The 137157-nt window shown below is 40.6% G+C and overlaps 3 protein-coding genes, 1 long non-coding RNA gene and 1 pseudogene across 5 annotated transcripts; 1 reads left to right on the plus strand and 4 right to left on the minus strand.

Moving 5' to 3' along the window:
- Window positions 1-22381: 22381 nt before the first annotated feature.
- Window positions 22382-24355, minus strand: LOC123641994 (lysine-specific demethylase 4D-like). The gene has a single exon (XM_045556930.1). It carries the CDS (start codon window positions 24350-24352, stop codon window positions 22382-22384), a length of 1971 nt encoding a protein of 656 aa, XP_045412886.1. The 5' UTR covers window positions 24353-24355.
- Window positions 24356-34904: 10549 nt separating this feature from the next.
- LOC123642196 lies at window positions 34905-36986 on the minus strand. The gene is made up of 2 exons (XR_006736390.1): window positions 36248-36986; window positions 34905-35826 (listed from the first exon to the last, which is right to left on the minus strand). It is a non-coding gene; the product is annotated as an uncharacterized LOC123642196 (long non-coding RNA).
- Window positions 36987-43009: 6023 nt separating this feature from the next.
- LOC123641995 lies at window positions 43010-43970 on the minus strand (annotated as a pseudogene).
- A 12925-nt stretch (window positions 43971-56895) lies between these two features.
- KDM4D (lysine demethylase 4D) lies at window positions 56896-77618 on the minus strand. Its single transcript, XM_045557096.1, has 2 exons — window positions 77220-77618; window positions 56896-58769 (listed from the first exon to the last, which is right to left on the minus strand). The coding sequence occupies exon 2, from the start codon at window positions 58410-58412 to the stop codon at window positions 56949-56951; it is 1464 nt and encodes a 487-aa protein (XP_045413052.1). The 5' UTR covers window positions 58413-58769; window positions 77220-77618; the 3' UTR covers window positions 56896-56948.
- Window positions 77619-77681: 63 nt separating this feature from the next.
- CWC15 (CWC15 spliceosome associated protein homolog) lies at window positions 77682-87938 on the plus strand. Of its 2 annotated transcripts, none has more exons than XM_045557097.1 (7): window positions 77682-77797; window positions 79045-79183; window positions 79858-79970; window positions 80574-80662; window positions 81719-81826; window positions 84737-84855; window positions 87767-87938. In XM_045557097.1, exons 2-7 carry the CDS (start codon window positions 79053-79055, stop codon window positions 87894-87896), a joined length of 690 nt encoding a protein of 229 aa, XP_045413053.1. In that variant the 5' UTR covers window positions 77682-77797; window positions 79045-79052; the 3' UTR covers window positions 87897-87938. The 2 variants fall into 2 exon arrangements, with proteins under 2 accessions (XP_045413053.1, XP_045413054.1); XM_045557098.1 differs by lacking the exon at window positions 77682-77797 and adding an exon at window positions 77852-78078.
- Window positions 87939-137157: the final 49219 nt, after the last annotated feature.

Genomic DNA, 137157 nt, shown 5'->3' on the forward strand with positions numbered 1-137157 from the left:
CTGGGTTATTAACAGTGGTAAACAAGAACAGGGCCCCTGTGGTCACGGAGACAACATCCTAATGGGAAAGCTGGTCATTAACCAAAGAAGCATGCTATTAAAGGAATCATTAAAAACTGACAAGATCTGTGAGAACCTCACCCCTACAGGGGATCAGGATATAGTCTGGGAAGGTTGGCCTGAAGAAGTGTCATCTGAGCTGAGGCCTGGAGGATGACATTAGGCAAAAAGGAAAACAGCACGTGCTAAGGGGTCTCTGCAGAAGGGAACATGATATGCGGGAGGAACTTAAGAAAGGCTGGTGTGGGTAAAGACCAGAGAACTAGGGGGAGATTATGGAAAATGGGGCTAAAGAAGGAGGCAGGGGTTGTATCATGCAGGGTTTTATAGACCCGAGGCCTTCAAACATTTTTTGACAAAGCGCACAAGGCGAAATGTTTCATGACATAGTTCTAATGCTTATAATCAGCATTGCAATTTCATATTCCTGCTCTATTCTACTTCACTTTTTTAAAAAAGTGCTGGTGGTGACCCACAAAATTGTTTTTATGACCCACTAATGGCTGATGACTTCCAGTTTGGGAAGAATATTATAAATCATGTTGGAGATTTTGATCTTTCAGTGATGGTGACATAATCCTATTTGCTTTCTGGGCAGAGACTGGTGGATTGAAGTGGCCCAGAATAAGTGAAAAAAAAAAAAAAACAGAAAAACAAAACACACAACCATAATTGCAATGATCCAGATGAGAGATGGTGGCTTGGACTAGGATAGTGGTAGGGATGGGGCCAGGGCAGCTCCCCAGGCCGGGGCCTTTACTTAATACCTTACCATGTCATCTACTTCCCCAGCATGCCAATTGAGGAATTGAGGACCAGAGCTGTGGAGACTTGCCTAAGATGGCACAGCCAAGTGAGTCCCGAGCCAAGTTTGAACCAGGTTTCTCTGATTTCCAAGACTGGCCTCTAGCTCACAGCACATCTGTAAGGTGCACCTGTAGAATAGGAGACTCATTTTCTAGAGAACGCTCTTTGGAGCTTAAGAACAAATTCCTTACAGGTGTCAATGCCTGAAAATGTTGACTAGATTTGGTTCCTGAAATGAAACCTAAAGTTGTGTCTTAATTTAAAAAAAAAAAAAAGACATTTAGTGTGATGTCACAGGAGAGGCTAGACTTGAAGTGCCCTGGTCATCTGGTACTGGTACCTGAGTCTAGTCTTCTCACCTTTTTAGACCTCAGTCATGTCTTCTCATAGAAATTATGCCTCTCCTGGGATGCTGGGAGGATTCTAGATTTTATAGGAAATTTTAGTATTCATATTATTTCATAAGATTGATTATAGATGTTGCCCAATGTCAATTTATGGTGTCAACCATAAAGAACTATATAAACTAAATGAAAGAACTAGAAATCAATCCTTCTCTGTGCTCTTTGAACATGTATTTATTAATATTACGGTACTTAATCATGTTAGGGTATTAGGATTCCTGTGTCTGCCTTCTCTACTAAATCACGCACTTCTGGGAGTAAGGGAAGTTGGTGTTTCTTTAGCCTCTTTATCCCAGTGGCTACCACAGAGTCTGGAGTGATTAGATGTCAAATATGATGATTATGTTGTATTTTAACAAATGCAAAAAATATAACACAATTATTTTCCTTTATAACTGAAGTATATAAAGGACTATAATTTACTGTTTCTCAAAATTTCTTGACCCCTCCCCCTACCTTTGATAAGCATAAATATCTCTTCCACCTCTCCCCACCCCCTGTGGCAGATTCTAGTTTCCCTGAGCCCCCTGTCAGTGACTGACACACATATACAGTGCGCATTTGCACATCCCACAGCCAGGATGGTTTTGTCTACTTTATTTTCTTTAGTTTATAGTACAAGACAATAGAGGGTTTTTTTTTAATGTACTTGCCTTCCAAAGATAAATTTGTATTTAACTTACTTGTGCAAATTATAAATGTTCTTGCCCCAAGATTCTTGAACAAACTACATAAAGGGTAGGAGTGCTGGATCTAATTATAGTATCTGCTAACTGCTCATGCCAGGGGAAGACTGTCTTTAGGAGCATCTGTATGTGCCATGCATGTATGTCCATCAGTCACCCACTGCTGTCTCTCCATTTGGTCACCTCTAGTCCCTTTTCTCTCCACTGACTCTCTTCTCACAGGGGAGAAGGTTTGAAACCAGATCCTCTTAGGTCTCTGTACTCATACCCAGCCAATCCCAGCATCGGTCAGTAGCCTTCAGCAAAGCCCTAAAGAGGAAAAGTAATGGCTGATGTGGAATGAAATGACATTTGACATGCACCTTCTGTGGTTTGGTTGGTTCTGTCCCAAGTTGTTTCAAAATATGAACTCAGCTAGACACTGTTCCCCCTGCTTCAGTGCTCTGATGACAATTGCGCCCTCACCATTACGCCTTCAACCAAGCATGCCCAGTTTTTATCCTGTCATCCCTTCCAATCCACTCTTCAGCAGGGGTGAATTCCCAACATAAATCTGATGATGTCGCCCTACCCTGACAGCCCTTCAGTCACTCTCCATTCATCTTAGGGTGCAGCCTGACTCCCTAGCTGACTCCCTAGCTGACTCCGTAGCTGACTCCATGATCCCTGAAACCTACCCCCTCCCTCTCAGGCCCCACCTCTCACCACACCCACCTTGCCCCCCAACGCGACCCCCAGCGCTAAGCAGCATTCTGCTTCTTGGAATTCCATGAAACCATGTAAAGCTCTCTCTTGTCCTTCAACCTTTACATCATAAACTACTTCCCTTGACCTGGAATTCTCACCACCATTACCATCCCTTCACTCCTTCCATCTAGCCTTTTTATTTGCAATCTGGCTATTCCTCCATCACCCACCTTCCTGACAAGCATGTCCTCACCCTTCACCCCCTCCTGCCTTATGTGAGGTTAAGAGCTCCTTCTAATTGTACCTGTTAAAACCAGTGCTTCCTTTATATCATAAATGTACCCTTCCCTCTTAGACATAAACATAGGGCCTGCTATAGAGCAAGTATCCATTACAGTGAGTAGATAAATGAAAGAAAAAACCCTCCCTCCATGAAACTTCATTTGGATTCTCATTGCTCTAATTCATTCATTCATTCTCAGAATGTTTTTTGAACATCTACTATGAGCTAACAGTGGTGTTAGATGCTGAATATTCAGGGGAAGCAAAGCTTGGCCTGGCTCCTGCTCTCACGGCACTCAGTGCCAGCACATCTCAGTGCCATGTGAGCAACCAGAAGAGAAAACAGAAGTTAACTGATCCTCTGCAAAGTACTCTGCCTTAGGCCAGGGAAGGGCAATGCAGGGGACCCTTCATGTAGCCAGTGAGTTCTGTAACATTGACGTATGCTGGATCCAGCTCCATTCCAGCAGGAGACTGACACAGACCTTTGCATTACAGAACTAGAAGTGTGGTAGGGAAGAAAGACAAGCAATTGCAATATCGTGTGAAAAATGCTCTGATAAGGGAGGTACTGTGTATTGCAGTGCGGAGAAAGAAAACATAGGCTAATCTGGGAAGAAGTTCTGGAAAGACAATGGGAATAGTGGAAAATCATAATTATGAGACGTGTTGAAACAAGGCTTGCAAAATAGAATAATAATTAATGTCTAGGCCCCTGAAGCTACTTCATTGGCTCTCCTCTCTGTAGATTTTCTAACACTTACAAGGAATTGAGAAATGACAGGAAAGTTAACCCAATTTGGATTACCAGGAGAGGTGAGGAAACTGATGGGTAGCTCCTATTTGAGTTAGAATGCCTGATTTATTTTCCTAATAGTGACAAAACCAAAGAGAGCCTGCCTCAGGTGGGTGGCTCAACCACAGGTGGGAGGCAAAAGGTGGTTTACTGAGTCAAGAGAGTTGTTGATGCGTAAGCAGCAGAAGGTTGAGTCACGCTTACCTGAAATTGTGGGCTGAGCTGGCTTCCTTCTAGCAAAATTAAACTCTGGATGATGTTTAAAAGTCATATGAGTTGTTGTTTATGAGTATAAAGATTCAGATTTGCAAGATGAAAAGGTTCTTGAGATCTGTTTCACAACAATGTGAATATACTTAACACTTAAAAATGGTTAAGGTGGTAAATTTTATGTTTTGTGTTTTTTACCACAACAAAAAAAGTAGGAAAAAAATAATACTAGGCAACTTCAGATCTCATAGAGGAAGCCCGCATGCATCTACGTACACATCCACTGTTCTCTCTCTCCCCACATTAACCTACACTAAAATACACCTGGTCCATAGAACTACTCAGCACTTCTGGAACATTCGACTGTCTTTTGGATATTTACCCAGTTGTTAGGAAACTATTAACACTCCAGGAAGGAATGGCTTTCAATCTTTTCATGTAGATGAATATCTAAAACAACTTTTCTGAAACTTCTATTTGGTTGTCCCTATCTATAGGCAGAAGAGTGTAGTGGTTATGAGCTTGGAATCTGGAGCCAGACTACTTGGGTTCACATCTGGCTCCTCTTACTGGTGTGACCTTAAGCAAATTGTTTAACCTCTCTGTGCCCCGGTTTCCTCCTCTATAAAATGAAAATAATGATAGCACCTACTTCCTAGTCTTAAGTAATAAACATGTTAATATATTTAATTATATATTATTTATTCTAAGACATGTATTTTTATATTGTAACAACTCTAAAATTGGCATGCATTTTACAATAGATAGTATGGCATAGTTTTAATTGTCTCAGTGGTACATAAAATAACGGTGCGTCTCACGATTACTAATGTCTTAGATGTGATGAAATTCAGCATACAAAGACCTTAGAAAAGTGCTTAGCACATGGAAAGTACTATATAAGTATTTGACAGGTGATATAAGTATCAAATATTGATATAGCTCTTCTAACCTCATCAGAACTCATCAATGTAGCTCATTTTTAAACAACTGTCCAAGATGATGACAATGGCAAATAATGACATGATTGTCCTCATTTTCCAGGAAAGAGAGATACTGCTCTTAAGACCTGGCTTAAGGTTGAAGATTGCTAGTATCCATCCCTGTGTCCTGGCCAAGATCTCAGAAAGACAATAAAACTGACAGCCACTAAGATGTGGATACTCTGGACAAGCTAATAATTTGGTGTCCCCTTAGACTCATATTCTTTACCTAGATATTTATTGGAGAGACTGAGTGCTCAAAGAATGGCAGAGAAGTAGGGTCTCTGATGGTGCACTCAGCAATCCAGCTTTGACCCCAAACGTGCATATACCAGGGAGAAAAATGAAAGTCCTACTGTTAACTGATTACCCTTCTTAGGAGGACAGTGACCACCTGGCTACTTAAGAAATCCTTTTGGAGATTTTACACACTTCCCCAAGTGGTAATCAAATTATTGTTTTCAATCATGTACAGTATTCTTCTTAAGAAGAGATTCCATAAATATATTTTAAACAATATCATCATATTTCCAGTGGTGCTAAGGTGACCCTTGGAGACTGGTTCCTTGAGCAATTCCCCGTCTTAATTCAGCCCAACTTCTGGACCCCCCACAAGGTTTATTTAGCTGACAGTCACGCAGATGCGAGTGAATGCTACATATTAGAAAAGGAATTAAAAGGAGCATCCCTGGCATATCATTTCTTACTCATTGCATGTTCCATTTTATAATACATTTAACTGTCAATACAAGAGTGCAGAACATTGAATTTTAAACCTCTGCATTTTAATTTTTAAATTTTTGCTTATTTTTAATCTGAAATAAATTTATATTTTTTATATTAAAAAAGTTTAAAATAAATTCTTCTAGGTAAAAAAGGAAACTTCAGTGCTATTAAATTGTTTGTAATGGAAAGGAAAAGTAGACAAGTAGAATGGAAAATTTTATACATGGTGTGATCACACTGTCCAAATACATGCAATGGACAGGGACCTGAGAAGAGTTATTAGTTGGTGCAAAAGTAATTGCAGTTTCAGACCGTGAATTTGCAACCATTATAATTAGGCTCAAACACATCTTTATTAATCAAAATAGGAACCATGACAATCAACACATTTTTGCCAATGAGAAATAAGTTTGTTTATTCCTGTAGTATAAAAATCCATGCTTCAGGAGTCCATGAATTCTTGGAAAGCATTTTCTGCATCCTGCTGGTTGGGGAAATGTTTTCTCTGCAAAAAGTTATGGAGATGCTTGAAGCAGTGGTAGTTGGTTGATGAGAGGTCAGGTGAATATGGTGGATGAGGCAAAACTTTGTAACCCAATTCATTCAACTTTTGAAGCACTGGTTGTGCAACATGCAGTTGGACGTTGTCATGGAGAAGAATTGGGCCCTTTCTGTTGACCAATGCTGCCTGCAGGCATTGTAGTTTTCAGTATTTCTCGCTGATTTCCTGAGCACACTTTTCAGACATAATGGTAATGGTTTCATCAGGATTCAGAAAGCTGTAGTGGATCAGAGCGGCAGCAGACCACCAGTGACCATGACCTTTTTTTGGTGCAAGTTTGCCTTTGGGAAGTGCTTTTGAGCTTCGCCATCCAACCACTGAACTGGTTGTCGCCTGTTGTCATATATAATCCACTTTTCCTCACATGTCACAATCTGATGGAGAAACGGTTCGTTGTTGTTGCATACAAGAAGAGAAGATGACACTTCAAAATGATGATTTTTTTGATTTTCAGTCAGCTCATGAGGCACCCACTTATCAAGCTTTTTCACCTTTTTTATTTGCTTCAAATGCCAAACGACCATAAAATGGTCAACCTTGAGTTCTTGGCAACTTCTCATGTAGTTGTAAGATCAGCTTTGATGGTTGCTCTCAATTGGTTGTCCACTTCCAATGGCTGACCACTGCACTCCTCATCTTCAAGGCTCCCATTTCCTTTGCAAAACCTCTTGAACCACCACTGCACTGTAAGTTCGTTAGCAACTCCTGGGCCAAATGCGTTGTTGATGTTGTGAGTTGTCTGCGCTGCTTTACAACCCATTTTGAACTCAAATAAGAAAAATCGCTCCAATTTGCTTTTTGTCTAACATCATTTCCATAGCCTAAAATAAATATAAAATAAGCAGCAAGTAATAAGTCATTAGCAAAAAAACATAAAGCAAGAAATGTGCATTAAAATGATGTATAACATAACCACATTTACTTAAGAATGTATTCCAATATCAAATGGCAAATGTGAACGATGCTAACACCACAATTACTTTTGCACCAACCTAAATATTTTTGAGTGAGAGGACAAGTAAAATTACTTTATTCCATTTTTCCATATTTAAAATTTTATACATAAATTATATTTCTTATGAGAAAAAACACTTTTTAAAGTTAAATAATATTAAATTCAGTTGAAGTTTGGAAACCACTGTCAATTTAGTAAGTACAAACTATAGAAAAACTGCCCGAGGATTTCCTTTTCACTATGGTTCATAGATCACCCATGAATGAATTCATTCTTCTTATGATGCAAAATGAAATGGAGGTCCTGGTAAAATAAGAAGACCAAAAGCCACCTTCTCCAGATGTGAATAAACTACCTGGCTTGGCCCTACTGCTTAACACCTGTTGATATTGCCTAGTGTTGTTGAAGACAACAGTCTGCTCAATGAGTACAGGGGTTCGGTCTCTGCCATGAGGCTCTCCCTGTTTACGTTAAGTAGTGGTTCTCTTTTCTCTGAATACTGATTTATTCATTCAGCAAATACTGAGTGGACCTCTGTGGGGCAGGCTCAGTGCTAATTGCTGGGGACACAGAGTAAATGAAACAGTCTCAGCCTTCCTGGAACCCACAGTCTAAGCTTTCTGCCAGGTCATCTCTATTTCCAGCACAGAACTTAAAACATTTATTTCAGAAATCCATTGGCCGAAGTAGTCATTTCATTTTAATTACTTATGAATTAAAACAATTACTATTTATTTTTATCACTGGAAAAAAAAACATTAAGAAAAACAGTCCTATCTGTAAGTCTATATATGTCCGTCTTAGTCCACATGTAACAGCATCAGGGAATTATAAAAGAACTCCCAAAGTGCAGACAAATGGGCGAAAGCACAGGTTTTGGCATCTGGAGACTTTGATTTAAATATGAGCTCTGCCAATTATAAGCTGTTTGAAATCTCAGAGCCTTAAGTCCATCTGTAAAAGGAAATACTAATACCTACCTCCTGACACGTCTCTGGACATGAGAATGAAATGAGATAACCAATGCAAAGCACCTGACCTATAGCAAACTTAATAAATGCTAGTCCTTTCTTCCATCTCTGTAAGGAGGTGGCCAGACTTTCATTTAGGAAAAAATCATTTACAATTATGAAAATCTGGAATTTGCAAGACAAGCATTTTAGGTCTCTGGTTTCTATTTTCAGAAAGATTAAACTCAGTTTATAAACTAGCTAGCTGCAGGATTCAACCTGGCAATTCCATTCCAAATCGAGATAACACCTTTAAACCACAGAACATTCCCAACACAACCCTCTGTCTAAGACTAAAGACCCTTGATCCATTGCCTTTGATCAAATCTTAGGCAGTTTTCTAATGCACCAGCACTGGGATCACTGTGGGCAGAAAACACTCATTAAGAACAATGTCTGTTACCTCATGGTGATGTGTAGGGGGTGACAGAGACAGATAGACACGTTCTCTACCATGATGCACAACATCAACTGCCAGAAGAGTTCAGATAACTAAATAAAATTTGGAAAAAAAATCACATTGGCAGATATTAAGAAACACTTTAATTATCCTGCAGAAGTGAGATGAGAGCATTCTGAAGACGAGGGAGTGGGAAAGAAAATCCCAGTGATTCCAGCATAGACCCAGGAGGGTCATAGTTTGTACCCACCCTCCTCTGAGTTGTCTAAAAAGACTTTATTGACAAAAATAGAAAGCAGAAGAAAGAACCATGACAGTGAAGTATCTACTAATCCCCTAGGCTTGCTACCTGGTTCCCCTGGGTGCTGATTTTGGCCACTAGTGGTGACTCTATGACTTGTCATTTTCACCACAGACCTGGGTATTATTGCTTGTGTCTCAGTGAAGATGCCTCCTCTTGGTACTTCATACTCTCTCTCCTCCTCCCTCAAGAGCTCTGCCTACATTTCCAATGGCACCTAGACTGTGCACTCAGTTCCTGGGTCTCTCACAGGCCTGTCCCCCTCATCTTGCCCAGCGCAGTGTGAGTCCCTGTCCCTTGCAGCAAGTTCTGCTATTAAAGTCACTGGGCATTGGAGGCCTTTGTCTTTGGATTATTAATTTGCTCCCCATGTACCCAGAACCCAACAATGAAGGCATCTGTTGCAAATCTAATATTAGCAACAAACACAAGTCACATCATCTTGTATAAAAAGAATATTGAGGGAGAAACATTTGGTCACTAAGCAGAGACATGGCAGCATTAAACAAGGAGCTCTGTCAAATGCTGGGGCTGTCTATTATTCAGAGTAGGGAGGCGAGGAGGGGAGGGAGAAGACAAAAGAGTATAAACCTTCCTTTCTTTCCTTCTGTTCTGCTGTCCCAGGGAAATAAACATACTCTGCACAACTCCTACAGTATCTGGCCCCAGGTCAAGCATAGAGGTCCACTGTGACCGTAGAAAGACACACAGAGGACTTGGATGGTGCCGTCAGGAACAGCCATGCTTGGGCCCGGGCACCCAGAGGGTGTGCCTTTGGCGGAGGATCTACCAAACTGACAAGCCCAGAACAAGTCACCTGAATTAAAAACCCTTGGCCACATGGCTCAGAAGATTCCAGGTGTTTTGCCTTTTCTACCAGTGCCAAAGTAGACTGAGATCATTTACGTTAGTCACCAGGCTTGGGGAACCTTTCCAACCCAAATGGGCTGTGTAGAACATGGGGCATGTCTCAGAGGTCCGTGAGTGGACCAACTGTGGCCTCTAGAAATGTTGTATTTGGCCAGCAGGGCTTCTAACTTTTTTGAATGAGCTGCCAATGTTGAAAAATCTGAAGATTTTCTATAAAATTTCAAATTTCTAGCTTCTTTTGAAAATTCAAAAAGTGGCAGCCACATAAGCCTCATTCCCACATAACAGCAGTCAGCTGCCCCCACCCTGAGTCCCTGGCCTGGTGATGAGGCTCCAGGCATCGTGCTGACAGCAGCACTCACTTAGAGAACTGGCCTGAGCATGGTGGGAATTTGGATTTTCCTCCAGGGGCCAAGCAGGGGTCTCACATAAGAGGTCGAGAGATCTCTGGTCGGGTTTTTTCCAACCAAGCAAGCTCTGGGTGCTCTGAGCAGTGAGCAGGAGTGGAAGAAGCAAGAAGGATCCCATTCAAGGAAACACAAACGTCCACTTCAGAAACACCAAGCCCCATCAGCACAGGGATTTGAGAGACACAGGCAGCCAATACTGCTTGGATGCTGTGAACTGCAGCAAAGAGAAACGGAAACGTTGGCCAACAAGCCTGCACTGAACCTTGTCACGTGTCCTGCTAGCTGGAATGAAAACTGGGGAATGGTGGGGGCAGGGAGAGAAGAATGTGCCCTCTTCATGTCCCTTTGTACTTCCACTTTCCTTTGGGCCTGAAAAGAAGGAAAACAAACCAGAACTCTCACTGGCAGTTGCTAAAGAAACTAAATTCCCATCCGCCCCGGCAGCCTAACTCTGCATTGGCCCAATGCTAGATGGGTGGTTCTCAACCTTGACTGAACGTTAGTGTCACCCAAGGAGCTTGTAAACTCTTGTACTGCAGCCAATTAACACAGAATTTCTGGGGAATCACAGAGAGGGGGTGAGGAGCCCGGACATCAGTTTCAAATATGATTCCAGTGGGAAGTCAAGTTTGAGAACAAGTTTGCCAGAGCAGTGCTTGTGAAACTTAAACTTGGCCATGACTCACCTGGGGATCTAATGAAAAACTAAAAACGCAGATCTGAGTCATAGGTCTGTGCTGGAGCCCGAGCCTCTGCATGGCTAACCAGCTTGCAGGTGATGCCCGGGCCATAGGATCCTGGTGGTGCCTGGGCCATAGGATCCAGGCCCACACTTTGAATGGCAGAGAGCTAGCGCCCTTTCACTTTCTCCTCTTTTCAAGTACTTCAGTAGGGAAGACTGCAGGCCTGTCACCTGTAAGTCTGAAAGTATCAATAGTAATAACAACAAACATAATATTACTATTAATATAATAAAAATAGCTAATATTAAAAAACATCAATAATAGCTAGACTTTGTCATTTCTTCCTGCCAAACACTGTGCTGAGGTTACACTTGTTTTTATATTGAGCAAGAAGAGGTGAAATAATTGCTTGTTCTTACCTTAAGCTGGTTACTATGCAAAGTGTTGAACTTATAATAGCTTATTTCATCCTCGCAACCACCCTTATTGTTGTGGGTTCTGCTAACATCATGTCCATTTTCCAGAAGAAGCAGCTGAGCACACAGAGGTAAACAGCTCGCTAAGGCCATGTGGTTTATAAGCACAGAGCTGGAGTTAAACACAGGGTGTGTGTGTGTGCTGATAACCACTCTGCTGCCCTATCTCTCAGGCAGCTGGAGCCTCAGAGCTGTGAATCATCGGCCCACGGTCACGCTGATGGTAGAGCTGAGCTGCAAGTCTCCACGGGCTGTATGCTCCAGACAGAGCTCTTGAGAGAGAAATGAATGATGTATACAGAGTGCTCGCTGGGGTTCTTGGCACATCGTAGACCCTCATAGTGTAGTGACTGTGTTTCCCATTCCCTTTGCCCTCCTTCTTTTTACCTTTCTCCTAAAGTATGAACTTCAAACAAGAAGTTTCGGGGCTGTCTTAGTCAGCTCCGGCCTCAGTAACAACTTACCATAGACTGGGTGGCTTAAATAACAAACATTCTTCTCTCACAGTTCCGGAGGCTGGGGAGTCTGAGATCAGGGTGCCAGGATGGTCGGGCTCTTGGTGAAGGCCCTTTATCTGGTTTACAGACAGACATCTTGCTATATCCTCACATGGCAGAGAGAGAAAATCTCTCTTGTGTCTCTCCTTTCAAGGGCATTAATCTCACTCCTGAGGGCTTCACTCTCATGACCTAATCACCTCCCGAAGGCCCACACCTGCAAATACCATCACACTGGGGATTAGGGTTTTAACATGAGAATTCTGGTAGGACATGTTCAGTCCACAGGCAGAGGAGTAGATAGTGGAAAGAGAGTGGCGCATATGAAATAGAATTTAAATGACCCTACTCCCTAAAGGAACCAAGGAATGTCAATGGCATGGGTGGAGCCAAGGGAGGGATTTGCAATAAGCCACACCGAGCCCCTAGACTGAAGCAGCCAGTGGGGTGACCCATGCCCCTGCAGGCTCCTCCTGTGCCTGGCAGGCTGCAGGGAAAGCACTATAGGTGCCTTAGGCAGTCATCACCCCCAAGAAGGGTGGTCTGTATCCACTTTTCAGACATAATTGGGAAAAAGTGATCAAGAGGGCTGCTGTGAGCCTGGGAATGGACTGAAACAGCTCTGAGAGCCCTTATGGCTTTGGCCCTGGACTTGAGGCTGACTGCTGCCAACGGAAGGTACATTTCTCCAGGGACTCTAAAACCAGCCGTGCGGGGAGAGCCTGGACATTGCTATGAAGCTGTGGCATGGTGAAACTGCCTCATTGCTTGTCTGTGTCTCCATCAAAACAGACTGTAAGCTCCATCTTATGGTCTATCCGTAGCATCTGGTACAGTGCCTGGCACGGAGAGAGTGCTTACTTAACAATATTTGTTGAATGAATGAATGAAAGTCTCTTATTGGAATATGAGAAACAGACTTTATTCTCTGGCTCTTTAAGTTATTTCAATCCCTTGCTTAGAACTGGATATTTTATTTAAAAAAATAATTAATGAAAGCAGTAGTGCTGTAATAGAGACTATCTTTTTATTTTAGTTGTTTTTTTATGATGTTAGCCCTTTTTTCCATTTCTATGGATAATTTCAGGTCATTTATTCATTGAGTCCTCACTGTAGAGAAAAAAAATAAGAAAGATAATAACTAATTGTATTAATCAGATTTAATCAATGAGCTAAACTGTAGCTAAAATAAAGTACTTGGGCTCCTAGACGGTCATGTGTAGGTATCAATACAGTCCAGGTGATACCATCCCAAGAGAGGCAAGGTTAGACCACTTGGTTCCTAAGGAGTTTCTTAAGTAGGAGAAACTTATTCAACAGAGCCTTTACGTTCACAAGAAATGAATCCTGGGGTCTTTGCAAATTCCTAATCCTAGTGCTTTTGTAAATATTATCCTTACTTGGAGCCAGGATTTTCTGACACATAGCCTTAAACTCCAAATCTACTGCCTGTTGGACTCTCACACCTGATCTCTCACCTGGTAGCTGTTTTTACAGGGAATTCCTGCTGCAGACTCCCCAAAAGCTAAGCGTCTCCTTCCTTCCCACTAGCTTCATATCCCTCTGCATTATTCAAATATGAGCCTCAGCAAAATTCCAAGGTATTGACTGCATGCACAAGCTCCTACCTCAGGGCATTTGCACATGTTGTCCCTCTGTCCAAATGATGCTCCACTCCTATGTCCACAGGCACACTCAAGGACCACATCCCCCCAGGGGCCTTTGCTGACTGGCCTATCAGATAAAGCACCTCTGTTACTCTCTAACCCCTCACTCTGCTTTATTTTTCCTCAGAGCCCTTATGACTACTTGACATGTGATTATATGTCATTCTTCATAGTGAGAATATAAGCTCCAAGTTGAAGCTTTATCTTTGTCACTGTTGTGTCCCTAATTCCAAGAACAGTGCCTGGTACATAGTAGATTCCCAATAAACATTTATCGAATAAACAAATGCATGAGTGAATAGGCCCTGAAATATATAGACAGACACAAAATGAATCTTTTAAGAAGAGGCCTTGAGCAATGGGACAGAGAAAAAGATTCTGATGAGAGCAGGAAAAGATGCTACCTGAGGTCTACAGGCCTGGATGTGGTCTTTTTTGGGGGCAGAGAGCCCTGAGCAATTAGGACACAGGGTACCGGTTGCCAGGATGTTAGAGAAGATGTAAGAAAATGAAGAAACCCAACAAGACAAATATTACATTTTTGTATGGTAGCACCTCCAGTAGCACCTCCAATACTGACACCCTTTGCCTCCAGTGCTCAGTTCTGCCCCTCCTTTGTCCTGTCTGAAATTGCTTATCTCATAACATTTAGTACTTGCTGAGGATTAGCAAGAAGGGCCTCCAGGTATTAGCCCAGTGATCACTACAGGTCAGTGGCAATGGGAACAAGGACATGTTAGGGACCTGAGCAGCTGGAGCGAGGGGCTGTTCCTCACCGGGTTCTGTTCAACTCAGGTTGCTTTCCTTTCCACGTGTCTCTGCAGCCAATTCCTAGCAAATGTTTGTGGTTTTCTGTTTAAAATGGTGATCGGTAACACAAACATTGAAGGGAAAAAAGAAAAAATGGAAAAAACTTTGAATCCATATATGGCCACAACCCAGTGACATAAATATTGGGGTGAAGTTATTTCTAAGTATCTGGAAAGGACTGCTTAAGCACACAAAATAAGTTAGTATAATGGTTAATCTTTGTGAGTCATTCAGTGTGGCCAGGTAGTCAGACAAAACCCATAATGAAAATGTTTGGTAAATCTTTGAGGAGTCTTAAGACCTGAACACCAACCTCTACAAGTATGCATTCAAGTACATTTTCTAATGCACAGCTTAAAAATTTGGGCCTATAAGTAATAATGATAATAGCCAACGTTTATTTATCACAAATTGTGTTTGCATTGGTCTAAACTTGTGTGCCAACTCTAACACAGGTGCAATACGGGTAAGAACTAACTTTGCCTAAATAAGGAAACAGAGAGTAGAGGAAAGAGCTGATTTGTTGAAAAATTGCTCAACAGGGAGTTCTGAAGAAAGGTTGGCTCTTCTGGCTCCTGACTGTTTATGAAATCTTGACCTTGCCCTGGTAACATTGCAACAAGGCCAAACACGACAAGGAGGAGAATGTGCAAACATGTTCACGTGATCTTTTGTACAACTATGTGGGTAGATCATGAGAAAAGAACAGTTTCCCACCAGTAAAAGTAATAGGTGGAAGACAGTTTGGCCGTTTCTTACAAAACTAAACATACTGTTACCATATGATCCAGCAACTGAGCTCCTTGGTATTTACCCAAGTGAGCTGAAAACTTTTGTCTACACAAAAACCTGTACGTAAATGTTTACAGCATTTTTATTCATACTTGCCAAAAGTTGGAAGCCACCAAGATGTCCTTCAATATGTGAGTGGGTACACAAACTGTGGCACATCCACACAACGGAATATTATTCACAATAAAAAGAAATAAGCTATAAAGCCACAAGACATGAAGGAAACTTAAGAAGTTGATCTGGAAAGGCTATATATTGTATGATTCCAAGTACATGACATTCTAGAAAAGGCAAAACTATGGAGGCAGTAAATGAGCGGTAGTTGCCAAGGGTTATGGAGGGATGAATAGGAGCACAGAGGATTTTTAGGGCAGTGAAATTATTCTGTATGATGCTATAAGGGTAGATACATATCATCATACATGTGTCCAAACCCATAGAAGGCACAACACCACAAGTGAACCCTAATGCAAACTATGGGCTGTAGGTGGTAATTATGTGTCAATGCAGGTTCTTCAGTTGTAACAAATGTACCGCTCTGGGGGCCATGTTGATAACGGGCAGGCAGTGCACAGGTGGGGGCAGAGGCTCTATAGCAACTCTACCTTCTGCTCCATTTTGCTGTGAACTCTTCTAGAAAAAAAAGTTCACTCATTTAAAAAAAGTAAGCCTGTAGGGGTGGTGACGAGGGCAATGGTAGAACTCAACATGGCAGAGGAAAGAATATGAGAGTCTGTCCTTGGCCTTGTGCTTATCCTAGAAGTAGGGAGAGTATATAGATGACAGAAGTAATTCTTACTCCAATTCACTGAGTGCCTCCTACATGCCTGTCACAATTACATGGCACAATATCTTCACAAAAATCTTGCACTATAATTTTGGCTCAGAGAAAATCGGTGATTTTATTGTTGTTGTTGTTGTTGAAAGTCATACAACTAGAGCATGGCAAAGCCCAGGTTCCAATGCTATTCTGCCGACTCTGGGTCCAGTCTTCCCCCCTCACTACCTGCTGGAGATCTATAAGCAGTGACTAAGGGAAAGGTGTGCTTTACTACACACATCATACTTCAGAAACAACTTTGTACGCATGAAACAAAGCAGGTATATGGATGGGCTTAGTTTGTGGCTAGAGGTAAGACATACAACCACACCAACAGCATCCTCATTTATTTACTTTGTGATTAAAAGACAAATAAGAGAGGCTGGGCGAGGTGGCTCATGCCTGTAATCCTAGCACTCTGGGAGGGTGAGGCAGGAGGATCTCTTGAGCCCAGGAGTTTGAGGTTGCAGTGAACTATGATGATGCCACTGCATTCTACCCAGGCGACAGAGCGAGACTCAGTCTCAAAAAACAAACAAACAAAAAAGACAAATAAGAGGCTATGGGGAAGGTGCTGGGGGATGGAATGCTGAACAGAGAATCGTTATTACTGTCCAGAATAGTCGTCTTACTAGAATGTCTCATACCCAGGATGTAAGGTCGTTTGTAAGGGACAAGCGGAGTCAGACTTTGCTGGGAATCACCCTCTCTTTGATGGTGAGGAAGGAATCCGTCTGCAGCTCTGGAGCCATCCTGGAACGGTTGCCTCACAGCTGGGCGCCAATGCAAGGAGTGGCTTGGGCCCAGGCAGATCTGGCAAGGTTCATCCCAGCCTCGGCTTTGCAGCAGGCCTCTTGACCCCTGGTTTATCGGTGGGAGGACGGAAGCGGCAAGGAAATGCAAAAATGCAGAGGGACAAAGGAGAAGCACAGGGAGCTCTCGGCAAGAAAGCTCCATGCGGTCAGGACATGAGCTTCGTGATGACCTGGCAGCCCATCTGAGACTCGTTCAGCAGCATGGACCCCTTTCACAGTGCTCTCCGCTGCAGCGACTTGGCCTTTTAAACTTTCATCACAGACGTTGCAAAAGGTTCCTGTAACTCCAGGTACAAAAGAGTTTAGCTGGACTTTAACTCAGTTTAAGACAGGAATAATTGTTTTCTTTGGCCAATAGCAAGTCTCAGGTCCACAAAGACATTCTCTAACCCACTGTCCTGAGGCCCATCTTACTTCAGAAGCACTAATAGGAGGCAGGCGGGGCTTCTCCCACACAGCGCCCTACCATGGGCATTTCCACGGACATCTAGAACCTCACTCCTTAGTACTGGTTACACAGTTAAGGGAAGGAAGTCCCTCCCCAGCACTCAATGGGGAATAGCCAGAGCCTTTGTTGCAGCGAAGTTCCCCAGACCCCTCTAGAGGCAGGCAGGTTCCCCAGGTCTCCTTTCTTCTCCCCAGTGCACCCCTGGTACTCGGCCCCTCCTCCTCGCCTCTTCCTACCTTCACCCATTCTGCTCCTGTCTCCATCCTGGCTGGAGCTGGAGGTAAAATCTCCCACCCCGCTACTTCCTTGTTAGTCCAAGGAGAGAACAAAGGATTCACTCATTATTTCAGGGAAGCAGAAGTCAACACACACACACACACACACACACCCATTTTCCTACCTTACAAAGCTCTTGTCTTAATGTCATTGAACTAATTTCTGACTCCCTTCCCTCACAGGTAATTGTTTTCCCTCCAAAACTCATGTTCAAATGGAGTCCTCAAGGTGGCACTATTGAGAGGTGGGGCCTTTAAGAGGTGATTGTGTCTTGAGGGCTCTGCCCTCATGATTGGATTAATCCATTCATGGATTAATGGATTAGGGGATAATCCTGGGAGTAGGGCTGAGCCCACTGGTTTACTGACTGCAGGACTTTATGAAAAGAGGAAGAGAGACCTGAGCCAGCACACCCAGCTCCTCCCCACGTGACGCCTTCTGCTGGTCCAGGACTCTACAGCGTCCCAACCGGCAAAAGGCCCTGACAAGATGCAGCCTCTTGACATGATACTCAGCCTTTATAACTGTAAGAAATAAACTCCCGGCCAGCACAGTGGCTCATGCCTATAATCCTAGCACTCTGGGAGACCAAGGCGGGATGATTGCTTCAGCTCAGGAGTTTGAGACCAGTCTCAGCAAGAGCAAGAGACACCATCTCTACTAAAAATAGAAAGAAATTAGCCAAACAACTAAAAATAGAAAAAATTAGCTGGGCATGGTGGCGCATGCCTGTAGTCCCAGCTACCTGGGAGGCTGAGGCAGGAGGATCACTTGAGCCCAGGAGTTTGAGGTTGTTATGAGCTAGGCTGACGCCACGGCACTCTAGCCCAGGCAAGAGAGTGAGACTCTGTCTCAAAGAAAAGAAAAGAAAAGAAAAGAGAAGAAAAGAAAAGAAATAAACTCCTTTTCTTTATAAATTAGCCAATTTCAGGTATTCAGTTATAAGCAAACAGAAAACAGACTAAGACAATCCTCTCTGGACTTGCTCCTCTACTTTTACTGTCCTAAGGGTGCTCACCTAAACTCTCCCTCATCCTGACCCAGACTCATCCAAAGGCACTCAGAACCCATACTCCCAGGTGGTCTCCAAACATGATTTGCATGGATTAGCAAATACATTCCTTACAGGAATCTGTGAAGTGGGCATATTATTCCCATTTTATAGATGAGGAATCTGAGGCTCAGAAAGAAAAAGCTAATTTGCTCCAGTCCCCAGAACTTGTAGTGAGTGACAGAGCTAGGATTTAAACTAGGCCTGCTTGATGCCAAACTTGCCCTTCTCACCAGAACAATGCCTGCTCCTCGAGACCACTGGACAGTTCACATCTGGATGAAACTATTGATTGGGCAATGCTTGTTTCTTTACCCTAACACAGAACAATAATAAAACCTAGAAAGGATCACAAAACTCCTTAAGCATCTACTATCAAGTTTATTTTGTATGGCTCTGAGCTAGTATCAAGTCAGCTGGGATCTTTGCCAACACACCATCACACAGTACACTGGGTTATCTTATGGATAATATCATTCTGATGGGACCAAGAGAGTAGAAAGTAGCAAATTCTAGGTGACTTGGTAACATACATATATACCAAGAGATGAAAGAGAAATATGATTGGATTATGAGTTCTTGCTAAATCAATGAAGTTCTTTTAATACTGGTGTCTGGACTACATGGGGGTATCTCCTTCAAAGTGAAGGATAATTGGTGAACACTTCAATGCTTCAAATACTAAGAAAGAGTCACAGAGTTTCCTGGGCCTCTTAGGAATTTGGAGGCAGCTACATACCATTTACCAGGTAAACCAAAAGCTGCCTGTTCTGGGTTGGGCCCAGAGCAAGAAAACGACTTTCTACCAGGGGAAGACTATAGTACAAGCTGCTTTGCCACATGTTCCTTAAAACCTAGCTGATCCAGTTGTGTTTAAGCATCTGTGACAAATCGGGTTGCTCTTGACTACACAGTGGAATCACCTGATTCCAAACACTTGGGAACTTTCTTAAGAAAATACTACTGATGTCTAGGTCCCATTTCCAGAAGTGCTGATTTAATTGGTTGGCACCACCAACCTATAGAGATCAGTGGTTTCCAAACTTTGCTTTAGATTAGAATCACCTGGAGGCCTTGTTAAAACAGATTGCTGGGTCCTATCCTACAGTGTCTAATTCAATAGGTCTGGGAGGTGAGGCCCTAGAACTGTTTTTTCTTAACAAGTACCCAGGTAACACTGATTCTTCTGTTGCAGAGAAGGGAATCACACTTGGAGAGCCCCTGATGAAGACCACGTCAACCTCCCATAGGAGAATCACAGTAGAGTCTTCTACATCCTTGCTACTCCAGGAAGGGTTCATAATCAGCAGCATTGGCAACACCTGAGATTTTACTGAACATGCAGGATCTCAGGCCCCAGACCAATCAGACTGAATTAGAGTCTGCCTTTTAGCATCATCCCCACATGATTCATATGTACATTTAAGTTTGAGAACCACTGTTCTGGGGTTTTGCAGCCCATCCATTCCATACTCAGTCCTCATAGTGATCATTATGAGACATAAAATGGTGTGGCTGGTTAGCTCAGTTGGTTAATGATAGTTCTAACGTCATTCTTCTACGTGGGTCTATATCTTCCATGTGCTAAGCAATGCTGGTCTTCTACATGTGAGAGGACAGGGAGGATATGTTGACACTCAATGAGAACTTCAAATTTCTTCAACTGGTCCAAATTGATCCCAGGTTTCAACGTTTTTAACATATAAGGAGCTCTTGATCTTAACACCATATTTTGGTTGCATGTATAAGATACTCTACAAACATTTTTGCCCCAAATCATTAAACTTTAGCTGTGCCAGGGTCTAATACTTTTCCTGCCAAAATTGGTGATGCTCCCCCATCTCCAGGGCCTTTTCTCCACCTGGTATTTAATAAATGCACCTCCCGTCCCTTGGCCACCCACTGGAAAGGAGTGCCTAGTACCATGCCATGGACATCCTGATTTGCCATTTCCTAGGCCTGCTCTGTGTGTGTCTTTGGATTCCATGTAGATTTTTATTTGTAAATTATTTAAATTTTTTTCATGACCAGAAGAAATGTCATTATTGTAAAACTGAGATTCTGGATGCCAAGTTCCACAGATGCTATGGTTTTGAAATAATAAGCACCAAACTCCTGAGTCCCAGGGTCAGTTCTGGATATAGCTGAAGTTGCAGGAGATCTATGTGAAATCACTACCATACACAACATAACTACTAACTACTGTAACAACAGAAGGGGGGATTCGTGTCTGTTACAGACCACCACTAATTCCAACTTGAACTGTTTAAGCAACTAGGAATATGAACTATCTCCCGTCCGGCAAGTTCATTCAGCTATTGAATGCTGGATTCAGCCATTTCTGCTCAAAAGATATGGGATTGTAAAAATTGATAATGCAGTAAAAAATATTAGTGAAGCTAAATGTGATGGGAGGAGTAATTTTATTCAACTGACCCTGCTGTAATCCCATTGTCATCAGATAATGGACTCCAAATTGTTATTTTCCCATTGCCAGTAAACCTCAGTTTGTTAATATCTCACTAGGGAAAATGATTTTGATTGGAAATATTTCTTTGAAATGTGAACATGAAAATGTTTTTTAAAAAACATACATACCCGTATAATATGAAATGGTAACCTCCTCTTGCCTCATATTAAAATCTAATAAAATAAAATTTAAAAAAATTAAAAGGCACCAACAGTACAAGTAATGACTTTAATATTTTAAATTCTATTACAAATGTAAAACGTTATCACCTTAATTTCTTGTATATATATTTTTATAAACAGGAAATAAAGATGGGGTATAAATAGACAATTTTCCATTAAGATGAAATCCTGATTCTACATGAACCTATTGCAAGAGCCAGAAATATGTTTTCCCCTTTGGATTCAACCTCAAAAAGAAGCAGTGTGGATTCATGGTCTGGTTCTGTATGTTCCATCAAAAATTGAATTCAATCAGCACCATCCCCTAGGACTTTTCAAATGTAACTCATGGAACTGTCCAGCCAACCACACAGGGTAGGTGCTATCTCCATTTTAAGCTGAGAAACTGAGACATTATGAAGTTAACTAATTTTTCAAGGTCACACAAGGTGGTAATAGGTGAAGCTGGGATTCAAAATCAGTCTGCATGGTTTCAGAGTTCATCATGTAAACAATTGTTTCCATTTACTAGGAATTTGTTTACTTTGGCTTATGTTTCCCTCTAAGCTAAAAGTCCTTCAATAGAGGATTTTTACCTTGCCAGGAAAAAGGAACTCTACATTCTCAGACTTCTAAAATTAATTTCTAGTCTTATTGCATGGTAATTAAGAATGTTTGGTTTTATTCTTTGCTTTTATAATTAATTGATATTTCCTTTTCACTGTAAAACATTGGTGATTTTGGGAATGATCCATTGGCACGTGAAAAAAGGGAATATTAACTACTATCAGGTACATAAATTCTACCTTATTGTTAATGCAGTTTAAGTTTTCTGTATCATTATGTATGTTTATATTTTTCTGTCTTGGACCAGGAAAGGTGACATTAATTGCCCTATTTTTAATGTGTTTCTTTTAACTTATCTTTAATCTATTATAATTTATACCTTAAAAAGTTGCATAAACATTCATGACTGCTGTATTTTCATTAGGAAATTTAGACTGTAGCATTCTAAAGAGCTCTTCCACGTACATTTGGTTCCAATTCTAGTTTGTCTGATATTAACATCCATGACTCTTGTTTTCTTGTTTGCATTTTCCTTGGCATAGTTTTGCCCATTCTTTTACCTTTATCCTATGGAATCACTTTACTTGAGATATAAGTGTTTTGTATAATTCTGATTAAAATATGTTTTAATGATTTCATTTTTCTTTGCTTTTCAGATACACAGTAGGAATAATGAATTTGATAAACATTAACAACGTTTCAAAACATTTCTGAGGCCAGACTCAAGGCTGACAGACACAATTGGTAAAACGTTGAGTTGGTGCTTGAGCCGAGGTTGGTGGTGGCCTGGAAGGTAGAGCAAGTCACAGTATCAAGACAGGGAGGAGCCAGGATTCTAGAGGCATAGGAGTGGTCCATTGCTACAACCTCAGCCAAGTTCACAGGGGTTGGGCAGTCCCGAGCAGCATTCCTGGAGAACTTTTCCAAAGGTACAATGACATTGAGAGGAGTCAATGGGACAGTGTCAGGGAGATCCACGGTAATGCTGTCCAGGGATAGCAGACAGGGGCCAGGGTGCATCTGATTATCGGGATCCAGGGGCGGCCCCAAGGGTTGGAGATCCGGGGCACAGCAGCAGCCAGATGCCTCGGCAGGATGCAGGAGCCCAGGGCTCAAAGGTGCAGGCTTGTGCATCAACCCTCCATTAGCAGATAAGGGATGAGGCTCCGGGCCCACAGCCGAGTGTGCTGTGCCCTGCAAGAGTCTCCTCTTGGCCTGAGGCAGGAGGGTCGGCTCCTGAAACCCTAGTTTCCCAGAAGGATGACCACGGCCTCGACCACCACAACGACCCCGACCCCGACCCCGACCGCGACCGCGACCGCGACCCCGACCACGACCACGACCACGTGTGCCAGTTGAGGGATGGAAATCTACGGTGGATGGACCCAGGGTTAGGGGCAGGACCTCGGAGGGATCTTGGAAACTGCTGGCGGCGATGGGCTCGCGATGGGGAGAAGCCCCTTGGACTAGGGAAGGCCGTGGGGTCGGAGATGCCACAAGGGCCCTCGGGACCACAGAGCAACTGGGAAGTCGGGCCTGGCGACCGCTGGAGTGCCTCAGGCCCAGCGCGGCTTTTCTGGGCACTTGGACCTTCCTCCACGTGGTCCGCTCCGGGCTGCGCATGGCCCTGGGCTCCGCGAGATCTAAAACCGCCCGGTCCTGCCCACGTTTCCACAGCTCATAGCGCTCGGGTTGCAGGATGCGCACGAAGGCATCCATGGAAAAGGTCACCCTGGCCTCCCCGCAGCTGCACTGCGAAGCCACTTTGCCATAATCGATCCATCGCGGGGTCGCGAAATTGATGGCCTCCGCGCAGTTGAAGCCATGGTTGAAGCCAGCATGGTAGCCGTAGGGAAAGGTCACCATGAACTCTCCAGCCTCCTGAGTCATGCGACTGAAGGGAATCCCATTGTCCTTGAGGACAGTGGGCGAGATGAGAGCCACCTTGTGCCTCAGGAAGGCCTCACAGCCCCTGGCACTGCCCGGGAAAAGCACCCGGGCCAGGCGTTCCAGGCGCAGGCCGTGTTCTGGGGGCACCGCGTACCAGGTTTTGGGCTCCCCAAAGTGCAGGTAGTTGATGCTGTAAAGGTCCATGTCCTCCGTGTGCCACGCAAAGGTGGTCTTCCACATGCCAAAGTACAGGTAGGGTGTGTTGATGCCTTCAATGACAACTCCACATTCCTGCTCCAATAGGTCCAGAATCGTTCCCAGGTGCCCAAGGTTCCAATGTTTAGTGTTTTCATCAAACAAGGAGCCACTGACATCAGCACCATAAATTGGTGAATCATAGATGCGACTCTTCCAGTATTTTCTCTCCAAATCTTCAAAATTCAGGTGTGGTGGAGTCCGATATTTTTCACTGTTTGCCAAGCAGTGATACTCCCCCAGGGTCATGGCTTTCTTCTTTTTATGGTATTGAGTAAACACCCCTGCCTGCCCAGAGGCCACCTGCTGGAGAGGAGTGGCTATTAAGATGTCACTGATGTCATCATAGGTCTGTCTGGCTTTCCACTCCTTGGGTGGAATTACCTTGGCTAGGCCAGCTCGGTGTGCGCCTTGGGATTCCATATAAGCAATATATTTGTCAAAATCTGTAAATTCTTCCATGGTTGGGTAAAATGTCATGATTGTAAAACTTGGGTTCTGGGTATCAGAGTGCTCAGACCCCATGGTTACAATATAGTAAGCAGCAGGTCCCCATGGGGGCTCCTCTCTAGTCAGTATTTTTTGCTGGAAGGAAGGAGTATCTCCCACAGGAGCAGGCACTCCGACACAAGTCCCGCCTCAGCCTGAAGCTCTGTATGCTTCCTGAGCTGGTGGTGTCTCTCTCTGAAGCCCCTCCTGATCTCAGCTTTGAGTGCAAGAGTAAACCTAACCCCACTCCACTGGAAGGTCTCTTCAAGGAAGTTCAAACACTAAACCTAAACAAGAAAAATACAGAATATTGTAATACAAGTGCATAGCAAAAGAAATACTCAGGTAGTGTTAAACTAATCAGAATTGGTATGTTAATATCAGGATACAAGGTCAAATCATAAAACAGAAAAAGAGAAGCATCTAATTGAAATAAAAGGGGGACAAAGCAAGTTTGAATGAATTAAGCAATCAACTGTAGAGACTGGATGAATTAACATGAAAGAAACATTAAAGAAAAGAAAAGAAAGATATAAGCAGAAACAATGGTAAAAAGAAACAGAACACCCAATAGGGCTGATGACAGAAACCAAAACCCGATTCTTTGAAAAGGGTTAGAATTAAGACCATAGGCATGAAGAGAAGAGAGAAAATACAAATAAACCACGTCATGACATAGTAGAGAACATAGCTAATAATCTGGTAGAGGTTTTTTGTTGTTGTTGGTTTTAGTACAACGGATTCTTATCAACAACATGGTGATAATAATTTTCTCCAAAGGACAAATATCCAAATATGGCCCAACAGAGAAATAAACCAACCTACCTTTCACCAGCAATATCCCAATTCCAGATGAAAATACTCCAGGATCCAGAGAGGTTTCCTCTTGATAGCTAGACTGCAAATGAAGCCAGAGGTCCCAACGACCCTGGCTTTATACCTGCATCTAAAGGGTTCTAATCCAATTAGCACCCACCCAGTCAGTGCCCACCCACCCACAGGTCTCATTTCCTGGTTTGATATCTCAGTCTATTCATGCCCCTCCCTTAGCCAATTTAAAGAATAAACCTAAGTGGTTGAAAATCAAGGAATGGGAAAAGGCAATCCAGATAAATATTAAAAGAAACCAAGAGTAGCAAGATTAATATCAAATATATTTTTAGGATCAAAAAGGACATGTTTGTGGTTATTGAAATGAAAAATTCACTAGAAAAATAATATGGTGATGAACTTAATGCACCTAACCATGTAGCACTGACACATAAGAAAGCCAAGACTGAGAGTTACAAGGTAAAACTCCTTAGCCCCCAGTTCTCAAGGACAATGATCACGACCATGTCTGTCAGTTGAGGGGTGCAGAACCAGGAAGGAATGACCCAAGTTGGGCGGCAAGGCCAGACTAGGGCAGGGGCTTGACTACGGCATTGCAGGCTGTCTTGGTCAGGCAAATGCCCAACTCACAGGGGCTCGCTCACTAGGTCCCTCCACCCACAGCCACAGGCTGACAGGGTCGTGGACCTGGTACGCTGTCACAGGAGGTGCCTCAGACCCAGAGCATCTCTTCCAAGAGCTTGGACCTCCCTCAGGTGGTCAGCTCCTGGCCGGGCTGCACCCTGGGCTCTGAGGGGTCCACAAGCCCGCTGTTGTGCTTGTGTTTCCACAGCTCTTAGTTCTCAGACTGCACGATGTGTGTGAATGTGCCCATTGAAAAGTCACCCTGGCCTCTCCCCAGCTGCACAGCCTGCCCACTCTGCTGTAATCAATCTATCCCCGTGTTGCAAAATTGATGGCCTCCTTGCAGCTGAAGCGGGGGGGGGGGGGGGGGGGGGGGTTGGGAGTTTGGGGGGTTGGGGGGGGGGAATGTCACCATAGGGAAACATCAGCATGAACTCTCCAGCCTCCTAATTCATGAAACTGAAGGGAATCCCATTATCCTTAAGGACAGTGGGCCAGATGACAGCCACCTTGTGCCTCAGGAAGGCTTCCCAGCCCCGAGAACTGCCTGGGAAAAGTTCCTTTGGCAGTACTTTGAAGGAAACTGCAGATTTCACGGCAACCCTATAGGTGTTGAACTGTCCCAGGATTCCTAGTTTTGATCAACGAGGGATGCACTGATTTTAACTCCATAATTTGGTCATATGTATAACTGGCTCTTCAAATATTTTTGCTCCAGATTTTCCACCCCCGCTTATGACTTGGTCTGATACCTTTAGCTTTTTCCAAAACTAGTGTTGCTCCCCGTCTGGCAGGATTTTTTCAAGATTTCAAAAAACACTAGTTTTCTCCCCCTTGCCACCTCTTGGACAAAAATGGCTACTACAAGGTCATGGACACCCTGTTTGTGTGTGTGGTTAATTTCTTAGCCAGACCTGCTCTGTGTGTCTTTGGTTCAGTGTAAGCATTATATTTATATTTGTAAAATATTTAAATATTTTATGATTAGATGAAATGTCATGATAGTAAAACTGAGAATCAGGCTGCCCCTTTCTTCAAATGCTAAGGTTTTCAGTTAATAAGCATCAAACTCCTAAGTCCCAGAATCTGTTCTGGATACCATATAGCTGCAGTTGATGCTGACATAAATAAAAACACTATAATATGAAACATACGTATTAACTACAACACCAACAAAATGTGTGTGCATATCTGTCCCTAACCACCACCAATTCGAACTTGAACTCTTTAAGGAGCTACAATTTTAAACTCTGCCCCAGGTGGCCCATTCATTCAGGTATTGAATGCTGGATTCAACCATTTCTTCTCAAAGGAAATGGGATATTTCTTTACTATTAGTTTAGTCAGAAAAATTAGTGAAGATATATATGACTCAAAGAACAACTTTATTCAGTCTGCTCCAATGTAAGCCCATAGTCACCTAATCAATCACTGACCACAAATTGTTCCTTTCTATCGCTAGTAAACCAGTGTGCCATCTCACTAAAGGAAATGACTTTGAGTGAAAATATTTCTTTGAAGCCTGAACAGGGAAATATACAAAAATCTATACATGCCCCTTTAGCCTCCAGTGGTAACCTCATCTAGACTCATGTTAACATCTAATAAAATAAAACAAAAATAATTAAAAGTCACCAAAATGAAAAGTAAAGATTTGTAACTCTTAAACTCCATTTTATGTGTAAAAAGTATTATAAGTACTTGCCTTAAGTTCTTTCATATATTGTTTTAAAAACAAGAATCAAAGTTGGGAAGACAAACAAGGAGCTTTCCCTTAATATGAAATCCTGACTTCACAGGAACATATGCAACATCCAGAAATGTGAATAAAGCAGCAAGGATTAATGGCCTGCTTCTACATATTTCTTCAAAAACCAAATTTAATCAGCACCATCCCTATCCAATCTCTTAATCCTCTAAACTCACTCATCTCAATTCTGGATACTTCTTCAGTTTCCCATACAATGAAAATAATTTGCCTGAAAAATCTGCAGTTTTGCCTAAAACTTTAAACATGGCAATATACCAAAACTAGCCATTACCCAAGAGACTATATTTACCTAATATATACATATGTTTTAATCTAGAAAAAATACAAACTCCATCTATCATAATTTCCAATGTAAAAATGAAAAATGTTTTCAAAACAGAAAACCAAATGCTTTAAACTTTTAAGGGAGAAAATTCTCACTTCCTAATCAATCTCAACTTTTAACAAGGAAAAAAACCCAAAATAGTGTACAGCCCAATTTTCACTAATGTGACATCCTAGTTTCAAATGAGATAATGCCAACCTCCAAAATATACTGTTTTGTCTGGATTCATCCTCAAAAGGAAAGGGAATAGAATGGGATCAAAGGCCAATAATGCTTTAAATCAATTAGCCCTCTCCTAATCCAATCCCCTGGCTCCTGATTGTGTGTTCAAGATATCATTAAACATCCAATTAAAAGCTGGGAAAAAGGTTGAAAAGTGATGCTCCAGACATACTTTTTGTCAGGAGGGAGACAATTGACAAGCTCTAGGCAGATGATTTCACTTATTTATTTAAATAAATATGAATTAAGTGACTACAATGTTTACAGTATCGTTAGTTTCAATGAACAATACAAAAATGAATGGAAACTTAAATGTGGCCCAAAAGATGTTTATATATAAAATAAGGAAGGAAACTAGGAAATGTGAAGCATCAGCATTGATTGCTAAATTTGATTTGAATACTAAACCCCACATTTATTTGCTAAGCCTTGATCTTGAGGATTTGGGTTTTTTTTTTTTTTTTTTTTAGGCAGAGTCTCACTCTGTTGTCCCGGCTAGAGTGCCATGGTGTCAGCCCAGCTCACAGCAACCTCAAACTCCTGGGCTCAAGTGATCCTTCTGCCTCAGCCTCCCGAGTTGCTGGGACTACAGGCATGTGCCACCATGCCCGACTAATTATATATATATATATATATATTAGCTGTCCATATAATTTCTTTCTATTTTTAGTAGACACAGGGTCTCGCTCTTGCTCAGGCTGGTCTCGAACTCCTGACCTCGAGCGATCCGCCTGCCTCGGCCTCCCAGAGTGCTAGGATTACAGCCGTGAGCCACCACGCCCAGCTGATCTTGAGAATTTGATTCAACTTTTCCACACTTGTGGTTCTACTTCTATATGAATGTGACAAATAATAGTATTTATCTCCTTAGTTGATTTTGTGCGTTAAATGATAGGGTGATTTTGAAAGACTTAGATTGGTTCCTGGCATGTTCTATGTGCTCAGAAAGTATTATAGATAGAGTGTTAGAGATGTTAGGAGGAAGGAAGTCTGAAATAATCAAAGAAACTTCATCAGTGCATCGGGATCAAAGTCACCTGCTTAAACAACCCTGAAGTTATGAGAAGGGAGGAAGTTGGAATGGGGACTGGATGTGCGTGAGCCTGGACATGAACAACAGAGGGGTGAAAGGTCTCCAGAGAGTTCGATTACAGCGGTCAGCACGCTGAGTCCTCAGATCTCTCATCTCTTCTCTTCTCCTAAATGATCTTTTTCTCCACCCCAGCTTAGTCACCCCTGTGAACTCACCTCTCCTAAAACCCTGATTTTAAGAATCCCAACACCAACTACCTTTTCAGTCTGCATCAATAGTATCCAACAATATTTTACCTAATTGAGAACCATCAATTGTGTGGCCCTGTTTGGTTCTTTCCTCTTATTTTTAACAATGATAGAAAAAGCTCTTCTTGAATTCTGCTTCTTCCCTTCCCCACCCCCTGGACTTAGGAGAGTGAGTGTCTGCCTCCTCCCTGCTAAATGCTAGGGACTGTTTTCCGGAAGAGTTCATAGAAGTAAACTCTGGGCAGCAAAGAAGCCCTGCTAGGTTGAAGAGTCAGAGAACAAAGAAAGAAGGACCAGCCCTGCTTGGGTTTTCCAGGTACTCAGTCATATCAAGTGCAACAGAAACAAAGTAAATTTGTTCTCTTCCCTTCCATCACTTACACCTGTAGTTTTCTCCATCAATTGGACAAAAATAGACCCCTCAGTCTATTTTAATGACTGGCAGAAACTTCTTAAATATTTCCTTTCTAAGTAAAATGCTGGTTTGGGGCAAAAAGAGCTAAGTAGATAAATGGAGAAAATGTTTTCAGTTCAAGGAAGTATTCGTGAATTCCTATGTGAGTGTGTATTTAGAAGAAGACTAAATATTGAAATTTTTCAAATGCTTAATAGCATCCATGAAAAATGGTCTTATAACTTTTCTTCTTGGATTTACTAATATGACAAAAATTATTGCTAGATTTACTTATTTAAACGATCATTGCCTTACTGTATTAAACCCCATGTAGTCATTATCTTTTTCTTTTAATGTAGTTAGATATTCTCAGCAAATATTTAAATTAAATAAGTATTGTCTATAGTTTTCTTTCTTTATACAAATTGTCATATTGTTTATCAATGTTGTGCTTAGTTTAAAACTTAGAATTTTTCTTCTTTTCCAATGCCTAAATGGATTTGGAAATATCTGCTCTTTAAAATTTCACACAGTTCTCTTATGAAATTGCCTGGTCTTAGTGATTTTTGAAGAAGTAGATCTTTTTACATCTTTCTATATGTATTTCTAAAAGAGAGATTTATGTCTTAGATTTTGTATCTCTTCTATAAATTAATTTTTCCTATAAATGTGCCTATATTATTTGACATTTTTGTGGATTTATTAGCTATATTATTTTACAGGTTTTCTAACTCATTAATTTCAGCATATTCAGGTATGTGTACTATATTCTTTCAGTTTATTTTTTCCTAACTTTTTGAAGCAGAAGTTTAATCCATTTACCTTCACTCTTTTAAATTGGTTGAAAATATATGTAAGGCTGCAAATTTTCCTCAGGACTATTTTAACTGAATCTCCTGTATTCCCAAATGTATTTTATTAGTTTTTAAATCTAAAAACACGTCAACAATGCTCATTCTGGGCCAGGAATTGATCTTAGCACTTTCAAATATTCACTCAGAACCCTCCCACCAACCACATGAGGCAGGTGCTATTATTATCCTCATTTTACGGTTGAAGAAACTGAGTTATCAGGAAGTTATGCTATTTAGCAAGGTCAAACCAGCTGGTAAGATGTAAAGCTGGGATTCAAAATGAGGTTATTTGTCTCAAGTTCATCATGTTAACAAATATTTATTGTATTTTCTGGGAAATTTTCTATTTTGCTTTATGTTTCCCTCTAATCTACAGGTTTTTCAATGGAGAATCTTTAACCATTCAGAAACACGGATCTCTATGCTGACTGATTTTTGTAATCAATTTCTGATTTTATCAGATGGTAATACAGAATGTTTGCTTTTTGATTTCATAATTTATACATGTTTTCTTTTCACCCTAATATAATGTCAAATATTATGATTGATTCAATGGTATGTGATAAATAGGAATATTCTATGTTACCAGGTACATAAGAGTCTTGAAAAATTTCATGGAAAATACACATTATAAAAGAATTATGCATGGGTTTCAAAATTCCTTTGTACCAAAATAAACTTGTACGAACTTGTTATGCTACACCTGAACAGGTTCTAGATTGAGACACTAAGAAGAAGACATCAGTTTGAAAAGAGCCCCTATCAGAGCCACATGAATTCTGCTACAATTGAAGTAAGAACAAACATCAAGCTTAGGGTGGAGCTAGGGTGGAACAATGATGAAATCACTGATGCTTTGCCAAAACTTTATGGAGAGAATGTCCCAAAGAAATCAGCAGTTTACAAATGGATAACTTGTTTTAAGAAGGGATGTTGAAGATAAAGCTCACAGCAGTAAAACATTCCCATCAATTTGCAAAAGAAAATTTTGTCTTCTTTGTGCCCTAATTGAAGAGGACCCACAGTGAACAGCACAAACAATAGCCAACACCATAAACATCTCAATTGGTTCAGCTTACACTAAGCTGAATGAAAAATTAAAATTGAGCAAAGGTCTACTTGTTGGGACCACTGTGCCCAGATCACTTGAGCAGAACTGTCAATGGACATTTGAAACAAGTGGAATCAAAATCCAGAAGCATTCCTTTAAATAATTGTAACAGGAGATGAAACATGGCTTTACCAGTATGATCTTGAAGACAAAGCACAATCAAAGCAACGGTACCAAGACGTGGAAATAGTCATGTTATAGCAAAAGCAGACCAGTCAAGAGTGAAGGTTTTGGCAACAGTTTTGGGGGTCCTCAAAACATTTCACTTGTTGGCTTTCTAGAGGGCCAAAGAAACAATAATATATTCTTATTATGAGAGTGTTTTGAGTAAATTATCCAAAGCTTTATCAGAAAAATATCTGGGAAATCCCCATCACAGAGTCTTTGTCAGCCAAAACAATACTCCTGCTCATTCTTCTCATCAAAAGGGGTAATGTTGGGAGAGTTTTGATTGATGTTATTAGGCATCCACTTTAAGGTTCTGATTTGGCTCCTTCTGATTTCCTTTTGTTTCCTAATCTTCAAAAATCGGTAAATGCACCCATTTATCTTCAGTTAATAGTATAGAGAAAACTGCATTGACATGGCTTGATTTCTAGAAACCTAAGGTGTGTAGGGATGGACTAAATGGCTGGTATCTTTGTTTAAAAGGTGTCTTGACCTCAATGGAGATCATGTTAAGAAATAAAACTCAGATTTTTAAAATTTATCTTTTAATTTCACTTTTCTGGGAACATTATGAATTGCTATCCTATATGGGACCTTATTGTTAATGTTTATTTTCTATATACTTATGTTTGTCTATTTTTTCTATCTTGGACAACATGAGGTGACTGAAATTCTCCTATTTTTTAAGCATTACTTCCACTTGTCTTCTACCTACTATAATTTATATTTTATCAAACTTGCATGGGTTCTGGGCGGGATCTCAAACTTCTCTACCACGGGGAGCCCGTCCTGAGGAGGAAAAGACAAGGAGATGATACTTCACCAGAACTTGCTTCTCAGCCTCTCTGGTAGAATCCCCCCTGGGCCCCACAGCTCATACCCATCTTCCCTACTCCCACCTGGAAACACAAGCCCAGCATCATGGAAAACTACCTGGATGATCCTCTGTCCAATGACTGCCTGAGCCCAGCACAGGTGCCTGGGACAGAAGTGTCTCTGTATGCTCTGAGCAGGCACTCACACTACGTGGATAGAGTCAAGATTTTGGTGGCCTCTGAGAGGAGAATGCCAGGAAAAAAGAAGCCAACTAGAAGAAGCACCCACTGCCAAGCCATGCTCACTTTACAGAAGCACAGGAGCCTTGGGCTGCTCCTCCTACACTAGGTAAAGGCATTGAGTGACCTTCAGCCAAGTAGCTCACTGTGAGCTTGGGAAGAGCTTCTTGGCTCCACCCAGCCTACCAGCCACCACACCCAGCAGCCTCCCATGGAGCTACATGGTGCCTGGGGTGACCACCAGCAGGAACTAGAAGACCTCATGCAGACCCCTACCCAAGCTCTACCGAGGAAAAGAAGAATGAAAATGCTGTTTCAAAGCCTCAGATACATTCATGATAAGGGAATATTGAAAGAAACTCTAGACTTTTAAAACTAAGAGCTAGAATAAAACTGAAGAGATCCATAAATTCCCTGAAATGTTAACAGGTTTTGGTGTGCATGTGTTTGGTAAAGGGGTAAAAGGGATATAGCCTTTAGTAGTCTCTCAAAGTTCACGAGAAGTGACAAATACGCTTTTTAATCTATAATTTTAATTTCAATTGAAATTATTATAATTACAATTTTTGAAATGAATAGATAATTACATGAACAATTAATTTACTACAACTATTTAATGAGACCGCAACTCAAAGCAGATGGAAGGAGATATAGATTATGTTCAATGAAGAATATGGAACATAATCTAAAAGATGATTAATATTGTTTTAAGCAGGAATTTGAAAAGTAGCAGGTAAAACTGAAAGCAGGTACAATGAACAATTGGTCTTTGTCTGAAGTTTAAGTAAAGAGCACCAAAAACCCATACTTCATACCTATCCCTTTCAGTTGGGAAAATTTTTCTTTCATAATTTAACAGGCAATGATGGTTTATCTTTTGGAAAATTGAAGCTGAGATACTGAACTCAGGGACTCCAGACACAGAGGAGGATGGGAGTGAAGTGCCTGGGTGCAAAGGGAATTAAGCTAATATTGAAATGGTGGAAGCACAAGTTGGAATCACACTGGATGACATGGAAGAGAGTAGACTGAGAGAGGTGCGGGACCCACAGTAGAACTTCCAAGAACAAGAAAAGAAACTGTTATGTGATAAATAAAGGTCTTATTGCCCTGGAGTGCAGTCAGTAGACAGCCTTCAGCTACAGAGAGCTCCCTCAGGAAAGGACATGCCTCTTCCCACGCTGGCCCACATCCAATGAGTGCTCAGTGCTAAAGCATAAAGCTGGGCCATCTCTGCTCAACTCAAGACAACACTGAGTTCCATTGCAGCTCCAGAGCTCTCTATAAGATCTCTGAGACCTCTGAGACCATCTCTGGCCCTAAACCACAGCTCAACTTTCCCTCTGCTCAAAGATGCTTCCTTCCCCTCCTTTCCTCAGATGTAGATCCCAAGGGCACTCTTTAATACACATCCTTATGCTGACATCTTAGCGTCAGCTCCACAGTGGACCTGAACTACAACACTACTTTAGGTTTCACTGTGTTGCAGAATAATTTCCTGGAGAGAATAAAGATCTATCACCCCCGACAACATTATAATCCTTCTTTGCATGGTTATTCAGTGACGGGAGGAGACAGAAATGGTCAGGTGACTATCTCAGTTCCTAATGCATGGAATTATTGTTCCAAGCCCTGGTGAAAACATGTCTCTTTGAACACTAGAAGTCACAAGGACAAGAAGCAAACATCTAGCCTTTGGCATGATAGATGACTCCCAGTTCCACTTCTGGATTTCCTGGAATGATGTGTTTTGCCTCTGAGAGGAACTGTATTATATCCAGAGCAATTGACTCTCACGTACTGTGCAAATGTAATATCATGCTGCCCTTCGAAAAACTCTTGTTCAGTAGCTTCTAAACTTCAGCACACATATATCACTAATAATTCTACTGCAAGTTATTTTCCTAATTTATAATTATCTAGAACTGTGAATAATACATATCTCTCTGATACAAGGTTGGAAAAATTATAGTTTATTAAAGTATTATTCAGCAATAAAAAGCAATGAAGGTCTGGTACATGGAGCAAGATAGATGAAACTCACAAACGTCAGGTTGGGGAAAGGAAGCCAGATCAAGGGAAAACATACTGTACCATATCATTTTTATTCATTACAAAAATATGCCAAACTGCACTCTGGTTACAGAACTCAGAAAGTTGTACACTCTGGTGGGGAGTGAAAATTGTCTGGAAAGTTCCAGACATGAGAGAATGTTATGGGAATGTTCTACATCTCATTTTGGGTGATAATTACATAGGTGTATAAAATTGTTCAAAGTTACCGAAGTGAAGACCTAAGATCTCTGCATTTTATTGCATCTATTATATAGTGAGGACAACTGAGTAGGAGACAAGAAGCTGGAAAAGTGAGAACCATGTTAATAAACTCTAGAAAGCTGAATCCTTGATGGCAGGGAGAAAAGCAAGACAACAGCTCAATCCACATGCAGAATCAAAAGGGGTCAAGATTTTGTGACACCAGTTACCTCTGGAGTTGGGAGTGAAAATGAGGCTAAACACAAGAGGTTTGTTGAAAACCTATTTGAGACTTTGTTATTTGCTGGGGTGAGCTCCATCAAATTAGCATCAGGATGACTGCTTTATACACACCTCAGCAGTAGACCCGATGTTCTTGCTCTTGTATTCCTGGTGAGAACTGGTGATTACTAAAATTAGGTGATAGTATTAGATTGCAGATATGGCAGTGCAGAGAAATAAAAGAATTCTGAAAAGTCTCTGAAGATGGTAGCCTGGCTCACATTCCAATTTTGAATGTTAGATGCTGCATCTCTGCTTGTTCTCCTTCAGCAACATCACAATCTCTTCCCAGGCAGATCGATGCCCTGGGAATCCTAGGACAAAAAAAATCTTGCCCTGTGATAGACACGAAACAGAAGCACTCAGATAATTTTTGGAAAATATTTCTCCTATTTCACTCCTACGTTTCTACCAGGCTTCTTCCAGATGTTAGACTTGTGTTTAATAAGCAATCCTTCCAATAAATCAGGTCTTTTTCACCCGAAAAGTCTTTATACATGTTTGGGTTCAGATTACAATTTAGAAGGTAAATTACAATATGAAGGTAAACAACATTATACAGACAAATTTACACCAACTTTCATAAGCTTTTACTTTTAAGGAATGAAGGTGATGTTGAGCCCATCTCTTGACAGCTGTAGTCTATGTATAATGCCCCCATTTCCTTAAAACTCACGAGGTCGCAAATCAAGTTACCAATATTAAATTTCAAACAACAAAAAAAGTCAGCACTATATATACAAAAATGAAATGTTACCTCAGATATCCAAGTCCAATAATGAAATCTGAAATCGTTTGCCTCACTAAATTATAAGAAATTAGAAATGGCAGGGGAAATGAAGTTTGCCACCCGAGGCTAAGGCTACAAGTAAAAAGGTAGTCACATGTTCCCAAAGAACCTTTTCAGTAGCCAGCTGCTGGTTCCAAGGAGCCCTTGGATGGGCAGAGTATGTGGTCCTTTCCCCCAAGTCCTGCTTTCCGTTGCTGACCCCTATGTCATTTTCTTAAGAAGACACTGCTCCTTCCTGTTTAGGAGACTTGGGAGGAACTCCCGGATCGCGACGTGGGCACGGATTCCCTCCTGGACACGGGGTGAGGACTCCTGGACAGGGGCCCGTACCTGGACCTCAAGAGAGATCTGGACACCGAGGAGGACTTGGACTTTCGCGCCCAGCTGGATCTGGAGGGCGACAGAGAGCGAGCGCGGGACCCAGCGGCTGCAGCGCGACCGGCTGCGGGAACGGGACCGGCCCGGACTCCGCGACAGGCCCCGGCGACGCCGCCTCGGGCTGCGGCCACGGGGTCTGTAGCCGGCCCTGCCGCACCTGCGGGGCGACGGTCCCAGGCGGCTGCGGCGCGAGTCCCGGGGGTGGCCGTAGCACGCCCGGTGTGTGCTGCGCAGCTGGCGGCCGTCCCGGAGGTCCCCGTCCAAGGCGTCCTCGGAGTCCTGGGCGCCGCGCCTGTCGGGGAAGCGGACGAAGGCGAAGCCGAGCGCCTCCTTGGAGTAGGGGACCCGCGGGATGTACACGTCGCCGGCGCGCCCGTACTTCCGGAAGATGCGCCACAGCCCGTAAGGCGAGGTGCGGTGGGGCAGGTTGTCCACCTCGAGGGAGGTCACGCGGTCCACGTCCGCACGGGGGCGGCCGGAGCTCACGGCTCTGGGGGCGCCCGGCCGCGACTCCTCTTCTCCGCCGGGTGCCGTCCACGTGGGACGCTCGGAAAGGCCGGCGGGGGAGGCGCGGGCCAGCCCCGCGGCCCAGCGCACCTGAGCCACGCTCAAAAGCTCCCAACTGCAGGTGAAAGTATTGCAGGACCCAAAGAGGTTTCCTCTCGGTAGCGGGACTCCAGATGCAGCCCCAGGTCCCGGATCCTGGCTTCGTACCTGGGCAGCGTCCTAATCTAATCAGCACTCAGCTAATGTGATCACAGGGTTGGTCCCCGGTTTGACCTTTCGTTCCATCCATGCCCCTCCCTTATATTTTAAATTTTTAACCAATCTTAAAACAAAATTAAGGGGTTGAAAATCCAGGAATGGGAAAAGGCAATCCATGCAAATATTAAACAGTAGCAATCTCTACAGTAGCAATATTAATATCAAATGTATTGATAGGATCAAAGAGGGACATTTTATTTACAATCATTGAGAGAAAAATTTACAAGGGACGTATTATAGCGATGAACTTTATGCACCTAACCACATAGCACTGACACATAGAAAACCAAGACTGAGAGGTGTAAGGTAAAACTGAAAAATCTGGAGTCAAAATGGGAGGTTTTATTATTATTATTTTTTTAACACATTTCTCTCAGAAAACAAAAGAGCACAGAAGAAAATTAATACTGCTAGAATAATTTGCACTGCCAACTTAACTTTGATCATATAACCCACACCAATCAAAAATCAAATGGAAAATGCTTTTCAATACATTGATAATACTTGTAAAATACAGGACTACAAAATAAATATCAATTAAAATTCCATAGAATCAATGTCTTGAGCACAACCTTGACAACAATGAAATCAGATTGAAAATGAACCATACAAAAACTTAATGCAACCGTATTTACATGAAAATTAATGTCTACAAATGTATTGATCTTTATGTGCAATTCAAGCAGCTAGTAATAACAAACCAAAATCAGAAACACAATTATGCAAAAGTTAAAAATAATGATAAAATGAGAAATAAACACAAGGGACAATGATTACAAAAATGAAGATGATTCATAAAACTGAAATCTAATACTTTAAAAAAATAAAGAACTGGCACTGCTGATGAAGAAAAGAAGTTTCTAGAACTGGGGAGGAAATATATATAATGAGTCTGGAGCATCTTGCAATGATGGAAAATGAGGACGTGGGAAATTTAACAAATAAAATCATGGATGAGCTTATGCCAGAGGGGTACAGGAACCGAGAAAACACCTCCCATTGCCGAATCTTGAACAAGTTGAGCAACAAAATAAATAAAGTGGTGTTGAATTATAATCAAAAGTACAAAATAAGTATCTATGAATTCACACTGGTATATATGAATGATTAAATAAAGTAACAAATTGAGGAGAGGAGACAAAACTCTCCTGCAGAAGAATTGTAAGTTAATTAAATTAATGAAAAAGTTGCCTATTTTGAAAATGTAATATAGCCTTATGTAGATAGAATCATACTTTATGTATTTTAATGTATTGTGAGTTATTTTCCTCAATTATATTGTTCTGTATAGCTGTAGTTTGCTTGTTTTCCTTGCTGGAATATATTCAGTGGTATAAATGATTCTGTTGTTGACATGCATTTGGGTTGTTTCTACTTTTGGCATCTTACAAACAATGTTGCTCTGAACATGCACATGTACACTGGACCTCATGTGTACTCACACCCATGAATGGATCTCTTGGTCATAGATGACCATCATCCTTCCCTATCCTCTAGGTTCAATTTACTCTGCATAGAGTAACTCATTTAATCCTCACAATAACCTTTAAGAAAAATCTCATTATCTCTAATTTTCAGGTGAGAAAACTGAGTCACGGAGACATTAAGTCATTTGCTCCAGGTGATAGAGGTAGCAAGCCTAAGAGTCAAGTGTTTAAACAAGGATCTCCACTATGATTCCTTAAAAAAAAGACAAAGAAGAATGACTTCTCCCTTATCAAACTGTGATATTTGAGTTGAAATGAACAATAATCTAAGTACAGAACTGAGAGGCCAGAGACAGATATATGCACAGTTAACCCTTGAACAAGGAGGATGTTAGGCGTGCTGAAACCTGCACAGTTTAAAATCTGAGTCTAACTTTTGATTCCCCAAAAAACTTAACCATTAATAGCTTACATTTGAACAGTCAGTTACGATATATTTTGTATATTTATTATATACTATATTCTTACAATAAAGTAAGCTACAGAAATAAAATATTAAGGAAGAGAAAATACATCTACAGTAATTTGCTGTATTTATTGATACCATAAGTTTACATCGTCTGTTTAAAAGATAAATCTGTCTGAAATGTCGGGTAACTGCAGATGCCGTCCTCAGTCTAAGGTACATATCAAGTAATTCTACTTTTTCTTGTAACATCATGACTTTTCTTTGCTTTTTGGAAACACTTGCAGCATCAATAGTGGTGCTTACTATGGGTACCATGGTGTTACTCATGCTTTGTGGTATTGCACCAAACATGATGAAAACTACTCCAGGTGTGTAAAGGTCCTTTTTATGCAATTTACTGAAGAGAGGAACTGCTCATGTGGAGATGACTGGAGTCACGTGGTAGATAAGCAGATACTTTCAACACCTGAGTTCACTGCAACAACAAGAGGGTGTGGTTACCAAATTATTATAGTAGTACAGTATGTGCCACAGTTAATTTCATGCAGTTATGATTTAATACTGTATCTTTTTTTACATTTCTTTCTACTATGAATGGTACAATGTATGGTCTGTGTTTGTGTGCCAAAGTTTTGATAAATTTTAAGTTTTCATAATAGGTTTTTCTATATTTTATGCAGAAAATGATAAAATAGTGTAGTATGTACATATAATTTATTCATTCATGACATACCTTTTTCTTAATTTTTTCACTATTTTGAATCTGCAACATCAACTGTGGGTTTTTTCAAATTGTCCCAAATTTCCAAAAAATTCAGGAAATTGTCCTAAATTTCAAAAAAATTTCCAATATATTTATTGAAAATTATCCATGTATGAGAGGACCCATGCAATTCAAATCTGAGTTGTTCAAGGCTCAACTATATATGTGGGAATCTTTATATAATGAAGCTGGCATACAGGGGGAGAAATGACTACTCAATAGGTAATACTGGTATTGACCCTTTTCCTAGAAAAAGAAAAAGAAAAATACAGCTCCACCTCACACCACTTACATATATAAATTGGAGATGAATAAAAGACTGAGTGTACAAAACAGAACTTTAAGACCCTTAGGGAACATATTGAAGAATGTCTTTATGATTTTAAGGTGGGGAACACATCTTACAGAAGAACTAACACACAAACAATGATGGAAATGTCTAATATATTTAACTGATTCCAATGTAATGATGACATAAAAAATTAAAAGACAAATACAGGCTAGAACAATGTTTTATCAGACCTAGAATAGACAATGAAAAAGTATCCTGAAAACTTCTATGGAACAATAAAAAAATAGTCAATCCAAAAGAAGAAGACCAAGCCTTGGAACAGACAACTCACAAAAGAAGAAATCCAAATGGCCAATAAATTTAAGGAGAAATGCAAGATCTCTAGTAATTTGGGAAATGCAGTGAGATACCATTTTTTACCAATTGAGATTAGGAAAAGTGAGAAGGCCTGACAATATTAAAATCCCCAGGATAGGGGGAACCAGAGCTGCCACTGGAAATGGAGATAGAATTTGTAGACCAATCTAGCTGTTCCAAGAAAAGTTGAAAATGAATATACATATAACCAAGGAATACTAGTTCTATACGCAAAGCTATTCAATAAAGTACTATTTGAGATAACAAAGATGTGGAAAAATCTCCTTGTCCATCAGTGCGGGAATCGATAAAATGAATAATTGCACAGATCTAGTTGACTCTGTTGGACTCACTAGAACCTATGTATGTTAAATACAGCAATGTGTTCAGATGTTGTAACACTGAATTTTTAAATAGGTGGAGGGGAGTGATGAATAGATAAAAGCACACATGACATGTTACTTTTGGCTGCGTAGACTTATGAATATAAACTTGAAGAATATGCACTGAAACCAGGATTGTAGTTTTTGAGAAATAGAGAGAAGCCTAGGAATAGGGATATAGCAGAGAAAACAAATAAGGCTCTATACTTGCCTTTATATAATTTAAATTATCAATGTCCCTTGCTTTTCCAAAATAGAGTACAAAAGAACAAAAAGTTATTATCAGACATGGGCAAACAGCTGGCTCTGGGTATCATTTACCACAAGAATGGTCCAAATTGAATGTGTCCAAATTGAGTGTGTCTGCAGGAAGTAACACAGAATTCCAAATACAATTGCTTAAAGAACCCCCTCTACAACGACCCTCAACTCCCTGACCTTTCCAGAAGACCATTTACAAACTAATTTAGCTGTACCATTGCTTGCCCTTGTTGGGCAAGAGAATGCAACAAAGTTATGAAAGATTAGTAGATATGTATTAATGGGAGTACAATAGGAGAAATATTTTCCAAAAATTATTTGGTGCTTCTGTTTCATGTCTATCACAGGGCAAGATTTTTTTTGTCCTAGGATTCCCAGGGCATCGATCTGCCTGGGAAGAGATTGTGATGTTGCTGAAGGAGAACAAGCAGAGATGCAGCTTCTAACATTCAAAATTGGAATGTGAGCCAGGCTACCATCTTCAGAAACTTTTCAGAATTCTCTCTATTTCTCTGCCATATCCGCAATCCACCTAATTTTAGTAACCACCAGTTCTCACCAGGAATACAAGAGCAAGAACATCGGGTCTACTGCTGAGGTGTGTATAAAGCAGTCATCCTCATGCTAATTTGATGGAGCTCACCCCAGCAAATAACAAAGTCTCAAATAGGTTTTCAACAAACCTCTTGTGTTTAGCCTCATTTTCACTCCCAACTCCAGAGGTAACTGGTGTCACAAAATCTTGACCCCTTTTGATTCTGCATGTGGATTGAGCTGCTGTCTTGCTTTTCTCCCTGCCAACAAGGATTCAGCTTTCTAGGGTTTATTAACATGGTTCTCACTTTTCTACTTTCTTATCTTGTCTCCTATTCAGTTTTCTTCACTATAGAATAGATGCAATAAAACGCAGAGATCTTAGGTCTTCACTTCAGTGACTTTGAACAATTTTATACACCTATGTAATTATCACCCAAAATGAGATGTAGAACATTCCCCACAGACCCCCAAAATTCTCTGATTCCTGGAACTTTTCAGGAAATTCTCACTCCCCACCAGTGTGCAACTTTCTGAGTTCTAAGACCAGAGCGTAGTTTTCTAATGTATAAAAATGATATGATACAGTATATTTTCCCTTGATTTGGCTTCTTTTCCCCAACCTGATGTTTGTGAGATTCATCTATTTTATTACATGTTCCAGCAGTTTATTCCTTTATATTGCTCAACAATATTTTAATGAACTATGTTTTTCCACTCTTGTGTTCAGAGACGTATGTACTGTTCACAGTTCTGGATTATTATAAATTAGGTAAATAGGAGTAGAATTGCTAAGGATAGATGTGTGCTTAAGCTTAGAAGACAATAAGCAAGCCTTTTCAAAGGGGAAGTATGATTTTACATTCACACAAGCAATGTATGTGAGTGTCAATTGCTCTAAACATGATACTGTTCCTCTCAGAGCCAGAATACATGGTTCCAGGAAATGCAGGAGTAGCACTGGGAGTCATCTATTGTGCCAAAGGAGATGTTTGCTTTTGGCCAGGCGACCCACCCCCAGTCTTCCTGCCCTGACTCCAGGTGCTCAGCTGCTGGCTGGCTGCTGGCCCAGGCTCAGTGGGGTCCATAAGCATCTGGCCTTACCCTCCTTTCCACAGCTGACAGTCCTCGGGTTGCAGGATGTACACAAAGGCATCCAGGAAAAAGGTCACCCTGGGTTTCCGCACCTGCACCAAGAGGCCACTTTACTGTAATTGATCCAAGGCAGGGTCATGAAATTGATGGCCTCCGCGTAGTTGAAACCATGGTTGAAGCCAGCATGGTAGTCGTAGGAAAGGTCACCATGAACTCTCCAGCCTCCTGAGTCATGCGACTGAAGGGAATCCCATTGTTCTTGAGGACAGTGGGCGAGATGAGAGCCACCTTGTGCCTCAGGAAGGCCTCACAGCCCCTGGCACTGCCCGGGAAAAGCATCCGGGCCAGGCGTTCCAGGCGCAGGCCATGTTCTGGGGGCACTGCGTACCAGGTTTTGGGCTCCCCAAAGTGCAGGTAGTTGATGCTGTAAAGGTCCATGTCCTCCGTGTGCCACGCAAAGGTGGTCTTCCACATGCCAAAGTACAGGTAGGGTGTGTTGACGCCTTCGATGACAACTCCACATTCCTGCTCCAATAGGTCCTAAATTGTTCCCAGGTGCCCAAGGTTCCATTGTTTAGTGTTTTCATCAAACAAGGAGCCACTGACATCAGCACCATAAATTGGCGAATCACAGCGACTCTTCCAGTATTTTCTCTCCAAATCTTCAAAATTCAGGTGTGGTGGAGTCCGATATTTTTCACTGTTTGCCAAGCAGCGATACTGCCCCAGGGTCATGGCTTTCTTCTTTTTGTGGTATTGAGTAAACACCCCTGCCTGCCCAGAGGCCACCTGCTGGAGAGGAGTGGCTATTAAGATGTCACTGATGTCATCATAGGTCTGTCTGGCTTTCCACTCCTTGGGTGGAATTACTGTGGCTAGGCCAGCTCAGTGTGCACCTTCAAATTCCATGTAAGCAAAATATTTGTTGAAGTCTGTAAATTCTTCCATGGTTAGGTAAAATGTCATGATTATAAAACTTGTGTTATGGGTACCAGAGTGCTCAGACTTCATGGCATCAATATAATAAGCAGCAGACTCCCAAGTTCTTAGATATGTTCTAGATACCAGAAAATGTTAGGAAGTAATTTATTTTCCTTATTTTCTTAAGTGTTATGGTTTATCTGTGAAGGAGTAACTCAGACTTGAACTTTTGAACAAATAATTCCCAGGCTTGCTGATTTGTCAGAGGGACTCTAGTCAGCATTTTTTTGCCCAAGGAAATAGAATATCTCCCAGTAGAGCAGGCCCCAAAGCAAGTCCTGGCTCAGCCTGCAGCTCTGTGAAGTTCCTCAGTGGGGTTGTCACTGTCTCTAAGGCCTCTCCTGATTCTCACGTTTGGGTGTATGAGTAGCTCCTAATCCCACTGTACTGGAAGTCTCTTCAAAGAAGTTGAGACACTAAACCTAAGGAAAAGAATTCAGAATTCTTGAAAGTAATTGTATGACAAAAGAAACACCAAGCTAGCATTAGGCTAAACCAAATTGGAATGACAATGCTAATAACAGAATTCTAGGCAAATTATAAGACAGAAAAAGAAGAAAATCTATTTTATCTGAAATAAAAAAAAATCAAGTTTCAGAAAATAAGTACATTAAGCCCTCTAGCCAAGAAATTGGATAAATTAACATCAAGGAAAAATTATAGAAGATAAAAACGAACATACAAGCCAAAACAATTGTAACAGAAAACATAACACCTAATAGGAATGATGGTGAAACCAGAACTGATTCTTTGGAAAGACTGTGAAAAGTGAAAAACCCATAAGCAGGAAGAGAAAAGAGAAAATATAAACAAGCCATATTATGATAAAGTAGGAGACATTGCTAAAAATGTACTGGAGCTTTTGTTAAAGTGTAATTGAATCTTAATGAACAACTTGGTGGTAATAATTTTCTCAAAAAGCATTATGGAGATACCTTAAACAGATTCAAGTAGACCTACCATTCGATCCAGCAATCCCATTATTGGGCATCTACCCAAAGGAACAAAAGTCATTCTATGACAAAGACACCTGTACCTGAATGTCTATAGCAGCACAATTCACAATTGCAAAGATGTGAAAACAACCCAAATGCCCATCAATTCATGAATGGATTAGTAAATTGTGGTATATGTATACAATGGAATATTACTCAGCTATAAGAAATAACGGTGATACGACATCTCTTTGGTTCTCCTGGAGAGAGTTGGAACCCATTATATTAAGTGAAGTATCCCAAGAATGGAAAAACAAGCATCACATGTACTCACCAGAAAATTGGTTTCCCTGATCATCACCTAAATGCACATTTGGGAATGATACCAATTGGATATCAGACTGAGGTGGGGGGTAAGGGGAGGGGATGGGGGTATAACTACATGATGAGTGCAATGCGCACTGTCTGGGGAATGGGCACACTTGGAGCTCTGACTCGGGGGGATGGGTGGTACATAGGCAACGTATGTAACCTGAACTTTTGTGCCTCCATAATAAGCTGAAATTTTAAAAAAAGCATATTCAGATAATAAAAAAAAAATAAAATAAAGAATGTTAGGAAAAAAAAAAGTACAAATATCCAAAAGTGGTTCAACAGAGAAACAAAGTGACTTACCTTCCACCAACAAAATCCAAATTCCAGATGACTATATGCCAGGCCCACACAGAGAGAAGGTTTCCTCTTGGCACCTACACTCCAAAGGAAGCTGTTGATCCAATGATCCTGGCTTTATACCTGGCCAATATTCTAATCCTATGAGTGCCCACCTAATGTAATCACAGGGCTAGGTTCCTGGTGTGATATCTCACTTTATCTATGTCCTTTTTGATTAACAAAAAACAATTTTAAAAGAACTAAGAGGCTGAAAATTAAGAGTCAGGAAAAGGCAAAACAGGACAAATATTAAGTAAAAGAAACCTGGGATAGCAAAATAATATCAAATGTATTTATAGAATCAAAGAGGGACATTTTGTAGTTATCAAACAGAAAAACTCAATAGGAACATATTTCAGTGGTGAACTTTATGCAACTAACCATATAGCACTGAGACAGAAAACCAAGACTGTTAGAAGGTAAAACGGATTATTCTGCAATAATGGTAGGAGTTTTTTATTTTTTTGATACCATTTTCTCTGAAATTGATAGAACAGAGAAAAAAATTAATAAAGCTATAAAAGTTTGAAAAAAAAACTTCACAAATTTGACTATATAACCTCCAACAACCGCAAAGTAAATGCAAAATTCTTTTCAATACATATAAAACATTTATAAAAATTTATCAGTATAGGACAATATAAATATCAATAAAATTCCATAGAATTAATATATTGAGCACATTCTTGACCACAATGCAATAAAATTTAAAGTCAACATTTAAAACTTAACCCAACCATAATTATTTGAAAATTAATATCCACATTTGTAAAACTCCATTCATCTTTATGTCTAACTCCAGTGGTTAGTAAAAAAAAAAAACAAAACAAAATTATGCAAAAGAAAATGAAACATAGAAGTAATTAATGACAAATAAAAATGGAAAACAAATATATACAGAAAGAGATTATCAATAAAACTGAAATCTGATACTTTTAAAGAAAAATAAAATAAAGAATTTACAATACTGCTGAGTGAAAGAAAGATGTTTCTAGGAATAGCAGGAAATATATAAAATGAGCCTGGAGCATCTTGTAGTGCTTGAAAATAAGATTGTACTTAATACAAATAAACAAAACATTGATAGGGTATGCCAAAGGGGCACAGCTCCCAATGGCTAAAGCCTGAACAAATTGGGCAAAAATATAAAGTAGTATTGGATTACAATCTAAAGTACAAAATAATATCTGAGTTCATATTAATGTAAATAAATGATTGAATACATTAACAAATTGGAGAGAAGAGGCAACTCTCTCTTGCAGCAGAATTCCAAATAAATTATACAGATACTCCACCCTAAAGAAGGGAAAGAATAGCCCCGCTCCTCTTAAAAAATATTTTTATTTTCCATTGAGAAATAAAAATTTTATATATTTGTGGTGTATAATGTGATCTTTTGATATACATATACACTGTGGAATAGCTAAATGAATTTAGTGAATATATGCATTATCTTACTTATGTGTTTTTTTGGTGAGAACACTTAAATCCACTCTCTTAGCAATTGTCAAGTATACAATACATTATGACTAACTATAGTCACCATGATATACAATAAATCTTCAGAATTTATTCCTCATCTGTAACTGAAATTTAGTACCCATTGGCCAACATTTCCTCAATGTCCCCACCCCTCAGCTCCTGGTAACCACCATTATATTCTCTGCTGAGTTTGACTCTTTTTGATTCCACATATAAATGAGTGCATGCAGTATTCGTTCTCCTATGTGGCTTATTTAACTTAGCATACTGTCTTCCACATTGATCCATGTTGTTTCAATGACAGGATTTCATTCTTTTTAAAGGCTGAATAGTATTCCATTGTATATATAAATTATTAGCCATAATTTATCTTTCCATGTAGAAAATAGATCGTGGATAAAAGCCCTTCACATAACTTGAAGGTCAAAAGAAAATTTGCTTTCTCATGATTTGCTACCAATTACATTTGAACCATGAAAGAGGAAACACTAATACTTTATTTGAACAAATTGTCATTTGAGACTTAGTATTAACTTATCAAACTTAGCAGAATTAATTTGTGTAAGTATTGAATCAAGTGAAATTAGTTTACATAGAGTACTTTACCTATACTATTCTATCGTGCAAATGAAATGGCTTATACCAAGTTTATATAAAGTTACTTTTATCTACAAGTGTAGAAATCTCATCTGTTTTGGATTTATATTATTCCCTGAAAGTATTGTGAATATTTAGAGAGAGTTTATAGAACTAATATCCGAGAAAACTGTTTGGTTTTCTCTTTGCCACATTTCTGTTATGTCACTTTTAGATGGGTCACTTGACCTCTGTCATTTTCAGTTTCTTCTTCTGTAAAATAGCAATAAAAATAATGATAATACCCACTAGTATTGTTATGAAGTTCAAATAGGGCCCTATCCATAGCACTTAGTAGGTGTAAATGAATACACCTTGGTACTTGAACAAAAAGTGATTGGTTACAATAGTTCTTTTTTTTCCCAACAAATTTTACCATCCTCTATTAAAAATAGACAGGATTTTCTGTTTTATTCTGCCATTTGTTTTTACAATCAAATAAATTTATTCATATACTTCTTAGACTAAACAATTAATTCAACAAATCTCAAACATCTATAATATATACCACTTCTTCATCGTTCATCTGTTGATGGTCACTTAGGTGGATACCATATCTTGGCTATTGTGAATAATGATGCAATTAACATGGGAGTGAAGATATCTCTTCAATACACTGATTTCATTTCCTTTGGATATGCAAATAAAATTGCAAGGGTCACACTAGGCTCAACAGACCAAACCAATATGAGTTTACTCACAGTAACTGAGCTCCAGTTAATTGCAGGATGTTCTGTAACCAATTAACCAGTTAAGTTGTAGCCAATTAAGCTGTCTCTATACCTCACTTCTGTTTACTATTATAAATGCTGCCAGATCGCCTTGTTGACCAGATTTGTCTGAATCTGTTTTGATTCTCGGACCTTCCCAATTTGTGAAGTACTATTTGTTTTGTTTTATTTTGCTCAAGTAAACTCTGCTAAATATAAAAGTCCAAGTTTTTTTTTTCTTCTTTTAACAGATTGTTATAGTCAGCAGGATCTCGAGCAGAACTCCAGGGATTCTTAGGAGCACCATGTAACCAGATGTAGTTAGTCTCTGCTAAGTCCACTATGCTTACTGTTTTCTTGCTGCATGGGGGATCATGGGTAAGTTCTTTCTTAGATTCCAAAGCTCCACAGATTTGTGCTTCGAGCTATCTGAGTTTGAGCAAATTTTTGATCCAGACTGGATTTGGAAGTTGATTTTAGAATCATGAATAAAAGATCTTTCTTTTTGCATTGAGCCCAAATCAGAGGTTAATTTGTGCTATGACAGAGCACACGACCTTGAGGTGGGTGCCAAGGGTTATTTCGTATTGTGAGAAAGCATATGACCTTTGAGGTTTGCAGTGTCTGACTGGATCAGACAGAAACTAGACTAGGAGACAGGGAGTTCATCTGGATCTAAGAAGTCTAGAATTCCTCCATCTGGAACTCCAGCCAATTTTATATACAGTACAAGGACTATGCTTTTCTAGAGAAATGGTGAACATTACCAAAGGTAATTTAGGATTACTGTGGCCACAGCGGGGGGAAGATTTAACCTAGATAAAACTGTTCACTTTCCAAGTGCATTACAAAAGAAAGAATCAATTTCAATAGGTACAGGAAAAAGTGATAAAATTTAACATCCTTTCATGATAAAAACTCAACAAACTGGGTATAGAAGGAACATACCTCAAAACAATAAAGACTACATATGACAAACTCACAGCTAGCATCATACTAAATGGGGAAAATTTGAAAGCCTTTTCTCTAAGATCTGGAACAAGACAAGGATACCCACTTTCACCACTTTTATTCAACATGGTACTGGAAGTCCTAGCTAAAGCAGTTAGACAAGAGAAAGAAATAAAGGGCATCCAAATTGGAAAGGAAGAAGTCAAACTGTCCTTGTTTGTAGATGACATGATCTTATATTCAGAGAAACATGATCTCTGCAAAAAAGACTCTCAGAATTGATAAACAAATTCAGTAAAGTTACAGGGTACAAAATCAACATACAAAAATCAGTAGGATTTTTATTTGCCAACAGCCAAACTATCTGAAAAAAGATATCAAGAAAACATTTTTATTTACAATAGCTACAAAAAGATTTAAAATACCTAGGAATAAACCAAAGAAGTGAGAGATTTCTACAATGAAAACTATAAAACACTGATAAAAGAAATTAAAAGGGACAAAAATAATGCAAAGATATTCCATGTTCATGAATTGAAAGAATAAATATTATTAAAATGTCCATACTACTCAAGCAATCTACAGATTCAATGCTATCCCTATCAAAATACCAATGAAATTCTTCACAGAAATGGAAAAAACAATCCTAAAATTCACATGGATCCACAAATGACTTTGAATAGCCAAAGCAATCCTGAACAAGAAGAACAAAGCTGGAGACGTCATATTACTTAACTTCAAAATATACTGCAAAACTATAGTAACCAAAACAGCTTGGTATTGGCATAAAAACAGATACATAAACCAATGGAACAGAACGGAGAACCCAGAAATAAATCCATGTGTTTACAGCAAACTCATTTTTGATAATATCACCAAGAGACAACCTACAGAATGGGAGAAAATATTTATAAACTAACCAGCAAGGGATTAATAACCAGAAGAAAAGCTTCCCCAGAAGTACACAACATTTTAGATGTGGACAGCTTTTCCCAAGTTGTCAGAATAAGGCTCCTCACCATAATGAGACACTCTTCTTAATTTTTCCTTCCTTATGCCTACCTCTTTTGCTTGGTAGGATAATGCTGTAACCAGACTTCTACACCCACTTGTTCTCATTCCCTGTTTTAGTTTAGCCAAGTCCTGCAATGCTAGATTACTTACTAGCTGAACAGGAAGGAGTTTGTGTATTTGCTAATACTTTTTGTTGCACATGGATAAAAATACATTGGATATTGCAGAGACTCAGTGACAAAAATTAATGAGCAGGCTATTTGGCTATTAATAAAAAGGATAGACTTCATCTGAGTCATTCTTTGAGTAATCAATTTTGGTTGGTTTGGTTCATAAGGACCCTGAGTAAGGAGTATACTTCAAATTCTTGGTATTATTCTCCTAATAGTCATAATAGTAGTCTCCCTGGTACACTGTATTCTCTCAAAAAGTCTTAAATGTCTATGTGCAGCCATTTGATTAATGATAAATGGTATCTCTCCAGCCTGTAATGACAAGAACTTCAATATATGATTATGGGGACACCATAACCTCTGAACAACCTGTTGAGAATGGAAACTCAAGATGATGGTGACTGGTGAGTAGAACTAATTCCCTAAATTTTGGTCATGCTCTTGATCACTTGGTGAGACTGTGACCAAAAGGGCTGAAATATTAAATAAAATTGTAAGAGGCCATTGATTTGGACTGGGCTCCCATGTTAGGCTCAACAGACCAAACCAATACAAAGTTTAATCACAGCAGCTGAGCTTCAGTTAATTGCAGGAGGTTCTGTAACCAATTAAGTCATAACCAATTAAGTTGTTTTTAATACCTCACTTCTGTTTATTTTATAAATGTTTCCAGATCACCTTGTTGGCTGGAGTCTTCTGAACCTGTTTTGGCTCTGAGGGCTACCTGATAAGAAGATTTCTTTTTTTTTTTTTTTTTTGCTTTGTTGTGTTGCTTTGTTCAAATAAACTCTACTAAATTTAAAAGTCTAAGGGTTTTTCCTTTTAACACCTGATAGTGAGGATTGCTGGGTCATATGGTAGTTCCATTTTGAATTTCATTAAAAACCTCGATAATAGCTATACTAACCTATATTCCCACCAACAGTGTGCAAGAGTTCTCTTTTCTCCATACTCTTGCTAACATTTGTTTCTTTTGACATTTTAGTAATAGCCATCTGAACAGGTGTAAGGTGATCTCAAAATGGTTTTGATTTGCATTTCCCTGATGATTAAAGATTTTGAGATTTTCATATACCTGTTGGCCATTTTAATATCTTCTTTGGAGAAATTTCTATTCAGGTCTTTTGCTCACTTTTAATTGGGTTATTCAGATATTTTTATACTATTGAGATATATGAGTTCTTTAAAAACTTTGGATATTAACCCCTTCTTTTCAGGTAGTTTGCAGATATTTTTTCCCAATCCATAGGCTGCCATTTCATTTTCCTTATTGTTTCCTTTGTTGTGCAGAAGCTTTTTAGTATTGATGTAGTCCCACTTATTCATTTTTGATTTTGTGGCCTGAGCATTTGGGGTGATATCCAAAAAATAATTCCCTAAGCCAATGTCCAGGAAGTTTTCCCCTATGTTCTCTTCTAGAAGTTTTATAGTTTCTCGTCTTACATCTAGGTCTTCTATCTATTTTGAGTTGACTTTTGTGTATGGTATAAGATAAGGGTCCAATTTCATTCTTTTGTGTGTGGAAGGTAGTTCTATTTTTAATATTCTGAGAAGCCTCCATACTGATTTCCATGAAGCCTGTACTAATTTACATTACCAACAGTGTACAAATGTTTCCTTTTCTCCACATCCTCCTGACATTTACCTTTTGTCTTTTTTATCATAGCCATTCTAACAGGTATGAGGAGATCTTTTACTATGGGTTTAATTACCATTTCCCTGATTAGTGATGTTGAGCATTTTTTCAAATACTTATTGACCATTTGTATATCTTCTTTTGAGAAATGTCTATTCAGGTCTTTTGCCCACAGTTTAATTGGATTATTTGTTTTCTTACTGTTGAGCTGTTTGAGTTCCTCATATATTTTGGATATTAACCCCTTATATAATAGGATGTATGCTTTCCAACTATTTCTCCCATTCCATAGGTTGTCTCTTCACTCTGTTGATTGTTTCCTTTGCTTTGCAGAAGCTTTTTAGTTTGATATAACCCCATTTGTCTAGTTTTGCTTTTGTTGCCTATGCTTTGGGGGTCATATCCTAAAAATCTTTGCCCAAACCAATGTCAAGAAATTTTTTCCCTATGTTTTCTTCTCGTATTTTTACAGTTTCTGGTCTTATGTTTTAAGTCTCTTAACTATTTTGAGTTGATTTCTGTATATGGTGTGAGATGAAGGTCTGATTTCATTCATTCTAGAACCATTTATTGATGAGATTGTCCTTTTCCTGTTGTGTGTTCTTAGCACCTTTGACAAAGACCAAGTGACCATAAATACATGGATTTATTTGGGGGCTCTCTCTTCTGTTCCATGGGTCTATTTTTATGTAAGTATGTCTGTTTTTATGCAAGTATCATGCTTTGATCACTATAGGTATGTAGTAGATTTTGAAATGAGGTACTATGATGCCTCCAGCTTTGTGCTTTTTTTGTTCAAAGTTATTTGGCTATATGGACTCTTGTGGTTCTATACAAATTTAAAAATTGCATTTTTCTATTTCTGTAAAAAATGTCATAATTTTGATAGGGATTGCATTGAATCTATAGATTGCTTTGGGTAGTATGGACATTTTAACAACATTAATTCTTCCTATGCATTAAAAACAGGATATGTTTCTATTTATTTGTGTCTTAATTTCTTTCATCAATGTTTTATAGTTTTCAATGTCTATGTCTTTCACTTCCTTGGTTAAATTTATTCCTAATGATTTTATTATTTTTAATACTGTTGTAAGTGGGATTATTTTCTTATCTTTTTTGGATAGTTCATTGTTAGTGAACAGAAGTGCTACTGATCTTTGTATGTTGATTTTGATAAGATCATGTCATCTGCAAACATAGACAATTTCATTACTTCCTTTCCAGTCTGTATGCCTTTTATTTCTTTTCTTTCCTAACTAAGAAGTGGTGACAGTGGGCATCCTGTCTTGCTCCTTATCTTATAGGAAAATCTTTTAGTTTTCTACCATTGAATATGGTGTTAGCTACAGAGTTGTCATATATTATTAAATGTAAATGGATTAAATCCTCCAGTCAATAGACATTGAGTGGCTGAATAGATTTTTTTTAAAAAATGAGATCCAATTATATGTTGCCTAAAATAGACTAATTTTACCTTTAAGGATATACATAGGCTGAAAGTGCAGAGATGAAAAGGAGATATTCCATGCAAATAATAACCAAAAGAGAGCAGAGGTAGCCATACTTAAATCAGACAAAATAAAACTTAAGTCAACAACTAACACAAGAGACAAAGAAAGTCATTATATAATGATAATGTGGTCCATTATCAAGAACATATAATAATTATAAATATATGTGCACCCATCAGAGCACCTAAATATATAAAGCACATATCAACAGAACTGAGGAAGATTTATACAGCAATACAAAAGTAGTAAGGGGATTCAATACTCCAATTTCAACAAAGGATAGATCATCTAGACAGAAAATCAATAAACAGAAGACTTGAACATCATAGTCCAAATAAACTTGATACACATTTACAGAACATTTCATACAACAACATGGCTCTTTCTCCAGGATAGAGCATATTTTAGGCCACGTAACAAGTCTTAACAAATTTAAGAAGATTGAAATCATATGAAGCATCTTTTCTGACCACAATGATATAAAATTAGAAATAAGTAACAGGAAGAAAATTAGAAAATTCAGAAATATGGGGAAATTAAACAACACAGTCTTAAACAATGAATGGGTCAAAGAAGAAATCAAAAGGAAAATTTAAAAATATCTTGAGACTAATGAAAATGAACATACAATATTCAAAACTTATGCAGCAAAAGCAGTTCTAAGAGAGAAGTTTATGTTGATAAACACCTACATTAAGTTAAAAAAAAGATCTCCAACAACTTAACTTTATATCTCAAGGAACTAGAAAAAAAGAACTAAGCCCAAAGTCACCAGATAAAAAAATAATAAAGATTAGAGCAGAAATAAGTGAAATAAAGACTAGAAAATCAATAGAAAACATCAATGAAATTAAGAGTTGAGTTTTTAAAAAAAAAATTGACAAACCTTTAGCTAGACTAAAAATAAATGAGAGGACTCAAAAATGAAATTATGAATAAAAAAGGAGGCATTACAACTGATACCACAGAAATATAAAGGATCATAGTACCATGAACAATTATACACAAATTAGACAACTTAGAAGAAATATATAAATTCCTAGAAATATTCAACCTACCAACACTGAATCATGAAGACATAGAATATGTCAATAGACCAATAACTAGTAAATAGATTGAATCAGTAATAAAAAGCCTCCCATCATAGAAAAGCTTATTACCTGATGTCTTCACTGGTGATTTCTACCAAAGTTTTAAAGAACAATTAAGGACAATCTTTCTCAAGCTCTTCCCAAAAATTAAAGAGAACAATTCCCAAATCATGTTATAAGGCCAGTATTACCATGATACCAAAGCCAAAGACACTACAAAAGAAAATTACAGGCCAATATTTCTGATGAATATTGATGCAGTAATAGCAAATTGTATTTAATGGAACATTAAAAGGATCAACATATGCAAATCAATAAATGTGATATACCATATTAACACAATGAAGTAAAAATATCATGTGATCATCTCAATAGATTCAGAAAAAGCATTTAACAAAATTCAACATCCTTTTTTGATTAAAAACTCTTAACATATCAGGTACAGAAAGAATGTATCTCAACACATTAAAGGCTGTATATAACAAGTTCACTTGTGCAAATTTTCTGTACAGACACAGAAATCTAAGTAACCATAACTAACTTGTATCACTTGATCTGCTTCTTTGATCCCACATTCTCCACAGAATAACTTAATTGATTATTTAAATGTGTAAATCACATTATGTCAACTGCTGTTTTAAACTTGCAATGCTGTCTCATTTCAACTTGAAGAAATGTCAAATAATGTACTTAACATGAAATACAAGGCCCTACATGCTCTGACCTTTGCCTCTCTTCTTCTTCCTCTCTATACCCCCCCAAAATGAGCTGCTTTTTTATTCCTGGAAAAATAAAATTGCCAAGTTCCATGTTAGGTCTACTGTACTTGCTGTTCCCTGCACTGGAAAACTCCACTCTGAACTTTCCCATTTTGTCACCTGGGTTTCAGAAAGTTCTCCTATTCTGTGAAGACTTCCAAGACCAGCGACCTGGACCAGAACCTACTCATGCTGCTCTATGGTTCAGTCCTGCTTTAGTGTCTCCACAGCACATATTACTGATTGAAATTGTCTTATTCACTTATTTGTGAACTTGTTGACTGGGATGAATCAATGAATGAACAATGTGAAATATACATCCAGCTTTGAAAAGGCAGTGGAAACTTGGAGAGAAGATATTAAGATGATGGCACTTTTTTCCCCTGCTTGCTCATCTCTCCCAGTAACTTGAGTCCTACTACCCAGCTGAATACCAGGCTGCATCTATAAAGTCATCCTCAAAACATGACTGCAACCAAATCCCCCACCCAGCCAGCCAGCCAGAGCCCAACCACCATCCCCTGAGCTCATTTGCCACCACCACACAATGTAACCAGCCATAGAATAAGCTTTGCCTTGAATGTTTTCAAATAGTTATGAAGAAAAATACATAAAGAATAAGCTCTACCCCCTCATGTTTGAAACTATAATATTAAAATAAAGATATATTTTACATTTTGGTTACCTTTAATATATTTGTGAACAAATAGTGGTGACAACACATTGTAATACATGAATAACTCAAAAAAGTCATATATTTTATTCTGGCGTTCTACTGACCTCATCTGTAAAAGGGTAAAACTTTTGCATGAAAAGAGGGAGGAGGAGGGAAAGAGACAAAGGAGGGAGACTGAAGGGGAATGAATCCAGGATTCTTCAAAAGTTTAGCAACCACCACAGTTGGCCCAGAGGATGGGAGCCTGGCCTAGGTCAGGTTCTGGCAATCTCAGCAGCACCTAGTTCTCAGAAAGACACAAGTGTGTCCAGTTGATGAAACCTCAGCTAGAGACCCAGAAGTTAGCAGCATCCAAAGACATTCCAGGGTCTGGGAGGAAGAACAAAAGTATAGCTAACTTGTCAACTACCACAAATTCTGCAGCATCCAATGGAATCACCATACGGGCTCTCTCATGCATGACCAGTGTCCTGCAAACTCCGCCAAAGCTCTGAGACGTAAATGTGACCAGTCTCAGCAAGCCTCCTACCACACAGCAGAGCAGGGAAGAATAAAGGCAGTCCGTGGGCTTAGAGGGCAGGGGCCCAGCAGCACCCTGGAACTTTGGGAGGATTGGGAGGATTCTGGGGTTCAGGGACTCAGTGGTGCAGGCTTGTCTATCAAAGCACCATCCTCAGGCTGAGGGCTGAGCCTCAGGCCCCAAAGCTGTGCGCGCTGTGTCCACCAAGCGCCTCTTAGCCCGAGCATGGAGAGTCGGCACCGGAGCGCCCAGTTTACGACGAGGACGACCGCGACCATTTTTGCCCTTTGGTGGGTGGAGAATTTGTGCAGACAGACCTAGGGTGGGCAGTGGGGTGCTGGGTTGCCGGGACCTGTGGATCCTCATGGCCCCGGGCTGGGTAGCAGTGGTACGGGCCACAGATCCCCGAAGGGGAGAAGAGTGAACAGGGGCGCTGTTGCGTGTACGACCACTGGCGGCCACAGGCCGAGGGGGACGCGGGGCCTGGCGGGGTGGGAGATGCCTCAGGCCCAGCTTGGCTTTCCTGGGTGCTTGGACCTCCCTCCAGATGGTCAGCTCCTGGCTGGCCAGCGCCCCGGACTCCCTGTGGTCCACAACCATCCGGTCTTGCCCGCGTTTCCACAGCTCATAGCGCTCGGGTTGCAGGATGCGCACGAAGGCATCCATGGAAAAGGTCACCCTGGCCTCCCCGCAGCTGCACTGCGAAGCCACTTTGCCATAATCGATCCATCGCGGGGTCGCGAAATTGATGGCCTCCGCGCAGTTGAAGCCATGGTTGAAGCCAGCATGGTAGCCGTAGGGAAAGGTCACCATGAACTCTCCAGCCTCCTGAGTCATGCGACTGAAGGGAATCCCATTGTCCTTGAGGACAGTGGGCGAGATGAGAGCCACCTTGTGCCTCAGGAAGGCCTCACAGCCCCTGGCACTGCCCGGGAAAAGCACCCGGGCCAGGCGTTCCAGGCGCAGGCCGTGTTCTGGGGGCACCGCGTACCAGGTTTTGGGCTCCCCGAAGTGCAGGTAGTTGATGCTGTAAAGGTCCATGTCCTCCGTGTGCCACGCAAAGGTGGTCTTCCACATGCCAAAGTACAGGTAGGGTGTGTTGACGCCTTCGATGACAACTCCACATTCCTGCTCCAATAGGTCCTGAATTGTTCCCAGGTGCCCAAGGTTCCATTGTTTAGTGTTTTCATCAAACAAGGAGCCACTGACATCAGCACCATAAATTGGTGAATCATAGATGCGACTCTTCCAGTATTTTCTCTCCAAATCTTCAAAATTCAGGTGTGGTGGAGTCCGATATTTTTCACTGTTTGCCAAGCAGCGATACTGCCCCAGGGTCATGGCTTTCTTCTTTTTATGGTATTGAGTAAACACCCCTGCCTGCCCAGAGGCCACCTGCTGGAGAGGAGTGGTTATTAAGATGTCACTGATGTCATCATAGGTCTGTCTGGCTTTCCATTCCTTGGGTGGAATTACCTTGGCTAGGCCAGCTCGGTGTGCACCTTGGGATTCCATGTAAGCAATATATTTATCAAAATCATTAAACTCTTCTTTGGTTGGATGAAATATCATTATGCTACAGTTTGGATTCTGGGCACAGTTGGCCTTAGACTTCATAGTTCAATTTAATAAACAGCAAACTCCCAGTGTTTAGGTATGTTCTGGATAGTTGAGGATGCAGGAAAATGCTACTTGTGAAAAACTGGGTTGTTGTATGTATGAGGTAGCAGGATCTACCAGCCAATGTTTTTGCAAATGGGATGATAATCTTTCTTAGGCTTGTTGGTGCACCAGGGAAACTCCAATCTGGGCAGCAGCTCTACCCAGAGACTGATGGTGTCTGTGCTTGCAGTTCTGTTATGTTTCTCAGTTGCTGCCTGCCTCTGTTCTTTTGAGGTCTATTGAATTACTCAGACCTGGGTGGGTGACCCAAATATAGCAGAATAGGACTTCGGGCAGTCTTTAAAATGAAATCTAAATGAAAAAAATACCAACGCATTGAAAATTAATATTTGGAAAAAGTTATTAGGGAACTGCAAATTAAATACCACAATGACATATTACTATACAAAGAGAGGGTAAAATTTTATAGGGTTGACAATATGAGTGATGGTATAGGTGTGGAACAATAGGAATTTCCATAGTACTAGAGAGAATGAAGCACAACAATCACTTTGGAAAACTATGTGGACAGTATCTTCTACAACTGCACTGTTCCACAATGCCTAGGAAATGTGTATGGCTGTGCCCTGAAAGTCATGCCCAGGAATGTTCGCAATAACATTGTTTCCCGTAGCCAAATGCTGTAAACAAACAACCCAAATGTTCATCAACAGTAGAATGGATAAGTACATTGTCGTATATCCATACAATGGAATACCATATGGCAATGAAGGTAAACAAAATCCACATAAAAATACAATAGATTTTATAAAGATGATATTGAGCAAAATTATTCAGACTCAAAAGAATGCCTATTCCATAATTCCATTTATATTAATATGAAAAGGAGGCAAAGTAATCCATGTTCGAAGTCAAGAGTAGTTACCTTTGAGAAAGAAGCTGTTGTGGGGAGGGCATAAGAGCATCTCTGGAGTAAAATTAATCTATTGTGAACCTGTATACTGGTTACATGCCCATCAGAATAGCTAATGGTGATAATTCATCAAGCTATGATGATTTTCACAAATTTCTGCATATGTTAATTTAAAAATAGAGCATAGAGAAAAGGCATTAAAAACAACTAAGAGATGTATTTCATTGTATTAAAAGCAAAAGGAAAAATGATTGAAAACAAATGAACTAATAAATGAGCATTCAATGACAAAGGCAGCAAATTAGAATTAGAGAAAGAAGGAATAGTAAAGAAACAACAAAAAATAAAGATAATGTGTTTCCTTAACTCATACTGTGTGACTTTGTTGTATTTGTCCCCTATGCCTTGCACAACTGGTAGCAGCCTAAATGCTGTGCTGAATCAAAATTTTCCTCTCAGGGTAGAAAATCTACTTACCATTCATCAAAAATAATTATAATCATAACATTTGATAGCTGAAAAAAATTCCATTTTATGGAGAAAACGGATTCAATTTTTCCCCTATTATTAGACAGTTTTTTGTTTTCACTTTTCCACAATTATTACTAATTGCTTATACTTAAATATGTGGCCCATATTTTAGTATCTAGAACAAATACACTCAGTAAAATATTGGTTGAATGAATGAAGTTCCTTAGATTAGTACTTATAAAGGGAATTACTTTATTGTAGGATTTAAATATTGTAAGATCTTTAATACATGTTGCCAAAACTTTCTGGAAAGAACACATATTTTATGTCCTCAACTTTGATCAACTTTACTTTGAAAAAAATGCTTTACTAACTTGATAAGTGAAAAGGTATAGTTCAAATTTTAATTTACATTTCTTGGATTACCACTAAGGTTGATTTATTTTTTATGAATATTAGTCATTTGGATTTCATCATATGTGTTGGTTCATCCCTTTGCCCATTTTTCTCTAAAAGGGTCTTGTGTGTCTTCTCATCGACTAATATGAACACTTTACATAATACTTATAATATTTTACATAGTATATGAACTTTTACATATTACTTTTATGAATATTTTACATATTAAACCCTTTGTTAGATATTTTAATAGTTTTCCCATTTGTCATTTATTATTCCTTTAATTTTGTTTAACAAAAAATGGTTTTGACATATATTTCAATGCTTTATGTTGCTGAATCTATCTTTTCCTTTGTAATATTTTTTAAGCCTTGTATGTTTAGAGAGCTACTTCTCCATTTAGAGGCAAATAACTATCTTACAGTATTTTTCCTTTCATATGCTAATTGTACCTTTAATTCTGATTTTATGTATACCTTTAATTCTGTTTTTTTGGAGAGGGGATTATTAACTTTTGAAATTGTTTTGTAGATATTGGTGTGAGGATGGGTATGAGGACGTAAATATTATTCCTGATGACCTGTTTGGTGTGTGTGGATGTTGTGTGCATTTGTTTGTTTCTCTCTTTCTCTCTCCGTTTATAGGGGCTTTTCTTTGACCCAATGTTCTTCAATTTTATCAATCTCAAAAACTGAGTTCTTTAATTTGGGGAATTTTTTTGAGTTATTTCTTTGATGACTTCCTCTACTTCTTTTCCTCCGTACGTTAACTCCTGTTATTTGGATATTGGAGTTCTTATGGATTGGACCTCTAATTTTTGCATCTTTTCTCTTGCAATTTTCTATCCTTTATCACTAAGTTCTATCTTCTGAAAAGTTTCTTCATCTTCCAAACTTCCATTTGTCTTTTCCATTTCTCCTATCAAATTTTTAATTTCCAGAAGATCAATTCTATTCCCTTAGTTTCCTGTATGTGTACAGATTCCTTTTTTTCTTTCTTAATTGTCTTGTTCTTGCTTCATGGAAGCATTTCTTCTTTTATATCTCTGGAAATACTAAAATATCAATGGTTTTTAAAGTTTTTTCTTCCTGTGTGGTCTATTTCTTTGAAATTACTTTTTGTCCTTTTTTTTTTTTTTTTGCTTTGGTCTCTTTCATGCTTAAGGCTTTCCTCAAATGACTAATGGCCCTTAGTGGTTGGCTTATATATAAAAGTACAGTATAAAAATGCTGATTAGAAGCTCACAGTACATGAATGGTTTTGGTGATTATACAATACTTCTCTGCATGGTGACCTGGCTGGACTGTTTCCTGGGTGAGCCCCTGATGCTGGTATCTCTAGGGCTGGTCATAGTCAACAGTGAAAGATCCTCCAGTCTTTCTCCTGGAGGAGAGAGGTCTGGCTTCCCCACCAAATGGAAAAAGAGGCCTACAAATTCCTAAAGATATCATCCTTGCAAAGTTCACTTTATCAACTTGTTTTCCCTGTGACAAAAGTTCACGCTCAACAATTCCTGGAAATTCCCAATCCAGAGACCACATTTTTCAACTACTCTAGAGAATGAAGTTCAATCTTCTGCGAGGGTGGAAGAGGGGCAGTTTACTCTCAGCTGCTCAGAAGAAGGGTAGAGACCTGGGGCTCTGCTTCTTAGACTTGCAACAAATCTCCTTAGCCTCATTTTAACTGCCACTTCCAGAGGTACCTAATGACATGGCATCTTAACCCTTTTGGGTTCTGTACAAACAATTGTGTTGCTTCTTGGCTTTCCTCACTGCCAATTTAGGATTCAACTTCCCAGGGTTTGATAAATCAGTTTATATTTGTCAATCGGCTTTCCAACTTCCAAAATTTGGCAACTACTTTGTCTTCTTTACCATTTTCTGTCTTTGTAATTTATTTCTTAAAACAAGAAAATTCCTGTTACTGTCACTTTAGTGGGGTTTTGGAAGGGAGCGAAGTAAATGATTGCATTTAAATCCACCATCCTTATTGCTTCCTGTTTTTCCAAATGTATTTCTCAATAGTTCTTATACAACCTCTTGGTTCCAGTCAAATAATCATTGCCCTGACTCTATTCTCTTCTTCCCTCACTTCACTTCTCTCTCCCTTCTCTTTCCTAAATTACAAACCCTGCCTTTCAGACCAATCCAAGGCTCTCCTATACAAGGGTTCTTTCTTTATCAACCCCCAACCTTGGTGGGGATTCTGTCCTCTACACTCCATGAGTGCTATTTGCCTGGGCCATTTATTTGGTGCTTAATACAAACTGTTGCAGTGGGAGCTCTCCAGAATGTGTCTTACTTGACAGGCAGCTTTCATCTCTAACGGGCACTTATCTAAGGTAATAAATCTCTTCCATCAGATGTGCTTGCTTCTCTAAGATATCTGCATGTCTCTGACCCACAAGCTTCCATATACCCTTCTTAATAAGCTGCATGGGAAAGGGAAGATTTTTAAAAGGTGACTTTTCCAGTGTTCTTTGTGCCTACAAATGCCAATATTTGGTATGGACTTCCTATTTAGGAACATCCAGAACAAGTGTGGATATAGAAGCAAAGACACATGGCAGGAAGCATCAGGCATGAATAGCATAGATTAAATTGTGACACGAAACCCAAAGTTTAGGATGTGGCCTTTAAATCCAGAAAATTAAGTATAGCATTATAATTTCATTGTGACATATAATAAATTGAGCATGGGATTATTAATCATTTTCAAGTCATCTCTGCTCATTTTCATTTGTTGCGTGGATACTATGGCAGCAATAGTGGTATCTGGCAGCAGAGAGAAGCAGGAGCCAGAAGTCCTCTTGAACCCATCTACAAGGACACACCACTCTATTGAGTTTTGAGACAACTTCTAATATATACTTCTATGCACTGTCAATAAACTTTAAGTATATTTCTTGAAAAGCTTGTAAGCTTGGTTCTTGGACTCTCCCAGAAATTCTGTAAATTGCTTAATAAGTTTTTTTTAATCCCTTTTGGCTTAAACTGAATAGAGTGAATTCTACAGTAAGCAACTAAAGAACCCTGACCAATACATTTCCCCTCTCTCATTCCCACTCCTCCCACTCACATATGTTAGCTGTTTCTTCTGTTTGTTCTTCCTGTATTTCTATCATTTTCAGTTTTAAATACTGTGGACACTCATACTATAAAAGATATAGATTTAGTTCTCTTATGCCCCACCCCAACACACATAGACTTTCCCTAGCCCTCTCATACAGCTATGTAAAATTTTTTGGTTAAATCAAAAGTCTGAATGTTTACCAAGTAAAATTAGTCACAGCTAAGTCACGTAATATACTATAATTATGCTGCCATTCATGTATAAATTTTTATTTATCCTATAGTTAATAATTGTCTCAGTATTTCATTTGCTTGGTTTTATATATATTAGTTCATTCCCAGATTCATTTCCAGAAATGTAAATCTCTTCTACATGCATAAGACACGTTGGTACTGAATCAGATTTCTTGTCTCAGAAATGTCCTTCCTGGAGCCTTCATACGCTTTCTTGAATCTAGACTGGCTGGTCTTTAGGTTGTCACACAACCTGCATCCTGAGGTTTCTGTTCACCAGGGGATCTCAATTTTCCTCACTTCAGTTTCTTTCCTGGTTTACTCCCTGTGTTGGTAGAGCATATCCACCAGGAGCATTCTTGGAAACTTCATTAGAGAATAAGTAGCTCACAGAATCTCCAGGACCAGAGACTAGGGTTTGAAGATTGTGCATCCAGGAACAATACCTAAATTATCCAATAAACCATACTGAGGAATTCATATACCTCCTCTGGTAAGGCACCAAAGACTCTGGGCAAGGGACATTTCAAACTAGAATCTAAGCCACTGCTATCTCTGAAAGGTCAGTCTCTCTCTCCCCTCCTCCATGAAGAGATCCTCCACAAAATCTACTTCCTCATATTTCTTCAAATTGAGGTCTTCCATGGGAATGTCTGATTGGTAGAGTGTAGGTCACAGGTCTATATCTTCGTCATATTAATAATAGATGCTGGAGAGTTGAGTTTTATCCTCCACTTTGGTGAGGCAGTAATCATAATGTGGGAACTTACCCAAACATAAAAAGGGAATTTTAAGGTTATTGGGTATCACAACTGTCTACCAGAGTTCGCATGTCTTTGTTCTACCCTCACATGCTTTTCTTTCAGGATTTTGAAAACACTGTTCCACTGAATTCTAGCTTCCAGAAATCCAAAACCCATTTTCTGATCCATTTTGCATAACCCATTTTTATTTTCTGGGTATTCCTCTGCTCCTTATTTTCTGAGATTTCTTTAAGATATGATTGGTAAGTGTTTTTTGTCAACTACTGTGCTAGACTTTTCAATGTAGAAATTCTTTCTTCATTGCTGTGAAATTGTCTTATATCATTTCTTTAATGTATTCCTTTGCATTTCATTTTCAGTTCTCTCTCTCTCTCTTTCTCTTTGGAAATACAATTAGTTGGACATCAAATCTCTTCACCGATCCTCACCTAAAATGTATACATTTATCTCATTTGAAATTGAGGCCCAGGAATTTGTGGTATATGAATTTTTGTTTTTGAAAAATACATATAACAAAAACCTGCATTCCAACCAGCCAGAATTGACATCTTAACATTTTATCATATTTGTTTCAAGTAGTTTTTAACAACTTTATTGCGATATAATTTACACAGCACAAAATTCATTCATTTTAAGTGTACACTTCAGTAGTTTTTAGTTTATTTGCAGAGTTGTGCAGTTATCACCACAACCTAATGTTAGAACACTTACATCACTCCAAAAAGAAACCTTGTTCCCATTTACAGTCACAACCCAATTCCACTCCCAACTCCAGGCAACCACTAATTTACTTTATTTTTTTATTTTTATTTTTTATTGTTTTGAGACAGAGTCTCACTCTGTGACCCCAGCTAGAGTGCAGTGGCATCATGATAGCTCACTGCAGCCTCAAACTCCTGCGCTCAAGCAATCCTCCTGCCTCAGCCTCCCAAGTAGCTGGGACAACAGGCACCCACCACCATGCCCACCTAATTTTTTCTATTTTTAGTAGACACAGGGTCTTGCTCTTGCTCAGGCTGGTCTCAAACTCCTGACTTCAAGCGATCTTCCCATCTTGGCCTCCCAAAGTGCTAGCATTACAGGCATAAGCCACCACGCCCAGCTCATTAATCTACTTTTTATCTCTGTAACTTTGCCTACTCTAGACATTTAATATAAATGGAAACATATAATATGTGGTCTTTTGTGTCTGTCTTCTTTATCTCAACATGTTTTTGAGCCTCATACATGTTGTATGGTATTTCTTTTTATAGCCAAATAATATTCTATGGTATTCATTTTACTTATCCATTCATCATTTGATGGACAATTTGGTTTTCATTTTTGGACTATTATGAGTGACTATTATGAATAATGCTGTTATGAACACTCATGTATATGTGTGAACACATGTTTTTATTTCTCTTGGGTAGATACCTAAGAGTGGAATTGCTGGGTCATATAATAACTGTACGTTTAACATTTTGAGAAATTGCCACACTGTTTTCCAAAGTAACTGCAGTGTTTTACATTTCCACTAGAGCAAGGTTCCAACTTCTCAGCATCCTCACCAATACTTGTATCTTTTTCATTATAGCAATTCTAGTGGTTATAAAGCAGTAATCATTGTAGCTTTGATTTTGCATTTCCTTAATGACTAATGATGTCGAGCATCTTTTCATATGTTTATTGGCCATTCATATATCATTTTTGGAGAAATTGTATTCAAATCCTTTGCTCATTTTTAAAAATTTGTTTTCTTATTACTGAGTTTCAAGAGATCTTTGTATGTTCTGGTTACAAGTTCCTTACTGAATATGATTTGCAAATATGTTCTCCAAATATGTTTTCTTTTCACTTTCTTGTCCAAGTCATTCAAAGTACACAAGTTTTAAATTATGATGATCACCTTATCAATTTTTGTTGTTGTTGCTTGTACTTTTGGTTTCGAGTCTAAGAAATTATTGCCCAGCCCAAGGCCAGAAAGATTTTCCTATGTTTTCTTCTAAGTGTTTTATGGCTTTAGCTAACATTTAGGTCTATAATCAATTTTGACTTAATTTTCATGTACAGTGTGACATAGAGATCGAAATTCATTCTTTTGTATGCAGATATCTAGTTGTTCCAGCACCATTTGTTAATGACTATTCTTTCCCCATTGAATCCCCTTGAAACTGTTCTTGAAAATCAATTGACCTATAAATGTAAAGGTTTATTTTGGACTTTCAATTCTATTCCATTGAACCATATGTCTATACTTGTACCAATGTCTTGACTATTATAGCACTGTAATAAGTTTTTAAATAGAAAAGTGTGAGCTTTCCAAATTGCTCTTCTTTTTCAAGATTGTTTTGGCTATACTGGATCCTTTATGTTTGCATATGAATTTTAGGATCAATTTTTAATTTCTTGGGGAAAATACCAGCAGGAATTATCATAGGATTCTAATCTGTAGATCAATTTGGGGAGTATTACTATCTTAATAATATTGTCTTCTGATCCATGGATAAGGAATGTCTTCCATTAGCTCTTATTTAACAATGTTTTATAGTTTCCATATAGAAATCTTCTTTTGTTAAATTTATTCCTAAGCATTTTATTCTTTTTTACACTATTTTGAATGGAACTGTTTTCTCAATTTTGCTTTCAAATTCTTCATTGCTAGAGTATCAAAATCAGCCAATTTTTGTATACTGATTTTGTATCCTGCAATCTTGCTGAACTTCTTTTTTAGTTCTAGTAGTTTTTTAGCAGGGACCTTAAAATGTTCCATATAAGATCATCCCATCTGTCAATACAGATAGTTTTATTATTTTCTTTTCAATCTGGATGTCTTCTTTTTCTTGCCTTAATTAACATTACCTTCAGTGTAGAAGAAATAAATATTTCAGATGAAGTGGATGTTCCTTTCTGATCCAAATCCTAAATTCATTCTATTCTCTTTTCTTCTCCCCATAAGAAACTACAGTCATAAATTGCGTGCACTTTCCATTTTTGAGAATCTTCATCTGTGTGTGTGTATGTGTGTTGTGTATCCATCAGTAATACAGTATTGTTTTGCATATCTGCTATTTTTATTTTATATGAATAATTCTATACTAAATATGTGCATTTTCTGCAATTTTTAAATTCAACATTAACAGTTTTGAGATGTGTTCATATCTACATATAAACATATATAGATATGTAGATATACATATGTATGTATATATACACACACTGTATATACATTATATATAGTCTGTTGTAAGAATATATTTTATTAATGCATTTCCCTATTGGTAGATATTTACATTACTTCCAGTGCAGCATAAAAAACCCTTTACATATGTCCTTGTGCTTGTACATGATAATTTATATAAGGTAGATACTCTGAAGTATCATTTCTAAGTGATATAGAAACTACATTTTTTCTTTTACTAGGGAATGTCAAATTGCTCTACCTAGTTGCTATCCTAATTAACATATACACTAATAAAGTAGGAGAGTTTCTGTTTCTCCACACCTCCAGGTGCATTTGATAATGTCAATTTTTTAATAGTTGGCAATTCGATTGGTAAAATAATTTATCTCCTTTTATTTTATTATTATTAATATTGTTATGTGGCCTGTTTACTGGTGAAGTCAAGTATTTTTTCATTGATTTACTGACTGTTTGTGGGTTTCAGTTCTGTGAATTACCAGTTATATCTTTTGTTCATTTTTACAGTTAGATTGCTTTTCTTTTTCTACTGATTTGTAAAAGTTCTTTAAATATTTGGGATGCTAATCCTATATATATTGTATTATTGCAAATACCTTATCCCAGCCTGCAACCTCCATTTAAATGGTTTGTAATTTTTTAAAGATATTTTGAAAAAATTAAATGTAATCAAATTTATTAATCTTTTCCATTATGACTTGTGCTTTTATGTCCTGTTTAAGTAATCCATCTCTTTGAGGTCACAAAAATCATATTTCTTGTTATTGTTTTAATTTCTTTTTCACTTTTATTTGTTTTACTCATTTAGAACACTGTGTTGTTGCTAGGAGAAAGAGTTCTGTGTTTTTGTTTTGGGTTGGGTTCTTGCTTTCTGTTTTGTTTTGTTTTTAGAAATCCAGTTGTTTACCACCATTTTCCTCATTGAGTTGGAATCCTCCTCTCTCAAATGTCAAGTTACAATATAAGTATGGATGTCTTTCTAGATTCTCCATCTGGTCCATTTGTTTATTTGTACATTTCTGTGTCAATACTATTCTGTTTTAATTATTATAGCTTTATACTTATTATTAGTAGTTGGTAAGGCAAATCCTCATGTACTGATTCATCTTTTTTCAGAACTGGCTATATTTATAATTAAGCTTTAGTATTCATTTTAGAATAAATCTGTCAAATTCTATAAAAATCCTATTGATTTGAATTGGAATTGTATTGAAATTACAGAAAAATTTGAAGTAAATTTTCATAGCTCCTATATTAAGCATTCCTACCTATTGACTGGTATATTTATCCACTTATTTAGATCTTGTTGTGTGTATGTCAATAAAGTTTCAGAATTTTATCCATAAAGATAATTAATCTATTTCCTTAGATATATCCTTAGGTACTTTATAACTTTCTACTGTAAATGGAAACATTTTCTCTATTAATTTTTCTTATTATTTATTGATCTTATATTCCCTTTTTAAGCCTTATATCTCTTATTTCCTATTTGTTCTACTAGCTTGACCACTGATTCCAGAATTTTCCATGTAGATAATCATATTTTCTAAGAAAAGGAACACAAAAATTATATCTCTTCTTATTCCAATACCTATACCTCTTACTCTTTATTTTGAAAATAAGAAGAATGGTAATCTTGACTAACTAGATATGATCTCTAGTAAAATACTGAATGGTGACTGAGTTAGAAAATATTCTATACTCATTTCAGATTTGAATGAAACTGGTTCTAAATATTAACATTAAGTTACAGCCTATTATTTATCACCTCATCTGAGACACATTTGAGAGTAAAAGGGACCCAAGGATAACAGGCATAAACCAAGACCCTACTGATAGATCAGATAGTTAAAAAGCAATAGACATGTAAAACTCTGTACTCCCAGACTGCAGAATATATTTTCCAAGTACTATTTAAACTTTATAAAATTTACCGTAAAACTGTGGCTATAAAACAAGTTTTAACAAATGTGAAGGGTTGAAAATAGATCATGTCACTACAAAACAATTAAGTCAGACATTAACATCAAGAAGAGAACTAGAAAATTACCAATTTTACAAAAATACACTTCTAAATAAATCCTCAATGATAATAAAATTTAAAAAGGAAATTAGGAAATACTTTGAACTAAATGAGAATGAAAATACTACATTTCAAATCTTGTAGGATGCAGGTAAATAGTATTAAAAGGGAAATTCATAGACATAAGTACTTAAGAAAAGGAAGAGGGCTAAAAAAGTAAATGAGCTAAGTATCCATCTGCGGAAGTCTGAAAAAACTAGCAGCAAAGAAAGTAGAAGAAGGGAAATAATAAAAGACCAGAAATTGATGAAATACAAAGCTAACAGAAAATAGAGGATGAACAAAACTAAAAGTTGTTTTTTAAAATGTCTAATAAAACTAAAAAGCCTTGGGTGAAAATGGTAAAGAACAAAAATAGAAGACACAAATAACCAATATAAGAAAGATACAGAGATCATCGCCACAGATGCTGTAGATATTTAAAAAAATATAGTATGAGCAACTTTATGACAATAAATTTTAAACTTTAGATAAAATAAACTTATAGAAAAAATATGACAGCAAAATTGACACAAGAAGAAATAAACAGGACACTAAACATATCCATAATCATCAAAGACACTGAAGCAGTAGCCAAAACTCTTTCCAGAAAAAAACCACTAGGCCCAGATGGCCATACCAAGCAAATTTTACCAAACATTCAAGGAAGACATAATTCCTATCTTAGACAAATTTTCTCAGAGAACAGAAAAAGAAAATATACTTCCCAAACTCATTTTATGATACAAATTCCCAACAAGGATACTATGAGAAAGGAAAATAATACGCCAATCTGGCTAATGACAGTAGATATAAAAATCCTAAATAAAATCTGAGCAAACTGATTCCAGCAATATGATCAAGATAGGTTTATTCTAGGAATGAAAGGTTAGTTGAAACTTAAAAAAAATATGCAATAGCACATAAAAAATTAAAGAGAATCTCATTAGATGCAAAAAAGGTACTTGGTAAGATTCATCATCCTTTCAGCAAATTAAAAATAGTAGGCAAAATCTTAATAGAATAAAGTGCATCTACCTAAAACCTTCAGCAAAATCACACTTAATGAAAAGTTAAAGGTTTTCCCTTTCAGACCAGGAAAAAAACAAGGATATCTGCTATGAGCATTTTTAGTCAACATTGCCCTAGAAATCCTAACCAACATAAGAAGGCAAGGAAGAAAGAAGGAGGGAAGGGGATAGAGATAGAAAAGGAATAAACAAAGCTGTCATTGTTGGCAGATGACATGACTGTATATATGAAAAAATCCAAATCTCTGAATAGACCATTGAACTAATAGAGTTTGGCAAGGTCTCTGAATTTAACATAGCTATATACAAAAATCAATTATATTTCTATAAACCAGCAACAATTAAACAATCAAAATTTAAGAAAAATGCCATTTATAATAGCATTAAACATTGACACTGAAGACTAAAGCTAATGAAAGTTTGCAAGATTTCTATGAAGACATAAATATACTCAGAGAAGAAGTACATTAAATATACTTTATACTATTTAAAAACAACCTAAATATATGGAAAGATATAACCTGTTCATAGATTTGAAGACTCAATATTGTAAAAATGCTATTCTTCTTAATCTATAGATTCAGTGTTATCCCAATTAAAATCTCAAAAGTATTCTTGTGGAACTTGATGACTGAACCCTAAATTTTACAGTAAAGTCTATAGGGCTAAGAATAGCAAACACACTCTTATAAAAGAGGAATAAGTAAGAAGACTTGCTCAACCAGATTTCAAGACGCCTCTTCCATCACACCATACACAAAAAATGAATATCTGGTGGAGCCGTGAAAGGCCTATGAAACTTTTGAAAGATAATATCTGAGAATATTATTATGACTCCAAAGTAGGGATGTTCTAAATCAAGAAATATCATGCATTAAGCAAAAAGCAAAAGATTGATATATGGAACTATCCTAAAATTAAAGATTTCTGTATATCAAAATATAACAAAAAGAGAAGCCAAGAAGTGGGGAATTAAATGTACAGCACAAACAAGTGACAGAACTGGTGTCCAAAGTATTAAGAAATCATAGAAATCCATAAAAAAAGATAATTCAATAGAAAGACTTAAACAGATAATCTCACAAAAGAAGAAATTCAAATGGACAATAAACAAATGAATTAGTACTCAAGGAAATGCAAATTAAGACCTCAATGATATATCACTATACACCTACCAGATTATCAAGTACAGTGAGTTTACAGAAGAACTCTCATCCCACTAAAAAGATATGTATTTGAAATGCCCACACATGCACCTCTGTAATTTATAAGAATGTTCACAGTGGCATTATTTGTAATATCACTATAATGGAAACATAATTATTAGAATTTATATATTATAGTGTGTATTTTTACACAATGAAATTCTATATGACATACCAGAGCTACACATAATATGCATTAAATGAGAGGGGAAAAAACAAAACATAAAAGAATATATATGATTCATTTATATAAACATTTTGAACATTTATATAAAATTCAAAAATTGGCAAGACTAAATATTTTGAAATGTACACATAGGCATTTAAGTTTATTTTGAGATTTATACTTGATAAATTTTTATAAATGTTCAATGTTTAGTGAAAAGGATGTATACTCTTTTTTGGTTACAGGATTTTATATGTATATACAAACAAAATAAGCATACACATATAATACATGTATATATGCACATACATATATATTAGATCAATGTTGTTAATTTGCTTGATCTACCAATCTGAAGAAATTCATGTTAAAAAGTTCTCACCGTGATGGCAGATTTGTCAGTTTTTCATTTTAATTCTTGATTTTTACTTTTTATTTTTTTCAGGCTATGTGGGTAGTTGCATACATGTTCATGATTGTAATATTTCCAGTGGGTTTTTCTTTGTAATGTAATAAGATGGCCTCTTTGTCTCTATTAATATTATTCAATTTAAAGAATACTTCTGGTAATTAATATTGCTACATAAAGTTTTATGTTTAGAATTTGCCTGGTATGTCTTTTTCTATCTCTTTATTTTCTACATTTTACTTGTTTAATTTTAACTATTTTTTAATGTTTGTTTGTTTTGTTTTTAATTATTAATAACGGACTAGCCAGCTGGTGTGGTGGCCATGTGATTAAATTAGATGAGGGTGGTTAAATTATAATATGATCTAGTAATCTGGCCTGAACCACCAGCAAATGGTATTTTATTTTGAGGCTATCTCCAGGAAACCATTTCTCTAGGCCCCAAGTGTCTTCATTTAAAATCAGGATTTTGTTGGTAGAAGGCAAGCCACTTTATTTTTCTATTCTTCTCACTTGCCAAAAGAGATCAAAACACTAGTTTTTCATATTGGAAAATCTGTCATTTTCAGGCTAAAAAAAAGATTCGATTATATACATATTACTTCATTTTTAAATATGATTTATGACAGATGGGCATTTTTTTCCTTTCTTATTAAAAGCCTCAAAGAAACATTTTTAAACAAAATCTTCACATTTTGTGGGCTGATAACTTTACAAATAAGAGGTTTACTAGAATTGGGGAAGTGATTCAATTGGAAGATGTAGAGAGAGATTGGATTACAGCTGTGATTGGACGGAGGGGAGGGCTGATTTAATTAGAATTTGGATGGTACATACAGAGCCTGATTATTATATGCTTTTTCATTTAGAGATTCTTTCCTGAAAGGAAATTATCTTTCTGGGGTCTTGTCATATCTTAATTTGAAATCAAGATTTCAGTCTATGGCCACACCACCCTGAACACGCCCAAGCTCATCTGAAATCCAGATTTCAGACTAGCAGAATGTAAGTTACTTTTTTCTCCTTTAAAATATAAAACTGATTAAGGCAATAACTTTTTACATCAGAATATGATGTTTTTCCTGTTAAAAGCCATTCATTCACCCATTTGAAAAATGTCTTCTGGGCAACTCTTGGTACCAGGTATTGTTTTAGATGTTTGGCTTACGTTGCTGAGCAAAACAAAGATCCCTGACATTATAGAACTTATAGTTCTACGTGGGAGAGGTAGAGAAAGAAACAATGAATGTAACATAACTAAATTATATAGGGTCATGGATGATGATTTGTGCTATGTATTTATGTATAATACTATAATTTTTAAAAAGAAAAAGAAAAGTAAGGCAAGTGAGATGTGGAGTATAGGATGTTAGGGGACAGAAGGTGAGAACAGCTACAATTTTAAATAGGGCTGCCAGGGTTGGTTGGCCTCATTTGCACAAAGATTTGAGTAAGATAGAGAAAAGTAGCCTTGGCAGAGAAAATATTAATAGCTAGTACAAGGGCCCTAAGGCAGGAGCAGCTGTGCATGTCCGAGCTACTAGGAAGGCATGTAACCTAGGAAGGCATGAACAAGTAATAAGGTCAACAAGGTCAGGGGAAGGCTAGATCACAGAAAATCCTGCAGGTCACTGTGAGCACTTTGACTTTTACAGTGAAGGCGATGGCGGTGGCCAGTGCCTCCCCACTGTCTGACTGGATGCCCTTTTCTCTCACTCCCATCCAACTGTATTATTAATTTTTTTAAATTGCTGCCAATCTGATGCTACCATGTGATAATTTATTGTTAGTTTACTTTCATTTTCCTCATTAGAAGGTTAAATGTCTTTCATGTTTATTGCATATTGTAGACTTGGAATTGCTTTTTCTGAATGGCCTGTTTATATCTTTTGCCCATTTTTTAAATTGGGTTGTTTATATTTTTTATATGGATTATTGTTATTAGTAATAGCAATAATCCTTTATATGTTATAGGTATTACAAAATTTACCTGTTGCTCTCTCATTTATCTAGTGACTTTGTTTTTGGTATCTTCTGTCATAAAATTAATTTTTATATAGATGAATTTTTAAATTACTTCTTTTAAAACTCTTAAGGTATTCTTCCTTAATCAGAAGGTCTTTCCAAACTCTAGGTTCTATAAATGGTTTCTTAAATTTTCTTCTTAAAATTTCTGCTTAGGTTTTTATGGTTTCTTTTTTCCCTTTTTGGTGTTGTTTTTGTGTAAGCTTTGAAGCTGGAATTCCTGCATTACTTCCTGCCAGTCAGTTTTACAATCATGGTTATTATACAAAACATCCTTTTCACATTAAACTAAAATACTACCTTTGTCATACTAAAATGAAGGAGTATTTTTAAAGGTAAAGATATACTTACTATACCATCTCTAAAACCTGATAAGAATGATCTGAAAGGGATGGCTTCATAGATTATGAGAAATAGGAAATGTAGCAGGATGCCGGTCACTGAGACAGCTGGAGGGATTAACACCTGGAGCACAAGGGAGGCATAGTTGGATCACCTGGAAAGCTGAGGCTATGGGCATAGCCAAAAGCAGCTTGATAGATCCGCTGAAAGGGGAAATGAGCCATCCGTGTTTAAGAGCTTGTATTTTCCCAGAAGAACCAGAAGATCTACTCTCAGAATAGAGGATGATGAGGGAAAAGGCGGTGGAAGAGGCATGTAGACTTGAAGAAAGAGTGGAATGTGGGAAATCTTATTATTGGAGAGGGGTAAAATTTAACAATCAGGGGAATTTAAGAGGACTGGCAGGCAGAATTAAGGGCCTAACTAGATTTTTGTGGTAATAGGTTTAAAACAAGAATTCTTGGGATTTTTGCCAACAAGTTAACTGATAGCATGAATTTTAAATTTTTAGTAAACTTACTTTTAGTCTCTTTTTCTTCATACTTTCAGACCATTTAAGTCAAAAAGCTTTTAATTTTTGTGGACTGATTATATTGTATGCTGGTATTAATGAACTTACAAGGTAGTTATTTGATCGAGGTTGGTGGTCAAAAGATTGAGTAGTGGGCTGGCAGTTAAATGGATTGAGGTGATTGACTCCAAACCATTTAATAAAGGATTAATAAAGGGCTAATAAAGGCAGTTGGAACAGAAAAACTGTGGGTATTTTCTATAATTGCATCACCATCTTGTCATGTTACTTCATTCCTCTACTTATACCATATCATTCATTCCTTCAACAAATACTTACTTAACACCTATTATGTGCCAAAGGATACACCAGTGAACGAGACAAAGTTCCTGCTTTCCTGGAACTTATGTTCTAATACAGGAATATAAACAATAACAAAAATAATATTAATAATAATGATAGCTAACATTTACTTAGCAAGTACTATTTGCTGAGACAGTTTTAAGCACTTTACAAGTATTAATTCACTTAATCCTTACAGTAACATTACGAGGTAGGGACTAGAGTTATGCCCATTTTACACATGGGGAGACTGAGGGCACAGAAAGGCAAAATAATTTGCCTAAGGTTACACAGCTAGGAAAGGGCAGAACTGGAATTCAGAATCAAGACAGGCTGTAGATCCCTTTCTCTTAATGGCTTTGCTATGCTGCCTCTCAGACAAGAAACAAAGCAATAAAATAATGAACAGAATAGGTTCAGGTAGTGCTCAGTAGTAGTATGAAAGAATAAAACAGGGTGATGTGATGGTGTCTGTTAGGAGTGCAGATGGAGATGTCAGGGAAAAACTTCACTAAGGAGGTAGCATTAGTGAAGGACAGTAATACAGTAATCTTGGGACACAGGCAACAGAGAAAAGCTAGGGCAAAGGCCTCCAAACAAAAGGAAACTTGCCTTGTTTTGTGAAATAGAAATGCCCACTTGACTGCATTTAGAACTTAGTATCTTGCAGAGTGACTGATGAGAAGTGAAGTCAGGGAAGTAGGTAGCAGCCAAATTCCAAGGGGCCTCAGGTCACATTAAGAAATGTGATTTTTATTTTAAGTGCACTGGAATTTTATGCAGGAAGGTAATACCATTACTAGTTAATTTTATTTTAAACGATCACTCTCACTGATGTACTTAAAATTGACTATAAGAAAAAAGGAAGCAGGAAAATCCATTAGGAGGTATTAACAATTACAATTCAGGTGGGAGATGGTGGTGGCTTGGACAAGCGTGGTGGCAGTGGAATGAAATTTAGGGTAAAATTTTAAAGTAGAATTGGCAAGATCTGCAAATGAACAGGATGTGAAAAGAAAAGGAATTTAAGTAGGCGCCCTGGTATTTCAGTTTGAGTAACTAGTATGATGAGAGTGTCCTTTACAAGATGTGTAGTAAGATTGGGGAAGAAATGCCTTCAGTAAGAAAAAAATCAAGATTTTAATCTTGAACTTTATGGGGGAAGGGACTTTTTGTATTTTGCTTTATTCATTTAAAAGTTTCAAAGAAAGAATTAAGGGAAAACAGCATTTAAATGTTCAATTTTGTAAGCTCCTTACATTTGAAACTAAATTTGGTAAACTGAATTTTCATTTAAAAAATATTTATTGAGCATCTACTATGTGCCAAGGTCTATGTGATGATATACCAAGACAAACTAAGCAAGGAAGATCCCTGCTCTCAGAGTGCTCTTTTTAGGGGAGGGAAGTGGGAGGAGAGACGATTGGTGGCTTTTTTTCTTTTCCCTTTTCGTGGTCTTTTTAAAACTTCACCTAACGCTTGAGTAGCCATCTTAATAATTCTACCTCCTGCTCCTGGCAGTTGGGCCCACCGTTCTAAACGCTCAGCGTCGTCAACGCTAATACTGACATCTTCCCTCCCACTAGAACTTACGCTCTTTAAAAAATAAAAACTTTAACAAACAATACGAATACAACCTCTGCTTTGAAGTCTAATATTTTTGCAGGAATGGTACCTTTATAAAGATCGTGGTTGCCCTCGTACATATTTGTTCTTTCTTCATATCCAATTAAATGAAAACACTAGTTTTTCCGTAGCCCAACTCCCTAGGCTTGTTGGGTCTAGCACAGGAGAAAGGATGGAAGCAGGAGCCGTTGAATTTAAACAGTTTGGTGTAATCCTTTTCCACGCTCTCTCCCGCTAGCCGGGAACGTGGTGTCGGCTACCCGGGGCTTTCCGTCCACGCGGTACCAGAATGATGGAGTCTGGAAGGGGGTCGGGAAAGGAAAAGACGGAAGAGACATTAAGTAATTGGTTCTTGAAGGTATAAAATGATGTTTAGGGTCTACTCTAAGGCACCGATTTCAAACGCCCGCCCCCTGGGCCGTTTCAGCCCCGCCCCTTATTGTCGTCACGCCGACTTCCACTTTAGTCTCTGCGGATTGGTAGTTGCCTCTGGGGCGAGGCTAAAACGCTTGGGTTTTGCTTCCGGGTCTCGGGCTGTAGCCCTGTGCGCAGGGGCTTCTGGGAGTCGAGAGTCTTAACTTGCTTCTGTGTGGTCTTCGGAGGCTGCGGCATCGGACCTCGGCCAAAGTGAGCTTCAGGAGGATCGCAGACTATCTTCCTTATCTGGGTGGGACGAGAAAGGGCGGTTGGGGTGGGAATTGACAGCGGAGTACCGAGCGCGGGCGGAGGAGGCTCCGGAGCAGCGCGCCAGCGGCGGTCCCCAGTGCCTGTCGGGCTCGTCCGCAGCCCTCAGGCCTGCGGCGGAAAGCGCACAGCGAAGGCGGCTCTACCCACGGCATTAAGCGAGCACCAGCTCCCACCTCCCTTGCCGCCCCGTCGGGCACTGGTGAAGAGTCAGTGGTACCCAGGTGATAGCCCAAAGACGGGCGCTTAGGAGGCTGCAGTGGTAATCCCAGAGGTGTGGGGGAGGCGGCGGCGCCCCCAGCTCTAGAAAACTCTGTGTCTCCCTCTGGATTCACGCCTTTGCCCTCCTCACAAACTTACTTTTCCGATGCTAACAGGGGTTCGTAGCCACATCTGCTAGGTAGTATTTTTAGGCTGCTCAAAGCGGAAAGTAGCATAAGGAATGAATCCCTGATTTTTGATTGTCAGAATTCTTTGGGGTGAGGTATCTGTCTTTTGAGTATTCCTTAAATTATAATCTACAAAAGATTTAATGTATGATAGCTTTTGTAGGAGAAAATTGGATCAACAAATGATTGTTGAAGAATTTTGTCTATGTAACACTTTTCTCCAGGACACTGAGTAACTTTGTCAGTGATTTTTAAATAAATGTGTGTATGTGTATATATATGTAAAATATATATGTATTGCTTTTGTTTTTACTAATCTATTTGGTGTTGTGTGAGGTTTAGATAAAATACAGATCTTAGGGAGTGTGGTGGAGTAAGGTTGAGCTGAGAATTTTTAAAACTCAGTCATGTCACTGCTGTATTTTACCAGGGATTTGACACATAAAGTGTCATAATTCTCATGATAATTCTATGAGGAATATCCCCACTCTGCTGATGACAGAAACTTAAGCTAGTTGACTTGCCCAAGGCCGTACAATCAGAAGGAGAACAAGAACACAAACTCAGATTTTCATGATAGAATTTTTTGTACTAAATAAGAGCTACCTGAGTACTCATATTCCTTGTACAGCCTAAGCCTCGTAATTAGTTTTCCTGAGAACTTTTTTTTGAGAAGAGTATTTAAGCAAGTTGTGGGGAATGACTTTAGGAACTTATTTCAAAAGGATGAATATTGATTAATACTTTATAAAATGAGAGTTTGTCATTTTGGAAATAACTTGTTACTATTTTTCTTCAAAGCATAAAAGATGACAACAGCAGCCAGGCCAACTTTTGAACCTGCAAGAGGTGGAAGAGGAAAAGGAGAAGGTGATTTGAGCCAACTCTCAAAGCAGTATTCAAGCAGAGACCTACCTTCTCATACAAAGATAAAATACAGGTAATAAAGACTCAGTTTTTTCTTATTCACAAAATAAGACCAAATCTGTTAATGGCATGGACATGATATAGTATCACAAGTTATCTATCTTGAGTTATGTCACTTAAGTTATTTATTTTTATTGGAATAAAATGCAATCGAGTGTTTAACACTAAAATTGTGCTCTATGATTTTAAAACCACACATTCATTCCTTCAGGAGGAATTCCTATTAACCAGCAACGTCCTTATATAGATGGAACAGTAACTAATATATTACCTTTGCCAGGCTCAGTGGCTCTTGCCTGTAATCCTAGCGCTTTGGGAGGCTGAGTCAGGGGGATTGCTTGAGGCCAAGAGTTCAAGACTAATATACTATCTCAGAGAGATACTACTGCTATCAGCAGTAGTCAGTATGACATTGAAAGAGTTACGGTAACAAGTCCTGAGTTTGTACAATACAAAAAGACATTTTAATCTGCAGCCTTATTATGGTAAAATATGTGATTCGATTTGGATTTCTTGAAATATTAGCAACATCACAAAAGTGCCTGTTAGTAACTTTCGGATTAGATTGTGGTCTTGTTTACTTACATGCTTAAGGAATAAAGTTGCATTCCTGAATTGTCTTCCATTGCTACAGCAGTGTGGTTTTCTTTTAAGTAACATTTTTGCCCTCACTTGTTTCTACTTTAGACAAACTACTCAGGATGCCCCTGAAGAGGTTCGTAACCGTGACTTCAGGAGAGAGTTGGAAGAGAGAGAGAGAGCTGCTGCTAGAGAGAAAAACAGAGACCGTCCAACCCGAGGTACCAACACTGTCCCAGACATTTACCTCATAAAATTATGTTGTCAATAATTTTTCTTTAATATGGTAATTGGAAAAGGTTAATATTTTTGTTGCTTTGCTTTTAAAGATTGATGGGAGGTGTGATACTTTCTTAAATAATTAGAGATGATAATGAGGTTCATTCAGATTCCATCTTTGTATGCTTCTATATTAGAAGGAACAGAGTGATCTGGGGATATTTAGCAGTGATCATTTAAGTTAGGATCAAGGAGTTTTTGACTGTGTATAGCAGCTAAGTCCCATGGTTTCTCTCTGAGATTCTCCTATTTTTGTAACTGGCTATTGGAGGGCATCTAGAGGCATCAGTTATAATATTGTTGTTTCCAGCATATGTAAATTATTTCCTGAATTTCTGAGGGAAGCTACAGTTCCTGTATTAAAATCAATACTTTTATTAATTAATTCAACAAATATTTACCAAAAGCTTATTTGCCAAGCACTGTAGGTATGATCCCTGTTGTCATGATGCTTTTAATGTGGGCTCTTTGTGCCCACAGGTCCCTAAAACATAAGAAATGCAGTATTTGTTTCAGTAAGCTAAATGATGTTTGTTTTTCCCCAGAACATACAACCTCATCTTCAGTGTCAAAAAAGCCTCGGTTAGACCAGATTCCTGCTGCCAACCTTGATGCAGATGACCCTCTAACAGACGTATGTTTTGTTCCTTCGTTTTATCTCTATCTAATAATTTATTTACCATGTTTTTCTTAAATGCTTTTGTATGCTTTTGGCTTTAAGAAGTAACCTGTATTTATTTTTACTTACTGTTATTCAAATGTAGCCCTTGCCTCAGTGCTAAACTTTTACAGTTGATTTTAAAACAGAAAGTATTATTTTGTGGTAAGGACTTCAAAAACAAATTTGATCTCTAGAGAAGGAAATATGGACGCAATCTGTTAAAGGATATGCTTCCCTCCAAAATAATTCCCTATGTTAAACCCTGGAGATTGGGCTGCCATGCTATAAACCTCCACAGAGCACTCTTCACACTGGGCTTTCTATAAACAGCAGCCTCTAGAGTTGTACCCAGGGGGGTTTCTCCATTAAATATGATGCCTATGCAGACATGCAGTGCACTTAATAGTTCCTTCTGTGCTTAGGAAGGGAAGTAATCTAAGCAGAAGGTTTTTAAGGATTAGTATATCAATTAACATTAAAATTCAGTGGGACCCTACAGCCTATAATTAATTTACAGTTTTCTACATACAGTACAGTGCAAAAAATCCGAGTGGCCTCCTATGGGTAGTATCTAATTTGTACATATATCAGCAGTTAATGCTGGAATAAACTCATACAGTTACTGGTAATAATTAAAAGAGGAAACCCAATTTTAAGTGAAATTTAATGATTATTCGTTTGAAGGTACTTTCTTCCGGGAATTTAGCACCCTTTTTTGCCTTTTTGATTATCCTTGCTAGGTTAAAGTTGTTTTGAACTACATAAAACTATTTTGATTCTTAGGGTGATACATTGTATATATGTTTTGGTATAAAATGTTTGTTTTCTATTTTTAGAAATATTTTCATATAGAAATTTCCTTTTGGCCACGTAAATTTGAAAGGCACTTTGTCAGGGGTTGACATTTTAGTGAATATTTATAAACTTTAATTATGTCCCAAAGATTTGGTAAGTGCAGTTTTTATGGAAAAAAATGAGTAATATATATTCTCTCTTCAATCTTCTGGACCATCACGGTTCTTTTTTTAGGAGGAAGATGAAGATTTTGAAGAGGAGAGTGATGATGATGATACTGCAGCTCTTCTTGCAGAACTGGAAAAAATTAAAAAAGAAAGAGCTGAAGAGCAGGCCAGAAAGGTAAAATCAAAATGTTAAGTATTTACAATGCCCCATCTTCTAACACATACTAAAGTATAAATATTTTTTAATTCAAGTAATATCTTATATTAGAAATTTTCCTCACCATGTTCTAAATATTATAGCACCTGTAGATCTATAAATCTGATTATTTTTATGACATCCTAGATATCCTGGTTATGTTAGAAATTCTTTCAAAATGGTTCAGATATGCTGAATAATAGTTGCTAAATTGGTAGTCATTCACTTGTTTGTTCATTTGTTCAATAGACATTTAGATAATGTCTATAGATTGTTAGAAGAATCAAAGATGATTAAGATATAGCCATGCCCTACAAAGATTATCTATTTTTCTCCTGCCTAGGCACTTGTTGAGGCAATCTGTCAATAGATTTTATGTCACCTAGAGCAAGTTACCTAACTTCTGTGAACACCCCCCCCAGTCTCTCCATTTACACAATTAGAGAAAAGAATATCTTTCTAACTCAAAGATAGTTAAAACTTTGAATGAATTACCTAGAGTACTGATAATAAGAGATGAAACTGAGAAGACAAGCACAGGTCAGAGTAGTAGAGGTTTCTAAATTAATGCTTAAAAAGTCTGAATTTTGTTCTAAAGGTTTGGGGGAGTTGATTTCAGCAGGAGATTGATAGGATTGGATATATATTTTAGAAATATTACTCTGGCAAAAATGTGGAGGATGGATTGGGAAAAAACCAGGAGGCTGTTCCAGTAATCCTCACATGCAATTAGGACCATCTTAACTTGTATAATGGGTGCTGGAATTGAGAGACTCAAACAGATGCTATCAAGGGGATCAAATTGACCAGATCGTGACTGTGGCAGCAAAAAAGACCCCCAATTTCTAGGTAGATATTTGTGCCATACACTAATACAAGGAATGCAGAAGAATGAGCATATTAAGCAGAGGGAAGATAGAGATGGTAAGTTCTGTTTTGAACACATTGAATTTGACACATTGTGAGACATTCAAGTAGAGATATCTGCCCCTATTTTCAACCACACAGCACAGCTTTTTTATGAACTTCTCTGTAAGATTTCTTTTGAGCCAAGAATTATTCTGTTTAAAAAAAGAAGGAGGGAAAACGACTTGGAAAAGACACTGACATAGGTTAATGCTAGGAGTTAGGGGAAGTGGAGTTCATGTGAGTCAGAAGGGCCAGGGAAGAATTCAGGAAAGAGGAAGAATTTGGGATGGGCTTTGAAGGCTGTTAGAATTCAGATTGAAATAAAAAAAAGTATTTTAAAATACAGTTCTCGTCAAAATTTGACAAAGGAAACCATAATTTCAATAATAGTTTATAGTTTTTATATCTAATTTTTAAAAATCAGACTTATAAGAACACGTAATTATATTCCCAATCTCACTTTTACACCACTAGAGGGCAGTTGTTCCAAATTCTTTTAGCTTGCCTAATAGCTCTGGATATATAATGAGACCAGCAATTTAAATGCTTTCGGTTGACCTTTAAACATTTTAGACAGAAGGTTTTACAGAAGTTTTGTGAGTTTCACCTAATTTCTTTGTACAAAAATGTGTTGATGTTTCTTGAGGCTGAATGACAGTTTTGTTTCTTTTGTCCCTGTTTTGCTTTGTATTGGTTGGTTTTTGAGGTTTCCTAAAATAAGGTTTTCAAACCAATTAGTCTATGTCAGGGATTGGCTCACTTTCTGTAAAGAGGCAGATAGTAAATATTTTAGGTTGGCTGACCATACAGCCTCTGTTGCAACTACTCAGCTCTGCTATTATAGCACAAAAGTAGCCATAGACAGTACATAAGTGAATAGATGTGGTTATGTTCCAATAAAATTTTATTTATAAAAACATGGTCATTCAGATTTGACCTGAAGGCCATCTGACCCCTAGCCTATACTCATGAAGCACAGTGTGCCTGATATTTGAATACTGAAAGAGTTGGTCCCTTTTTTCACAGAGCTATGTGTGGCAATCATCCAATAACTCTAAAGGAAATAATATTCCAATCATAAAAAGGCCAAGACCTTTATATGTCCTACACATTATCATTGTAAGTTTGGATACATTATATACTTGAGCTCCTATTTTTCTACCATTTCAGAAAAATATCTTTTTACTTTAAGCATCAGTATAATTTGTTAAAAATAAGTATATAATTTTTAGAAAACTATCTGTTCTTAATCTATGATAGGTAGTTCCTGGTTTTATTTGTTTAAGTCTGAGCAGTGACCTACAAGAGTTTTCTTGTTTATTTCCTTGCATATTGCATTTTCCTACCTCCCAGTTATTGGCCCTCATAAAAATGAAATTCATGTTCACATTTAAATATTAAAATGAAATATCAGTTACCTGTATGAAAACTTGGGGTATTAAAATAAAGATTCATTTTAAAATGACTTTAATGCAGTCTCTTTTTCCTTGATCTACTGAGTCATCGATTTTTGTGGTCCCCAAAACACAGCAAAATGGGATTTATATTTGAGTTAAGTTAGCATAACAGGTAGATGTAGACGTTATAGCTAAGGATTTTAAACATGTGATATTCCTAATTCTACGAATGGAACTGAGGTTGAGTTTGAAGATGTTGATGCTAAAATAAAAGTGAAGAAAGACAATGTGTTAACAGATGAAGGATGAGAGGTATAAAAATAGAGAGTAAGAATAAATCACAAGAACAAAATAGATAAATATCAGGTAAATTAGTAGTAGAAATGAATGTTCACTGAGTATCATTAAGTGAGACTTTTCTGGTATGTCTTAAAAGCCAAAAAAAATAAAAATAAAAAAAACCTTCCTTGATGTTTTTCTTCCCATAAAATCCTAACAATCTTTTTTTTTTAATGAGCTAATATAAGAAAATAGATCCCAGAGTTAATATCAGTAAATGTGACTCTTCCTTTATCTTGGACAGGAACAAGAGCAAAAAGCTGAAGAAGAAAGGATTCGTATGGAGAACATTCTGAGTGGAAATCCCCTCCTTAATCTCACTGGCCCAGCCCAGCCTCAGGCCAATTTCAAAGTTAAAAGAAGGTACTATACAGTAACGGGTGGGTGGGTGTGTATGCAGATTATGAGTTGGATGGCAAAGTGCATTACGTAAAGCTTCTAAAACCCCACCTGCCACTGATATTCTTCTCTATCAGATATTGGAATAATGAAAGAAGGGAAATGAAAGAAAATAAACTTATTTTCAATAGGTAGTTATAATAATTAGCTATGTGCCAGATAATGGTCCAAGCACTAGGGACAGAGTAATGAACTGAGCCCTTTACCCTATAATACCTAACATTTTAAGTGTGCATGTCAGGGGTCTCCGAGACCACCCATCACACTCAGAGACTCATTAAAAGAACTCAGGGGAGTTGCATATAGTTATACTTATGGCTAAGGTAATAAGGATACACAGCTAGATCGTAAAGGGAAAAGATACAAGTGGAGACTAGAAGAATCCATGTGCAGGCTTCCTTATGCCGTGTCCCTCCCGTGAGTGGTCACACAGAGTTCATTGTCCCCCTGACCGCACCCCCCAGCAATGAAAATGTGGTAACATGTATGCCACGCTTCTGCCCAGGAAAGCCCATTAGAGCCTCAATGCCCAAAGTTTTGGGGAGATGGGAGGGAGTCATGCAGGGAACTTCTGCCTAGCTCGTACCAAAATCTGGACTCCAAAAAGGAAAGTAGGTGTTCAGAATAAAACACATTATTTATAAGCTCTAGGCATAGTGGCAGTGAGAAGATTCCTGAAATCCAGGTTTTCAAATGCCAGGCTTGCAAGCAGGCCTTTGTAAGGATAGTCGTAGACCTGCTGTGTTAACTCCTTTCTGTACAGTATGTGTGTTTGGAGGGGTAAAGTAGAGGGCTTAAGAGAGAATATAAATAGTAAATACGGTATCTAATACTTCAGATGCTGATATATATAGAAAAATGAAAGTTTATAGGAAGTACTGAGTGGGAAGAATATTGGTGGTTATGTTATATAAAGTGGTCAAGGAACCCCGCAGGCTTAACTTTTAAACTCTCCATTATTTCTCACCACCTCCACTGCTACCGTCTCCCATCTGGAGTGATGCAGTACCACTAACTGCTCTCCTGCTGGCACACTCACCGCCTGCTTCATCCCCACTCCTAGTTTTTTAAACTGTAAAGTCACAACAACAGCTTACTGTTATAAACCTTCCAGTGGCTTCTTAAGTCATTCACAGTAAAAACCCAGTCCTTACAATGGCCTATAAAGCTATAAAAATCTACCCCTTCTATGCAGCAGCAACAGTACAGTCAAGGGAAGATTTGCCAACAAGGTGACATTTTATCAGAGATCAGATTCCAAGGGGTTTAACCTGAGCAGTTGAAAGGATAGAGATGGGGAAGATTTAAACTAAGGTTGCAGGTGGGAGAGGTGCCAAGTTTAAAACATGGTAAGTTTGGGGTGTTATATACAACTCTGAGGAAATGTTGACTAGATAGCTTGATACAGTTCTGGAAGTAATCAAAGCTGGAAATAATAGATTTGTGAGTCGTCAGCTTATAGAAATTTTTTAAAGCTATAAGATAGGAGGAGATCACCTAGGGAATGAATATATCCAGAGAGGAGAAGTCATAGGACTCAGTCTGGTATACTGTTTAGGGGTTGGGTAGGTGATTAGTATCAATACCTGTTCTAATCATGTACCCAACCTCTAAACATTATACTAGGTCCTTAATAAATATTAAATGAATTTTGCACGAAAACAACTAGGATGAGGAGGAGCAACTAGTGAGGAAGGAGAAGAACCAAAAGACATTGGTGTCTTGGAAGCAATGCAAACAAAGTGTTTGACGAGGAGAGGAGTGATCATCTAGGTTAAATATTGACGTCAAGGTAGAGCAGTTTTGTTGTTGGGGAGGAACAGAAAACCTGTTGGGAGTGAGTTGAGGAGAGTGGATACAGAAAAAAACTATACTGTTTTTTATTTTTTATATATATATATATAAACTATAGCTATATAGTTCTTCTGCCTTTTTTGGATGGAGATGGAATCAGAGATAGAAACATGTCTTATATTACAGTTAATATTGACCTTGGTTTTTTATGATTCTGTGTACTTCATCAGTGATGACTTTACTAACGCTGTTTTCCAAAGATGCCCACATTCTTTATTTCCCATATGCAGTTTCTCTTGGCATGCATACATGTGCACACACAAACACACATTATATGGGCTTGTATTTTATTTATATTTGTGAGAGTATCCATATTGCATATATGGGCTTGTCTTTTACATGCTAGATAATATTTTGAAATCATGCTTTGTTTTCTATAACACATGTATTTTATAGCCCACCCATGGGTGTTTTTTGAATCCTTATGCATTAAGGAATCCAACCAGAAGAATCTAACCAGAGTTCTGCCCTGTGCTTATCAGCTTATCTTCTCTGTGGTTAATGTAGATATGGGCCATATATGACCCTTAATTGTTATACCCCAATTGTTCCTTCTCCTTTTGTTGCCCTATAATGTAAATACTACAGTGGATGATTACTAAATGTTAACTGATAAAAGAAGAATATATAAAATCCTCTAAACCTCATAATTAAACTACAGTAAATTGATCAGTTACTATCATCTAGAGATGTCTACAGTAACATCAGAGTAGTCGTAGGTACTGCCTCTTTAGTATTTATGCAGTTAAAATCTATGTATTTCTTTTTGACTGAAAAGTTTCTTTTAATGGAGAAGTAATAAGAATGTTTTGTTTGTTCTAAACAGGAATTGCCCTTCCTGCTATAATAAAGAAAGCTTATGTATTAACAATTACTTTATTCTGTTGTGTATAATTGCTGCATCAAATGATGTACATGTTGAGCATCTTTCTGTGTAATGACTAAGCTTTGCAATGTACATGGTATTCTTGTCCCCTGACACAAACATTATAAGATGTTCTATTTTCTTTTTTCCCTTTAGGTGGGATGATGATGTTGTCTTCAAGAACTGTGCAAAAGGTGTAGATGATCAGAAGAAAGACAAAAGATTTGTAAATGATACATTGCGATCTGAATTTCACAAAAAGTTCATGGAGAAATATATTAAATAGTACAGTTTTATGTGCTTAAAGACTGTAAAATATGAAGGATCATTTTTTCTTTTCCTTTGTCTAAATTGTATATAGGTTTCTCTAATTTTAAGTTCCAAAATATCTTTTTATTTAGAAATACCTAAGTTGATAGTGGACTTTGGAATAGGTTTAATCTGGTTTCCATTCTCTGAATGTTTCTAGTCCTGTATTTTCTTTTTAACATGGGAAAAGGAAATCTACTTGTAATAAATATTTTTGATCTAACTAACCAAATCTGTGTCCCCAATTTTTTGTTGGAGCTTATGTAGCTTATAAAACATTGTGTAATTTTTGTATTGCATTTCTTTGTGCATTAACTTCCCCCCTCATTTCTCTCACATTGATTTAAGGTCAATTAATTCATAATATTTCCTGTGTGTTTTTTAAGAGTGTAATGAAAGATTAGAGGGATTCCATTTTGGACCGCATGTTGGTATGGAAGAGTGTCGTCAATCAGTAAGCGCCTCCTGCGTGTGTCTGGAATAGCAGTGGGTGTCTCTCACTTCTCTAGGCGTTTCTTCCCGCCCCCCCCCCCCCCCCCCCCCCCGTGGCTCAGTAAAAGAGCTGTGTAAAGTCTTAGGAAGTATGTGGCGCTCACTTGTGTTCTCCTGGGGACTCAACTGCCATGTTTCTCTTGAAACAGAACACTGACATGCATCAGATGCAAAGCCTGGGAAAGTTTCAAATCAAACAATACATAAAACCTTTGGAAGTAGGATTTTGTTTGTTATCTTGTGGGAAGTGGGAGGGAGAGACGTAGCTGTGCTCTACTAAAAGCAGTACTCTTGGGAATTGAATTTTCCTAAACCTGCTGTGACTTAAGGGGACCACTTTTGATAGAAAATTTCTGACCAGAAATTGAGCCTTCTACAGATAGAGACCCATACATAGGATTCCTCAGCCATGAATGATACTGAGCCTTGGAAAGGTTAAAGATAGAATTTTTTTAAAGCAAAATTAACATGTTACTTATTACATGCTATTTATTTAAAATGTTTTAAAGATCTTATTACTTCAGCATTTTCCACTGGAATCTTGGACACAGTTTACATGTAGTCTGAATCAGGAGTAGAGGTGGAAATGGAGCTCAAGTCTTGACTCCACATTTATATTGTGTTTTGCATTTTTTCAAACTGAACTATTTATACAAATGTTTGAATACTTAAGTGTTTTATCTCCAACTTTGCAATTCATGAAGTGCCTTTACATTCATTATCTTCATAGCATCACCGTTGGGTAGGAAGAAAGTACAGAGTTATTCAAAGTTAAAGAAAATAAAGCTCAGGCTCAGTGACTTGATCAAAGTTAATACATGGTGGGTCATGTATGAGCACCTTAAAATTACATTAAGATGTGCTTACAGACGTGATCGGCATTACCAGATTTCCAAAACAGTACTTGAAATTGCTCTTTCTTTTTTAGCATCTCAAGAGCCTATGACTCATGCCCAGGTGTCTGATTTAGGTGCACCGTTACTCTAAGATCTACCTATTTCAGATTCCCTATTTGAGCCTGATGTTCAGGAAGAATCAGAGTAAAGCTAATTTCATTGATTTCTTTGTCCCGTTCCCTATGGTTTTCCAAGTAAAACAAAATCATATAACCTGAGTCACAGACCCAGGACACACACGAATGTGTTGTTAGCTTTCAGATTTACAGTACAGGTAACAGCATGCTTAGCTAAAATGCCTTACATGCTGCTTGCGGATACCTTGTGTTGGAGCATTCGAGAGATTTGTCTTAGCCCTTGAAGGGCCAATGTTGAGTGGAAAGAGCTAAGGCTTTGAAGCCAAATGGACCTGGGTGTAAAGCCCAGCCCTGCCACTTCGGGCTTTATTAGAGCTAACATTTATTGAATGTCCACCAGTTGCACTTGTACTACATTAATCTAATTGACACCACTGCCTGTAAGGTACGCATTATGTCCCCCATTTTATAGATAAGGAAATTGAAGTTTGTAAGAGAAGTTTAAAAACAAGCAAAGTCATAAACCCTTAAGGGAGGAGGACCAACACTGAAACCTAGAACTCTATTCTAAACCATCCTCCTTACTGCTGTGTTTGCCTCTTCATGTTAATTAGCCCTTCTCTTTTCTTTCCTATGAAATAATAAGACAATCTTAAGGGAGTTTTGAAGGGATTAAATAATAATTTAAGTATCTGGCAGGCACATGGGAAGGACTTCATACGTGTTCACTTCCTACCTGCTTCTACCAGCATATAGCAGGGGCTGGCTAAAAGTTTAAAAGCCTATTATTTTGTTTTACATAAAGGTTTAGTTCTGAATTAAGAGGTTCCCTGGCCCCAGAAAGCTTGGGTTGGGCCATAGATATGGCCTGGACAGGCATTGCTTAGTTGCTAGGATTAGACACTCCATCACAGAAACTCAAGTAAAATAGAGGTTATCTTCAGAATACTTAAAAGCCACTTCCTCTGTCCAACTTCTCAGCTCCCTCTATCCATCTGCCCTACTTCCTCTGCAAGACTCAGTTTCCATACTGCAAAACTGGAAGCCATTCATTCATGTTCCTGGCTTCCCTGGAAGAGGGTCTTCACTGGCCTTATAGCTCCACTGGCCAATAGAGCCTTTGTATCCCGAGACAAACTGGTCAAGCAAGCAGTGGCCAGGAACCTGGTTACCTAGAACAAACGTGGGCAAGGACAGGGAGACACTGACAGTACAGATGTGGTTTGAGATACCCAGCTATACGCGTAGTAGGCAAAACTTGAAAACCGAAGATATCACAGCTGTAACTCCGGACTCCTCAAGGGTAGTGCTTGCATCTCCCCCATACAATCTAGCAGCATGCTGGTCACACAGCAAGGCCTCCCTAAATACCAGATGGTCTCCATTAGACGTTTGCTATTTTGGAGGAAGCATTATAGAGTAAAAAGAGCACAGGAGCCCAAGAAAGCTAGATTGAATTTTAGTTCTACCACTTATTAGCTTTTATGGCCTTAACAAATTATTGAAATCTCTAAGCCTCAGTTTCCTCCTTTGTACAGTGACAATAACAACACTCGCCTACAAAGCTGAAGATTAGAGGTGATGTAAGTACAGGCCTATTATGGAACTGCTGGAGGCTCTTGGAGGGTGGTGGTAATGATTCCCTTGTCCTCCTGCCCCAAATTTCCAATCAGCTAAGAAATAGATGAAAAGTGTTAACTGAGGATCTGAGCCAGCTTCCTGGCTCCAGCGCGATCACTCAGGCCCCACACTCAGGACTTCAGCTTCGAGGTATCATGCTCAGCCATTGCTGTCTTGAAATTGTTTATGCTTTTATCTTTGAATGTGTGTTTTGTAAATAAAATCTTATGGGACATAAATGGGGCAGGTGCTCGTGCTTCAAGCCTTGGCTCACATGGCATCCTGCCCTCTGGCCTCCCCAAGCCTGGCCGTGTCGCAGGCTACAGGAGTGGCAGGCACCCACCCAGGCACAGGTAGAAAAGCTGCAGCCTAGAAAGCAGAGGCCTGGGGAGTCCTGCCAGGAGCAGGCCCTGCTGGGTCCGTTTCCTGGGAAGGAAGCACAGGCCCCAGGGAGCAGGGCAGGGCTTGTCCTGTCTTTAGAGCAGGTCTTAGAAATGGAACTAATTGAATCGAACCACTCCTGGGGGGAGACGGAGGAGCAAGTGAAAGGGAGAGGAAAGGGCTGGAGCTTCAGAGGATGGGAATCTCCTCCTCAAGGTCAGAGCAGGGAAAAAAATTGATATGCCTCAGAGCTGTCTTTCAGTAAATGTCAGGTATCAATTTATTTGTGTTGTTGCTCTTGTTATTTGTGCTGTTGTTGTTTAGATGTGTCCCTTTCCTAAATCACACTCCCACAGAACCTCCCCCCCCCAACATGCATGTGCTCCTGCAATCTTTTTATACAGAAGCGGTTTTAGAAGTTTTCCATTTTCATTTTTTAAAATGTCCTGTTCTCACCAGGCCTAGCTCTCTGAGGTATTTTAGGAGGTGAGAAAAGGAGGAGGAAGAAATCATTGTATTCACTCTCCTGGCGTCTCCCAGCTCTCCTCTCCGGGGTGCTCTTTCCATTTTACCATAATCTCAGACAGCCTCCTCATCAAAAAAGAGGCAGAGAAATGGTTCCTAAAGGTCCTAGACTAACAGGAACCAGCTTCCTGGGAGCTTAGCCATCTCTGCACGTGCTGGAGCCTAGGAAGGGGGAGAGGGGGCGGGGGCTTAAACAGTGTTCTGACTTTTTCAGAGAAGAGGGTTCTAACGTCATTTTGAGATTTCCTCAACCTGCCTGCCTCCTTGAAAGCCTAACTCTTGGTCTCAGAGGCCTGTCTCCAGAGGATGTGTTCAGTAAGAACTGGGGGTTGAGTCACTCTCTGAAGAGTTTTCAGAGAAGCCGCAGGGAGGAAAAAGCTGCTAGTGAGGAGAAAAACTGGGATAACAGAAGTGGCAAAGCTTGCAGAGCACCCGAGCACTGTTTCTGTGGCAAGAGGCCCCAAAGACACTAGGGTTCCTGTCCAGGTGGCCTCCTGCCTCCTGCCAGGACACCCCCACCCACCCACCGTCCCCCTTGACCTTGTTGAACCCTTCAACAAACAATTGCCATTTAGGGAATGCAAAGGAAAGACATCCCATTCATGGTAGCTACAGGAAATGTAAAATGCATAATCATAAACTTAACAAGAAATGTGCAGGACCTCTTTGAAGACAACTCTACCACCCATTTAAAAAGATTTTAATAAATGTGAAGAAATACCTATTTCAGGGTAGGAGGACTCAATGGTGTAAAGATACCAGTTCTCCACCAAAAGACATTGGGAAATTCCAGTCGTTTGGGGTATTTTTAACCCATATAATAGATGTTTTAACCAAATTATTTTAAAATTTTCCACTAACATAAATTTGTAAGAACATCTAAGAAAAAAAAATCTCGCAAGCAAGAATAATGAGAGGGGTTTTCCCTACCAATTTTAAAATGGATTATAAACATACAAAAATTAGTGTGGTTCTGGTCCCAGAATAGAGAGATGGGGGAAAATGGAACATAATAAAAAGACCAGAAACAAACATAAATACAAAATAATTTCATATATAAGAAAATTTTTTTAAAGAGAAAAAGAAAAGAGAAAATCAATGGGGAAAAGAATGAACTGTTCAGTAAACAGTGTCAGGAAAATTTACTACCATTTAGCAGAAAATAGAGAGCTACTGTCCAGCACAAGGCCAAAGCAAGGCTGATAGTTTCAGCCAGTAAAGAAACAACAAGCCCTTTTTAGACTTAGATGGTTCGGTACTTACCTACGTCAGTGAAGGAAGTAGCCAGAGGTGCTAGCTCCCCTGGATCCTGGTGTAGGACAACACTGAAATAAAAAGGCCCAGGTGACAGAGACACTACTGATTGGACACCCTGGCATGGAGAAGCCAAGGTCGTGCCACAACTAAGTTCAAAGTTTCCAGCTGTACCATAAGGATGGAGAGTCAGGAAGCCTCCTACCACTCCAGAACCAGGAAGCGATGAGAGACAAATAAGAAATGCCCTTACAGGAACTCCTCCCCCACCCCCATGTTCCCAAGTTCCAGGAGGGTCCCAGGTGTGCTGCTGATATTCGGGCCAGCTGCAGTTCCAGTCTTGCCTGCGTGGCCTATGGGGATGACTGTGAGCTATGAGGTCACAGGCCCCAGCACGGGGCTGTTACCCTACCGATACTTTACAAGTTCTCCAGGATAAGTTGTATGTGGTTTAAAGAATTAGAAGGAAAACAATATACTAGGTAAAAATGTGTTTAATTTTGAGCTGGGATAGCCCTTCTAAGCATGATATCAAAAGCAGAAACTATAAAAGAAAAACAAAACAGGTAAATTGATTACATTAAAAGATTTTATAGAATTAAAAGAATTGAAAACGCTAGTATTACGATTCAATTTCCTTTCTTAGACAGCTTTTTTTCTTATAATGTCATGACTTTTCAAGAAAAGGTTGAATTGCTTGATATGTACCATAGAATAAGGTCTGCAGCTGTGGTTGCCCACCATTTCAAGATAAATGAATCCAGCATAAGGACCATTGTAAATCAAAAGAAAGAAAAGTAAATCCATGAAGCCATCACTATAGCTATGCTAACAGGCACAAAAACCTTGAATTTTTTGTGAAATGCCTTTTCATCTTGTATTGAAAATTCAGCTTTTAGGTGGGTGTAGGACTGCTATAAGAAAGGCATACCCATAGACTCTATTATGATTCAAGAAAAAGCAAAGTCATTAAAGCAAAAGAAAGGTGAAGGATATAAAGCTGGAGAATTTAATACCAGCAAAGGATGGTTTGATAATTTCAGAAAGAGGTTTGGCTTTAAAAATGTCAAGATAATATGAGAAGCAGATTCTGCTGACCAAGAGGCAGCAGATGAGTTCTCAGATTCTATTAAGAAAATCATTGAGGAGAAAGGATGTCTGCCTGAACAGGTTTGTTTGTTTGTTTTTGTTTTTGTTTTTGTTTTTTTGAGACAAAGTCTCACTCTTGTTACCCAAGCTGGGGTGCAGTGGCTTCATCATTGCTCACTGCAACCTTGAACTCCTGGGCTCAAGTGATCCTCTTGCCTTAGCCTCCCAAGTACTGAACAGGTTTTTGATGCAGATAAAACTGCCCTATTCTTGGAAAAAATGCCCCAAAGGGTATTTATTAGTAGGAAAGAGAAGCAAGCAGTGGGATTAAAGGCAAGAAGGGATAGGCTAACTCTATTGTTTTCTGCAAATGTGGTCAGCTTTACGATCAGGACTGCCCTTATCTATAAAGCTGCTAAGCCCCAATGCTTGAAGGGAAAAGATAAACCCCAGCTGCCAGCCTTTTGGCTGTACAACAAGAAGGCCTGGACAAGAACCCTTTCTCTGGATTGGTTCCATTGATGATTTGTGCCCAAAGTCAGGAAGTAACTTGCCAATAAGGGACTTTTAAATTTCTTTTGTTACTGGACAATGCTCCCAGGTACCCAGAATCCTAGGAGTTTAACACTGAAGGTGTCCAAGTGGTCTACTTGCCCCCAAACACAACGTCTCTAATGCAGCCTCTAGATCAGGGGGTCATAAGGACCTTTAAGGGTCACTGCACACAGTACTCTATGGAAAGGATTGTCAATGCCTTGGAAGAGAACCCCGATAGAAAGTCTGGGAAGATTATACCATCGAAGATGCCATTATTATAGAAAAAAGCCATGAAAGCCACCAAGCCCAAATCAATAAACTTCTGCTAGAGAAAACTATGTCCAGCTGTTATGCATGAATTCACAGAATTTATGACAGAGCCAGTCAAGGGAATCACAAAAGAGATTGTGGATATGGCAAAAAAAAAAGTTGGGTGGGGGTGAAGGTTTTCAAGATATGGATCTTGGGGAAATTCAAGAGCTAAGAGGCACACCACACCAGAGGACTTACCAGAAGGTGACTTGATGGAGATGAGCACTTCTGACCCCCTGCCAGACGGCGAGAAAGGGGATGGAGAAGAAGCAGTTCCAGAAAACAAACTGACATGAGACAATTTGGCAGAAGGGTTCCGGTCATTCAAGACTGCTTTTGACTTCTTTTATGACGTGGAGCCTTCGATGATATGGGCACTGAAACTAAAGCAAACAATGGAAGAAAGATTGGTACCATATAGAAACATTTTTAAAGAAACATAAAAGCAAAAATGTCATACAAATTACTATATATTTCCATAAGGTTACCTTGAGTGTGCCTGCCTCTCCTTCCGCCCCCTCCACCTCCTCTGCCTCTGCGTCCCCTGAGGCAGGAAGACCAACCCCTCCTCTTCCTCCTCTTCCTCAGCCTACTCAACATGACGATTCTGAGGATGAAGACCTTTATGATAATCCACTTCTACTTAATGAATAGTAAATATATTTTCTCTTCCTCATGATTTTCTTAACATTTTCTTTTCTCTAGCTTACTTTATTGTAAGAATATAGTATATAATACATATAACATACAAATATATGTTAATCAACTGTGTATGTTATCAGTAAGGCTTTCAGTCAACAGTAGGCTATTAATAGTTAAAGTTTGGGGGAGTTAAAGTTATACAAGAATTTTTGACTGTGTAGGGGTCAGTGCTCTCGACCTCCATGTTGTTCAAGGGTCAAATGTAAGTCAGAACCTTTGGGGATAAAACCCAGGCATCAATATTTTTTAAAGCTCTCTAGTTGATACCAATCTTTAGCCTTTAACCACTGCATTATCCTGTCTCTGTTTTAGACCATCAATATCTTTTTCTTCAATATTGTATGCATATGTGTATGTATATACTGTACATATATAAAATAAATATATACTTAAATACAATTCCTGCCCTATATATATAGTAAATAATTCTTGGCCACAGACTCAAGTCAGGCATAAAAAATATATTGATTTTTGTTTTACTATAATTCAATTTTATTTCTATCTTCAGTCCCTATTCTCAAAGATGGAAGAAACACAATCTTAGTCAATTCCATTTTATTTCAGTTCTGGGCTTAGACATGCAATATTTTTCAAATCTCTCTTATGTTACTTATTAAAAAGAGGAGATAAATGTGCTTGGTCATTATTTTTATACCAAGACATGTCTTGAATAAATTATTCATTTTAAGGCACTCATTTTGAAGCAAGGTCATCAACATTTTGTTTTTCCTTTTAGCTTTCTTTACAGAGCCCAGAAATGGGATGTGATTGATTCAGATATAACATATATTTTCTGTCTTTTATAAAAGCTTATTTGTGCCTTTGTCTTACAGTAGACTGTATTTTCCCCTTTGCAAGGAGAGTTGGATGTTATGCATAGGTAGTGCCCAGCACTGGATCTTACATATAAGTCATTTTTAAAAATTGAATTCTGTGTGTTTTGGTCTACATATCAGGGCAGGTACTCACAGCCTAGTCTGGGCTCAAAGTAGGCATAATAAAATGCTTTCACAGTCAGGCACACACACCCATGTGCACACATACACTGTTCTCTCTCTCTCTCTCTCACAGACACACATCTGCACATGCACACACAGACGTACACAATCTTTCTTCCTCAACCTATCCCAAATTGCTGCAGTCATGGCTACACTAATTACTAAGAAAGGGCAGTGAGCAAGGACCCCCCAGATCTCAGGGCAGATGACGAAGTTATACTTGGCAAAGTGAGGAACCAAACTCAACTCTCCTCCTTTCCCTCCAGCGATTCATGTGGCGTTGGTATTTGTAACATATTTTTAGAACAGCAGGATAAAGTGCCCTACCATGTGAGGAAAATGTATAGGTCCTGAATGTATTTCTAACCCACACTGAGGCATTCTTCAAGCTGATTTACTGGTTGAACCCCAGGCATAGCTTGCCCAGAGCGACATTAACTGTACCCTGCGTGGAAGTCTAGATTCGCAGAGAAACCCAAAGGTCCTGGGAGATCTATATTTCTGACCTTGGGAGAATGTGCTCATATCAGGGAAAGAATGTATTGCTGCTGAATTCTCTCACTCATGTTGTATCTAAGGGACCTAAGTGACTTGTTCCAAAAAGTTTAGTTTTTGAATTGAGTGATTCTGTGGCTACACAGATTGACCTTTCATGTCTGCAAATGTATTTTTAAAATAATGTTATAGTCCATTTAATGGTATTTTTAAAGTTATATCCTGGTAAATTTATGTCCTGGTAAATTTGGATAGACTAGGTGGTAGGACCTCTCTCTTTCTGTCCTTTACCCTTAGGACAAAGAAATTTAGGCTTTGTCTTACTCTTTCCCCAGGACAGCAACCATCTGTGTGTGGATCTCTTCCTGCCTGGTGGCCCACCATGAACCCCAAATCAGACAACTGCCATCAGATAATATGCACTTCCCTGCTCACCTTCCCCTCATTTCCCAAACTATACATATGTGTTCTTAATGAGAAATTTTTAAAATTTAATGTATTTTATTGATATATTGTTTATTCTTCTTCTTTAATAATCATTGTGTAAAAGTCCCACCATGTCAGTTGATACGTACTGTTCACCACTGACCATATTTACATTGTTTTTGCCTCACTTTGCCTCTGTTTTTGATATATATATTTAATTTTACATAAAATAAATGTAATTGTATCTCATATATTATGTGTGCTTTTTAATAAAAAAAAAAAAAAGACCCAGTACTATGGTCTGAATGTTTGTGTCCCCCCCCCGAAATTCACATGCTGAAACCTAATCACCATGTGAGGGTATCTGGAGATGTGACATTTGGGAGGGGATTAGGTTGTTATGAAAGAAGGGGACGAATGCCCTTATAAAAGAGGCCCCAGAGAGCTCCCTGGCCCTCCACCATGTGGGACACAGCACAAAGACGGCCTTCTATGAAGAGGGCCCTCACCAGACATGAATCTGCTGGCACCTTGATCATGGACTTCTCAGCCTCCCGAAACTGAAAAATAAATGCTTGTTGTTTATAAGCCACCCAGTCTATGGTATTCTGTTGTAGCAGCCCACCCACTAAGACACCCAATGTTTTTCTTTTTTTTTTTTTTTTTTTTTTTTTGGATTTTGGTTTTTGGGGTTTTTTTTTTGCTTCTTGACTCTTCCTTTTCTATTTTCCTATTCCTCCCACATTAGCACTCTCCCAGGTTACCCATGTTAACAACCTCATGTATGTGCTTTGTTTTTCTCCATGCTGATATAATCACACACACACACACAATTTGTTTTACGTATATGGGGTGATATGACATGATTCTCTGCCATGTTACTCTTATTCAACAGAATTTTATAGAAATATTTCCAAGATAACTAGTATAGTTCTAATTCATTGCTCTCAATGCCTATGTGCAAGACCCTGTGGTGTTAGGAACTATCTAGTATTTTAAAATTACCTCTTGTAAGAGCTAGTTGTTAAATATTCAAGAATTTTGTAAGCTAGATATTAAAACATAAGTAGCTTGAAATCATCCACGGTAGGAGAATTTACACCATGGAAATTGGAAAACACTACGAGTCAGGACCTTCGTTTTTTACATGGAGCCAGCACACGACTGGTGCAAGCTTACAATAATTTATACAAGCAATCACCTGTTGATTGAGTGTTCATTTTATTTCTTTTTTCTATTTCTTTTCTGTGCGCCCCCCCCTCCCCCCCCCCCCCGCTATGAACAATGTGGTAGTAAACTCAAACAGGATTTGAGCAGTGCTCTCCTGAAGAGGTTTGGACAATTACCAGCACGTCATGCTTAGTCCAGGCTGGGCAGGAGAAGGCTGGGCAGTTTCTGCTGCCTTGGTCTTTGACAATGCTCTTTGTGGACACCTGGTGTTGACCTTCCATTCCTTCCTTTCATTTCATAGTCTCTTCCATTTGAGCCCTTCCTGCCTGTTGCCCGTTGCCCTTAGCTGCCCACCCCCCTTAACGTTCTCAGCAAGACCCACACGGAATAGCAAAGTCACAGTGCCCTGGGTTTTGAAAATTCTGCAACGTGGGGTTGTGGGTGCTATGGAGGTTGGGTGAAAATTGGAAGAAGTTTGCTCCACTTGGTTTAAGCTCTTTCAGAAAACAGTGGTACAAGCTTTATGCCTCTGATCTCCATAAGTATATCTCCAGCCTAGATCTAAATACAGCAGCTCCTGCTCTGTATTTCCAACTGTCTGATGAGCATCTCTACTTATGACCCACAAGCACCTCAAATTCAGCATCTCCAAAATAGAGCCCCTTATCTCTGCACCTCTGCCTTTCACTGGCATCAGGACTTTGGGCAGTACTGCCATTTCTTCATTTGTATATCCTCTGGGAACATTAATTTCTGTGGAGATTTAAATGATCTTATGCATGTAAGAAGCCTAGTTGTTCAGCAAATGTTAGTTTCCTCTCCCTCCTTCTCTCTATCTTCCTTTCCTTCCTTCTCTCCTTTCTAAAGAAAGAAAATTCTCAATATAGGGAAAAAGAAAATGTCATCAAGTTGCCAAAGAGAATATGCTAGCACTTAAGGTAAAAAATGTTCTTTAGACAAATAAGCCAAGTGCAAGAGCTTTGAGAGGAAACTGACACTCCAGTAGATACCTTCTACCACTTTTCTCATTGGCCAAGACTCAAGTGAGAGGGCCAGGAGTTGAGTGTTGAGGGAGGAGCAGACGGGGCTCTTCCTGACTTTCTTGTCACCAGTGACAAGGGGCTCCAGTCCAGAGCCGCCTGGAGGTGATAATGCAACTTAGGACTCCAGCCCGGAGGAAGGAAATAAAGAATTGTTTGAGGCCATCTAAATCAGAGGAAAAAATGTTTCCTTGAGTTTTGTTTTTTTTTTTTTTTTTTTCCACTTGAAAATAACCAGCGGCTGGCAGACGCATCCATCAGCCCTGGACAAACACGGCTACATCCATCCTCCTATTATCTCCCCAGCTAGGTCTTTGGAAAAAGTTCATAAAACATATGTGAGACAGAACATAATTATTTAATAGGTTTTCAGAAGCCCGAGAGCATCAAGGCCCAGCAGCATACTAGGAAAAGGGAAAGATCACTCATGGGGAAAATTCTGTGGTTTTGAAGCAGAGAGAGAGAAAGAAAGAGAAAGAGAGAGAGAGAGAGAGAGAGAGGAGATACACTGAATGTGGCTGTTTATAACGGTGAGTCAGTGCCTTCAGAGGGCAGGTCTAAAAATTGTGCTTTCAAACTGATCACCTACTATGTGTGAGACACTGTGCTAAACGTGGGGATTCAAAGCTGTGTAAGACACAGTGTTCATCTTCTGATGCGGCTGCCCACTTCTCTGGGATCAGACAGAGGTGGGTTCAAATCACAGCTCCACCACTTATTTGCCTTCGGCCTAGTCATTTCATCTCCCTCAGCCTCAGTTTGCTGATCTGCAAAGTGGGAATAAGGATCCTGTTTTCATAAGAATAAGACGTAACATGTGTAAAACTCTTTGCATAATGCTGGTATACAGTACACCATAGCTCTCTCCTGCCCCCACCCCACCTCCTCCCACCTCTCATATCAATAAGGTGCCTGTTTTCTCCACTGCTGTACTCTGAGTGCACACTAGCATGCAGGAGAGGGCAGGGTGTCCAAACACAAGGCTGCACTTGGGGAGAGATAAGTGAACGTGTTCAGAGGAGAACAAGAAAGCATAAGAAGAGTGGAGAATGGATTTAGGATCTCACCATGTAGGGAATTGTCGGAGGAACCCCATATTTAGCCCAGAGAGGGAAAGATTCAGTGGTTGGCTAGGACGGGGAGGATGCCTGTACTCATCTGTCTGGAAGACTGTTGTGTGGACAGGGCATGAGCCTTGATGAGTCTGGACCTAGACACAGATTTCTGCGTGGTGGAAGGAGGCACCGTCTGAGGGCGAAACATCCTGGTGCAGAGAAGCAGCCTCGGGCGATGGCGAGGGGTGAGGGTGGAGCTGACTGGTTTTCCATGGAGTCACTAGGGGAGGGGACTCAAGTCAGCATGCTGGGGAGGAGGAGAGATGACCTTTACCCACTGTCAGCCCTGAAGGCCCTAGTTAGGAGAGTTCTGCTATATTAGGGACAGTTGTCTGGAAAGGCCAATGTTTCCCACTTGTGGGCTCATTCCCAGCCTCTCCATTCCCCCCTTCCTAAATAATGGTGCAGCCTTTCTTGTTCAAGACAATGACAACCACCCTTTAACTCAGATCCTATGTTGGTCTGCTTGTAGCTTCTCAAATATTCCGGCACTCTCCCTGCTTCTTGCCTGCACTCAAACTATTCCTTCTCCCTCCATGGCCGTGTCACCCATCCCAAACTGTCTTTCCAAGTTATGCTCGTTCCTCCATGGCCCACCTTAAATATATTATATAATATCATCCTCTCAGGAACCGTCTCAGATCTCCCCCCGTGCAATTGGCACCTCTCCTTCCACATGCCCACAGTATTTTACTAGGGACTTCACGGGTCTAACGCTCTTCCACACCAGATCATGAGCCCCTGGCCTCTCGCAGTGTTATTCTCATCTCCTCCCACCCCCTAGAAAAATAGAGGATGCTTTATATTTGATTTTTAGTTGCTTGAACACAGCAAGTAACTATTACATGCACTCTCCTTCCCCTCCACAAACAAAAACAAGCAAGCTGCTATGGTTGGAATGGTTTTTTTTTTGTATTAGGAGATGTGGCCTTTGGGAGGTGATTGAGCATAAGGGATCTGCCCTCCTGAGTGGGACTAGGTGCCCTTACAACAAGGCTTGACAGAGGGAGTTTGCCCCTCTTTCTGCCCTTCCATCTTCTGCCAGGTGAGGACTTGACTATTCCTCCCCAGCAGAAGATGCAGCATAAGGCACAATTTTGGAAGCAGAGAGCAGCCCTTACCAGATACTGGCACCTTGATCTTGGACTTCCCAGCCTCCATAACTGTGAGAAATAAATTTCTGTTCTTGATAAATGACCCAGTCTCAGATATTCTGTTAAAGCAGCACAAAACAGACTGACACAAGCAAAGTCAGCTATCAGTTTCTGTTTGTCCACCGTGGCTTCTTCCTACTCTGGGTCCATGAGAAAGAGAGCAATGCAACTACTTTCTGCGTTCCTACAAGGCTCAAGTCACAGTCTTAGGGCCTCACATTTCATTTTTACCCTTTTATTCATTGTAATCCCAAAAAATCTCCAGAAGTGAGAAGCACAATTCTGTTGTGAACTAAAATAAAATCCTAAGCCTCTCGGCTGAGCCAACTGAATGGACTCTGTCTTGGCCAAGGGGACCCCAGAAATACCCTAAAGCTGAGTTGCTGGCCACGAGAAGGGAGGTCAGAAATGCCTTGTCATGCCCTCTTCTCTTCTTGGAGATATTCTTTGCAACTCATTCACCGGCCTAAGGCTATGCAAGACAAAGCTTAAACCACACCTACAGGTCCTCAATTTACTTAACAGACCACTTGAATCTGGGTATAAGGCAGGTGGCTTGTCTCTGATTAACACACGTTCTTACCTTAAAACATACCAAACCCTTAGACAAAGCTTCACTTTTTTTTTTTTTTTTTTTTTAAATAGAGACGAGGTCTTGCTCTTGCTCAGGCTGCCAGGCTGGTCTCAAACTCCTGATCTCAACCGATCTACTGGCTCCAGCCTCCCAGAGTGCTAGGATTACAGGCGAGAGCTGCTGAGCCCGGCCTAAGCTTCATGTCTTTAACCAATTACAAATCAAAGAATATTTAAACCCACCTATAGCCAGCAATACCTCACTTCAAGAAGTCCTGCCTTTTCGGGCCAAACCAATGTACACCTTCCATAGATCGATTTATGACTTTGCACATAATTCCTGTCTCCCTGAAATATATAAAACCAAACAGCAATCCAACAAGGCTTCTTGGACATGGCTCTCTGGGCCATGGTCAGACATATTTGGCTCAGAATAAACCTCTTTACATTATATTACAGAGTTTGGGTTCTTTCCCATTGACACTGTGTACTTGGGTTCCAGTTCCAGCCCCAGCGCACACCAATGGGATGTCCTTCAGCAAGATAATAGACCACAGGGCCTAGGCCCAGGTTTCCTCAGCTGTAATGTGGGATGGATGCCAACTTGCTCTTGGGATGATGTGGGAATCCAATAAAATGCAAAGTACTTTAGAAGTGTTAGTGGCCAATATCATTATTATTTGGTGCAGTAACATCTTTGCCACCTTCTTTGTCAGGCAGCTAATTCCACTGCATATGCTTTGAGAAGGTAGGTGTCTGCCCAGCCCACTGTTCCTCAAGAGACCTAAATGTGAGCTCAGAAGGGAACATTGAGACCCTTGGCCCACTCTGCCCCTGGGTGCCTGCTATTTCCCCAAAGCGTATTTCCTTTCTTGGGGGTTTCTTGCTCTAAAAAAGAAAGAAAAACATGCATCCTGCAAAAGCCAAGGCATCATTTAAACAACCACCCCCCCTTTTTCATTTACTCTAGTTCTTATAGCAAAGAAGGAGCTGTCAGTTTTTCATTGCTAAAGCAATGGAAAGGAAGATTAATAACAACCATAGTTCATATAGAGGTAATATTCCATGAAAAAAATAACCCTCTGGTCTAATTCTCTCAGTTCAGAGAAAGGGGCCTGAGAAGCAGCAGAATGATATGATTATGAGTCATACACTGGGAGAAAATGCAGAAATGACTCCATCGCCCCAGAATCTCATTGCTTTCCTTACCTGGGTTCTCTAATAAGCTCAATTTGCTATTCTCAAATTAGGCCAGATTTTTAGTGGTGACTTAAGTTAGTTCTGAAATTTGAACCAATAACATGTTAGCCTGAGTTTATCATCCAAATCAATGAAGTAGAAAGAGAATTGGCTGACACTGTCTCTGCTCCTCAGTGGCTGGGTGACCCTCAGCCACACGCTGTGGCTGTGTCGTCATTTAGGTCGATGGGGTAATAACGAGACAATGATTGTCCGTGGTCAGTGCCTGGCAGTGACAGGGTTGGCTAAGGTTTGTTCCCTTCCCTCTTCCTTTGCTTCACATTCCCTGTAAACGCAGATTTGGTGCTAATTTGAGAATCTTCTCTTACAACACCTCCAGGCACATGTCTTGATTCAGTCCCTTAATTTTCAAAGGGGAAATTTAACCTTGCCCTCTCCAGGTGATCAGCAAAGCACACAAACTTACCTTTTGTAGCAACATGTAATAGTTACACCTCAGGACCTGCCAAAGGCTCTAACCATGAGCTCTTCCACATTCCAGTCATTATAAGAGCCTGACTTGTGAGAAATCAAGTTTATGGAGGGATGAATAAAAATACCTAGTTTCTTCACTCATCTACATGTTGTGAGTTTTGCCATTGGCTCACACTGGATCATGAAATAGCTGTGTTCTCAGACCAGTGAGTTTGCCGGGGTAGAATCACTTTTATTGAACAGTTGCTCAGAGTAGGCCATTGTTCTCCGCTGTAGAATATCATGAAACGAAGCCCTAGGGAATATGCTATGGCAGCTTTCATAGGGTTTTATTAGGACCGTCCTCCACACCGCATCACGACACATCTCCCCTGTGAGGAGTCATGAGAGCATTCCTCACGGTACAAGCTTTTTGCAAGTGGAAAAGCAGTGCATCTTCTGGAGGGACTGGATTGGCCTCACTTCACGGACTGGGTGAGTCCCGCATAGGCTGGGAGCTTCGCTTTGTTCAGTCACTAAGAAGGTCTCAGAGAGATCTCCACAGACCCCTTTAGTCAGAAAGTAAACAACCTTTCTCCTACTCTTTTATATTCAGGAGCTGGGGGCCTGCAAATTAAACTAATAAAAGACAGAGTAATAGGAGAAAAAAGGTTTATTCATATGCATATGAAGCTAACAAAAGAAGAGGCCAGCTCGTTACATGGTTAAAGTTAGAGACTTAGGGACCCAACTAAGTGGGGGGAAGGGAGGGAAAAGGCTCCTGTGGGAAGAACAAATAGTTTTCTTTAGGAAAGACAAATGGGTTTTCAGGGGAGACAGAGTAAGTGACAGTGTTTGTTTATGCAGGTGCAAGTGGTCTTTCTGTCTTCTTCAGGGCCATAAAACTTGGGGATTTATGGTAGCTATATTCTGACTCTTCCTCCTGGGAGTAGACCCTCCCAGAAGAGGGAATTCATGGCAGCTTCACTTCCCAGAAGTTATAGCTTTTAGTCAGATAAAGAAAATATGTTCCTAGAAAGCTTATTTCTGCATCTGTTGAATTTCAAATGTCTTCAGCTTAAAATAATCTTCATACCAGCTCTGGAGTTCTGAGTGGGTCCTCCCACCTGCACACACCTGTCACCATAGTCTCTTTGCCAGTGACTCCCCAGCCTTGTCATTCCTTTGCCTGGATTCCCTCCAACCTCTATTTTTTCCTTTTGAGTCATGTGTATTTTTGTAAGCTGCATACAACCTTTCTAGTAAAACCACTTCAGAAATTATAGGATGTCTTGAATGGTTTCCTCACAGTTTCTTGCATGTACATTTATTCTTCTTGTATAGATTATCATCAAAAAAGGGGGGCCATCTTTTTTCACTTTTTTTACGTCTCTCATTGTGTCTGGTCAGGCCCTCTGGGAAGCAAATGTTCAGAGAGAACTAGACGTGCCGTAGACTTACTGGGGAACCCCTGTGTAGGATACAGGTGAGAGGGAGCAGGCATAGGTGGGGAGGGCGTCAGTCCCTGACGCGGGTCTGACACCTGTGAAATGAGAGAGGGAAGGAAGGAAGGAGCACAGGGAGCCTCTGGCTTCAGGGAACTCAGAGAACATCTTGGCTAGGCCAGTGGGGAGCCCCAGAGCAAAGGGGGAGTTTTTTACTTTATTTGTTCGGGCCCAGAAGTGTCATAGCTTCCAAAGCCCATTCAGGGGGGCAATATTTTATGGTAATGATGGCATAATTAAATCAGAGTCACTCTTGCCCTCCATCTGTGCAGGTGTCTCCCAAGGGGCTTCCCCAAACTGGAGTAAACAATGTGTTTCTGTAATGATTACAATAGCAGCTTTTTTTCACCTTGATCTGTGACCCTAGTTTTGTTCCTATTGTTCTGCCCCACTTGTGTTCCCTATTCTGATCTCCTGCCTCAGAGATACAGAGCAGACAGTTAGATAGCTAAATATGGAGTCCTGAAAAAGTTTAAAGTTATAGATACAGTAGGTACATATAGATAAGTAGATTTATATAGAGAGAGAAAGCTTTGGAAACCTTCAGAATATAGGTATTACCTAAAATTACTTAAATCCATGGGACTGGATAATATCACCAAGGAAGTAAATGTTTATAGAGAAGAAAAGAAGAGCCCCAGTGCCTTCCAAAGTGTAGAAATCAAGGAAGAGAAGAGGACACAGCAAAGATTAAGGAGTAGCCAATAAGGCAGGGAAAATCTAAGTGAACTTGAAGTCCTAAAAGCCAAAAGAAAGTAGCATTTCCAGGAGGAAGAATGATCAATTGTGCCAGTGGCTGATAGGTCCAGTGAGGTGGGGGCTGAGAACCGACCACTGGATTTAGCAACATGGAAGTTATTAGTGACCTTGACAAGAGCAACTTCAGATAATTTTGCTTTGGCTTCTGGGCCCATGTTTCTGGTGTGCTAATAACTTTCTGAGTCCTAGCCCTTTGCCTACCCTGACCTCTGCTTTCTCCTCCTGTGTCTCACTCTCAGCTTCTCCATGCAACAAATATCCTTGACACTTTTTTGCCACTGCCTTGATCTTCTGTCTCTAGACACTACAGAGATCCTTAAGCATTTTGGGTCAGGGACCATTTGAGAAACCTGTACATATACGTGCTCCTTTTCCATATATACAGCACATGTACATACAATTATGTATAAAATTCAGGGGCTTATGGACCCCTAATCCCTGGTCGCTGGTTAGGAAAACCTTGCTCTAGATTCTCCAAATGAGTTTCCTTCACCTCTGGTGACTCAGACATCTCAGAATCCTTTTGTTAGGCCCAAGCCCAAAAGCCCCTCAGATCATTGTTCAAGCAAAAGACAATTAGAGTTAAGAGCAAATAAAGTTCTTACTACAAGCTCTTTCGGGGAGGCAAACTGAGGACAAACACATCCAGACCTGTAACCAATTCAAAGGTGTATCAGCTGTAATGATTTCACCCATATTCACACTTTCTTAACCCAACTTGAGATCTGATCTCTCCTTCTAGGTACCCTAAGTGGTTAGACTAGGAACAGCCAAAATCCTCAGACCAGGGATCTAAATTCAGCATCTGAAGGGACCAGGCACATAATGAAAGGGGCTGAGATGCATGGAAAACCACCAAGTGACAGGGTCTATAGCAAATAAGTGAAGTGAAGAGTATGCATTTGATTTAAAAAGAGCAGCTAGGAGACTCAAAAAAATAAAAAAATAAAAAAATAAAAAAAACAGCTGACACTCTGTTACAGCAGATTGTTGACCTACAGGAATTTCAGTTCAGCATTGCTAGAACTTCTGATTTTTCAAAATAATCCAAAATCTTGACTTTTGTGCAGGCTAACCAAAATATGTAAACAGCAGCCTGACTATGGTCTGCAGGAAACCAGCTTATGTCCCCAAGCTAGGCCAAGTCAGAGAGAGGATGTTTAAAGATTAATGTCAGTGTAGAGTCTACTTCAAAACTCTTTTTATCATTGGAACAGATTGTACTTTCCAAAAATGTCCAAAGCAATATTTCTAGTCCCACAGATTTTTCCAGAATCTTGACATTCACATCAAGAGAATCTGGAACCTGGGAAGGACTTTGAATCTACCTTGACAAACAGAATACGTTCAGTGTGGTACTGCACAACTTCCAAGGGCAGGTCCTACAAAGCAATATGGTTTCTACCTGTAATATTCTCTCTCCAGACACTCCCCCTGGGAACATGGCCCCCAGGCTGTGAGGCAGCCCAAACCAACCCATGCAGAGATCACATGAAATACTCACGCGGAGAGGCACTGAGGCCCCCAAACCGCATCAACACCAAACGTGCAAGGGAGAATTTTCAAATGATTTTTAAACCCTGAGCCTTCAAGTCTTCCAGCTGAGGCCCCAGACACCATGGAGCAGAGACAAGCTGTTCCTGCCGTGCCTTGTCCAAATTCCTGACTTACAGACACTGTGAACATGATAAATGGTTGGAGAGATTTGTTAAGCAGCCATAGTGATTGAATTTCCATCCACAAATATGGAAGTGTTTCAGCCGATTCATGTGTAGAATACACCTTTTGGAAAGAGCTTTTCTCTCTGGGATCTTTTCAAATTACGATTTTTCAGGGGGACTGGTGGCCTTACGGACTCTGTTCTGACTCTGAGTTCCAGACTTTTCTAAGACTGCAGCATTTGTTTTGATGGATGCTCGTATTGTTTTTTATGTGAGCCCAGCTGGCCCCAGGCTCCCTGCAGCTCCTCTCTGCTCTCCCAGGGACCTCCCTCAGCACACACCGACCGACTCGCAGTGTCTCTGTAAATAAGTCTGTCCTGAGTAGCCAAGCTATGTTTGCATTCTTTAACCTTTCACTCACTAAAAATAGTCATTTTTATAGAGCAGACACATTTCAAACTCTAAAGGCTATTTTTTTGTTACAGTGCCTCCCTCCACCTTGTCGTTCAGTGTCACGGCTCAAGTGGCACATCCCCTGGGAGACTTGACCTAGCCACAGCCTTTCCCCAGACACAGTTCAAACATCTGGTGCAGCACAGACTGGTGTGGCAGTCAGAGGATTAAGGGCTGGTACCTTGAAGCCAGACACACCTGGCTGAGAATCTTGATTTGTCACTTTATTATGAGATACATGACTGTGGACATGTTGGGTTCCCACATCTATAAAACAAGGCTAAGAATGCCTATCTCTTGGTATTGTTGGGGGAATAAATAAGATACAGCATGGAAAGTGCTTATCCTCATGCCTGACACATAGGTAGAGCCTGCTAGAGAAAGTTACTACTACCATCACCACCACCACAACCACCTTCAATGACAACACACTGTCTACCATTTTCATCATCATCACCACCATCACCACCACCTCCACCTGTACCACCATCATCACCACCACCATCACCACCACCATCACCACCACCACAACCATCATCACCATCACCACCACCATCACCATCGCCACCATCACCACCACCATCACCACCACCACCATCACCACCACCACAACCATCACCATCACCACTACCTCCACCTGCACCACCATCATCACCTCCATTATCACCACCACCATCACCATCACCACCACCACAACCATCACCATCACCACCATCATCACCTCCATTATCACCACCACCATCACCATCACCACCATCACCACCACCATCACCACCACCACCATCACCATCACCATCACCACCACCACAACCATCATCACCATCACCACCACCACAACCATCACCATCACCACCATCACCACTACCTCCACCTGCACCACCATCATCACCTCCATTATCACCACCACCATCACCATCACCACCATCACCACTACCTCCACCTGCACCACCATCATCACCTCCATTATCACCACCACCATCACCATCACCACCACCACCATCATTGCCACCATACTGCATTTGTCACTTCATGTATTTGGCTCGCCTACTACAGGAAGACCAACTCAAAGGCAAGGAAGGTGCCTTTGTGTCTTTGTATCCACAGTGCTATACATCAAGCTCTGAAAGTAGTAGACACAAATATTTTGTGGAACAAGTGAATGAGTGAACATACCCAGTATTTTAAAATCACCTCTAGCTCTAATTTCACAACAAGGATATGAGACTTAGCACAATTTGAGTTTCCATGTTGTGAAAGGTGCCAAGCCGGCACTTCCCATATGACATCACGTTTACCCTTTCACCTCACCTCCTACCCCCAAGCAGCCCCCATCTCTATTAACCCCCTTCTCACTCACCCTCTCTCCTTTGTAGGCCACCCCCAGCTGAGCAAGATGACTAGCTGCTACTAGCATGGCCATTTCCTCCAGTTCTTAATCTCATCTGTATTCTCGGTACCTCAAGAATGACTTGTGCTAACTTTAGATTGTATTCATATAAACTAGTGGCTTTTAAAGTGTGGTCCCTGGACCAGCAGCATGAGAGCCATCAGGGAATTTGCTAGAAACTCGAGCTCTTGAGCCCTGCCTCAAACCTGTGTTGACAAGCTCTCCAGGTATGCTTATGCCCACTTAAGCATGAGAACCGATGGTATGTACCACGGGTAATTAAATAGCTACATAGAAACAGTGCATGGAAAGTTTGGAGTGAGGCTCTGAGGTTATTTGATATTCCTAAAATAAAAGGTTTATAGATAAGGAATTGGCAGGGGCAGTGGGGGAGGCAGGGTGAGAAGGGAAGAGGTGGAGGAACAGGGATAGGGATGACCTTCCAAGCAGCCCTTAGCTCAGAAGTGGCTTTCTTAAGTCTTCCAACACTATGGCAGAACAGGGATTTTCTTTCTCTTTTTTTATTTTACATTGACAAATTATCATTGTATAGAACAGTGATTTTCGAATGAAATTTTACATGGAGCCATGTACAGCAGGGGAACACAGAACAGCTCTGGCTGAGGGGCTGGGGCGCTCTGAGCCACCCACCAACTCTCTGTGGGGGTCCCAGAGTCACTTGGAAAAACCATACACTTAGCTTCCCTGCAGCTGTGATTCTGTAAAGTGCATTAACAGAGCTGGGGGGGGCGTGTTTTAGTCTGTGCCAGGGCAAGGCCACTAGCTCTGCCAGAACGATGGGGGAGTGTTAATAAAATAGCAGGGCGGCCTGGGTGCAATCAGACGGCACCATTCACACAGAATAGGTGGCAACCTAGTCAGTGTAGGAAGCCAAACCCTGCGGGAGCAGGACCAGGATCTGGCACTAGGCTAGCCTAAACTGGCCACGACGTCAAGGCCAGTTGGGGGAGTGGAGGGCAGAGTCCACGGGCAAATCATGCCCCCAGGAGGCAGGAGATGAGGCATGAAAACGAGTGTGAGCATTGGTCAGCCTTCCATCATGGAAGGCACCTTGGGGACATTTCACAGTTTACGGTGGGTATCTGTGTGAGTGTGTGTATGTGTATATACGTATATGTATTCCTAGTTATGGTTCTTAGTCCTCAGAGTTCAGTCTTTCTCAAGAAGCCACTTTGTTGTACTTATAAGAGGCACCACAGTAACACACCATGATGTTACTCACCCCTGTACCTCTGCTCCTTCTGGAATACCTCTCTCTCCTCCTGGAAGCCTTCTCTTAGGTTGGCTGCCTCTTCCCTTTATTCCTGTGGCATGTATGTCTGCACTGTGTGAAATTGCTTAAGGATTTGTCTCCTCCTGTAGACTATGAGTTCTTAGTAGACATTCGGATGTTCAAGAAATGCTTGTTGAGTGAGTCAGGCATAGCACGCAGCGGGGAGGCAGCTCACCTGGATGCGTCTAGCTGACCATGGAGCTCCGTCCAGTTACCTGGGCTCAGAGTGGCAGCTCAGGTGGACATCACCCTTTACAACTGCACCCTGAACGAGGTCTGCCCCTGCTGGGGCAAGGAGGAGGGCACCCTTCACATGCACAGCAGGTTCCTGGTTTTCTTTTCTTCCTCCCAGGAAGCAGCTGGGAGTCAGAGGTCCCAGACCCCAGGAAGGTGCAGCATCCATTTGGTAAAACTCACTGGCTGAGGAGAAATGTGCCTGAACTAGCCCCCAGTTCACTGGGCCCAGACTCAGAATATCAAATCTCATTAGCTACACGTTTGCTGCTGGCCTTGGCGTTTTCTGCTCGGTTGCTTTTTCTTGTGGGTAATTTAACCTGCCTCTCACTGCCAGGAGTCTTGGAGGGAAGGGGGTTGAGGTGGAAATGGGCTGCATTCAATTAATTTGACCAAGTGGGCTGTTTCCCTTTAGGAAGGATGTGTGAGCACAGGACAGGAAACATTTTCTCTTTCATCCATATATACATTAAGAGCTTTGGTATGCATTTAAAAGTGAATAAATGACTACAATTGGGTTTAATGTTTTAAATTGGGCATTTTTAATGTTTACTAAAATGTTCTCAATAAATTTCCAGTAATTGTCAAGTTTGGATGGCAGAGAACAAATCTCCTCACCCACGCTTCACCCCCTTGCCTGGAAGGACTAGGGCAGTGAAGGACAAAGACAGGAGTGAAACGGAGGCCCTGAAGCTGCCTTCCTCCTTCCTGGCCCTTGTAGACTCAGGCCTGGGGTTTCTTAGCAGCTGTCAGGAGTGGTTGCTATGGCAACAGCACTACAAGCTTGGGCTCATGCCTGAGCCCAGACTGGCCACCCCTGCCACAGACCCCCTGCAAACCGAGATTGTCACGCACCAGCAAGAACCCTCAGTGGGGAAGGAGTGGGGGGGCCTTCAGGCCTGCAGCCAATCCCCAGCTGTCTCGCCATAGAACAACCTGGATGGAGCCAGGCTTTCTCTGGCTTTTTGAGCCAAAGAGCTAATAGTGTGTGTTTGGGAGAAGTAGGAGATTGGAGAGGTGGCACATACAAACAACAGCTTTCAATTCTTGCCTTTCCCTCCCCACCGTTGAGCTGGTGAGCTGAGCAATGGGTCATAGGGAGGCTGATAGCCTCAAATGTGAGCTTGGCATGTGGCTGGATGCCGGCATCTGTCCCAAGGGAAAGATAGTCTCTCTCTCTCTCTGTCTCTCTCTCTCTGTCAGCACAGTGCCAAGCCCCACTCCTCAGCCAGGTCCCCACATTGGCACAGGAATTAGAGTCAGACCAGAAAGGTTGTTACCGTGCTTACTTTAAAGAGAAGAGGATTATGTGAATCTTGTAAAAAGGGTTCTGATCCATGAGGAGATGTTGAATTCATGCAAAATAACATCAGAGGGATATCCCCGGGGCTCCTTGCAGAGCAAACAGCCCTCCAGCAGAGGTTCCTTGTTTTCACCCCGACTCCTGGGGCTGCCCTGACCTTTCCAGAGCTCTCCAGGGAGTCAAGGGTCGTGGGGTGAGGGAAGCAGATGGTGATCCAGAGCTGAAGTGCAGGGAAAGAATTCTTGTTGCAAAGGGCTTCCTCTTCCCCACTGAGACCCAAGCCAGAGGAAATGAGGTCAAATAGCAGCAAGAGAGATGATTTCCATTAGAGAAAAGGGAATTTCAGACAAAAAATGAGGACTTTCTAGAGATCAGGTCACCTGGTTTGGAGGAACTTTCATTTCTGTTTTAGGAAGCCACGTGGTATATTTGAAGGACCATTAGACCAGGAGTCAGGAAAAGCGAGTTCTAGTTCTGGTTCTACCACCTACTATCTGTGTGACCTTCGATTAGACAAGTCGCTTGCTCTCCCAAGGACTCAGTTTCCTCATCTATAAAATGGACAAAATATGTCCTGTTCTGCCTATTTCACACAGTGGATCAAACAAGAAAAAAAAATGTGCACAAAAGTTTTCTGTGGACGTGTGATTCAAACAAAAACAGATTTTTCAAGCACTTTGAATCACTCAAAGAAAAAATGTTGTTCAAAACAGAAGATAATAAATCTGGTAGCAGGAAGCAGAAGCCACTGAGCAGGCAGCAGCGTGAGCGACTGGCTGCAATCTGGCCGCGCTGCTCTGCTTGCCGCCGTGTGCCATTTCCCGACTCACAGCACCGGGGGACGTGAAACCGGTCCCTTACCACTCATTTACTGGGCTAGGTCAGGCCAACCGCTAGGCACCCTGTGGACAGAAATGAGCAGGACGTGGGGCAGAATTGAATAGGCAGGTCGAGTGTCAGTGAGGAAGCCTTGTCTGATACAGCCCCAGGGGTACAGAAAAGCCTGAACCTGCTAGCAGAAGCCAGTTTATAGGTAGTCATTCTAGTCATTCTAAGGGCATAGTCTGAAAGAGAATGGTGGCCACACATGGCCTCATCGTAATACTCATGCTGTTGTCATAATGGTTTGTTGTTAGCAGTATGACTAGTTGAATGCTTATTACCTGCCAGGCACCGTGCAGACTTCTTTACAAATATTACCTCTTTCAATTCTCTGAAAACCCTATAAAGTAGCTATTGCTGTTTTACTTAAAAAAAATAAATAAATAAAGCTCAGACAAATTCCATTAGGTGACATGCCCACAGTCACACAGGTGACAAAGCTGAAATTCAAATCCAGGCCTGTGTGATCCCTAAAACAGAGCTCATAACTCCTGTGCCAGTGGTTCCCGCCCTGCACCAGGCATTGGAATCACCTGCAAGGCCTGCTACGCCCCTGACTTCTGGGACCCACACCCAGAGTGTTTGATCCAGTTGGTCTGGGGAGAGCCTGAGAAGGTGCATTTCCAGCAAGTTTCCAGGTAACGCTGCTACTGTTGGGCCTGGGGATCACCGGTGCAGAGCCAGCGTGCTGTGCCATGTCACCACTCGCATGGCAGGGGCACTGGAGCCTCCACGCTGGCCAGTCCAAGGAACCCCACCTAGTACTATTTCTATTTTTCTCCACTAAAAATAGAAAAATTAGCCAGTCATGGTGGCATACACCTGAGTCCCAGCTACTTGGGAGGCTGAGGCAGAAGGATTGCTCGAGCCCAGGAGTTTAAGGCTGCTGTGAGCTGCAATGACACCACTACACTCTAGCCAGGACAACAGCGTGAGACTCTGTCTCAAAAAAACAAAACAAAACAAAAAAAATCCTAGCCTATCATGGGCTGCTGACAGGCCCACCTGTCCTCAGCACCCCTACCAGAAGTCAGCTTCCTCACTCAGAAGCCCCATCTAAGGTAGACAGCAAGCACAGGGGCTTTCATCTTTTCATCAATTGCTTGCCAGCTTTTTCTCAGTTCCTCGTTGACCTCGTTCATAATCTGTTCAAACCACTTCTCAACCTCAGAAGTGCCAGAATCTGGAAGGCTCTCTGAACTGGAAGGGACCTCAGGGGCCTGCCTGCTGAGTCCTGTTTTGGGTGCCAGCAGAGCCAGGGGCAGTCGCCACTGCGGCAAGGCGTACTTAGCGGTGGCAGGAGGCCGTGCTTGTGTCTGGCTGAAGGTCTGCTTGGGAGATCTCTCTCTTTCCTTCTGGAGGCTGCTCGCTAGCTGCTCCCATCCAGCGCGTCCCACCCCATGCTCAAATTTCTTTCTGCGCCAACTCTATTGGATTGAGTGTTGCCTCCTAACACCCACCAAAAGATGTGTCCACATTCTGACCCGTGGATAAAGGTCATCGATATACGACTACAGTCAAAACCAACCCTGGGTGAAAAACAGCAGAGCACTCCAAAGACAAGGTTTTCCTCCTTTGCAGCTTTCTGAAATAACAGCTCTGGCATCGAGTAACATAATCTTGCCTTGGAAAAGTCAAGAAACACCTTTAACCTTTATACGGTGTTCACACACACACACACACACACACACACACACACACACACACACACACGATCCTCAAGGAAGATCTCCACAAATTTTTGGTCCTCAACCTTAACAAACTTACCTGTAAACACATCCCCTCTTCTCTTCTGCCCTCCATTCTTATGCATCCTCCTCCTCATTAAGACAAATCCTTCCTCCCCCATCAGCGATTGCACCTGTCCTCTTTGCTCCTCCTTTAATTATCCTTCTTATTCCTTTGCCTTTCTATCCACATCTTTTCACTAGGATTTAAACCTGTTCAAGCCTCTTTCATTAAAACAAACAACACTCTGCCCAAACTTACATTTGATTTAGCCACTGTTCTATTCTTTCCTTACCTTCAGCCAATACGATAAAGTTAGTATTATAACATTTTTCAGACAAAAATAGAATAGTACAATGTACACCCATGTACCTGATTCACTCAGATTCAAGATTTTGTCACATTTCCAGCCTGAGTTCTTGAAAGAGCTGCTGCACTTCAATCCCACTCCATCTGTCACCCCCGAGATCTGGTTTCCCCTCCATACCCCCGTGGGATTGCTCTCCCAGGTAGCTCCAGGGGTCTGGTGGCCGAATCTAGCAGGCACTTTCAGCTTGTAGCTTCCTAATGACCACTTTGCCCTTTGATTTTCTCTCCCTGCTTGTTTATACACCCCATTTCCCCCTGGTTTTATGCTGCTAAATTTCCTCTGTGGCTTTCTGAGCTCTGCTTGTCCCTTGAATATTCCAGTGGATTCTGGCTCTGTCTCTGTGATTTCTCCTCACCCGTGCCTTTTCTGACATGCACCCCAATATTGAGTGAAACACCTCTTTCCCGTTTCTAGAGCTCCCACTGTGTCATTCTCGCTTGGCTAAGCATTGGCATTCCACAATAAGCTATGAATTCCTTAAAGTCAGGGACTTTATTTTTATTACTGTATTGCCAGAACCCAGATCAAAGTAGGTGCCAGTAAATATCCATTGATCTGGACGTACCCAGTCCTTTAACACGCATGTCGAGAGGACAGCCCACCCCACCACGCGCCCTTCCCCAGGGAGCTTGTGTGTGGGTCCCGCCAGCTTGGTCATGAGGAGCGCACAGAAACAGCTCTTCATTGTTCCTGCTAATTGGGGCTCGGCTGGGAAATGCCAGACGCATTCACAGCCTTACTTAAGCCCAGAATTTCAAAGCCTCACAAAATAGTAAAGCCATTCATGCCAGAGGGATAGATTCGTATTTCAGATACTTCCCCTGCCTCTGTTAACCAAAGCACAGAGGCCAAGGAGCCCCAAGAAGACCTGAAAGCTGGGAGGAGGAGGAAGCACCGAGGACAGAGATTTTCCACAAATCCGGAGTATGTAAATGGCATTATTATTCCCCTCTATGGATTTTGAGGCCAAGAAAACTCCCTTAGCCCCACTGATGTGGTCTCAGGTCAGCTGGTCTCTCTGCAGGGTCAGGGGCATGAATCACTGGTCCACTAGCTGTGAAATTGCTAATGTTTCTGATGACCTGGGCTGTGAGATCCACACCAGGCAGTCTCCAGCTGATGACTGGGATCGCCAGTCGGTCCTGGGGGGACATAAACGTGTAGGCCAAATGGGCAGTTACCAAGCTGCAGCACATCATGAAAATAACTGCCACTTCCTGAGTACCTGCCGTGTCCCAGGCATTGTGCCAGGCAATCTGTATATATTCAGTCCTCCAACTAGTCAGCAAAGCAGTTACTACTAAGGGCATCAGCAACAACCAAAGCATCCTCACCTCTTGAGATAGCCGGTGTGCCACAGTCTGGAAACACTCACATTGGCATCATCTTGTTTGGTTTTTAGAGCTAGGTATGGGGCATCGTTCCCATTCTATTAAGAGAAAACTGAGCCCTAGACAGCGTCTTGCCTAGGGTCACACAGATCATGGAGTCAGACTTGGACCTCCCTGCGCTGTCTGTTTCCAAAGTCTGGGCTCCCGTTGCAGTGCGGCTACCCAGAGCGGAGCCTGGCTCCCACTGCCCCGTGGCCGTGTGGGCGCAGGGCCTCTCCTGTGCCCCGAAAGGATCTCATTTCTGCCACTGACCATCTCTGCAGGACACAAACTTTCTGAGCTTCTTCATCTGTAAACTGGGGCTGGGGATACACGCCCCAGCTACTTGGTAGGCTTTTGTGAGAATTAGATGAGATTAAGCCAGTGAAGGCATTTTGAAAAGCATGACTTTGAGGCAATTGCCCAGGAGTGTTATTATTAGTAGGGACACAGCGTTCAGAGCAAAGCTGAATTTCTTTGCTTTTAAAGATTTTAAGGTGACCTTTAAACAAGGAGCCAGCTGGGTTCTTGGTTCACAGTTTAGCATGCTTGAATTCAGAGGCTTGGAAAGCAGAGAGTAATATTTAGAGGCACAGTTCCCAGACACAGCCAGAGTGGAGAAACTGGCGCTCCCGTGGGGAGTGGGCTCGGGGGTCAAGAAGCTGGCCCAGCCCTCCTGTCCCCAGCTTCTCACCCCCAGACTCAGGAAATCCCATCCTTCCGCTCCTGGGGGTCTTTCCCACTTCCTCCTGCAGGGGTAGCACTCTCCTCTGGCCTCTTGCTCTTGAAGTTAGGGTGGGCAGGAAAAGGAGGGAGGGTCCTGCCTATGGGTGTGTGTGCTGGGAGACGCTCTCATTTGCTTATCTTTTGCTGTGTCAAGTACTAGGCTGGGTAATTTGTGTATTTTGTATCATATACGATGCACAAGGGCCCTGTGAGAGAGATGCCCTTATTTCTGTTTCAGAAATGAGGAAACTGAGGTTCAGGGCTGGGCTGTGTGCAACTTGGGAACTATCACATAGCTAGGAAGTGGTAGAGTGGGACTTAGAACAGGGTTCTAGGTGACTCCACAGTCATGGCACCCTGCCTTCTGCTGAGGGTCTCTGCGTGCTCATTTGAGGGCTATGCAAACCCAACTCTGCATGTGGCACGTGCCACCCACTTTCCTGGCAATGCACTGAACGTGAAAGTGTGCTCTCCGCCAGGGAGGTCACAGGCTCTCCCTCAGGAATCAAACCCAACCCTGCACAACACTCACCTTCTTCAGCCTCGGCCCAAAATGTCAACTATGTTGAGGTTGAGAAATCCTGTCATCAAGCCTAAGGTCCATGATAATTAAGCAAGTAGTTAAAACAAAGTATGATTAGTGTTTTGTAGAGGGAGTTAAGATACTGTAAGAATCTATAATAAGGGAACTTAGTCTATGGATCAAGGCAGGTCTGTGAGAACCTGAGGATGTTTAAACTAAATCCTCAGGGATGAGTAGATATTAGCAGCACAAGAAAATCAGGGCTGGAGACCAAGGAAACAGTAGCGTATAAAGACTTGGAGGAGAAACAGAACTCTTTCAAAAAGTCACCTTCACATTGATCCCATGCTCACCACACCTCACAAAGCAGGCAGGGCAGAGGCCTTGATCCCTGCTGACGGATGAGGGAGCTGTAATTGGAAGATTGCTCAGCTTGAGGTCACACAGCTGGTAAACAAAATCGGATGTCTCCATCCTAGATCCTGTATTTCACCTCATGCCTCCAGTCTAGCCTCCTGGGACCACGTGTGGGAGGGAAGGGGCAATGCGGTCGTGGGAACTTGGTGTGTCTACTTGAAAGGCGTGCAGAAGAGCGGGCCTGCCAAGTGGATTCAGCGGCTCCTGTTCTGTCTGGGCCCTGGATCAGCCCTGTCCTTCCTTGCTCCCTCCCTCTGTCCCTCCTCGTTGCAGGCATTAACACTCACAGCACGCGGAGACAGGGCAGCGGGGTGCTTATTATTTATTCATTGAGAGCACATCAGCCAATTCTTTCTCCGTCTTCCTGAGGAGGCAGGTCAAGATGTGCCAACACGTGCCCTATCAGTCCTGGGGGCTGCATCCGCTGGCTACTCAGGGTGGAGGTTTTCCCTAGGTAGGAGAGTGCCCCTGAGACACCCATGAATGCAATGGAAATTTGCTAAGGAAATGTACAGAGGGCTGGAAATGGGAAAGAGGTGAAAGAATCTTTCACTGGCCTCTGGTCACCATGGCAACAATGACATCTTTTTTAAAAAAGAAAAAAAGGATAACTGATCATTTTAAGTCAGAGGTGGTTTTTTTTAATACATTAAGACATACCAGATTCTAGCCTCTCCCATAATTTGGGAATAGATGAGTGGAAGGGGAAGTCGGCCCCCCAACTCAACATCCAGGCACAGAGTCTTGGGGACAAATGTGGATCTGAGCCGGGAAGCCCTGATTTGGTCTCCCTGATTCAGAGCACGCTTCTGAAAACAGTTGAGCAGATTAGTGGGAACTGAGAGAGCCAGACTTGAGAGCCCAAGCAGCAGGGAGTGACTGTGGAGGAGTGGGATGGACTTTTCCAGAAGAATTGATGGGGTTCACCCACCAGCAAGGGTGGGGGATGGTGCTCACTGCAAAGGACAAGGACACAGCAAGGTGTGTGGGACCCACAGTAAACTGAATAGTGCCCCCCACCCAGTGATGCCAGCCCAATCCCTGGAATCTATGAATATGTTACTTTATATGGCAAAGGGCACTTTGCAGCTGTGATTAAGAATCTTGAGATGGGAGATGATTCTGGATTATGCTGGTGGCCCAATGTAATCACAAGGATCATTATAAAAGGGAGGCAGGAGGACCAGAGTCAGAGTAGGTTGTGACAATGGAAGCAGAGGAAAATAGATCCGATGGTGGAGGCAGGGGCCATAAGCCAAGTGCAGGCAGCCTCTATAAGCTAAAAAGGCACGCAGATGGATTCTCCCCTAGAGCCCCCAGAAGGAAGGCTGCCCTGCTAACACCTTGATTCTAGACTTCTGACCTCTAGAACTGTAAGGGAATAAACCTGTGATAATTTGTGGTAATTTATTACAGCAGAAATAGGAAACTCACATAGGACTGATTTTCATAATGACACCAGTCATCATCATCAAAGTGAAGGGACCACCAGTGGGCAATCAGGCTCTCTAAACCTCTGTGTGCCTGGCACCTGAAAGCAGACAGGCCCGTTTGCATCACGGAGGGAGAAATGTCTGGGGTGGAGGCAGGGCCTGGACTTCGGGGGCAAGCATAGAGCTCTCAGGAATGCAGACCCTTCTCTTCTTTTCCACAGAATGGCCAGGGTAGGGGATGAGGAGGATGGGAATGGGGAACGTGAACTTCGGGTCTTTTGGAACATCAGCCGTGGTCAGGAGTCTCAAGTAGCTTTCCCAGTGCATGCATTTGGAGCAGGAAAATAGAAAAGGGAAGGGAGGTAGATATGGTCAGTGCTCATTAACAAATTCTGTCAACTGCCTACTTTCTAAATTTGTGGGGGTCAGTATGGAGAGGAATGTACTCTTGTATTTTAATGTAATACTAACAACTATTATGCACAAGCGCCTGTATATACCTCATTTTTTCTGGAATCTCTCTTCCCTCCACATCCATGTGTCTCTCCTAACTCAGCCATCGTCACCTGTTGTCTGGGTGATGGTAACGCCCTCCAGCTGGTCCTCCTGCTGCCATGGTTACTGCCTTCAGGTGCATCCTTTACTTGCTTTCCAAAATGCTGAGGCTACTCTGTCATCTCCTAGATAAAAAACTTTCTGCAGTTTCCTGTTGCCTTTAGGACAAAAACCGGGATCCTTCACTTATCTAGACTAGCAGCTCCTCAAGGGCAGTGATGGTTATTGGTTCAGGTAAGACTCACCAGCAGAATGGACATGCACCTGGCACATACCTATTGCATATTCATTGAATGTCTTACAAGAACCTATATGACTCATCTTTTGTGACTCCCACTTCTGCTCCAGCCGTATTTAATATCTATTGATTTCTTGAAAGAGTTCTGTTTCTCCTCCAAGTCTTTTTACCCTCCTGTTTCCTTGGTCTCCAGCCCCAATTTCCTTGTGTTGCCAATATCTACTCATCCCTGAGGATTTAGTTTAAACATCCTCAGGTTCTCACAGACCTGCCTTGATCCATAGACTAAGTTCCCTTATTATAGATTCTTACAGTATCTCAGCTTCCTCTACAATAACACTAATCATACTTTGTTTTAACTACTTGTTTAATTATCATGGACCTTAGGCTTGATGACAGGATTTCTCAACCTCAACATAATTGACATTTTGGGCCAGATTACTCTTTGCTGTGGGGGCTCTCCTGTGTGTTTTAGGATGTTGAGCAGCATCCCTGTAGCAACCTCCTCTCAAGTCACAACAATCAAAAATGTCTCCAGACATCGCCAAATGTCCCCTGGGGGGCAAAACTGCCCCATGCTGAGAATCACTGCTCTACAACAGGAGGATCTATGACTATCTTGTTTACTCTTGCATTCCCAATGCCTAGCAAAGTACCTGGGCCTCAGTAGACACTAATAACTAATAGAGCTATTAAAAATTATGGATGCCCATCTGTGACATTGTGATGTAATAAGAAATGTATATTTGGCCTCTGTCCTCAGTTCCTGACACAGAGCTCCTAATTCCTTGGAATTTCCTTGGTGAGAGGATCGTCTTTAGTTCTAACAAGGCAATTCTTGGTGGGCTCCTGGAGGGGGATGGGTCACCAGAAAGACCAAGCCATGATTAGAAGCCTAGAACCTTCAGCCCCCAGGCCCCACCCTCTAGGGAGGGGAGAGGGGCTGGAGATTAAGTTAACAATGGCTCTTGTCTACATGATAAAGCCTCCATAAAAATCCATGCACTGTGGGGTTCAGAGAGCCCCAGGAGGACATGGGAACCCCATACTCCCTTCCCCACACCTGCCCTATCTGTGCCTTCCATCTGGCTGTTCTTCTGAATCTTTGGCAGTATCCTTTATGATAAAGCAGTAAATGTAAGTAAAGCACTTTCCTGAGTTCTGTAAGCCATTCTAGCAAATGATCAAAGCTGAGGAGGGGGTTGTGGGAACCTCTGATTTATAACCAGTTGGTCAGAAGCACTGGAGGTCAGGACTTGTGTTCTGCATCGGAAGTGCAGGAAGTCTTCCGGGACTGAGCCCTTAACCTGTGGGGTGTGATGCTCACTCCAGGTAGTGTCAGGATTGAATTTAATTGTAGGATAACCAGCTGGTGTTTGCTGGAGAATTGATATACGGGAGAAAAAAACCCACACGTCTGGTGTCAGAAGTGAAGTATTGAGTGCTGTGAGAGAGAATATAGTGGGATAAAAAAAGTTTATTTTTTCCTACATACCAGGCCTTTGTAGCCACAAGGTTGCTTTGCGTGTTTTCTAGGAAGGCTCGTGTATGCACAGCCCCCTCCCTTCCAGGATCCATTCTGTCCTTGGAAATCTTGAAAATGACTTCCCCTGGGGCGCTGGGTAAACCTGAGTCAAAATGAGGATTATGGATATTCTACGGATTTTAAATATTTATCTCCCTCCAACAGCACATCCTAGCTGACAGATGGCTTTTAAGGTGAACTCTGAGACCCTGCACATTAGAGATTCAATACATTAAAAAGCTATTTGGAATAGTGGAAAAGGGCAGTGGTCTGGGAGTCAGTTCTACCACCAAAGGCTCTGTGACCCTGGGAAATTAAGGCTACATCTCTGGACCTCAGCTACCTTAGCTATAAATTTAAGGATCTTGGACTGGGCGATCACTGACTTTTTCTAAACATCTAGAATGCTGCACTTCAGAAAATGGCATCACGGAAACTGCAGGGAGTAATAGAACGCTTGAGAAAAAAAATCATAGAAAAAGAAACAGCTCATCAAATCCAGTATCTGCATGACCCCCCCAGCAACACTGTTGTCCCTGCCTCAGGATATGTATTGCTTTGACCTTGTGTTACGGTATTTACATCATGTTAGCTCTGCAGCTGGCCAGAGAGCTCCCTGGAGGCAAGCGCACTGTGCTCTGAGCACTTCTCCAATAACTCACTTAGTCCTCCAGCTGGTTTATAAGGTAGGATCTATTATTATTTCCGTTTCACAAGTGTGGAAACTGAGGCACAGGATTTAAGTAACTTAACCAAATTTGCATAGTGAGTAAGTAGCCACGCCAGGACTCCAGCTTAGGCAGACGGGCGCCAATGCCTACTTGTACTGCCTCAGGTAGGTGTTCAGTCAATATGTGGTGGCAAATTGATTAACTGAATGAATGAATCTGCCAAGAGAGGTGCTTGGGCCTTAGGACAGGCTCTAAACTCTGCACAGAGTCCTGAAAAACACACTGCAGGAAAAGCCCCTGGGTGAAGGGCTAGCCACCTCAAGATGTATATTTTTAAATTATGAAAAATAAGACACCCATAATTCACAGACTCCCACACCCACACGTGGCACAGCATTTACCAACATTGTACAACCAGCCCAAGTACAAACATCTGGGCCTTAGTGAACACCAAACCAGCTGTGCCCTGATTGAGCCCCCAAACCTCTCTCGCCCAAAGCTTCATTCATGCTCAGATTCAGGTACTGAGGTACCTGAGGTACTCCCAGGTACTGAGGTGTAAAGGAAACAAACAAAAAGAAAGCCCATCTGGCCGGCTTTGCACGCACACGTTGGAGGACTTTCTCTCCGGGTGGAAAACATGTACGTGACAGGCATCTGTTATTCACTGTGTGCAAAGGGAGCAGCCCCAGAGGCAGTGACATGAGTGTGTGTCCCAGCACCACCATTTACTAGCTGTGGAATTCATTTTCTGGAGCCCCAGCCTACTCACTGGTGATGGTAATATCAACCTCATAGAGTCTTGGGAGGACTCAATACCTGTGAAAGCAATGCAACGTGTTTGTTTAGAATTGTTCTAAAACGGGCACTGTTTACCTTGTTTGCTGTCCATCTTGGCCCTGGAATGGCAACTCCAGCTTTTAGTTTTGGTGTCTACACCTGGAGGTCCATCCTATCGTAAACTTTTCCTGAATACTGCCTAAAATACTCTTCCCCCACCCCCCTTTTTTAAAAATACAGGGTCTCCCTATGTTGCCCAGGATGGTCTCAAACTCCTGGGCTCAAGCGATCCTCCTGCCTCACCCTCCCAAGTAGCTGGGACTACAGGTGTGCATGACCATGGCTCTTATAATTCAGAGTATTGTAAAAACTGCAAAAGGTTAATTGAACAGAGAAACAAACACATATTAAGAAGTCAGTTTGGACTGGTTTATTCAGTCTGGGTTGGCAATCTGCGTGGTGGTTCAGAGCACAGGCCTGGAAATCAGAGAGGTTTAGGCTGAGTGTCAGCTGCCATTGTGTCCCCTTAGGCAAGTTACTTACCTGCCTAAGTCACAATTTCCTGTTCTCTAAAATGGGAATAATATTAGTAGCCACTTCCTAGGGTTGTTGTGAGTAAGAATGTGATAGTGTTTGTATAGTGCTTGGCAGATACAACATTACTTATTATTATTGGAACATACAGCCATCTACACAGAGTGCACAAGCATACCTAGTATCAAGCCTTAGAGATAAGGCTTCCCTATAAATGGCAATGCAAGTGGCTAGGGTTGTGCATGTCCAGGTCTGCACTCTCTCTTTTCAATATCTTGTTTCTGGGTTACTTTTACTGGTCAAGATTCTGTTCTAGTACGTATCAGTCAACAGCAGAAAGGATGTCCTCAAGTCATGGCAGATCTGCTACCACAGATGGTTTCACTCTCTAGATTGCTCAAAGACTTGCTGTCTTAGCCATGATGATGCTTTCAGCTGCACAAACTTCAATTGCTCTGACTAGTTCAGTTTCTGTTTGCAAATGCAGAGTCATAGTGCATTAAAAGGGATTGTTGGAGGTGTCTTTAATCATCTTAAATGCCTTGCCCAATGAATGCCTGGATCAAAATAGGTGTTCTATAAGTATTTATTGAATAAATAAATAATACTTCTGAAAAATGCCTGCCTCAAAATGCTTACAAATACCCTCACTAAAAGTATCTGCTGCAGCAACAGTGGAAGAAGTTTCCTAGACTTCTGGGCTCTGCCCCATTTCTCAGGAGACTTTTTCTTCTCTGGGAATCAAATGTTCTCCTTAAATGCAGCAGCTAATGGTTAAAAATTATTCCCATTCAATAAAATGTGACTTTGTCCCCATTTTTCAGTTTAACTATTTTGTCTTAACTTACATGGGGATTTCAAATGTAGTTTGAAAACTGGGAAAACCTTTAAAAATATAATTTCTGCTGTTATATGTGAGTTAACAAGCTAGGAGGGGTTTAAAGCAAAAGGAGCCTGAATTACTCTCTGGTCCTAATTTTCAGTAGATATAACTATTTTTAAAGGGGTTTGGTATAGCAGAATTATGTTTGAAAGTAGCGAAGACAAACACAAGATCAAGTCTTCTTTTGATTCACTAAACAACAGTGTGATTTCTAAGAGTCTCTTATTACTGTAGGCAGCAGACAGTAGTTAATCAAGTAAAATAGCAGTTAATCAAGTAAAACCTGAGTCATTAACTACCAAAGCTACTTATTTTCTGTGGCCAAAAGACATCCAGTATAGTCATGCCCCACATAACGATGTTTTGGTCAATGACAGACCACATATAAGATGGTGGTTGTATAAGATTTATAATGGACTTGAAAAATTCCTGTCACCTAGTGATGTCATAGCAGTAGTAAAGTCATAGCACAACACAGCATTCGTGTGTTTGTGGTGATACTGGTGCAAACAAACCTCTGCTGCCTGTCATATAAAAGTCTAGCACATACAGTTATGTACAGTACATAATACTTGACAATGGTAATAAAGGACTATGTTACTGATTTATGTATTTACTTTTTATTCATATTTAAGAGTATACTCTCTCTACTTATAAAAGTTACCCGTAAAACAGCCTCAGGCAGGTGGTTCAGGAGGTATTCCAGAAAAAGGCATTGTTATCATAGGAGATGACAGTTCCATGTGTGTTATTGCCCCTGGAGACCTTCCAGTGGGACAAGATGTGGAGGTGGAAGACGGTTATATTGATGATCCTGACCCTGTGTAGGCCTAGGCTAATGTATGTTTGTGTCTTAGTTTTTAACAAAAAAGTAAAATAAAAAACTTAAACTAAAATCAGTTCTTGAGGATACAGAACTGTGAAACACATTCAACAAGCATTAGAGAAATCAAGCTTAGTACGTCAGTACGTGTCATGCCGGAGAGCAGGACAGCTGGCTGGATGAGATGATTTTCCAGCTCTTGGAGTCAAGGTTGCCAATGCGACTGTGCGTGCCTCATGCTTCATAAATGAGCATTTTATTCCATTGTCACTATTTCTCCACAGGGAAAATCCCATTCACGTCTGTCTTCACCCTACACATCCCCTAACAGATGCTCGGGGGCAGCACCTCCAGCTCGTGTCCTTGACCTGCAGGGACTATGCTGCCCGTCTTTGCACTTGCTGCAGAAGACAGCGGGCCTCGTCCTACCACTTACAAGCTGAGTGACGCTGGACAAGTCATCTCCCCACCTGCATTTCCTTCTCTGTAAAGTGGGGATAAGGATTGCTGCTCAGCCTCCTTCACTGGGTTTGCAGTGAGGAGAAGGCGAATTAATGTGCATGAAAGTCTTTATGAACTGCCAACAAGGGATGGATTATTCATGTTTATTGCCTTGACTTCACGGTGTTCCATCCAGACCTAAGTTCCCAGGATGCTGTATCTCTGTCCAGGAAATATCCAGACTTCAAGCTGGGGAGGGCCAATTCTGAGAATGACATAGAAGATATAAATGAGGTTGAGTCATGGGTATGATTGGCCCAGGCACCAGTTAACTTTCCCAGGAACAAGACGTCAGCCATGGACTGACATGGTAGAGTCCCGGGGCCTTAGAGATGGACAGGGCCTTCCCTTCAAGGCCTCCAGGCCAGTCCCTACCCCATACAGGGTCACTTCTCCAGGCAATCCCCATCATGTCCCACGACGGAGAGCACCTTCTGTTCATGGAGTGCTCTAGCTATCCGAAAGCTCCTCCTCAGGGCGCAGCCAAATCTGTTTCTCTGTTAGTCCAGTCCTGGGGAGCCCAGGCTTCTCTCTGGAGTGGCCCAGGAGTAGCTAATCTTCACCACAGGGCAGCCCCTGCAATATTTCAACATAATGGTTACATTGGTGTAGGCCACGTAAGCCGGGGGAGGAACGACCGCGCAGTAACAGCCTTGAGTTGATGCAGATGGAAAGGATGGCTAATGAGGCTTCATTGGCGCCCGGGCATAGCTGTGTTCCCCAGAAATGGGAATCCATTTTCAGGACAAAGTCATTCCAGAGCTAGCTGCAATCAGGAGCATTATGCAAAGGGTGTCAGGGAGAAGTAAACCTCCTGAGCAACATGGATGATAATATTTGCCACATGATATGACTTTTGATCAATAACAGATGCAATACTTTTCAACATTTAGTAACAAGGGCTTTGTTGCAGGGAAACAGCTGCCCAGAGCATGCTAGTGGTGGCAAGAATAGGGCAGAACTCCGAGGAAAGAATCCATAGACCCTGTCCAAGAAATCAACTGGAATTGAGTTGGAAATCAATACCAGAATGTTTATGGTCTTCACTGTTATTTTTGTTATTAGCCGATTGAACAGTTGTAGAGAATAACAAGGATGTCTTAGCTTTCATTTTCCCATCTCTGCCTTCACCTGTGCACTGTGAAATCTGACGTCCCGTCTTTTAACAGCATGCTGGGAACATTCCATGCTGTGCCTGTGAATTTGAGGTATTGAAAGTCCAGTCCAGCCTAGTCCTGCTGAAAACTCCATCTCATCTGATTTAAAACTTTCCTTATCCCACTGACGATTTAGGGAAAATACAGAAGAACATGTTAAACACATACCTCGGGGACACAATCAGCAAAATCCAGACTTTAAGGAAACAATATAGAACAAATTACCCAGTTTCTTCCAAAAATAAATTGCAGGGGAAGTGGAGGGGAGAAGTGATGAGAGGGAAACCTATAGATGAAAAGAGATTTAAAAGATACGCCAGTGAATCACAACGAGTGAATGCTGCTTGGATCCAGACCCAAACCGACTGTAAAAAATAAACATTTATTATACTTCCGAGACAACTGGCAGCTTGAACACTGGCCATTTACTTATATCAAAAAGAGTTAAGTTTCTCTAGGTGACAGTAGAATTGTGGTTAGATTTTTAAAAATATATCTTTATCTTTTAGGAATACATCTTGAAATATTTATGGGTTAAATGACATAATGTCTGGGATTTGCTTCAAAACAATACGCGAAGGGGGAAATTGATGAGGATATAGATGAAGTAAGATTGGCCGTGAGTTGTTAATTGTGGAGCAGTTGGACTTCCTCCAAGAGTGCAGAAGCCGAAGCTGCCAGGCCTTCCGAAGGCTTAGGAGGCCCCTGCCTCTTCCTGATTGTCAAAGGGAGGCACGGGCCAGTCCACACTCGATGTGGAGGGGACGCATTGTTCTTGGGGGCAGCCTTCACTGGGGCATTCTTTGGAGACCCACACTGTTCCAGCAGGGCCCCCCTGCCTCCATCCCTGTCCTCACCCCACAACTTATCATCCCACATGGAGGCCACATCGGACATCCTAAAACTTACCCTAAATGTATCTTTGTGGCTGTTAGGACCAAGTCCATATTCATTAATGTAGCCCCCAAGGCCCTGCAAGGTCCTGCCCCTTCCCACCTTTCCAAACTCATCGCTGCTCACTGCACAGCCACCTGGGCTCTGTCTGTTTCAGTCCCTGCCATGCAACCTGTCTGGTGCCTCCAAGCTTCCACGTAGGCTGTTTCCTCTGTCGCTTCCCACTCCCCACCCATCCCACCTTAATACCTGTTGATTTGTCCTTCAAATCTTGGTTTAAGTGCTTGCTATTCTAGGAACCCTCCCCTCAGATGCAGACATGACGCTGGATGACCCAGTTCCCCCTTTAAGGAAGGACTTGCTGCCCGGTTACGGGGACTGCATTAGCAGGCAGCATTCGGCTATTAGCTCCACATCCAGAGACCCAGCAGGTGGGGGCAGGGGGAAGAACCAGCAGTTTCAGCCTGGCTCCGGGCCCCTCTGACAAGCAATCTTCTTTCCAGAGACCCCCACCTGGTTGGCTGAGGCTTTGTCAGGATTGCACTGTAGTTTGATATCTTCTTCTGCCCAATCCCGCTTTACCCACTTCCTTTCATGCGGGTGGATACCTACTCAACATCTTGCACCCCACACTCTGTCTCAGCGTCTTCTTCCCGAGAGCCCAGCCTGCAGTATGTTCCCATCCCACACCTTCTTCGGTGCCACTCTGGGCAAATGCCTCTTAGCCGATCTGAGGACGCCTCTGCTTCTCCCCCTCTATCGTGTCATCACCCTGCCCTGTAATTGTCTGTGTAAGAGTCTATATCCCCAGTAGACACTAAGCTTCACTGGGCAGGATGTGAGTTTATCTTATTTACCTTGTTCTGGTCAAGGTCTAGCACAGTTCCTGGGACAGAACTGACATTCCATTAACTGACAGAAATCCGAGGGCAGGGAATTGGAAATCAATATCAGAATCCCACTGTTAATGGTATTCGTAAATGAATGAATGAGTGCCTCTTTTTTTCAGATTTCCCAAGGTTTGGCCTGAAAAGCCACTATTTATGGTATGAAAGTAGCAACATTTCAGAGCCACAAAAGGCTTTAGAAAGGAAGCACCATTTGGTAAATGGGTAGATCATTAAGAGAAACATGCTACAGTGAGGTGTGCAATGGGTGTGGCGATGCTTTGGATCTATAAAAAAATAACTTTGTTACCTGGTCAGGACATTTGGGGACACCTTCCTAAAGAGATGTTCAAAGGACAGTTTAAAAATACTCATAAAGTCTGAACACTGAATGGAAACTGGTATTCCCTGGAGTATGGAGGGGCCGAGGGATAGTATATATATAGTAGCCTTTTGGGCACTTACTTCCTTTAATAGCCAACGGCCTCTCTCAAAGCATCTTAGGCCCATTTTCCATAAGTGATCTGCAACCAGGAAGGGGCTGCCTGGATTCCTTTCCTTAGTGGCTGTGAGATAATCAGGACGCAGAGCGAAAAAAACTCCTCCTTCATCTCTCTACACTCTCCTCTCTCTCCTGCGCCATCCCTCCCCCACCAAGCAGATTCGCCAGATCTCTGCAGAGCAAAAGTAACAATGAGAATACCTGACATTTACTGAGTCTTCAGTATGTGCCAGACCTGTCCTGAGAACTCGATGTGGATTATCTAAGTAAATACACATGGCAACCCTGGGAAACAAATCTCTCCAAACAAATGTGGAAGCTGAAACTCAGACTAAGTTGCCCAAAGCTTGTAGGAACGTTGAAACCAAGGTTTGAATCCAGGTCCCTCTGACCCTAGCCTGTCCTCTAAGCCTGTGGCCCCCAAGCCCTGGGCTGTGGACCAGTACTGGTCCGTGGCCTGTTGTTAGGGACTGGGCCACACAGCAGGAGGTGAGCGGTGGGTGAGTGTGGGAAGCTTCATCTGTATTTACAGCTGCTCCCCATAGCTGGCATCACCGCATAAGCTCCGCCTCCTGTCAGATCAGCAGTGGCATTAGATTCTCACAGGAGCATGAACCCTACTGTCAACTGCGCATGTGAGGGATCTAGGTTGTGCTCTCCTTACGAGAATCTAATGCCTGGTGATCTGAGGTGGAGCTGAGGCAGTGATGCTAGTGCTGGGGAGCAGCTGCAAATACAGGTTATCATTAGCAGAGATGTTTGGCAGCCCGATAAATGTAATGCTCTTGAATCATCCCAAAACCATCCCTCCCGCACCCTGCCTCCCCCATCTGTGGGAAAATTGTCATCCATGAAACCAGTCCCTGGTACCAAAAAGGTTTGGGACTGCTGCTCTAAGCCACCAACAATGTCACCTTACAAACACGGTGCTTGTTGTATCAACTGACGGAGGCTGCTTGCAGGGACAAGAGGGAGAGACGGGGGCAGTGATGCAGCCACCGCACTGGGCCTGTCTCTGCTGTGTAGGGAGAGGCTCAGATGATAAGAATCAGGGAACCTGCCTCTCCAACTTCTGGGAGAAAGAACAACTGGGTGAGACAGGCAGAGACGACTGGCACAAAACAATGGAAAAGAACACAAATTCTGGCGTTAAACCTAGTTCAAATCCTGGCCCAGCCAATTCCTGGCCATGTGCCCTTGGGCAAGTAACTTAAGCACTCTGGCCTTGCCTCATTTTCTGTTTTTTGTTTGTTTTTTGTTTTTTTTTTTCTGTTGCCCCACCCTCTGCCTCCCACCTCCCTTGCTTCATTTTCTTATCCATAGATGGAGGATGGTTTTGTACCTAACACAAGGGATGGAGAGGTTTGACTCAATCAGGTAATGCATGTCAAGTGAATCACAAACGTCTGCTCTCTTCCCATCAGCATAATACACCCTCTGAAGCCCCAGGGAAAATTCAGCAGTGACAGACCAGTGAGGAGATAGGGGAGGATGGGCCTCTCAGGGAATGTGGGGAAGAGCGGGAGATACTACTGTGTCACCATTTTGTAATGTTTTTTTCCCTTTACTAGTTTTGAAATTTTATTCTCTGTCCTTTAAGTGGTTACCCTTGGCTATTTTCACATGCATATTTAACAGAGGCTAAGGATAACCAATACATTACTTTCCTTCCAAACAATTCAAGGATTGTAGAATTAATCAACTACAGTCACCTCCTCCCAATTTATTTGCTATTTTTTTTGTCTAATATTTAAGTTTTACTTCCCTTTTTTAACACCACAAATCAGATTTCATCATTATCCTTGTTTTTTTGTACAAGCAATATTTGTTTGGATTATCCACACTTTTAGTACTTTCACTGTGAGCTGTTATTTTTTAATAATGGAATGTAATTTTTTTATAACAGCTTTATTGAAATATAATGCACATACCATAAAATTCACCCTTTCAAAGTATACAATCACTGGTTTTTAGTATATTCCCATGGTTGTGCACTCAGCACTACTATCAAATTTCAGGATATTTTCTTTACCCCCCAAAGAAACCCTGTATCCATGAGCAGTCACTTCCTACTCCCCCCTCGCAACCACTAAGCTTCCTTCAGTCTTGACAGATTTGCCTATTCTGGACAATTCCTATAAATGGAAGCATGTGATATATGGTCTTTTGTAACTGGCTTCTTTCGCCTAGGGTAATATTTTCAAGGTTGATTCATGTTGTGGCATGTATCAATACTTCATTCCTTTTTATTGCCATTATAATGTTCCATTATACAGATATACCCCATTTTGTTTATCCATTTATCAGTTGTTGGACATTTGGATTGTTTCTACTTTTTAGCTATTGTTATAAATAATGCACCTATGACCATTCTTGTACCAGTTTATGTACATAGATGCTTTAATTTCTTTTGGATGTATACTTCCGAGTGGAATTGCTGGGCCATATGCTAGCTCTGTGTTCATCCATCGAGGAACTGCCATTCTGTTTTCCAAGTGGCTGCACCATTTAAAGGCCCACCAGCAATGTCTGAGTGTTCCAATTTCTCTATATAATTACCATACTCATTATTGTCAGTCTTTTTATTTTAGTCATCCTAGTGGGTAGGAACTGATATTTCATTGTGGTTTTCATTTGCATTTCCTTAATGACTACTGGTGCTTACTGGCCATTTGTATATCTTCTTGGGGGAAATGTCTATGCAAATCATTTGCCTATGTTTTAATTGGGTTATTTATCAGATACATCAAATACATGATTTGCAAATATTTTTTATCATTTTATGGGTTGTCTTTTCACTATCTTGATAGTGTCTTTGAAGGACAAAAGTTTTTACTTTTGATGAAGTCCAATTTGTTTATTTTTTCTTATACTGTTTTTGCTTTTCATATCATATCTAAAAAACTATTGCCCAAACCCAGGCCACAGAGATTTACACCTATGATTTCTTCAGAGAGTTTTATAGTTTAGCTCTTACATTTAGATCTTTGATCCATTTTAAGTTAATTTTTGCATATGATATGAGACGTGGGTTTAACTTAATCCTTTTGCATATGAATACCAATTGTCCCAGCACCATTTGTTGAAAAGACTCTCTTCCCCCATTGAATTGTTTTGGACCATAAATGTGAGGGTTTATTTTCAGACTTGCAATTCTAGTCCATTGACCTACCTGTCTATATTTATGCCAGCATCACACTGTCTTAATTACTGTAGCTTTGTAGTAACTTTTGCAAGTGAGAAGTGTAAGTCCTACGTTCTTCTTCTTTTTCAAGATTGTTTGAACTGTTCTAGGTCTCTTGCATTTTTATATGAATTTTATGGTCAGTTGGTCAATTTCTGCAAAAAGAGTCAACTGGGATTTTGGTAAGGATAATATTGAATCTGTAAATAAATTTGGAAGTATAGGCATACCTCATTTTCTTATGCTTTGTTTTATTGCACTTCACAGATATTGCATTTTTTACAAATTGAAGGTTTGTGGCAACCCTGCTTTGAGCAAGTCTGTTGACACCATTTTTCCAAAATCATGTGCTAACTTCCTGTCTTTGTCACATTTTGGTAATCATAATAGTTCAGTTTTTTTCATAATTATTATATCTGTTATGGTAAGCCATGATCAGTTATCTTTGATGCTACTAATGTAATCGTTTTGGGGCACAATGAACTGTGTCCATATAAGACTGTAAACTTAATCAATAAATGTCATGTGTTTTCTAACTGCTCCACCAATGGCCATTCCCCCGTCTCTCTCCCTCTCCTCAGGCTTCCCTATCCCTGAGACATAAGAATATTGAAATCAGACACACTAATAACCCTACAATGACTTCTAAGTGTTCAAATGAATGGAAGACTTGCATGTTTCTTATTTTAAATCAAAAACTAGAAATGATTAAGCTCAGTGAGCAAGGAATGTCAAAAGATGAGACAGGCCAAAAGCTAGGCCTCTTGCATCCAACAGTTAGCCAAGTTGTGAATGTAAAGGAGAAGTTCTTGAAGGAATTTTAAAGTGCTACTCCAATGAACATATGGATGATCAGAAAGTAAAATAGCCTTATTATTGATATGGAGAAAGTTTTAGTGGTCTGAAAAGAAAATCAAACCAGCTTCACAACATTCCCTTAAGCCAAAGCCTAATCCAGAGCAAGGCCCTAACCCTCTTTAATTCTGTTAAGGCTGAGAGAGGTGAGGAAGCTGCAGAAGAAAAGTCTGAAGCAAGCAGAGAGATTGATTCATAAGGTTTAAGGAAAGAAGTCATTTACATAGTATTAATATAAAAGTGCAAGGTGAAGCAGCAAGGGCTGATGTAGAAGCTGCACCCAGTTATCCAGAAGATCTTGCTAAGATCATGGATGAAGATGGCACACTAAGCAATAGATTTTCAATGTAGACAAATAGCCTTCTATTGGAAGAAGATGCTATCTAGAACTTTCATAGCTGCATAGGCAAAGTCAATCCCTGGTTTCAAAGCTTCAAAGGACAGGCTGACTGTCTTATGAGGGGCTAATGTAGCTGGTGACTTTAAATTGAAGCCAATGCTCATTTACATTCCAAATGTCCTAGGGCTCTTAAGAATTATGCTAAATTGACTCTGCCTGTGCTCTCTCAGTGGCACTACAAAGGCTCGATGACAGCACATCTGTTTACAGCATAGCTTACTGAATATTTTAAGCCCACTGTTGAGAGCTGTTGCCCATAAAAAAAGATTGCTTTCAAAATGTCACTGGTCATTAACAATGTGCCTGGTCACCCAAGAGCACTGATGGAGATGTACGAGGAGATTAATGTTGTTCTCATGCCAATCGAGGAGAGTGATATTTTTGCCCTCCAGGCATCAGAGGATGACTGAGAGGCCCAAATAATATCTCACCTCATTGCTATGACTGTATAAAATATTGGACAGAAGTCTGGAGCTAGCATTGGAGTAGCATAATTTTCCAGTCCAGATCGTAGAGAGAATGGTGGTCATTTCCATGGTGGGCCACTAGAGGGGGCTACCATCAGAGCAGCAAGCTAAGACACAAGCTCATTTCCTTTTAGTTATTATCTTTAGTTCAGAGTGCCAAGACTTCCCAGCACATCTTTCAAAGGTGGAACAGATGGTCAACTTCTTGGTGATATTCCCATGTCATATGCAGGCACGGGCTCCAAAATACCTTTCCCTGAGGTCCAAATCCACCAATTGAGTTCAGTCTTTTGGCTTAAAGTTATTTTGAGGCAAATTTCCAAAAAAACCATTAAGCTTTATCAGTCATTTTCTGAAAGTAGGCTTGAATAGGAGGAAGAAAGAATAGGAGAGTAATGGGAAGAGCAACAGAGTTGGGGAGAGGTAAAATTTATGGAAGAATTAGGTCATTGAAAAGGGGAGAGGAAAGGAAACTGAAGGCAAATCTCAACTGTCCTACTAGCCCACCTCCTCTTCTACTGTAGCAAGAAAAACCATAAGAACTTAACAGGATTCTAGTTATCCCACCTGTGGCTGGAGAGGGAAGGGGGAGGGTTGCATGCCCTCCTGGGAAAGGCCATAGTCTCTGATTTTTAATATTTCCATCTTATCCCAAGAAGAAAAGCTCTCCACTTGGGACTTCTTCCCTATTTCCCTGTTCAAAGTTGTGGACAAGGTGGATGGGGAAGCAATACTGCCTGCATTCTACCAGAAACTGAGCCTCAGAGAGCCCAATGACCTGCCCAAGATCACTCAGCTAGTAAACGACAGAAGCAGGTTGAGAACCAGTCTGAGCGACTCAGCCTGGCCATGCAGAGTTGTGCAGGTTACACACTATCCAGCTGCAAGAAGTGACAGGCACATAGTTGTTTCCTTAGATGTGTGTATTTGCAGTTTTCCAGCAAATGGCACCAAAAGGCCCTTAGTATCCCTGGCATGGCTGCAGTCACTCCTCTATCCACTAGTAGGTGGAGCCATGGCAGGCTGCTCCAGAAGCCCAGGGGAGATCAGCCTTGAGGGCTCCTGCTCAGTCAGCCTCCTCATGCACATTTGTGCAGGCTAATTTCAAAGTTCACCGAGAACCTGCTGACTCCCAGCCTTTGGGTAGGGATAGAGGCTAGAGGTCAAAGGAAGATGCTTTGATGAAGAAAATTTGCAGAAACTAAAGCAAACCAACAAAAAAACCCCACTCCTCATTGACCAGGAAGGAGCAGAGGCATCAGTGGGTGATGAAGTGCATGGCTCTGGAGCCAGCCAGACTGTGGGCCAAATCTGGGCTCCATCACTCACTAGCTGGTTTGCAGGCAGTGAGTTCCCTAACTTCTCTGAGCCTTTGTTTCCTCATATGTAAATGGTGAGTGGGTAGGTGGGGGCATATTTTTCAAAGGTAGCTGTGATGATTAAATTAAATAATGCATGTAGAGGCTTGGCATGGTGCAGGCACAGTCAGGATCCCTTCAAGTTCAGCTACCATATTGCTATTTTATGTCGAGTCAGCAGTCAGAGATGTCAGCCTGGAACACTGAGCTGGGGATAAGGAAGTCACAGACCTAGAGCTGAGAGCCCCTCTGCAGTCCGGATTGCAGCCCAAGGGGACTAGGCATCTGGAGGAAAGTGGCCCTCATTCTCACCAAGGCCCACCCAGGCATCTTCTTACCAGGAGGGTTTTAGAGGAGAGAAAATCTGTCATGCGTGCTGAGCATCCCTGCAGTTTCCACCAGGTATGCCAAGAATGTGAGTCCCTGACTGCTCTTTACCCAGACCATTTCTCAGGGTTGTGTTTGCAGCA

Source organism: Lemur catta, chromosome 7 (assembly GCF_020740605.2).
Source record: "Lemur catta isolate mLemCat1 chromosome 7, mLemCat1.pri, whole genome shotgun sequence".
Taxonomy (NCBI): domain Eukaryota; kingdom Metazoa; phylum Chordata; class Mammalia; order Primates; family Lemuridae; genus Lemur; species Lemur catta.

What these genes read in the sequence shown, in the direction of transcription:
- LOC123641994 (XM_045556930.1), bottom strand. Translation starts at nt 24,352, where the DNA reads ATGGGGTCTGAGCACTCTGATACCCAGAACCCAAGTTTTACAATCATG.
- KDM4D (XM_045557096.1), bottom strand. Translation starts at nt 58,412, where the DNA reads ATGAAGTCTAAGGCCAACTGTGCCCAGAATCCAAACTGTAGCATAATG.
- CWC15 (XM_045557097.1), top strand. Translation starts at nt 79,053, where the DNA reads ATGACAACAGCAGCCAGGCCAACTTTTGAACCTGCAAGAGGTGGAAGA. An exon ending in CAGAGACCGTCCAACCCGAG is followed by an intron (nt 79,971 to 80,573) that starts GTACCAACACTG and finishes GTTTTTCCCCAG; the next exon opens with AACATACAACCTCATCTTCA. An exon ending in AATTTCAAAGTTAAAAGAAG is followed by an intron (nt 84,856 to 87,766) that starts GTACTATACAGT and finishes TTTTCCCTTTAG; the next exon opens with GTGGGATGATGATGTTGTCT.